Source organism: Mytilus californianus, unplaced genomic scaffold (assembly GCF_021869535.1).
Source record: "Mytilus californianus isolate M0D057914Y unplaced genomic scaffold, xbMytCali1.0.p SCAF_7, whole genome shotgun sequence".
Taxonomy (NCBI): domain Eukaryota; kingdom Metazoa; phylum Mollusca; class Bivalvia; order Mytilida; family Mytilidae; genus Mytilus; species Mytilus californianus.
The window spans coordinates 99155497-99299675 of record NW_026262723.1 but is presented as its reverse complement, the minus strand read 5'-3'; the positions used below and the strand labels follow the sequence as shown (position 1 = coordinate 99299675).

General features: G+C 32.4%; 3 protein-coding genes and 1 long non-coding RNA gene across 7 annotated transcripts in view; 3 read left to right on the top strand and 1 right to left on the bottom strand.

The window, feature by feature from the left end:
* The window catches only part of LOC127708111 (radical S-adenosyl methionine domain-containing protein 1, mitochondrial-like), an 18627-nt gene extending 6054 nt beyond the window's left edge, over positions 1-12573 (top strand). The window contains exons 5-16 of the mRNA XM_052212960.1: positions 610-742; positions 1296-1341; positions 1844-1905; positions 2343-2448; positions 3855-3947; positions 5452-5502; positions 8047-8100; positions 9419-9482; positions 10113-10260; positions 10763-10817; positions 11591-11694; positions 12339-12573. Coding sequence (XP_052068920.1) covers positions 610-742; positions 1296-1341; positions 1844-1905; positions 2343-2448; positions 3855-3947; positions 5452-5502; positions 8047-8100; positions 9419-9482; positions 10113-10260; positions 10763-10817; positions 11591-11694; positions 12339-12432 — 1010 coding nt within the window. The 3' untranslated portion in view covers positions 12433-12573. The remainder of the gene's footprint in view (positions 1-609; positions 743-1295; positions 1342-1843; positions 1906-2342; positions 2449-3854; positions 3948-5451; positions 5503-8046; positions 8101-9418; positions 9483-10112; positions 10261-10762; positions 10818-11590; positions 11695-12338) is intronic.
* A 10963-nt stretch (positions 12574-23536) lies between these two features.
* On the top strand, positions 23537-28828 carry LOC127708794 (uncharacterized). The gene is made up of 2 exons (XR_007985389.1): positions 23537-23607; positions 27984-28828. It is a non-coding gene; the product is annotated as an uncharacterized LOC127708794 (long non-coding RNA).
* A 45095-nt stretch (positions 28829-73923) lies between these two features.
* LOC127707812 (uncharacterized) lies at positions 73924-79639 on the top strand. Its single transcript, XM_052212563.1, has 2 exons — positions 73924-74098; positions 77438-79639. Exons 1-2 carry the CDS (start codon positions 73969-73971, stop codon positions 79123-79125), a joined length of 1818 nt encoding a protein of 605 aa, XP_052068523.1. The 5' UTR covers positions 73924-73968; the 3' UTR covers positions 79126-79639.
* Positions 79640-86093: 6454 nt separating this feature from the next.
* LOC127709180 (tuberin-like) lies at positions 86094-143659 on the bottom strand. 4 transcript variants are annotated; one of them, XR_007985538.1, is made up of 39 exons: positions 143484-143659; positions 139323-139409; positions 138880-138990; positions 135886-135965; positions 134888-134952; positions 133636-133771; positions 133044-133092; positions 130659-130784; positions 129991-130064; positions 127775-127901; positions 127143-127286; positions 122222-122377; positions 119236-119339; positions 118562-118643; positions 117581-117874; positions 117159-117287; positions 116370-116485; positions 112742-112874; positions 112095-112220; positions 111539-111682; positions 110418-110607; positions 108683-108776; positions 108136-108238; positions 107716-107828; positions 107339-107494; positions 106470-106894; positions 106194-106348; positions 104796-104976; positions 104464-104511; positions 103303-103325; positions 102449-103012; positions 101679-101765; positions 101128-101314; positions 99869-100008; positions 98174-98252; positions 95735-95761; positions 92351-92442; positions 87986-91598; positions 86094-87820 (listed from the first exon to the last, which is right to left on the bottom strand). XR_007985538.1 is itself a non-coding variant. In XM_052214546.1 (38 exons), the coding sequence occupies exons 1-38, from the start codon at positions 143619-143621 to the stop codon at positions 91413-91415; spliced, it is 5271 nt and encodes a 1756-aa protein (XP_052070506.1). In that variant the 5' UTR covers positions 143622-143659; the 3' UTR covers positions 86094-91412. The 4 variants fall into 4 exon arrangements, 3 of the variants coding, with proteins under 3 accessions (XP_052070506.1, XP_052070507.1, XP_052070508.1); XM_052214546.1 differs by having other exon boundaries at positions 86094-91598; XM_052214547.1 differs by having other exon boundaries at positions 86094-91598; positions 92351-92436.
* Positions 143660-144179: the final 520 nt, after the last annotated feature.

Sequence of the window (144179 nt, the reverse complement as noted above, 5' to 3'; positions counted from 1 at the left end):
TGCAAGGCTAAATTTCTGTCCCTATCCAATATACCTTCATTTCCCGTGGCAGTCTAAATTTCTCCGACCTTAATCCCGGACGCCCCTATTACAGAACCTACCTATTGTATTTATTGTTAATTTGTTCTCGTCCTGATTATGCATGAAGTATTTGCCACTGGACGTTAAGCAACCAACAATCAATCAATCAATATTTCTGAATCATAAAAAAAGTGTGAAAATATGTAAATTTTGGTTTAGTAATATATTATTGAAAGGTACAAGATGACATGGATTCAACCAACATGGCAACTTCCATTAGGGTTTATACTAGGCATGTGTGAAAGACAGAAAAACTGAATTTTACAATTTGGATTCACTTGTATAGATTTTTTATATTGATTTTTCTACTGAAGTGAGGACTTCGTTCTCTATCATATATACACAATTTCAGTGCTTTTCCTTTTGAAAATATTTTTACCAATACGCCAGCCTTAAAAATCCTTTTGGCAATCATTTACAATTTCAGTTGATTTCATGCTTCATTTCATGCTTCATGTCCATCACATGTATTAAGAAAATGATTATAAAAGTCATCTGTCAGACTAGATTCTACATTTTATTATTCAGGTACTCCAAGTCTGGCAGAAACTGGAATGATTGCATCTGTGATACAGGCTGTTCAGAGTAGTGTTACTCTGCCTGAAAATGCAGAGATTACCTTAGAAGCTAATCCCACAACTACAGAGAGAGCCAAATTAAAGTAAAATATATATGTAGTGGTAACAATCACTTGTTTTTATATATGTAATGAAATAGACTTGTATGAAATATATATTTTTTTCTCATTAAAAAAAGCACGTGTAAATATTTTTAGATAGTTTATAACGGACATATCCAAGAGGTTCTTGTTAAACACTGATAATTTGTAGGAATATGAATATGAAAAAAGGATATATCAATGAGACAGCAACCCTAGACCCATAAAAATCTGAAATTTGAATCTTTTTTTGAAGATGAAATTGTCTGTGATATCACTTAACTGAAATAATTACTGTAATTTTCCATTAACTTAATAGAAAAACAAAGGATATATTGGGGTATCCATCCATGACACAAAAGTCAGAACATTATCAGCAAAAAACACACAAAAAGCAAAGGAACAGCAGTATTTTTGCTGTTTCTCATCTTAAATTCACACTGAGGCCTCCAACACGGAGCAAAAAACACTCTCGCCTCACTGTAAGTTTAAGACGGCCCCTAGCACCGGTTTGAGCAGAATTCTCTTGTCTGATTTCTACATATTGATGTTTTAGGGAATTTAAAGATGCTGGGGTTAACAGATTATCAATTGGTGTTCAGGTAATGTATTTGTATTTGTCTTTGGATTTTAAGACATGAAAAATCTGTTTATTAATTTGGGCAATAACCCGAGAATTGTTCAACCAATCCTGTGCCTCTAACATCATAAAATCTGACATGTTTGGCAGAAGACCTTACGACATGACGCCTCATTTAAAAGGACCTATGAATTATGAATTTTCAGGAACGTGTGAACAAATGGGATGGGGATGTCTGTTTTAACTTGCTGTACAGTGACTTGTGACCTGAGGCAATTTTTAAATGTGACCATGTGACCTAAGGGCCCTTCTGGAGCCCCATTCTTAAAAATATTTTATGTTGTTGTAGTTCCATTACAAAAATGAGTCAAGTATGATTTTCAATTTTGTCTTTTAGGAGTTATGGTCCTTGATTTCTTCAATGATAACACGAATCAATTTAATGAAAATTAGTTTGCTGTCGTTTTGACAGCTGCTTATCGTCTCTTTAATTTAAGAACATTTGTTTTTCTTTATTTTTATAGAGCCTTTACAATGAAGATTTAGAATTTCTAGGCAGACAGCATTCTGTTGAAGATGCAATAAGGTAAATTTTACAAAGTAAAAAATTTTGGGTGATGAGAATGATCAAGTTATAGGTTGCTACTATAAAAAGGTAAGAAGAATATTTGTAGTCTTATCTTCAACTGTATTTTGTAATCACATCATGACTATGTTTGATGTTTATACAGTATAAATGACATTTTTATACTTCATACAATTTTGTACTGTGATAATTTTACTACTTTTTGGTACATGTATATTTAAATTTTTGACAAATAATTGGAAATTTCAGTTATTAGTTTTTTAGCGTTAATTTTTGGCATTGACATTTGGTATTACAATAAAAGTATGCAAATACAATTTCCTGGTCTTTTGCAAGAAAAATTATGAAATATGGTCAACTTTTGAAATATTTTTGCCTATATTTATGTTCTGATATAGCAATGAGAAAATATTAACACATAAATTATATATAATAAGGTGTATATCTGATGCTAAGGATTTGTATCCAGGTGATGTTTCCATAGATATCATATTTGGTAGACCTAACCAAACAGTAGAGAAATGGAACAAAGAATTACAACAGGTAAGCTATATGTAAATATTTATACATAACTCTCTACATTGTCCCGTTTTTTTTTTCATATCATATTACTATAAAACAATGTAATATACTATTATAGCCTTTGTATGAGGTCGATACAAGGATATATTGACCTGAAAGAAGTATATTGACTGAGGACGAAGTCCGAGGTCGATATACTTCTTTGGGTCGATATATCCTGTATTGACCTCATCAATAGGCTATAATTGTTATATTATTAATTTCCGACCATATTTGTATCAAAATCCTGATTTGATTTTTAATGATTTTGTTGGAATTTTATAGATATCATATTGTCTCCTAGACAATAAAAACACATAAGTTGTTATTGTTATTTCATTTACTTTTTTTTTTTTACATCTTATGTATATGAAGATTTTTTTTCTTCAAATAATCGATCATAGATATTTTTTTATAAAACTTTTAACCATTGAATATCATGAAATTCATTACATGACGTCACCAAGTATATCGGTTTTTAGATATACTAAAAATAACTGTGCAATATGCTTTTTGCTGTACAATATGCTTTTTGCTATCCGCCGTTTTCTCTCTACCTTCGAAAATACAGTTTAACATGTGACTATCTCGAAAAGAATCAAATTAGTTAAAAAATACGAATTAATAATATTAAAGATTATTGTCTGAACAAAACAAAACAGAGATGTATGGTCTGCTTAGGTAATCAGAGGAAAGTTAATATTTTAATACTTTTAACCATTTTTTGACCTAATTGCGTATAAAGACACCTTGTCAGCGCAACTCATTTGATACCATTAGATAGAAAGCTTTCATATTCAGTAGCATTAATTGTTATCAATTGTAATTCAATTATTAGGTCAATTCAATACTGTCATTTTGATTTGACATTTTCTGCTGACAGGAGTTATTGGACTTTGACTATCCTTTGTGTATAACAACATGACTGTTTTCAAAAGTACACAGTGATAGGGGACATATTACTATGGCTTAGTAATCTTGTTCAAATTATATATTGAGTAGTTTTGTATACATGAGTAAAGTTACCCTTTTTGCAATAATAATAAACATAGACAGCTGTCTTAAAGGTAGTGACTTATACTCAGCAGAGTTTAAAGTATCCTGATAGGTATTTAGCATCACTGTGTTGGTGTTAGGTCTATAAATAGCAAGGATGCACACATTTATCTCACTCTCCCACCATTTATGCAAAAATTAGAAACACAATATGCTGTCAATGTCATGTTTTGTTAATACCTTCAAGTCAGGCATGAAATATTTAAAAAATAAATGCCTTGAGAGGAATCGGGTATCTATAAGCAGGTGTATATATCCTTCAATCATTTCTCCTTTAGTATTTGTATTTGTGAGTTAAAACTTTGTTATTAATACTTAGTTATATATTTCAGTTATTGTCATTGTGTGATGACCATATATCACTGTACCAACTAACAGTTGAAAGGGGTACTCCATTGTTTAAATGGGTCCAGAATAAAATTGTGGTAAGTTCTTTATAGTTAATTTAAATTTACAGAAAGACCAAATTCAGATGCTATTAAATCCTTGAACAATATATTAGGAAGGGAAGATAGTAGGACATTTTCTATCTTTAAAACACAAACTTGTTTCAAATTATAGTCTATGCCCATCTGGAAAATAATTTATGTATTATCTTATACTGTACACTCAGAACCATGATTTTAGAAAGGTTTCAGGTGTAAATACTTGGTGAGCAATATAAATCAGAAATATCTAAAGCCAACATTTACTGTAATTTTAGAAATTATTCCAATGATTTTTTTTAAGGCAAATAGTGCGACTTGGTGATTATCACAATAATAAAACTTGCATTCTGATATCTAATACATATATCTGTATGCAGATTTTCCTGAAATTGCAATAATTATTTTTCACATTGTTGTCCATTCTTCAAAACTCACAAAAATAAATGCACACAATAACTTCTGAATTTACAGTACTTAAGAAGTTAAAACCTTGTTGTTTGTAAGACTTACAAAATTCATCAAAAGAATTTATCTGAAGGTAACTACCAGTAATAGATTGCTGCCAATGTTTAAAGCTTGACAGAAGATAGCACATTCATACAATTATCCTTTTGTAATGCACAAATTAATGAAAAGAAAAAGCAGTTGTTGTTGTCAGAAGTTGGATGGTCTAGAGCTAGAGTATAGACTGGGGGGGGGGGGGGAATTTAGAATTTGATACATTATATAAACATTTGTCTATTTTTTAGGACAGCATATTAACCTTTACATTTTTTTGGTATTATTTAGTTGTTACATTGACATAAACATCCCATCTCCTTCATACACATGATTATCAATTTCTACATAAACCTCCCATCTCCTTCCTACACATGATTATCAATTTCTACATAAACCTCCCATCTCCTTCATGCAATAGATTATCAATTTCTACATAAATCTCCCATCTCCTTCATACACATGATTATCAATTTCTACTTAAACCTATCTCCTTCATGCAAATGATTATCAATTTCTACATAAACCTCCCATCTCCTTCATGCAAATGATTATCAATTTCTACATAAACCTACCATCTCCTTCATACACATGATTATCAATTTCTACATAAACCTCCCATCTCCTTCATACACATGATTATCAATTTCTACATAAACCTCCCATCTCCTTCATACCTTCATACACATGATTATCAAATTCTACATAAAACTCCCATCTCCTTCATACACATGATTATCAATTTCTACTTAAACCTCCCATCTCCTTCATGCACATGATTATCAATTTCTACATAAACCTCCCATCTCCTTCATGCACATGATTATCAATTTCTACATAAACCTCCCATCTCCTTCATGCACATGATTATCAATTTCTACAAATACCATGAAAAACTGATATAATAATAGAAAATTGTTAAGAGTTTAGTATACATAATTACCAGTATTTATGTACATTATGTACAGAAGTTAAGATTTTGGGTTTTTCTTTGTAATTACAGATCCTGCCTGATGATGAAGTAATGGCAGACCTGTATGAGACTGCTGTTGAGGTATGATAAAATATACATTGTAAAAATGAATATGCCTTTCAGGCGACACAAATAAATATGTGATAATTGTAAAATAGTTCAACATTTCTAATTTTGTGATAATGAAACTCAATCAAGATATTGATGAGAGAAATTCATTCAAAATTAAAAGGACCAGATAAAAAGTAAAGATGCTATCAAGGAGGCAACACAGTCATAACAGATTTACCGATGGTTTGACAGACAGGTCAAAAACAATATGTACACTCTTAAAGATTTTCTGATAATGCTTATGATAAAATTGAAAATGGAAATGGGGAATGTGTCAAAGAGACAACAACCCGACCAAAGAGCAGAAAACAGTCGAAGGCCACCAATCGGTCTTCAACACAGCGAGAAAATCCCGCACCCTGAGGCGGGCTTCAACTGGCCCCTAAACAATAATGTGTACTAGTTCAAGGAAATGGACGTCACACTAAACTCCAAAACATATAAATGAACTAAAATTACAAAACATACAAGACTAACAAAGGCCAGAGGCTCTTGACTTGGGACAGGCGCAAAAATGCGGCGGGGTTAAACATGTTTTGTGAGATGTCAATCCTCCCCCTATACCTCTAGCCAATGTAGAATAATCAAACACACAGCAATATGCACAGGAAAACTCAGTTTAAAAGAAGTCCGAGTCCGATGTCAGAATAGGTAACAAAAGAAGCTAAGCAAAATGACAATGATACATAAATTAACAAAGGACTACTAGCAGTTACTGACATGCCAGCTCCAGACCTCAGTTAAACTGATTGAAAGATTATGTCTTCATCATATGAAAATCAAGCGCAATCCCTCCCGTTTATAGGGGTTTAGTATCATACCATCATAAAATATGCGAGAAGAGCATAACCCGTATCAAGCCAACAACTGGTTTTAGAATAAATGTGTTTATTTCCGATGCAAAGACCCTATGAGTGAATCAATATTAATACCAAAATATGCCATCTTTAATCACCTGACAACAGTATCGTAACTATATCCCTTCTGAATAAGTCTGTTTAAAGGTTTGGTTAGCTTTTGAGGTGAATGTCAACATTTTTGTGCATTGTATAGATTATTACCATAAAAGATTGGATGTGAAATACCTGAACCTATAAGATGTCTGTATGTTGATTTATCACCATCTAAAAATGGATAATTAACAATAGGAAATGAAAAATCATCTCTTTTATCATAAAGGAGTAGGTCCGGTATGACCCCTTTTTGGCCCCAAAATATAGCATTTTTACAAATTTGTTGAAATGTAAACTTTTAGCTATTCATTTGAAAGAAGAATACTTCTGTTCCATGAATATAGGCTGTTTTTGACAATACAATGCACATGCATCAGGTACTAGCATCATAAATTCATGCAGTATTACTGAAATCTTTACAATTTTAGCATTTGTGCTAATTTTAAGATGGTTTTTGTCAAAAATGGAAGTGGCCACAATTGTGTTCAGTCTTAATATTTAAATATATGTTGTATTTGATGATAATACATAACATATAAAAAGGTTGAGACTGAACACGAATGCGGCCACTTCCATTTTAGACAAAAACTATCTGGAAAGTGACGTATTTTGGCATATTTGATAGATTTTTCATACTCAAGCTTGAATTTTTGCTTCTTTCATGACCAATCAGTTCAAATATTTTACATTAACTAATTGAATCAACTGAATTAGACACTTAAGTGTTTAAAAAATGTAAAAACTCTTTCATCAGATGTACTTTGAATTTTAGGCCAAAACTAGCCCTTACCGGACCTTCACCTTTTGATATTAAGCTTCCTGTTAAAGATATAGATATCAAGATCCAGGAAAGGGCAGTGTTCATTGTTAGTATTAGCTTTATTTAAAGTCAGTTCAGCAGGATACATCTCTTTAGTGTACACACTGAAGTCGTCATTATTGAGAGCCAATATCCAGATATCTAAAAGTGTTATTAAATTTTTGTATCAGATGTTGTTTCGATGGGTCTTTGCTGATTTTAGTCATAAATTGTAAATCATAACAATACAGAAACAGGTCCGCAATAAGTGGTGCACAGTTAGTCCCCATTAGAATTTTGATAACTTGATGATATACGGAATCTCCATAGCGAACAAAAATGTTATCTAGTAAAAATTCAAGGGCAGTAATCGTATCAAAGCAGGTCCAACTGACATAGTTCTTTTGTCTGTCGTAACTAAAAAATTACCTAAAAGAGTTAGAACATATATATTCGCATTCTGACTTTTTAAATGCCCATTTAATTAGGTGTGTGAATTTTTTCTTAATAAGATTATGAGGCAAAGTGGTATATAGAGTAGAAAAATCAAAACTTTGAACAGATTCGAAATCACCAATATCAGCATGCAATTTATCAAGTACTTCCAACGAATTTTTAACACTCCAAAAGTATTTAATTCCACTATTTTCAAAGGCCTTATTTGAACAATTTATTACCAGGTGTTTATATATTATAATTGTTTGTAGACATATATGCATATAAATTGTGTTTATTTCATAAAATTCTGCTTCTATTTAATAGGTTCTTGAAAGTAGAGGATTTGACCAATATGAAGTTTCTAATTTTGCCAAAAATGTAAGTTAAGATTCTACAAGTTGTCATTAGGGAAGAGATAATAATTAATAAAGTATTGTTTGACAAAATGTATTTGGATTTTAACACAGTATTATGAACCATGAAATACAGGTCAAGTTTGTTTTTGACATTTACTGTTCTAGAGTTATGCCCTTAATTATACCCAATGCAATGGGTTGCGGAGGGTATAATGTTTTTGACCCGTCAGTCCGTCTGTCAGTCCGTCAGTCCGTCCGTCAGTCCTGTTTCTTGTCATCGCAACTCCTCTCAAACCACCCAACAGAATTTCACGAAACCTTTTTAGATAATAAGGACATACTATGTAGTTGTGCATATCAACAGGAAATTGCGATTTAATTTTTTTTCTAGGAGTTACGCCCCTTTGAACTTATTTACTTTAATGTACTACTGCAACAGCTAGTTTGTCATCTCAACTCCTCTGAAACCACACAACAGAATTTCATGAAACCTTTTTAGATAATAAGGACATACTATGTAGTTGTGCATATCTACAGGAAATTACGATTCATTTTTTTTTCTAGGAGTTACGCCCCTTTGAACTTATTTGCTTCAATGTACTACTGCAACTCCTCTGAAACCACATAACAGAGTTTCATGAAACCTTTTTAGATAATAAAGACATACTATGTTGTTGTGCATAATGACAGGAAATTGCGATTCAATTTTTTTTCTAGGAGTTACGCCCCTTTGAACTTATTTGCATCAATGTACTTCTGCAACAGTTTGTCATCGCAACTCCTCTGAAACCACACAACAGAATTTCATGAAACTTTGTAGATAATAAGGACATACTATGTAGAAGTGCATATTGACAGGATATTATGATTTCTTATACAATTTTTTTTTTTCTTACACTTATTTTATTTCTCCAATGACAATGTGGGGACGTGGGGTATGTGAGCGCGCTCACTAAGGTTCTTTAATTATCTAATGAATTGGGGAGTGTTTTTTTTATTCACAATGATAACTAAAGTACCATTTAACAGAATCTTTTAAAATTTTAATAAAATGTCATCTACCATAATATACCGGTCAAATTTTATTTAGACAGTGGAAATTACTGTTTAAGAGTTTAGTTTTCTTAGGGCAGGGATACCGGTACATGTGATCACTAAATCAAATCAATTTATTCTAGTTTATCCTGTTTTGATAAGGTGTATTTCCTTGGCTTCTTATTTGAGATTTCTGTGGTAGAGTGTCCACACTTGATTTTGATAAACTCTTGACTAGGTTCAATCATTTCTATTTCTTTACACTACCTTTCTTGTCATTATTAAATACACCCTTTATATTTCAGGGTAAAGTAGGAAGGCACAATAAAGTATACTGGGAAGGTGAAGATTATATAGGTGTTGGTCCAGGTACACAGTAACATGACATATTTACTATTAACAATCACTACTTACCGTTAAATGTCTGTTTACAAATTGAAAAATAAGAAGATGTTGTATAAATGCCAATGAGAAAACTCTCCACTAGAGACCAAGTGACTGTTCATGTGAAATAACTGAAAATTTCAAGAGATTTTGATAATATATCTCAGAAAAATATATTTGAAAACGATAACTGTACAAAAATTTAGATATAGTACAGAGGAATATTTCCAAAAAATATTAAACACGTCTTTCAAAAGAGTCTTAATAAATTGCTTCTTTATTGATATGTCACTTATTGTTGCAGACCATAAAAAATCTTAAAGCTAATTACAATCAAATTGAAATATATTTTAAAAACTATATCTTAAAAAACATGAAATAAAAAATGTTATTTGAAATAGGTAGCTGTACAAAAATCATGTAACATCTAATCTATGAGCCGACTGTTGTAGTTGATTTCAGTGCTAAAAATATGGAATTTAAAGTTTTTATATGTGTTATACAGAATTTAAAAAAAGACATACCAAATATTATAGTATATTGGAGGAAAATTTTGCATTTGAACTTCAAGTCTTTCAAGCCAGACTGATTACAATGATATTAAATCTTTTTTAGGAGCACATGGCAGATTCACACCATATTCACAAGGGAAACATCAAAGAGAGGCTAGAGTACAGATATTAGAACCAAACAGATGGATGACTGAGGTAGAAAATCAAGGTCATGGTACAAAACTGGCCAAACCACAAAATCAGTTGGAACAGTAAGGATTAAATGACTTTTTAGTTCAGCTGGATGCTTCTGCTTCACTTGACTCTCCTTGAATAGCTGTGAATTTTTAACTTTTAAATCTTGGTGAGAGGGGGGTCAAGCTTCAATAGATGGTGCCATTTTGAAAACTTGTTGATTTTGTCCATTTCTTGACCTTTTAATTGACCTCAGTCAATGTTCAAACTTTTATTGAATGGAGTTTCAGATAGTTAACTTTATTTGTAAGAACCTTTCAGCTGTCAAAACATCATGCTCTCTTGAGAATCAATAGAGCTTCTAGTTTCAATAACTGTTATTGAATTAAGACACCAACGCTTTGTAAGAAATTACAAATCAAGCTGGAGCCTTTCCCACCTAAAAGTAGTTCTGTTTAAAAAGTATCAACAGTTATACAATTCATCAAATTTAATAACAAATTTTAAGTAGATTCCAATATGATTTATGTGCAAGTAGCAATGAAATAGTAATAACAGTAGATTAATTCTTTATTTCAGGTTAGAAGAGTTGTTAGTTATGGGTTTAAGAACAAAAGATGGTATAAAACATGAGGTATTTCAATAAGAATTATAACCTTTTTGACAACACAATAACCTATTTTATAGGCTTTTCAATTTTTTATTACATTCCCTAAAAACTTCATGGGGGAGTATATAGTCACTGCTTTATCCATAAGTCTGTTATTTCAAGATAATAATATAAGTTTACTTTTACAGACCTCATTCTACTTAGATCTGTGAAATATAATTACAGGCTATGTTGAATCTCATTACCAATACTGGTTCAGGAGTTTGGCTTCTTAAAAATGAGAAACAGAAAATTTCATAGTGATTTCTTTGAGGAAAAAACAGTATTTGAAAATAACTAAAACATTTGGACATAAAGAACAAATTTTTTTAGTTTCTAAATAAGATTATAAAAGGAATGGGTTTTGTATACATAATTTTTTAAAGATATGATTTGTCTAAATCAAATTATGTACCGTGAAAATTTCAAACAAATGAAATATATAGTCAAATCATATCTTGGAAATTTATTTTTTTTGCATTTTGTCCTTTGAAGAGGCAATTTATTTTCGCTTTTTTTCTATCTTTCCTGATGTATTCCTATAAGAGAAGATTCCAAGTTTGATAATATACAAAGATTATTTTTCTACTATCGAAAGTGGCATAGATGAATTAAAACTCATCAGTGATGCTGGAATGAAAAAAAAATACAAGGCCAAATCAAGTATTGATACATGGAATTTATGAAGCATAAAAATCTTTTATTATATTTGAAATGGTAATAATTAACTCCTAATTGTTATATCTTAAATATTACAGACTTGGAAGAAAAGATACAGTTCTAAATCAATGACTGATTTATTTTATAACCAGGATATCCTCAGCCAGTATGTCAACTCTGGATTGTTACATTTTGACAAGAGGTATAACTAGCTTTATACAAATAGTTGAAATAATTGTTTAAAAATGCATTATAAAACTTTGATTAATTTATATAAACATAAGAAAACTGACCAAAGGAGAAATCATTTACTATGTTTTCGATGAATCAAAATGTATTGGTTAACTTGGATGCAGTTCAGTTTTGTTATTGATTTGACAAGTATTTTATTACACTTCCATAGTTTGTGATATGAAATATTTTAATGGTTTTCTACAAAAGTGTGACTGTCAGGGTGAATTATATTTTGTCCTAGTGTAGTAGAAACGTCTCATTTATGTGTTTTGTATGCAGAATGAGTGGAATTGATGGGTTTAAAAGTCATGAAATATATTGAAGAATGTTAAGTAAATAGTTGCTTTCTATTAAATATTAAATATTAAATAAGTTTGTACAATGTGTATTGTTCAGCCATATTAGGGAATTTCTTATAAAAGAAAAGTATGAGTTACAAAACATTAATCCAAAAATGTCCACAATCTTGATTCATTCATCCCACATTTGTTTCATTACTTATAAATATGTATTGTTTGAAAGATTGTTAATTACATTTTTCAACTCTCAGTGTTTGAAGATGAAATATCACAATACTATATAATGCTTTACTGGTTTATTTTTATGTTTTAGTGGCATGAGAGCATCAAAGAAGGCTCTTGCTGTTCTTAACCCTATTGTACAAGATTTGTTGAATTTATTAAATGATCACTGGTCAGGTGGCTGATGGCGGTATGGTCACCTATTGGATTTCAAAACCACAATGGCAGAAAGTTTTCATTCTTAATGTCTGCTCGCAGCCCTTCAAGTATGTGCTGATGGATTATAAGAGATGGAAATAAAAAAGAAAATAAAACCTATCCCTCAATGTTGTCTATTTTCTTATCAACATATACTGTTTTTATGTGATTTTTCAAGGGCAAATGTATTATTTTTACTATTGTCTGCTCAATGTCACATACATGAATTAGGATTTATGATAGTGAACCACCTCAGTGGTTAGTAGTAGCATGATGCCTCTAGTGTGGGAGTTTGTCTGCTCCGTCCACAGCCAGGTGAAATCAAACACTTGAAACTTGATATTTGCTGCTCCTTAGTATGCACGCTGCATTTAGAGGTAAGAGCAAAAGACTGGTTGGCTCTGTTTCAAAATAATGGGCTGGAGAAGGGTGACATGTCTCCCTGTGGACTGTTACCTTGGGAAATAGCATGCAAAAGAAATTGCATGTTGGTTTAGTACAATGCATTGTTCATACTCAAATCACATTAACATATTCTTGCCTTAATATGCATGTAATATTTTTTCAATTACAGGTTATGATCCATTATCATTTAGTAATTCTAAAAGTAGCACCTTTAAATATGTACTTATGAGTAGGGTATCTTTGTCCATTGTCAAATGACACAGTTATGCTCCTTTGAACATTATTTTTTTTTAATACTATTTACTACTGTAAATTCAGAAATTATTGCGTGCATTTATTATTGCGATTTTGTCATTTTAGACTTAAATGCGATTTTAATTTTTACGATTTTGAGAAAAATCCTGTTTAATTCATATAAAATATTTCAAAATGCGAGTTTAAATTATTGCGTTAACAACTCTGTCGCATTTTTCGCAATAATAAAAACCTCGCAATAATTTCTGAATTTACAGTATGCACTTTGTGTTCGTTCCTACTTCATACTTCATTAGATGTTCATGAAACTGTGTATACACATTCATCATGATTTTTATGGACCAAATCCTCTTACACATGACACTTTGTAAATTATAAACCCTAACATGAAGATGTGCATATTAGTAGGGCATTCCACTGCATTGGCAAATCCCAGAGTTATGCCACTTTGAACTGAAGAAATAGTTTATATTATTTAGTAAACTACTTCTCCTGCATGCTTCATCACATGTGCATGAAACTTAGTACATTGTAAGATCCTAATATGAAAATGGACATATTAAAAGGGAATAATGGTTCGATGACAAATCCTAGAATTATGCATCTTTAAACTATTTTTTTTTAATACTTTTGAGTATTTAGTATGCACATTGTGGACCCAACTCCTACATCCTAATCAGATGTTCATCTTGTACATTGTAGGATCATAACATGAAAAATTTGCCAAAAAAGTATCGCAACCTCGTCCAGAGTTGTACTCCTTTTATACCATTAACTGCTTTTTAAGACAATCCCCCTACATTTATCATAGATGTCTTTGCATTTTTAAACATTGATATTTGTGCATAGCTGTGGGGCATACTGTTCCATTGACAAATCCCAGATTAATGCCATTTATACTTAACAAAATTTTGATACTATCATGCTTTTTATGCATGCAACTCCTACAAATTTTATCAGATGTTCATAAAAAGCTTTGTATATTGTAATGTCCTGACATGAAAACACATATATTAGTAAGGTGTCCTAGTCCATTGACCAATCTGAGAGTTCTGCCCCTTTGAACTTAGAAATGTTTTGGTACTATTCAGTATGAACTTTGTGGATTTACTTTGTGGAAGCAACTGTTTATACATGCTACATTTGAAATTCATGAAAACTTGTTTAAGTAATTTAAAACCATACTAAATAGTATTGTTATACACATATGCACTTTCAAAGTACATTTGTACTATAATCTGTCGATACCTATATTATGGCATTGCACAAGGTCATGTTTTTCTCCTACAATTAATGACGTCTTTACACTAGATCCATTGGATGTTGGATGTGTACTGATTGATATTTTAGTCTAGATACATGATTTCTTTTATTAGTTGTTATTGGCTTTGAACTAGCTGTCAGTAACTGGGAGTACTCTCAGATCTGTACTTTGGGTATTTTTTGTTGAAAGGGATGTATAAATACCCTGCCCCGTGCCGTCTGTGTTTTTGTTAGATGTTTTTCGGCTTTGTATCGATCTGATGAGTTAATAGAAATAAGATGTGGTATGAGTGCCAATGAGACAACTCTCCACCCAAGTGACAATGTGTAAAAAGTAAACAATAGCCCTTTTTAACTGATTTTTATAATTTTTTCTTATGCCGTAACACCACTGTCCCAGGTTAGGGGGAGGGGTGATCGCTCACAAACATGTTTAACCCCGCCACATTCTTTATGTGCCTGTCCCAAGTCTGGAGCCTTTAGTTCAGTGGTTGTCGTTGGTTCATGTCTGTCACATTTGTTTTTCGTAAATTGTTTTGTTGTAAATTAGGCCGTTAGTTTTCTCAATTGAATTGTTTCATATTTTTCATGTGATAAAATGTGAAAGCAGGGATATTTTTCCTGCTCAACAGTTCAAGTTAAACAAACTTTACAACAGCACTTATATTCAATAATTGAATCCAGCTGCTTACAACAGTAAAAGTAATCACTCAAAAATAATACTGTTCTTTTCTACCTGAAGACTATCAGATTGTCGTTTAAAGCAGTGTAACTCTGATCACAACTTAAACTGTCTACTAAAATTACTTTGATTGTAATTGAAGACAAATTTACTTTAAAAAGACTGTGGTTGATGTATTTTTTTCCATTTTGAAAACATTTTACTTGGATATGTATACTACCGGATATTCGATGGATTTCTAATTAGACCCTTAACAATTTTACTGCTTCCTATCTGACTAGGTTGAGCCTCTATTTGCTGTCTATTATTGTATAAAGGAGACTTATGTGTGATGAGTAAATATTTGCTGTGAATACATTGAATGGGGAAATCTGTATTGTAAAATTTAGACAACAATAGTTCATCGATGTTCAAATCTCATAGATCGATTAAGAAGATAAAAATCAAGTTAACAAACAAGAACAGAGAATCGCATGAACTCCTAAAGGAGCGAGACTGGTTACTGTATCATGCTATATATGCATCACCCGCCATGCGAATCTACACTCAGTCAAAATACCTGTAATGTGATCATATCGCTCATGGATTATAATATGAACAAGGTAATCAATTCATCAAAAGGAAGGATTTGTATGAAAGTATTCAGTTTTGGATTGTTCAGTGGCAGGACTAAACTCACAGAATTAAACAAAATCAGAACTCAACAAACTATGAACTTATTTTTAATGGGATAGGCACACTTTTGTGAGAATATAGACCTTATAATACCACCCAAGTTGTACACACTCTGTCAAGTTTTATTTATATACCATATATCAGTGGACCTGAGATATGGACCTTAACCAAGAAGACACCAACTTTTGGAGTTTTATAAGCGGAGAAAAGATTTGACGATTTAGCTCTTGATATTGTACAGAAATATTGTTCTCTCGAGAAAGCTCATAGATATGCCGCCTCGTTGCAGAATTCGGTTGAATTAAACAAGAACAAACGTGAGTTTTTTTTCTACTAGAGAGATTCTTTGTCAGACTCTTGAACGTATCAAGGTATCCCTTCCATTTGACAAACCGTTGGTCTTTTTTTTATTGCATCTCAATTCTTCCTTACGCTATATTTTTCCTGTTCTTGTTTTTTTACAGTTCAGATGTGTAGAAGCTGCCTTTGGTTGATTGTTCATTTAGGTCGGTTATCTTGTTCACCACCGGGTCAATATAGTACTTTGAAACGCTGTTATCTTAAACATCTCAGTCCAGTTGTATGTGTAACCCTTCTCGAATGGACTCTTTTTTGCTGATTCTTATTGTATTTATCTATTTTGTATTTCGGTTTAAAACATCTACTGCATTGAGATGCAAGTTATAATACAGTTTATTTTCGTTGGATGGTTCGCTTTTATCACTTTCATCTTGATTTTGCAATCTTTCGTCTTGTATTAATCGACCGTCTTTGGTAAAACAACAATGTAGTCTATGTCCTGCGCTGAGGTAATTGTAGATTTTGGTTTTAAGAGTCCAATAGAACTTTTGAACAACAACAATCTTGTCTTTGTTTAATATGAAATACATTTAAATGTTATGTGATGACAAAAGATTCTCAAACTGTCTATTGTAAAAACTACGATTTTACATTTTTATATAGTATAACATTGCACCAGCGCACAGGGGAGCCTTTTTAAAAACTATTTGAAAAGAAACGTTGAAGTATTTTCTTCAAAGATTTTACTGACGCCATCATGAAGAGAAAGGGGGTCAATAGTAGAACAAGCACTACTGACTTCCGGATCTTCTGAGTTTAACACGGTTCTGTGTGTAGTGTGTTGTAGACTGTTTGTCTGCTCGTCTTTCTTTTTGGCCATGGCTTTGTCTGTTTCTCTTCGATTTATGGATTGTATTTTTCCCTTGATACTTCTCTCTTTTCTGGTTTCTGTCGAATCTTTTATTTGATGCCCAAACCACTCCGGTCAGAAATGCGTTTTCCATTTCATTCTTGGAAGCAGTCTTTTAATAAGATTTTCATTATAACCTATATTGATTGGATTGAAATATTTGTACAAAATATGGTTAACGTCATTCGTTTCGGCATGTTTCAAGAAATTACAAAAAATATATCCGAACGAGATTCCTAACTCGGGTTTGTATTTTTTTTAACATCCATTCTTGATGGAGATGTATCTATCTTGTGATGGACAAAAACCAAAGTAGTCTAATTTAATCCTTTTCTCGTCCTTCAACTGTGTGGTTATCCAGCTAAAGTAGATAGCACTCTTTGTTGCTGGGAGATGCCTGGTAGATAATATCGACGCAACATTCCTCTGAAGTTGACATTGTCCAAATAATTGACCCATTTAATTATATCGTTTATGGTTTAAACTTTTCAGTCTGCTCTCCCATATCTTTTGCATAACATCTGACAAGGTCTTCTAAAACAAAGTGTGAGGGAGAAGAAGATTTTCATTTCAAGAACATAATAAAATGTTTAGGATGTCTTAACACTCGACAAACTTGTAATACGAAACGATATTCATTACAGCTAGCGATGATCGAAGAGTTATAATTACACATTTTGAGCTTGGGATCACCAAACCCAAATTCAATTTAGATGGATATTCTATCGTTCTTCGAAACTCTATGAAACTAAGAAAATCTCATGTTTTTATTGTCATTTAAGGTGATTAAAAAAATGAAAACTAAAAAAATGCTCAACCGAAACGATGTCAATCAAGCCAAACAAGGGCAACATCGTCTTAAGGATATCGAACAGGACCTGTGCTTCGAAATTCAGAAAAAATAAAAGCAAATTGAAGAAATGCAATACCTGGAATAGAATAAATAGTACCCCATTGGGTTAAACAATGTTATTTTTGTGGTTTTGCAAGGCTCTCATTGTAAAGTATTTCCAATTTCCAAAAAGAGATCATTTTCCACGAAATCACGTTTAAAAAAATTGTTATTACTGAATACAGTTGTCCTCCTTAACATCAATATCTGGAAAGAAAGAACAAGGCGAAGAGGTGCAGCAAGTAAGTTTTAAAGTAAACAATAAATGCTTTAACATACCGAAGTACATTTATCTCAATTCAAAACCAAAACGAAATGACAAGATTAATCCTCTAATAGAAGATCATTAATTAGATAACAGGTAAATTGACATGTTTTAGTTAAATTATTATAATCATGTGACAATAATTGAATTTAAGTAATTTTGAATTCATCTTAAATCTCATAAACTGGAGCTGTAGCCAATGGTCATGTATTAGTCCTATACTGGAGACTTAGGAAGCCAATGATCCTGAAAAAAAAAATCATTTCAACCTGAAATGGAAATTGAATGCATGCAAGTTATTATTTGGACCTTGGGTTGTGAGAAGTTTTATTGCTGATTTATTTAATTGATTTATGGGAAATTGGAGGAAGTTAATTGATCCTAATGCCATGGAAGCTGATATGTTGTATGACATTTCACATATATGTTTTGTACAGAAAGCGACATGGATAAATGCAATCCCGTGTTTTAAGAGGAATCGTATTTACTTATTCTATTCAAAAACAAAAGTAAACTAAAACCATCCGACTGTGAACATGCTTCGATAAATTTTAAAGGATTTTTTCGAATTTAGTGAACTGCTGTGATTGTCACACATTTTAGGTCATTTCAACTTCTGAAAAACATGCTTACCTTTCTAAACAATGGCGGTAATGTCACTATATGATATAGTGCTAAACATGATGGGCTTTTTGTTCACTACCAAACCTCAATGGAAAACTAAAATAGTGTTTGAAATTATGAACACAAACTCTTTCAATATTTCTTCAGTGATTTCGGTCACTTTGATCTATTATTGGTAACTTAACTTTTCCGCAGTGATATTGTCGAATTCTTTCTCATTTGTTCTTAGTTTTTCTTATTTTTGTAGAATTAAATTAATTGTTCTATTTCAATGGTTTTAAATTATCTTATTATATGCTTCAATGGAAATGAGGTTTATAGCATTTTGAGTTATCATAGATGATAAGTATTAATGTTTGTTTGAATATTTGTATTTATAAATAGTTCTGTATTCTCTGAAAAAAAGAAAATTCAGAACATGCCGCTGCAATCTGAAATTCATGTTCACAAACAGATCGTCAGGACACCACGTTATCAATGTCACCATAGATGTAGAAAACGGTGGGTGTGACCAACTCAGTACCTTGTATGGATTCTAACAGTCCTGTTTTCTAAAATCAGACACTACCTTTGACATTTTTCTATCATTTATGGGACAGGACATGATTATCCTTCCGAAGCATCTAATTTTATTTAGCATTTGTCTTATCTATTTAAGTATGAGACACAAACTCCTCTGGCCTTTGTCCCACACGCGTTTTTTGAATGGATCCCTCTTCTTTCTTTATTTCGATGGGTTTTTTTGTGTACATTTTCTTTTTTTTCCCTTAATTTGTGTTTGTTCTTATAATGCAATCTTTCAATTACAGATTTTATACATGTACACGCCATTTAACTTTTTCTTATTTTCTCTTTTGAAATATCACAGAAAGTTTACTAAAAGCTTTTCAAACACAGAAAAAAATAAAAAATGTAGTCTATCCCCAAACGCCGATGCATTAAGATTGTCATCTGTATTTTTACAATATTTTTGTCAAAGAATCTTTTTGCATTTTCAAGCAGTCACATACAAATTAAGTCTACCGGTACGCTTTTTCTCTTGAAATATTGAAGATATTACGAGATTGAATAAAAAAGAAAATCATATTTGACAGAAAGTACTGAACTAAAACCATGCAGAACATAGTCATAAGCAACACACACAAAACGTGTGCTTTCAATCACTATGAGATCAATCTTCTGAGATGTCAATGCCTTAGCTATTTATAAGGACTGTGTCAGGTTTGTTTGGGTTTTATTTCGTTTTTCTTTTTAATAATGGATAAATCAGCTTTGTTTCATTCCAGGAATGTCATTGTTCCTTCTCATAGCAATTTTCTGTAGGGCAAACTTCAACGAAGTCACATGTTTAAAGAGATTTTTTCATGACAAGACAATTCTTTCAGGACATGTCATTACAAGCCTTTTGTCGACTCTTAAATGTCGGTATCTGAAACATCATTTATCATTGTACCTTCACTGCTGTTGTTGTCGCCTGGGTTTACTATTCCGATGGCGTCAGTCATTGTCACTCGACCTTGACTTCATTTTCCCATCTCAGTAGTCATATTAGTTTTAGATAATAGGACAAGAATCCAGATTTTCTAGTTTTGAAGGGCTGTTAAATAATATTCGCCATTCGTAGCCAATTTTCGATATGTTGGATCATGAATCTGCCCTCGAGTCATTATTATGCTCTCATGATTATATTTGTATATAAGAGACGGACGGAAATTTATAACTATATTGTTTTGAAGGAGTATATGGTTACACATGGACTTAAACACATATTTTCAAGCTTCATTCAGTGGTAATTTTAATTTGAATAACAGGATCTGTTGACCAGTAACTGAAATGTCTTGAAACAAGTTCATGTCTGTCTGGCATATTTTATATCGTTTTAGCCTAATTTTAAAACTTCAGTGATCATTTTACGTTTTCAGGATTAGATTTGTTGCTCGAATGTGGCTTTATATCCGTCTGACAGATGCCATTTGGCATTGCTTGCATATTTACCTTTCAATTGTCTGATCCAGTTTATATGTTAAGACTCATTATACTCATAGGCGGATCCTGGGGAGCCCGCCCCCCCCCCCCCCTCCATTTGTGGGAAAAATTTGGTTGATTATAGAGGGAATCACTGAAGCATGACTGGAGTGCCCCCCCCCCCCCTTAGGTCAGTCAGTGCCCCCCCCCCCCCCCTTATACAAAGTTCTGGATCCGCCACTGATTCCCCTTCAAATAAATTGTAACATACAGATGTATAACACACAGTTCAATAGATATTACAGATGCATGCAAATAAATAAATTCTTATTAATTACTTATTTTATAATTTGCTTGGTTACATTCAATTAGGAAATCTCTAAAATTTCCCAAGCTGTTTAAGCTGTGAACTCTTAATACTCTAATATTGCTCTCAATACTGTCTAACTGTTTTTTTTTATTCTCCAAAACTCAAACGAACAAACTGAGCACATTCAATCAACACGAAAGCTCCAATGAATAACTAAGTGGACTGTAGTGCGGAGCAACAGTGAAAAGGCAGGAGTAGAGCGTGGAACTAAAAATTCGAGTTAGTAGAATCGGTTGGAGCTTTGTTAAAAAATTAGAAAAAAAAACTGAATCGATTCAATGGTATGTTTACTGTATCATCTCGACTGTTTCCTTTATGTTCCCTGCATAGAACTAGAATTGTCTTGGTAAAAACCTTTTTGTCTACACTATTCTACGTTACTGTTACCCACAGAACGCAATAAATATATATTTATATGTGTGATTTTAAATCGACAAATTGCTGCAGGCGTATACAATCTTTTCCATTCTGTATGCTTGTTATCTTTTGGAGTAACAAGTAAAACTGTGAGCTACTGCTCACTGATGATACCCCCAGCCCAAATACTTGACGGTAAACAGGAAGTTGTTGAGTGATCAATCTGAAAACGCATCACACGGTATAGCTGACTTATATAAACCCTGAAACCAAATTTCAGAAATCCTTGTATTGTAGTTCCTGAGAAAGATGTGACGAAAAATTTTCATGGGACAGATGGACGGATAGATGGATGGATGGATGGATGGATGGGTGGACGGACGGATGGATGAACGAACAGACAGAGGTAAAACAGTATACCCCCACTTTTTGAAAGCGGGGGTATAAAAAGTAAAATAACCAAAAATACCGAACTCCAAGGAAAATTCAAAACGGAAAGTCCCTTATCAAATGGCAAAATCAAAAGCTCAAACACATCAAACGAATGGAAAACAACTGTCATATTCTTGACATGATACAGACATTTTCTTATGTAGAAAATAGTGGATTAAACCTGGTTTTATAGCTAGCTAAACCTCTCACTTGTATGCCAGTCGCATAAAATTCCATTATATTGACAACAATGTGTGAACAAAACAAACAGACATAATAGGTAAAAATGTCAAAAATAGGGGTACAGCAGTCAACATTGTGTTATAACCTTAATCACTATAAAAGCAAACAAATATGTCTCCAAAGAAAAACAAAATGGCATATAGACAAAGCACATAAGCAAAAATGAAAGACAAGAATACAAAAAATCACCATAGCACAATAACATAATGGCGGGATGTACTAGTACCGAGCAACGCCAAAATGATATTACCAAAAATGGACTAAACAGTAAAGGTTAATAATTTACAAAGACAAAAAAAAGAACTTTTTAGAAAAAGGACGATACGTTCTTTGACATAACCCTGTTTCATCAACTTTCTGCTCAGACACTGGTGAAGTTTTATAAAGTCTGAGTAGCAGCTGCAAGCTCTTGATTACCGAATGAGTTGGGAAATGTATATCCCATATGCAGGTGAAGTTGGTATATTGCTACTAAGGTGGGGGAAATTGATAATTTAAAATTAAAATCGTCTCGTTTGTCATAGATTTCTGGTACTGAGATGACTGCTTATGTCAAATTCGAGGTATATGTCTAAAAATGAGGCGGAGGAAGCCGTGTCGGTTGTTTCTTTAATTTATAGTTCTGGAGGATATATTAATGGAACCCAATCAGAAAAGTTTGGATTGTTAATTGAAAGAACATCATCAAAATATCTGAATGTGAAATTAAATGATCTGGCTTTTTTTTATCTTCTTGTTTCTGACAAGTGTCGAAAGGAACTCCGACTCATATGAAAAATAAGAAGAGGTCGGCAAGGAGAGGTGCACAGTTCGTTCCCATAGAAATGCCGACAATTTGTTGAAAAAGTCTACCTCCAAATTCAACAAATATGTTGTTAATAAGAAACTGTAGCATACTGATCACTTATTCCTCTGTGTAGCATGTTTTACCTTTTTGTTCACTATTAACAAATCAGTTGGGTCTGAAATAAAAGATAAGTTCTTGTCATCGAGAGCTGAGTCATTTTTTAGCTTGTTTTCGTTTCATGAAACTTTTATATAAAGAGATAACTACTGCCAAAGTAGGAGAGTTTCTTTTTTAATGACTTGTGTGGTCATTTTTCGTTTGTTGATGTTCATTAAGAGGAGTCTTAATCGTTGTACTTTTATCCTCTTACCATGTTTTTTTTTCATTGAAATTAATTTTCATTCAAGTACTGAAAACTAAAAAATCGATGTCGATAAAACCAAATAAGGACACCGTCTTCTAAATGATATAGAACAGGGCCTGTGCTTAGAAATTCAGAAAAATAAAAGCAATTTAAAGAAATGCAATACCCGGAATATATAGTTACCCACTGCGTTACGCAAATGATATTTTTGTGGTTTCTCAATACTCTCATGTTAAGTTATTTTCCTTTTTAAAAAGAGATTATTTTCCACGAAATCACGTTTAAAAAGAGTGTGTGTTATTACTTAATAAAGTTGTCCTTCTCATTAACATCGATATCTGGAAAGAAAGAAGAAGGTGAAGAGGTGCAGCAAGTAAGTATTAAAGTTACACAATAAATGCTATAAAATACAGTAGTACATTAATCTCAATTCAAAACCAAAACGATATGACAAGTTCAATCCTCTTATGGAAGATCATTAATTAAATAACAGGTAAATTGACATGTTTTAGTTTAAAATAATCATAATCATGTGGCAATTATTGAATTTAATTAATTTTGAATTCATCTAAAATCTCATAAACTGGAGCTGAGGCCAATGGTCATGTATTAGTCCTATATTGGAAACTTAGGAAGCCAATGATCCTGAAAAAAATGATTTATGTCAACCTGAAGTAAAAATGGGAATGCATCATCCCTTCGTAAATTTTACGGATGCCATCACGAGTTGGTTGACCGTTATGGAATAACCGTTTCACAGATGATATCGGATATGTTCCTTATGTCGTAACTACAATACCCTTCCCTTTTCACGAATGTGACCTACCGAATTAGACTATTTACCGGATTTGTAATAACATAAGCAACACGACGGGTGCCGCATGTGGAGCAGGATCTGCTACCCTTCCGGAGCACCTGAGATCACCCTAAGTTTTTGGTGCGGTTCGTGTTGCTTAGTCTTTAGTTTTCTATGTTGTGTCATCTGTACTATTATTTGTCTGTCTTTTTATTTTTGGCCATGGCGTTGTCAGTTTGTTTTCGATCTATGAGTTTGACTTTCCCTCTGGTATCTTTCGTCCCTCTTTCATTATTGGGACCTTGGGTTGTGCGAAGTTTTATTCTGTTAAGGAACAAAATCAACTAAATCCATACGACTTTGATCATGTTTTGATAAATTTTAAAGAAATTTATCGAATTTAGTGAAATGCTGGCATTGTCACACATTTAGCTTTTTCATCTCCTGACAAAAATCCTTAACTTTCTTGTAGTAAAGTCACTATATGAAACCGAGCTAAACATGATGTGTTTTGTTTTACCAACATACCTCAATGGAAAACAAAAATAGTGTTTGAAAGTATGCACACAACTCTTCGAATTAGACTCATCACCGGGTTTATACCTACATGAGCAACACGACGGGTGCCACATGTGGATCAGAATATGCTCACCATTCCGGAACACCTGAGATCACCCCCGGTTTTTGTAGGGTTTGTCTTGCTCTAATCTTTACTTTTCTATGTTGTGTTTTGTATACTGTTGTTTGTCTTTTCGGTTTTGTTTTTGCCATGGCATTGTCAGTTAGTTTTCGACTTATGAGTTTGAATATCCCTTTTGGTATCTTTCGCCTCTCTTTTCCAATCTTTTAACCGTTTTCAGTCTTTAGTTTTCTATGTTGTGTTTTGTGTACTGTTGTTTGTCTTTTCGTCTTTTTTCGGTTTTTTTTGCCATGACATTGTCAGTTTGTTTTCGACTTATGAGTTTGAATATCCCTTTTGGTATCTTTCGCCTCTCTTTTCCAATCTTTTTATCAATTATTTCGGCCACTTTGATTTATTATTTGTAAGTAAATTTTTCCGCAGTGATATTGTCTAATTCACTCTCATTTTATCTTTATCTTATTTTTAAAAATATTCCATTTCAACTCGGAATAAATGTCAAATTATCTCATTATATGCTCCAATGGAAATGAGGTTTATAGCATTTGAATTATTATAGATGATAAACACTAGGGTCGGTATGTATATATGTATATGTAAAATAGTTCTGCTTTCTGTGGATATAACTGGAAAATTCAAAACATGCCGCTACAATTTGAAATCCATGTTTACAAACAGATCGACCGGACACCCCGTTATCAATCTGATCATTGAAGATGTCGAGAACTTTGAGTGAGACTAATTCAGTATCATGTGTGAGTTCTTACAGTCACGTATTCTAATATCAAACTTTATTTTTGACTTTTTAATCATTCTTTCGGAAGAACATGCGTATCCTTTCGAGGCATCTGATTTGATTTAGAAGTTGTATGATTTATAAGGTATGACACACAAACTCGTCTGACCTTTGTGCCACAGGCGCTTTTGGAATGGACCACTCTTTTTATAATTCGATCTTTCAACAATAACATTAACGGTAACAATTTTTCTGCACAAGATGCGCATTTCGACAAAAATGTCTCTTCAGTGATGTACGAGGTCAAAATATTTGAAAATAATAGAATAACAATAACAGAAGTGTATATATATATATGCCGTTCATCTATTCTTGTTTTCTCTTTTGGAATATAAAACAAAATTACTAAAAAGTATTCAAACACATAAAAAAGAAAAAAAAGGTCCATCCCCAAGCGCCTGTGCCTTCTTTTGTTGTTGTCATCTGTATTTTTACATTTCTTTTGTCACAGAATCTTTTTGAATATTCGAGCAGTTGCATAGAAATTTAGTCTACCAGTACGCATCTTCTCTTTAAATATTGAAGATTTTACGAGATTGATAATAAAAAAGATAATAAATTGCTGCTCAGCATTTTAAAATTGGGTTTGTGTTTTTAGATTTCTGTAGAAGTATTCAATTAACAGATTTGACCAGTAAATACTAATCTAAAACAATGCAGGACATTGTCATTGGCAATAAACACAAACACATTCTAAAATGCATTGTTACAGTTATCGTTTGGGTTTATCTGTGTTTTGGGGGAGGGTTAGTGGTGGGGCATGGTTTTTTTTAAATTATTAGTATTACTAATGTTATATTTTTTATGTGGATAAAATGGAAGTCATTTATTGACCAAGTAAACGTGTACTTTAAATCACTTAGCGTTCAATCTTCTAAATCTTCTAATGTGACAATACCCCAGTCTATTCACAGCTATTGATAGGGACTATGTAACGTTTGTTTGGGTTTTATTTTATTTTTATTTTTAGTGTGGGATAAGTCAGCTATGTTTCATTCAAGGAATGTGATTGTTCCTCCCCATAACGATTTTCTGGAAGGTATACTTCTACAAAGTCAAATGTTTAAAGAGATTTCTTCATGACAAGACAATTCTTTCATGACAAGTCATTACAAGCCTTTTTGTCGACTCTAAATTTCGGTATCTGAAACATCATTCATTGGTGTACCTTTACTGCTTTTGTTTTGTCCCGCCTGCTACGAATTTTGCGATGCCCGAAAAAATGTTTTACCATTTCGATTCCGTCAGTCAGTCATTAATGTCACCAGTATTTGACTTCATTTTCCCATCACCAGTAGTCATATTAGTTTTAGATTATCATACAAGAACCCAAGTTTTCGGTATTTGGAGCGCTGTTAAAATAATGTTCGCCAATCGTAGTCAATTTTAGATATGGGAAGGAGGACATCATGAATCCGCCCTTGATTCAGCATTATGCTCTCGTGATCAGTATAAGATTTTATATAAGAGACTATCTGAAACTTGCAATGCTAGATTGTTTTTAAGGAGTTTATGGTTACACATGGACTTAAAACTTATTCTCAAAAGTACCAAGGCCTAATAAATAACTATTCAGTGTCTTCTTCGCAAATAAAACAATATGATCTTCAGTTATAGATTCTATGTGCAGAAGTTGTGTATTTTTTATTTAATTTACAGTTTTCCCTTTATTTGTCTTCGTACTGTTATGTTTCTTTTTGTTGTACACGTTTAAGTGACTCGGTATTTATGCATCCCGCTATCGGGTTTTTGATTTTGGGCGTTCCTGGTGCAGGTGGGTCCTGAGGTGCGATTCGGACGCAAGAGTTTGTTACAGTGTTGTTTCCATTATGTTTATCCTTGTATTTATATTTTACTTGATTTATACTTTATCAATAAAGTGTTTATACTATATGCAGTATGTATTATCAACTTCAAAAACTTTAATCGGCGTCTTTGTCAATTTAATATCAACTACAAAACTTTTGGCCTCTTGTCGAGCTTACTATCAACTACAACAACTTTTTTAATGGCGTCTTTGTTAGATTTATTTGTATGTTTGTTTGAATTTTTTATTAGTTTGTGTTGTATGTCTGTGGTGTATGTTTACACAGTTTTGGCATCTGGATCCCAATATGTCTGTTTGGGTTGCTCACCCAATTTTGTCTATATAACGGAATTATAAACAACTGTCATACAAGTTGGGGGGAGGGGCTAGCTAGCTACAGAACCAGCTTTAACTGACCATATTCTTCAGAAAATGTCTGTACCAAGTCAGGAATATGTCGGCTGTTTTCCACTCGTTCCGTTTGATCTTGTCCATTTTTATGGACTTCCCCTTTTTTAATTTACCTTGGAGTACGGTGTTTTTGTTGTACTTTTTTGTATTGGATTTTATACTTTTTAGAACCTTATTGAATTGTTGAGAAGGGTGTTACTATGAATGCATATTTCACTCTGGGAAAAATCTGATTCTCACTCTCTAGCCTCCTCTTTAAAACAAGTTTTTGAATTTGTTAAAAAACTTATCTATTTCAGATAAACTTTCTGCATTGGACAAAGTTGATCGACCAATCAGGTATAACACAGTAGGAGGATGAATGGGGATAACCAGACTATTTTTACCATGAATGAAATCTAGTGCAAATATAGTATACTAGTCAAGAATTACATCCGTTTTAACAGCAACGGTGAGGATCGTTTAAACAATTTTTTAATATGACATTGAAACTCGCAGTGTTGGAATTGTTTCATCTAACCACTATGTAGTTTTTTTTTGTCATATCAGTTTGAATACTTCTCGACTTAATATGTAGTTCATACCGATTTTCTAGAAATGACCGGAAAATTGAAAATCTATTAATATGTACACAAAACAAAGGAAATTTAAACGTTAAAATAGGTAATTCTCCGAATTGATTAACCGGGAAGTATTATTACACTTCGGAGAATCGATCAATGGAACAGGTTGGGTGTCATTTTGTACAGGACAGTAGATGAAAGATGTTTATATGGACGCGGGATTTCAATTGGACATTACCGAGGATAAGAAGCGGAATGCCCCTTGAAATCCTGTATTTGTATGAGCGCTACATCAGGTAATAAATTTTCATGAAACACCGAATTTAGAAGATCATTTGTACAACATTCGCTTTACTTGACCTCCAGACAACGCATCTACATAAAGATTGATTAAGGAAACAACGTTGCTTTCTAGGAGTGAAATGTCAATTACATTCTAATTATCTAGGATCAAGGATTCTCACTATACAAATCCTTGCTAGGATGTATCATTCCTTTCTAATTTCTTGAATGTCTTTTTTTTTTTAGATTAAAATTATGACAAAAAATCGAAGGAAGTAAAAAAAATTATTATTATTTTATTTTTTATTTTTGTTAATTTATTGCCTGACTTTTTATGAACAATTTTATCGATTAGAAATAATTTAAAGAAGTCTTATACGTGATTGATTTTTGATGTTTTATGTCCAGTGGCGAATACTTCATAATGCATGTTTATGACGATTTATGGTTAAAGTATTAATTTCTATGGGTTATAAACTTTTATAACATTAAATGATTTGTATCATAATCAATAATGTATCATTATAATTGTGACGTTCTGTACGAGATTTAAAATACACAAAAAATCTTATACGACAGAAAAACATTGATTTATTTCAGGATGGAATATAAAATTTCCGTGTTCTTTACTTAAAAGTGTCTTTTTCCTGTTGTAATGATGCACAATGCGGAAGTTTGTTTGGATGTCCTTGAATAACACAATTGTGCAGGATGTAAATCCCATTGTTTTATTTTCCGCCTGGCACAAATTTTATTGTCACAGTTTCTGGTGCTTGCTTGCAAATTTTAAGCTATGAAGAAACAAAAGAAATTCTAAAAGATCTATTTAGAATGTGTATGCTTTAGAGTGACGAATCTCTGAAATATGGATCCTGAGTCTATTTTCATCTTTCCAAAGTTCTGTGGAAAATGTCTATTATCAATAAAACAATATTTATCATAAAATATAATGAATTGTAAATAGTGGGAAAACTCCATAGAACAACAGAAAATAGTTGGAATAAATTAAACTATGAATAAATAATAAATAAAACCTTTTCAATAGCTTATTTCATATAATTTTGATTGTTTTCTTTTCTCTTTATCTATTATTTTTTTTATTTTCAATGATCATGTCAGAGTATATTTTGTTCATATTGCTGACACTTGATAGTTATATACAAAAAAATTGTTTCCTAAACGACGAAATAACACCTTCCTATGATGCAAATAAGGTAAAGATTTAGGAAATTTTTTGTACTACTAGTATTTATCCTGGTTAGTTACTTTTGTATTTTTTTTCCAATTCCACCATTTTCAAGTATTTTCTTGTCCTTGTGTAAAAATATTGTACACATACGGTAACACGATCTTTATTCAGACAAATTATGTCATCAGTTTCGCTGTATAGAAATAAAATGACTTTTTCCAAAATATTACTTACAATGCATTTTACGTATTCTGTTATATAATTGTTATGTTAAAACCTGCATATCATTTACTTGGTAATTAACATTACTAGTTCTAAATATAAAAGAACCTAAATAAACTTGTCAAATTTGTTATAAATAACGATCTTGTTACCCAAAATAATTGTACAACATGTTTTTACACAAGAACGACAAGAAATTACATGAAAAAGGTGGAATTGGAAAAAAATAAAGTAAATAAAGTAACTTAACAGGACTAAATAGTACAAAACATAACATAAATCTTTACACTTTTTAATTCATAGGAAGGTGTCATTTTGTCGTTTATGATACCGGTCCTTAGGAAGTGGACCCCCGTTTTCTGTTTTTTATGTTTGTTTGGTTTAATTTTTTCATGGTCCAAATTTATAAGCTACTTTTATAGTAATATAGTATGGAAACGAGCAAGACCAACTTAAATAAGTGAAAATATTACAGAATGTTTACTTTAAAAAATAGAGCACAAAAGTAGAAAAGGGTTCATTCCACAAACGCCCGTGGTTTATGAATCACATTTTAATATATAAATATTAAGTGTCAGCAATATAAACAAATATTCTCTGACTTGATCATGCAAAACAAAATTAAAAAAAAATAGTTATAAAGAAAAAAAAAATATTTTGAAATATTAAAAAAACCCAACATAAAATACAAATAAAATTATATAAAATAAGATATTGAAACGTAGTACTTATTAGTTTAATTCATTCCCACTATTCTCTGTTGTTTCGTGGAGTTTTGACACTATGTTCAATTAATTAAATATTAATATTATTATATTTAATTGTAATATACGTACTGATGTCATAAAATATCGACAATTATTTCGGCTCAACAAATAGCCTTCTTCAGTGTCAATGTCTCTATTAGATAATAATAATAATAATAATAATAATAATAATAATAATGTATCATTATCATTCCTGTTCGTTATTAGTAAATACATCATTCAATCTAATTATTTCATTTTTTATTCTAATTCTAGAATGTTTGGTAAATAAAAATAAAAAAAAAATGAATATAATTTAAAAAAAAAACATCGACAAAATAAGGAAAAAAATGATAAACGTAATTAACCTGTTTAAAAGTAACTTGTATGCCTCTATTGTATAAAATTCTAAATCATATTCAAGCTGAGGTTATTATAACAAATTTAGTATCCTTTCTCGAAACAAAATGTGCAAGAATTGGTAAGTAAAAATATGTATTTCACAATAAAATCTGCCACTCTTCTATATAATACAAGTATTACAAGTTAGTAATAAAGGTCAATGGTATCAGTTGAAAACTAAGAGAAATGCACCCACTGCTCCTAATGTGTCTACAGAATTATTACTGAGTTCCCTAGTCCCGAATGATTAGGGTATATCACATACAATTTCATTACATCTAGCAAGTATTACATCAAATAGTGCTTATAGTATCATACTGAGATCTGTAGGTGGAGTTGGTACGTTGTTGGTTGTGTTGAAAGCATTGTTGTTTCCAAAGCTCTATTTAGTTGTAAATCAAGTCATTCCATAATATGAGGTTTATAAGTTACATATGTATGAAAATGTTCTGTGAATGAACGATCTATGTGAAATCAGATGAAGGAATTTATTACAAGAAACGTTATGAAACACTATGATGTTTCGTTAAATATGATGAAAAATGGGCTGATCTAAGGAACGTTGGCACCATCATTCACCCTATCAAAGACCGGTTTTGCATTTCGCATATTTTCTCTTTGAAGTTTTTAAATTTTGCTCATAAGACCATTCAGTTTTTCTGTTTAATGTCACATTAAACACGAAAACGATTCACAAATTAATGTACGATCCTTCAATTATTGATAACAAAATTCGATCATGTTTATTTTCAAAAACTAAAATCTTCTATAAGTGTCCTTAATTACAAAATGTCCTGCGACTTGAATAGAGCATACATAGATCTGTGAATAGATATAACAAAATCTTAACTTAAATAAATAATACTGTTTTTAGGGGAAATTATAGCCTTACTTCAAGCAATTAACACATTACTAATTTTTGAATATGTAATGTATTTTTTTATTATTCTCTTGACAAAATAATTATTTGCAGTCACGTCGACAAGAAAATTCGGAAATGAATTTAAGTACATGTACTTAACTGAAGAAGGAATTTGTACAAAATGTTTTCCAGATTTTTTTTTTTCACTGACGAAGTCACATTCAAGTTCTAGATTTTCTGTATATTATCGTTGATCTTTTTTTTGGATGTACATACACAACAATGCATGTCCGATTAGCTGTGTGATAACACGACCAATCCCACTGGATATTCCAAGTTGCATGATAGGGACTGGATTGACTACCGTGTTTACTTGTTTTTGTTTAAATGTCTTTTTGATCGAGTTAAGCCATTTCAATTGCTATTTTATAGTGTGTCTTTTTATGTTGTAATGTTACACTACTGTCGCAGGTTAGGGTGAAGGTTGGCGTCTGTTAAAACCTGCTGCATTGTTTTGCAGCCTGTTGTTCAGTAGTTGTCGTTTGTTAGTGTGGTTCAGAAGTGTTTCTCGTTTCTCGTTTTTTATATAGATTAGACCTTTGGTTTTCCTGTTTGAATTGTTTTACACTAGTCATTGTTGGGCCCTTTATAGCTTGCTGTTCGGTGTGCTCCAAGGCTCCGTGTTGAAGGCCGTACTTTGACCTATAATTGTTAACTTTTTATACATTGTGACTTGGATGGAGAGTTGTCTCATTGGCACTCATACCACATCTTCTTATTTATATATAATTGCCAATGAGACAAATCTCTGCCAGAGATCAAATGACGGAGAAGTTAGCAACTATAGATCACCGTACGACCTTTAACAATGAACGAAACCACTATAAAAGGTCCAGACAATTCAAACGAGAAAACTAACGACCTGAACATTAAACGAAAAATAAATATGATACTTAGCAACAAACGACAACCACTGAACCAAAGGCAAATACAGAATGCGACGGAGTTCAACTTGTTTGCGGGCACCTAACCCTTCCCTAACCTGGAACAGTAGTTTAACAACACAGCATAAGAATAAACTGTGCAACTCATTCAAAAATGGCCCGACCCACCAAACTGACAGAAAGCACACAAAAAATGATAATAATACAAAAATCTAAGACACAAGTTACCGACTATAGAGCACTCACAGTCACTGGAAGCCAGCCCAAAGCCAACAACACTCTTACGAAGGTCAATACTGCAAAACTCACAGAATATTTTCATTTTTTCAAAATGTTTTACGAAGTTTAGCTTCATTACTTATTACATGCAAGTTAAAATGTTATTGAAAATAACGGTATGTGACTTGGATGGAGAGTTGTCTCATTGGCACTTATACCACATCTTCTTATTTGAATAATGGTAAAATGACCACAGCTAGTTTCGAAGAAATTCATCAATAGAGTTATGTTTGTGGTAAACGTTTTTTTACAAGACAGCAATACATCGACACACACACAAAACGAAAAAAACGTTTAGTCTTCACCTCTTAGCTGTGTTTTAGCCGGAATCCCCAAAGGTCGGTATTGGGCTATCATATCTATAACTTATACGTACTATATTACCGAAAATTTCATATCACTTACTAGAATAGTTGTGGGTCACATTTCTTTCAGAAATTCATGTTATGATGGATCCAAGACTGAGTGATCATATTTACCTAAATGTTCTAAGCAAACAGTCAAACAAACGGATAATAATTTCATACAGAAAGTGTGAAATGATATTGAAGTCTCGGACTCGAATTATTTCTTCTATACTATTAAAGATTATTAAAACACCTTTGGGTTACTTATAATAATGATTGAAAAAAGAATATCAATAGTTATCTTTTAAAGGTTTCCGGGCATGCTATTTTTTTAGTCAATTACCCTTTTATATACAATAGGGCATAACAAAAAGAGAAGTCGAGCGCATAGATTTTGAGTCTATAAAACCCCTCGTAGCAGACATTAGGTCTACATATTGCATCCCTCCAAATGTTTTCTCAATTTTGTGCACCTCATATATAAATAACAATATTTCCTTCAGGATATTTCAACAGGGAGATAATATCAGTGTAGTAGAATTCTGTCAGAAAGATTTTTGAAATTTTACTTGATTTTTTTTATGGTTCAACAACTTAAATTAGACTCAAAGGATTATAGCTGCCCTCAAGATTTTACGCCATTGGTCTTGTGACTTCCATCCCGAATGGGCAAACACATGCTAATAATATTAAAACTTGTTTTGTACTACAAGAAGTGTGTTTGCTCGCCCCCAGTTTTAATGAGGTGTGTGTTGATCAGGCTATAGTTTTCTATGTAGTGTTCTGTTGACTTTTTTGTTTGTTCTTCTTCTTCTTCTTCCAAATACTGCCCACATTCAACATGATGAATATTCTGGCAAGTTGCGCATGATTAAAAACAGGTTAAAAACAGGATAAAAACAAATTGTTCTGTTGATTTAGTTTGTGGTTTTGGTCACTTGAGACTTGAATATCTCGAGAGACTTTGCTGTGGCGGTATCTGGTGGCAGTTTGTTCCAATCCTTGACGGTGTTTATGAAGAAGGACCATTTCCTACAGTCTTTGATGGCTGGTTGTAATAGGTAAGTATGTTGTCCTGTCCGGTTTGAACTTCTTGTTGGTTTTTGTAGATATTTATTCTTGTCTATGGCTACAAGGTCGTTTGTTATTTTGTAACACATGATGAGTCGTGCTTCTTTTCGTCTTGTTTGTAAGCTTTTCCATCCTAATTCATTTATCATGTTGCTGACACTTGATCTATTTCTATGTCTGCTGGTTACATATCGTGCAGCTCTTCTTTGTACCTTTTCAATTTTATCTATGTGGTTTTGCTGGTACGGGTCCCATACTGTCGTGGCGTATTCCATTTGCGGTCTTACCAATATTTTACAGGCATGCTCTTTGATGGATTTTGAGCTAATGTGCAGGTTTCGATGTAGGAAACCAAGGCTTCGGCTGGCTGTTCCTGTGATGTTATTTATATGTTCTCCCAAATCTAGATCATTTGCGATGGTGCAGCCTAGGTATTCAGTTGATGTTTCATGCACTAGAGTATGGCCGTGGAGTTTATAGTCCCACTTGATTGGCTTTTTCTTTTTTGTAACTGTGAGGACACTGCATTTTTCAGGATGGAACTCCATTTTCCAGTGTTCTTCCCATTATGCCAGTTTGTCCAGGTCTTCTTGGAGTGTATGGCAGTCGCTGTCTGATGAAATTGTCAAGTAGACCACAGTATCGTCCGCAAACAGTCTCACTGTGGAGTGTAAGCCTTCTGGTAGGTCGTTGATGTAATACTGATCCTTGCGGTACTCCGGATTCTACTTTTACTTTGTCAGATGTTTCGCCTTCAACAACTACTACCTGGGTTCTATTGGTGAGAAATTCCTTTATCCATTTGTTTGTTTTACTTCGGACGCCATAATGGTGTAATTTATGGAGGAGTAAGCTGTGGGACACCTTATCAAAAGCTTTTGAAAAGTCGAGTATTAGCAGATCTGATTGTTTTCCGTTTTCCAGGTTTTTTGTGATGTCATCGATACATTCAAGGAGTTGTGTTTCGCATGATCTTTTACTTCTGAAGCCGTGTTGTAGTTGGTATAGTATGTTATTTACCTCTGCATGTTTCATGATGTTACTGGTGACTAAATGTTCTATTATTTTGCAGCAAATACATGTTAGGGATATTGGCCTATAGTTAGCTGCTATGTATTTCTGGCCTTTCTTATATGCCGGAGTGACATTTGCAGTTCGCCAGTCATCGGGTATCTTTCCTTTCTCCATTGAAAAATTGTATATGATGGTTAAGATTGGAGCAATTTCACTGGCTAGTTCTTTCAGAATCATTGGCTTGATGTTGTCTGGTCCAGCAGCCTTGTGTGGTTTTAGATTTTTCAGCTGTTTTTCCACTCCATTATTTGTGATGATTATTTGTTCGCTGTCTGGATAATTTTCTGGTAGATCTGACATGAGTTTTTTATTTTCAAAATCTCGTTTACTGATTGGACATGCAGCAGAGAAGACTGATTGAAATTGATCATTTAGAATATTTGCTTTATTTATTGGGTCAGTTTCTATTTTCCCATTTCTTCTAAGTGGTGCTACTCCATTTTATCACTTTTCTTGTGTTTGATATAGGTCTAGAATATTTTTGTTGGTAAACGGATGTCCTCGTTATCTTCTGGAGTTATTATGTCTTCTATATACTTCCAGTAGGCTTGTCTTGATTTTCTTTGGATGGTTTGTTTCAGTTGTTTAAATCTTTTAACATCAGTAGCATGGTTTGATTTCTTTTTCTTTTTATAAGCTCGGTCTCTTTGCCTCATAAGTTTTTTGATTTCCTGGGTTATCCATGGGTTTTTGTCCTTAGTCTTGCATACTTTGGAAGGTATATGCTGGTTATTACTGCTTTCTAGGTCTTTGAACATGTTCCAGAGTATATTGATGTTTGTCTTCTTGTTCATGCTTTCCTTTTGAATTTTGATATAAAGCAAATTCATATCCTCTTTAATGCTGTCCCATTTAGCTCTTCTATACAGTTGGATTTTTCTTGGCTTTTGTTTGTTTGTCATTGGATTGGTGTTCATTTCTGCATACACAATATCATGGTCTGAAATTCCTGGAATGACACCAAGTCTCATCATTTTACTAGGACAGTTGGTTATAAGAAGGTCCAAAGTGTTTTTATTTCTAGTTGGCTCTTGTTCTAATTGAGTTAATCCATTGTCATCAAGAATATCTGTAAGCTGGTAATGTTGTTCTGCATGTTGAGTTCCTTGGCGGACTGTTTTGTTTGTCCAATTCCGTCCTGGTAGATTGAAGTCACCCCCAATCATTAAGCATGCATTGTTTTGTGAGGCTCTAGTTACAGCTGTTTCAAATTATGAGAGGCTCTCTTTGTTAGATGTTTTTGGATTATAATATGAGCATATGTAGAGGTCTTTTGTGCCTTTTTGTTGTATTCGTGCCCATATTAATTCACAGTTAGTGTCTAGTTCTGGTATTTCAGTGCTTAGAAATTTGTTGTGTATGGCGATAAGGACTCCACCCCCAGTTTTATTTTCCTTTCTGTCCTTGCGATAGATGTTATATTCTTGAGGGAATATTTGGCTGTTGGTGATTGATGAATCCAACCAAGTTTCTGTCATTATCATTACGTCTGGCTTTGTACTATCTATAAGATTTTGGACTTGGTGTTGTTTGTTTCTGATGGACAGACAGTTCATATTTAGGATCCTTAATGGCATAAATGGTTTATTCCTAGTTTCTTATTTTTCTCTCTTTGGAGTTGATGTGTGTTTTGGTTTTACACATTCTTGTTGGGATGCTGTACTCATATCAAGTGTACCATCTAGAAATAAGTTAAAGCTATTGTTTGTTGAGATAGCTGTTGAACCATAGCATAAGGAATTGTAGTTTGGATTATCACAAATGATACAATCCCATCGCACAGAGATGTTTTTATCATCCACAAGGTAGCTATAGGTTTTACTGTGAATATCTTGGCAGCTGATATGAAACCATTGGTCACAGGTATCGCATCTTATGGCTCTGTCGTCCCATGTCACAGGCTGGTCACAAGTTCAACATGGGCATATAGTGCTGTCGTTATGTGTTGGTCCTGGGTTTGGATTTACATCATTTGCATTTGCTAATAGTATGAGCAGTAAATATGATGTTACTGATTTACATTTATAAGGATAAGCTCTTGGTGATTTTAGTCTATTTACTGTTGGTAACAAGCTATATACTGTTGTGTCCTTTTTTATTTGAACCTCTGTATCTTCAATGTTTGCCATAGCTGCATTTTTCATGTTCATGATGGTTCTGGCAATGATGATAAAAATTGTGATAAACCTCATTTTGAAAGTTGAAGTTGATATTTAATGCAGGTGTTATTTACTGAATATATTCTAGTTTGACTCTGTATTGATACGGCGTAGTAAAGACTGATAGAGGTTTCTCAACATCTTACGAACGAACGAAAATTGACCTAACTTGACGTAACTTGCCGTAACAAGAAAAGAGGGAGCATTCATTTATTCCATTATTTTGGACTATCGGCTGTGATCTTCTTCCCTTTGAAATGTCTTTTACATAAAAACAAATATATACATTCTGGATTTTGTAAGACCATTTTGAGTCGTAGACAAATTATATTGACTTGATATAAATAAAAGAGGGGCGAACGATACCAGAGGGACAATCAAACTCATAGATTGAAAACAAACCGACAACGCCATGGCTAAAAAATAAAGAGACACACAGACAAATAATAATACTCAACACACAACATAGAAAACTAAAGACTAAGCAACAAGAACCCCACCAAAAACCGTCACTACAAATCCAACTATAGCAGTCATCACGTGACTTTGGTGACGTCGCACATCACCCGTATAATGCCCCAGTAAAATGTATAGAAATGCACAGAGGCTTTCAGGAATCGATAAAATAAATTACTTTAAGTTCATGATACAAAAACTGTGGAAATATATATTAATTCCTCATATATTTAGAAATATATTTATGCCTTTTGGAAAAGTTTAAATTTTGGTCTTCTCCCTTCCAAATGCTTTTGAAAACTTGTCTTGTTGCCTCGATAAGTTCACACTGTTTAATCATCCAACTCCGATAAATATTGGATATTCTGTCGTGTTAAACCTAAAATTGCGATGTAAACAAAACAGATGGAAAAATTGTGGAAATATGTGCTTATTACTAAATTCATAAATATTTGAAATATCGTTTATGCAATAGTTTATTTTTTTATTATGTCCCTTCCAAATTGATTTGAAAATTAGCTATTTTCAGAATATCTCGTATTATTTTTCAAGATGGCGACCACATTGACAGCGTGGGCCGACTTGGTAAAAATATATTTTGTAAGATTGTTACGATGAAAATCAAATAACTGTTGGATGCTCCCGTTTTCAGACCTTGTCTTACCTTAAAGTAGCATAGAATCAAACATTGGTTCCTTTTGATAAAGCTGATAAATGCTGTTGTTTTTTTTATTAAATTTTGAAAAATGGCGACCAAATAATTTTCAAACGTAGACGATGTTTGACATTTATTTTGTCCATGCAAATAATTCAATTTAATTTCAATGTTTATATTGCAATTGAATATGACACGTTATTGTCACTATAATAATACCCAAGGACATAGCTAGATTAAGGAGATATTAAGTCATAACATCAACGTGATCAAAGAAAACAGACATGGCACCTACTCACGATGTAAGTTTTGACAATACCTATGTCAGAGACATATAATACAATATATGTCTCTGCCAGAGACATATATACATATATATGTCTCTGTCTCTGCTTATGTGAATGTAAGTTTTGACAATACCTATGTAGAGTAGTGTAGTCCGATTCTCAATGAAACTCATTACGATATTATTTTATATTTATAAAAGAAGACCTCGAATGGATGTTAACCGAGGTGAAATAATAATAAATTTTCTTTAAATCATTCATCACACGGGTAACCAGTAAATTTTTCATAATCCTAATTAAACCAGTAACATGCAGAGTTATCGAACGTAATTATGACTGGAATAGTTGCATATAGTGGGGGTGATCTCAGGTGCTCCGGAAGGGTAAGCAGATCCTGCTCCACATGTGGCACCCGTCGTGTTGCTTATGTTATTACAAATCCGGTAAATAGTCCAATTCGGTAGTAGGTCACATTCGTGAAAAGGGAAGGGTATTGTAGTTACGACATAAGGAACATATCCGATATCATCTGTGAAACGGTTATTCCATAACGGTCAACCAACTCGTGATTGCGTCCGTAAAATTTACGAAAGGATGATATATGATATCATATATAATATATGAAATACAATTTACGGTTTAATCAAAACAGTTGAAAATCTAATTGATCAATAAATTATGGCGAAGAATATAAAATATTTAGACCCAGGACAGCAATCGTACAAGAGATTTTGATAAACATGACAACATCATTTCGAATTTTTTAGTACATAGCTGAAAAAGGGTAAATATAGAACTTTGGAATGGAAGGGGATAGAAATCTTTTTAAATCTTATCAAGGATCAGATCAATGGAAGAAGGTCTTTCGCAAACATGAGATAACACTAATCTAGGCGTGAACGCCTCTAGTTTTTAATTTGAAAAAAAAACATCCTCGGGATAACTTCATTGCCCCAACTCTAAAATCCAAATGATCACTTCTTGAACTTAAATGATTATAACTGATTCATATTCTAGCTCAACTGATAAACTCAAGAAGATAACTAAAGGGAAACATTGAAATAAATATTTGAAAAAAAAACCAGTTAACACTTTAAAAAGATGTTCTGTTCTGTAATGTATTTAGTTTATTTTTTATTTGTTTTGTTTTCATGGCAGTTCTTATTCTCTTTGTGTATGTTTTATAATCGTACACATTTTAGTATACATATAATTAATTTTTTTTTCGTGGAGTTTTTATGGCATACATAAATAAGGCCATTAGTTTTCTCGTTTGAATTGTTTTACATTGTCATGTCGGGGCCTTTTATAACTGACTATACGGTATGGGCTTTGCTCATTGTTGAAGTCCGTACGGTGACCTATAGTTGTTAATTTCTGTGTTATTTGGTCTCTTGTGGAGAGTTGTCTCATTGGCAATCATACCACATCTTCTTTTTTTATATGTATATGTTTTCTTCGGTTTTTATTTTTCTCATTTTTTCTTTTTACTTTGGGAATGGAATTTAAAGAAAATGTACCTTTTAAAAACTATGTAACTATCAGTTTGTTGGTGCTGTAGCACTCATACTTTCAACAAGAATACACAAAACTCTATAACTTTACGATTGATGGAGAGCACCTCTATATTTCTGTTACTTATTTCCAAAAATAATTTAACAGCAAGTCGGACCAATTGGATCTAGCGCACATTGAGACTTTCCTGTTGGGTGCATTATTCAAGGAGGCAGAATTTACCCAAACTGACCCTACTTTATTCGTTCCATATTTATATAGGTGTGGATATAATAAATGAAAAATACTAAACTTGTGTAATCTCAATCACTTTTCAATTCCTTTTACAAACGCTAATCTCGTCGTGAAAAGCATGGAATACTTGCCACAGAACGTTAAACATCCAACAATCAATCAAATGAAATGCAAACCAGACGCGCCGATTGTTTTTCACAACATTACAAACTGACAGTGTTCTTTTTTAATGGATAAGGGAGATAAATCGAACGCATATATTCGACATGTAAACAAACAAAACTCAACGTAAGAATACATAACATTCAACAACAGAAAATAAATTGGAACACCGATGTTCAACCACAAAAATAAAATGCAAGGTTGCAAAAAGACTATGCAATTGCTGTTGTCTTTAAACACACTGCAATATCGGTAGACACCTATCGTGGATTTTATTATAACAAAATTACTGCTCCTTAACGATACGTTCGTAGAGTTTCGTAGAGTTTCGTCCGTTCGTAAGATGTTGAGAAACCTCTGATAAGATAAACTCACCTAAACCCTTTACTACAGTTTTTTCGTCTTGGTGCTAGAATAATGTCAATAGCTCTGCTTCTTCGACTTGTTGTTGGACAAATTCTGATTATTGTATTGTGTTGTAGCATTCACTGTAGGTGTCAAGCAATAGTTGTTTGGTGATGGCAAGTTTAAGTAAATTTTCTGGGTGTAGACCGTCTTTTTTGTTGACTGAGATGTTGATTGATTTTCTATAGCTGCCTCTTTTTATTTTTCTGCCCCTGATGAAGAATTTGCTAACTTTTATGATGTTCTTGTTTAATTTCTGGTTTAGGTTTATAATTTCAGAGTTAAGCTTCTGGATCTGGTTTGTTACTTGGAAGTCTTCAACTTTAAATGATGCAGGTTGTTTATTACGTTTGAACTTATTGTACTTGCTGATCGACAGTATGGGACAATCCACAAACTTTATCTCGGCACCTGGATGTTGCTCAACAATGTGTATTGCTCTTTCGTATTCTCTTAATATGGTATTATGGTATTTACAGTTTTAGAACTTTGGTGTCTAAGTCTAATAAATTTCCCCTCTTTGATGGTAAAATTACAGGTTCCTGACCAAAAGTAAATAATGATGTGATAATGTCTCTTGATTGCTTTTGGAATTCTGTGCTCAATCAAGTTAACCAGTTCTGATGTTTTTGCTCCGGAGATGCACCACGATTCTAGTGGGAATTCTCTGTCTTGGCAGGTGTTCCGTACGGTAAAGCCCTTGCTGTCAGATACTAATATCGGTGTTTTATATCTGAATCCGCTTGGAATTTGGGGTTGCTCAGCAATATATTTCTTTATTTTGTTTTTGAAATGTCCCCTTGGTATCTTCCGCTTCTTTTTTATAACTGACAGAACATGTTGCTTCAAGTTAAAAAATAATCTGAATGTCAGCATTTGAGTAGCCTAAATTAAAAAATGATGTTAAGGTTCATCATAACCTTTCATTCCTGCAGAAGGTGCAAAAATAAACTAAGTTGGGAAAGAGGTTTGAGAAGCTCCCCTTATATAATAAATGTTGTGAGTAGTATTGATTTACATGGACAATAAGATGGACAATAGACATATGAAAACAATAGGTGATTTAAACTGTGTAACTGAGTGGACCGTATCAAAGAAACTCATGTGTTTATTTATTTGGCTATCTTCTGAAAACTGGAAAAGAATGCACATCAAAATCCAGGTAAGTTTGTAATTTTCTGAAACATATACTACATATAACTTTTATATATCTAGGTCCTGCCATGCCTTAATTTAACACTTTCGTAGATGCATCAGTTTGTATGTACTCATAGTAGATTTTGTGTTGTAAACACGGCCATATTTTTCAAGTCCTTTTGATGAACTTTAAGCAATACAGCAGATACTATAGAGGGACAATCAATTTCCATGTGTCGATGATAATGAAAAAAAGACAAATCTATCTTCTTCATCTTGTTTCTTCTTTTGAAAGCGAGACTCAACTGCATGACATGGGACTGCATCACCTAAGGGAGCTACCACTTGATTTTTATGGGGGGCTAGGATAAAAAAAAATTGTACTACATTTTTTTTAGTTGTAATCTCTGTCCTGCCTTTTTATTTTTCACTCTATTCGGTCCTGCCTTTTTTTATTAGTTTATCCTGACTTTTTTTACATAAATTGTCATCCTGCCTTTTTTATGCCAAGTTGCTCAAAACTCCTGTCCTGCCTTTTTTCAAATTTCATCCTACCCCCCCCCCCCCCCCGTCATAAAAATCAAATGGCAGCTCGAGTCACAGGTACGTCATCGAATACAGTGGTACTGTTGTGTTCACATAGTTTCCAACCATCAATTCTGCAAACGGTGCATTAAAAACTAATCATATAATATCCCCTGAAATATAATGAGTTGAAACATGAATGCAGACATTAGTTTGACCTAGAAAATCTGAGTTAGTAAACCTAATATGCACAAATATGGTAGAACAACGTGTATCTCTCAACACAAAGATTCTGTCACTTTTACAGCACATTGACTTGAGTGTGTAGGTAAAGTTAGTATCTTTGGTTAGCTTGCTTGCTAGCTGAACCATGAAATCATTATTAGCTAAGGTATTACCTTCTTACGGGTGGGGTCAATAGTTAAGCAGGGAACTAATCAAAAGTAAGAACAATATATAAATATTGTGAAACCAGTTTTACAAGTTAGTTCAAAAAACATGCTTTCAGGTTGTAGCTAGTGTGTTTGATTTGCCAATTTCATTTCAATTAATTATTTCTGTTCATTGATAACTAGATTGTTTACATGTGTAATTCTATATAACAATCTGATTTAATGAACTAAAAATAACTTGATATCCTTATTATATATTTAAGGATATCGTTATCTTTGATTATGATGTGTATTTTTTTTGGGGGGGGAGGGGTGAGTGCTACAGAAGGTGTCAAAATAAACTTAGTCGGTCATCTTTGAGATGATCCCATCAGAATGCTTTTGTAAATGGTATTGTATTGTTTTGATTAAAATGAAATTGCCAAATCCAACACACCTACAACATGCTTGTGAATTAGCTTATAATCAGTGGCAGGTCCAGGGGGATCCGGGGGTTGATACCCCACCCCCTTTTAAAAATGGCTGGATCCGCCCCTGATAATTGACCCTATATTTTAAATTTAGATTGAAAACATATTTCTAAACTGGTTTCACAATGTTTATTATGCACTGTCCTTACTTTTGATTGGTTCCCTACTGAACTATTATTATTGACTCCGCCCAAAAGATGGTGGTACCTTAACTAATAATGATTTCACGGTTCAGCTAGCAATCAAGCGTACCAAAGATATTACCTTTACCTACACACTCAAGTCATGGTGCTGTAATTTTACCTACAACTTTATGAAGTCTATGTACCTGTATATTGTCATCATTGCACGAAACACCTGGCAATTTAAAAGTCACATCACTAATATAGTCCTCCACTTGATGGTCCTGTCGAGCATGTATGTACACATTAAACTCACCTGGCTTAAAGTTATCCTCTTTTGGTCTGTTTGTGCTTGAATGACAATATATTCTTATTTGAACTGCATTCCATTGGTTGAAAATTCCTACCTAGATATCTTGATTGTTCTATTAGTTCTCAGAAACGATTGTGATTTGGAACTTACTTGTTCACTCTTATGAGTTATTGAAATGCCTCTGCTTCATCTACCAACTCAACAATTTTTTGTTTATGTTCCTTGATCTAAAATTTGAGCTCTTTACTATAATTTACCATCAACTGTTCTCTAGTTACTAAATCAACAAATATTCCAAAACCAGTACCTATCAATTAGCGTTCCATCCAATGCCGAAGAAAACCTACCAGTCTTGACTGCATGCAAATTCCTTAAACAATTCATCAGAAGATTGACGGGCACTTATGAACTTTTCTCTGTATGCCGCGGCAATGAGCTCATATCTAGATAAAATAGCAGTTTTGATTTTGTCATAATCTTTACTGTCCTCTTCTGAAAATCTATAAAATGCCTCGCTTTATCACAAAGTAAATGGACTAATCTAAGGGCCCACTGTAATTCAACAAAATTATCCTATGCTAAATAAACTCATCATAGATACCAGCATTAAAATTTTGTACGCCAGACGCGCGTTTCGTCTGCAAAAGACTAATCAGTGACGCTCGAATTAAAAAAGTTAAAAGGCCAAATAAAGTACGAAGTTAAAGAGCATTGAGGACCCAAAATTCCTAAAAGTTTTGCCAAATACAGCTCAGGTAATCTATTCTTGGGGTAGAAAATCCTTAATATTTCGAAAAAATTAAAGGTTTGTAAAGTGTTTTCCTGAAATTCCCCAAATCAAACATTTAATTGTTTTCCTTAATTGTTTTGTATGATGCGTGACTGTATATATTTCACCTAATTCATCACCCTAGAGATTGAAAATAAAATAGTACATATAACCTATTATTTCTGAAATAATACTTCGAACTATCAAAATGGTGGTAGGCGAGATAACTCGACCTATGACCACGATGATAAAATTATTTTTACTAGCAAATCATTAATTTCTTTTCACATAAAGTTTATTGGACTTGCCAGTTGTGTACGTTCTATCCGTTGACTATACTGATCAGAGATGATAGCGCTGCCGACTACTTTTGGAACTGATCAAAGTGTGGAGGTATAATAGTAGTGGTTTTTAGGATTTAAAAACCACGATATGGACCACGCTCTGATTGGCTTATTTATTTTTCATTTTTGTTATCTATCATACAATTGGTTCTTAATGTAACTCGGATTTATTATACGAAAAAGAGAATTTCCGAAGTGTACTTTCTGTTTCGATTTCACGTTATATTTATACTGCTGTTAGGAGGTATAATAGTTGGGGTTCTTACGATCTAAAAACCACGATATGGACCACGCTCTGATTGGCTTATTTATTTTTCATTTTTGTTATCTATCATACGATTGGTTCTCAATGTAACTCGGATTTATTCTACGAAAAAAAGAGTTTCCGAAGTGTACTTTCTGTTTCGATTTCACGTTATATTTGGAAACTCTTTTTTTCGTAGAATAAATCCGAGTTACATTGAGAACCAATCGTATGATAGATAACAAAAATGAAAAATAAATAAGCCAATCAGAGCGTGGTCCATATCGTGGTTTTTAGATCGTAAGAACCCCAACTATTATACCTCAAGTGTGACAACTGATAACTGTAAGTTTCTGTCGTCGTCATTTGTAAGTCTGTTTTCAAATTAAAAAATTACTAAGACGGAGCAAGGATTTGTATGTTTTAGATGTAAGCTTCTCATATCTGATGAGCGTTAGCCCTTAAAATATGAGAAATTTACATCAGATTTACATAGACGTAATAAATAAATATTTTATCTATTTTCTTGTTCTAAAAAGAGCAATTAGTTTTGATAAAACAGGAAAAGTTTCATTATCTTTAATTTTTCAGATGCAGTAACACTTTCAGAAGATGTTTTTTGTTATGGATTTCGAAAAGAAATCTTAATTGATTCTATATTTCTGTCATCAAATTGATACCTTATCACTGCTTTTGTATGGGAATACGAATCGCTGTACTATCTTGTCTTTTTCTGGTTTAATTGCCAAAACCTGAATTGTTGCTGATAAATGATAACACTCCTATGTAAAGTGCTATACATTATACAAATCCTTGGATGGAGCAATGTTAAAAACGAAGAAAAAGCAATATGAAAAATGACATTTGTATAGAACAAAAAAATAACAAAAAAGACTCCAAAATGCGTGATAACAAAAATGCCGAACACAGATAAAAATAAAACGAAATAGGGGGAAGTCCATAAAAAAACGGACAAAACCAAACGCTCGACTATATCAATCAACATGACAACTGTCATATTCCTGACTTGGTACAGGCATTTTGCGAAGTAAATGGTTGATTGAACCTGTTCTTGTAGGTGACTTAACCTCCCACTTGTATGACAGCTATAACAAATGTATATTCTAGTCCCTTAAAATCGGTCGATTTCTATAGTCACAATTTCCTTTGAGTTTTAAGTGACGTTCTTTCTGTTAATTTAAGCTTACGGAAATAGAACGCGTAAAAGTTAAATTCTAGTGCAATCTTTATGTAATCATTTTTAACATTAGCTGAAATGTATCATCAAATTAAGAAACAGTACTGTAGTAAGGGATTTTATGGTCGCAAATGTAGTATTACTAATTTTACTTATTTGTGGATCTTGTCTTGTTGATCATTTTTACATTTAAAAATTCTCTTTGTTATTATAGTATTCAAGATAATTGGCATTTATTCTAAAATTGATAGTTATTGTCATTTAAGGCCAATAACTCCTATAAGGAGTCGTCGGACATTTTCTTGTGTAGTTGGTAAGTTGGTAGACCTCAACATTTTTAAAAAATTTCATCATTTTCAGATTTTCTCTATCTATAGTTGTCGTCAAGGTGATAGGAAGAACTTGCATTTTACCCTTACATCATTTACGAATCAGGGTAGTAATCCACCTGGACGGAGGGAAATTTTCATTTACGGTCGTAACTGAATTAACAAAGAATCAACTCTGCTTAACTGCGTGGATGTAACACTTCCTATCGATATCTATGATGGACGACCTTAAAGTATACTTTACGCTGTCCATCATTACATTAAATAATGGACGACCGTGTATCTATCACTGACGCTGTAAATCTATACTGGTCTATGCTTTTCCATTCTTTAGTTGTTTCAAGATCGAGTAAAAGTATGTTTTGCTTGATTTCATATTGAAAATTGTTTAAATTTAATTTAACATTGCTTATACACAATATATATATGGAGTATAATTTGAAATCAATTCCCTCAAAAATGATCATATTTAAATGTTGAATAAATGTTACACCTTTTTACTTTCGAAGTTATATTCCTTTGTAATATATTTTAAATATGTGCTCTACACACATTCAGACCGAAGTTTGTTTGCGATTAACTAATATATTTTTTTCAGTTTCTAGTAAGGGACAAACGTCCAAAACATTGGCACTCAGTTTAAAGAAAGTTTTTTCTAACATAACTGGTAATTGTTATACTGGTGATATGTGTTATGAAATTATTTTGAGGTTTGTAATAAAGGATCTAATCTTGTATTGGTTTAAAAAGGAGAACTCTTGCACGCATGTATACTGCTCGGTATACGGCAGATGCTCTTTCAAGCGCTTTCGCACTTGCATTATTTAAATACATTCACAACTTTTTAAATTCAAAACGATTTACGAAGAGCTTGATATTGTATAGACACCTATCTATTTCTGAAGACTGCACATGTATGTTGACTTCTAGATATCTTTTGGTTGTTTGTGTCTCAGGCGCGGATCCAGCCATTTTAAATTCAAGACGATTTAGTAAGAGCTTGATATTGTATAGACACCTTATCTATTTTCGAAGACTGAACATGTATATTGACTTCTAGATATATTTTGATTGTTTGTGCCTCAGGCGCGGATCCAGCCATTTTTAAAAGGTGGGTTTTAACCCCCGGAATATAGTGAAACGTTCACATAATTGAAAAAAGGGAAAACAAATCGAGGGGGGGGGGGGGGGGTCCAATCCCCGGAACACCCCTGATCCGCCAATGCGTCTCACGCCACATCTCCTTTTAGTCTGACATATAAACAATAATTAGACAAGTAAGAAAACTAATTTGCTCCTATTTCATTTAAACTGACATTGTTCTGGCTCAGCGAAGAAAATTCACCAAAAGAGTGGAATCCTAACATTTTTCTTGCATGTTTTCATGAATTACAAAAACGTCTCATGTACTGTTTAAGGTATGGTTTTTGTCCGCATTATTTTATACCGGAAAAATAATCTGTTCGATGGGATACTAAATGATGAATTTAAATGATTTTAGAAAACGCAATAAAAAACCTTTTAACTCTTGTATTACACAGCACCCACAATGGTAAGGCATTTAAGACTTTTCATTTGCACGAGCTTCAAAGATATTCATCGTCAGACACAGCTTTCTTGGAAAAGAAGATTGCCATTCTCTCACTTCTTAAACTCTTCCGCTTAACTTTAAAATCATGTACTATAAAACAAATGTATGCAATCATGCGGGATATCATAATTTCAAATCGAGAAAGTCATATTCCATGTTTCTATAGAGAACGGCTTACTACGATAGCTTACAAATTAATGAATGATGAACTGGCCGCTGAATTCTGGTTGTCCCATGCCTATAGATTCGGGAAGAAATTTTCTTGATATAATGGGTGATTTTTTTATAATTATTTTTGTTTGCACACCTTGATGTCGTTGATTTGGTGATGAGATATATACTTAATATTATTGTACAATTGATGACTATTGTGAACAGCATTAAACACTTCTGGAACTATAGTTTGTCTTTCATATGACCTTTCTTTGTTGTTTTTTTTTCTTCACAAAAATAATGATGAATAATGTCTATAAAAAGAGAATAGAAATAACAACGAAAAGTTGTGGAAAACATTAAAGTGACGTTTAGCTTCATTAATCATTACATTCAAATCAAAATGTTATAGAAAGACGGTAAAATGAACACAGCTAGTTTCGAAGAAATTCATCAATAGAGGTATGTTTGTGGTAAACGTTTTTTTACAAGACAGCAACACATCGACACACACACAAAGCGAAAAAAAGTTTAGTCTTCACCTCTTAGCTGTGTTTTAGCCGGAATTCCCAAAGTCGGTATTGGGGCTATCCTATTTATAAATTATACGTACTATATTTCCGAAAATTTCATATCACTTACTAGAATAGTTGTGGGTCACATTTCTTTCAGAAATTCATGTTATTATGGATCACAGACTGAGTGATCATATTTACCTAAATGTTCTAAGCAAACGGTCTTACATACGGATAATAATTTCATATAGAAAGTGTGAAATGATATTGAAGTCTCGGACTCGAAATATTTCTTCTATACGATTAAAGATTATTAGATCACCTTTGGGTTACTTATAATAATGATTAAAAATAGAATATTAATAGTTATCTTTTAAAGGTTTCCAGACATGCTATTTATTTAGCCAATTCAATAGGGCATAACAAAAAGAGAAGTCGAGCGCATAGATTGCTTACTTTTTCCTTGTCGTCTATAAAACTCCTCGTAGCAGACATAAGATCTACATATTGCATCCCTCCAAATGTTTTCTCAATTTTCTGCACCTCATATATAAAAAACAATATTTCCTTCAGGATATTTCAACAGGGAAATAATATCAGTGTCGTAGAATTCTGTCAAAAAGATTTTTGAAATTCTACTTGATTTTTTTATGGTTCATCAACTTAAATTAGACTCAAAGGATTATGGCTGCCCCCAAGTTTTTACGCCATTCGTCTTGTGACTTCCATCACGAATGGGCAAACACATGCTAAGTATATTAAAAACTTGTTTTGTACTACAAGAAGTGTGTTTGCTTGCCCCCAGTTTTAATGAGGTGTGTGTTGATCAGGCTATAGTTTTCTATGTAATGTAATTGACTTTTTTGTTTGTTTTTGAAATGTCCCCTTGGTATCTTCCGCTTCTTTTTTATAACTGACAGAACATGTTGCTTCAAGTTAAAAATAATCTGAATGTCAGCATTTGATTAGCCTAAATTAAACAATGTTGTTAAGCAATACAGAAGATACTAGAGGGACAATCAATTTCCATGTGTCGATAATAATGAAAAAAGACAAACCTATCTTCTTCATCTTGCTTCTTCTATTGAAAGCGAGAGTCAACTGCATGACATGGGACTGCGTCACCTAAAACACAAAATATCTTCACCTCGAGTCACAGGTTCGTCATCGAATACAGTGGTACTGATGTGTTCACATATTTTCCAACCATCAATTCTGCAAACGGTGCATTTAAAACCAATCATATAATATCCCCTGAAATATAATGAGTTGAAACATGAATGCAGACATTAGTCTGACCTAGAAAATCTGAATTAGTAAACCTAATATGCACAAATATGGTAGAACAACGTGTATCTCTCAACACAAAGATTCTATCACTTTTACAGCACATTGACTTGAGTGTGTAGGTAAAGGTAGTATCTTTGGTTAGCTTGCTTGCTAGCTGAACCATGAAATCATTATTAGCTAAGGTACTACCTTCTTTTGGGTTGAGTCAATAGTTAAACAGGGAACTAATCAAAAGTAAGAACAATATAAAAATATTGTGAAACCAGTTTTACAAGTTAGTTCAAAAATATGCTTTCATATTGTAGGTGTGTTTGATTTGTCAATTTCATTTCAATCAATTACTAGTATTTCTGTTCATTGATAACTAAATTGTTTACATTTGTAATTCTATATAACAATCTGTTTTAATGGATTAAAAATAACTTTTGATATCCTTATTATATATGTAAGGATATCGTTATCTTTAATTATGATGTGTATTTTTTTTTTTTTTGTGGGGGAGGGGGTGCTACAAGAAGGTGTCAAAATAAACTTAGTCGGTCATCTATGAGTTGATCCCCTCACAATGCTTTAATAAATGGTCTTGTATTGTTTTGATTAAAATGAAATTGCCAAATCAAATACACCTACAACATGCTTGTGAATTAGCTTATAATCAGTGGCAGGTCCAGGGGGGTTCCCGGGGTTGAACCCCCCTTCAAAAATGGCTGGATCCGCCCCTGATAATTGACCCTATATTTTTAATTTAGATTGAAAACATATTTCTAAACTGGTTTCACAATGTTTATGCACTGTCCTTACTTTTGATTGGTTCTGTACTGAACTATTAGTATTGACTCAGCCCAAAAGACGGTGGTACCTTAACCAATAATGATTTCACGGTTCAGCTAGCAAGCAAGCTTACCAAAGATATTACCTTTACCTACACACTCAAGTCATTGTGCTGTAATTTTACCTACAACTTTATGAAGTCTATGTACTTGTATCTTGTCATCATTGCATCAAACACCAGGCAATTTAAAAGTCACATCACTAATATAGTCCTCCACTTGATGGTCCTGTCGAGCATGTATGTACACATTAAACTCACCCGGCTTAAAGTTATCCTCTTTTAGTCTGTTTGTCCTTGAATGACAATATATTGCTATTTGACCTGCATTCCACTGGTTGAAAATTCCTACCTAGATATCTTGATTATTCTATTAGTTCTCAGAAACGATTGTGATTTGGAACTTACCTGTTCACTCTTATGAGTTATTGAAATGCCTTTCCTTCATCTACCAATTCAACAGTTTTTGATTTATGTTCCTTGATCTGAAATTTGTTCTCTTTACTACAATTTACCATCAACTGTTCTCTAATTACTAAATCAACAAATATTCCAAAACCAGTAACTATCAACTAGCGTTCCAACCAATACCGAAGAAAACCTACCACTCTGACTGCAAATTCCTTAAACAATTCATCAGAAGATTGACGGGCACTTATGAACTTTTCTCTGTATGCATCGACAATGAGCTCATATCTAGATAAAATAGCAATATTAATTTTGTCATAATCTTTACTGTCCTCTTCTGAAAAATCTAGAAAATGCTCCTAAAGCTTTATCACAAAGTATATGGACTAATCTAATGGCCCAGTGTAATTCAACAAAATTATCATCTGCTAAATGAACGCATCATAGATACCAGGATTGAAATTTTGAACGCCAGATGCGCGTTTCAACTGCAAAAGACTCATCAGTGACGCTCGAATTAAAAAAGTTAAAAAGGCAAAATAAAGTAATAGTTGAAGAGCATTGAGGACCTAAAATTCCTAAAAGTTTTGCCAAATACAGCTACGGTTATCTATTCCTGGGGTAGAAAATCTTAATATTTCGAAAATTCAAAGTTTTGTAAAGTGTTTTCCTGAAATTCCCAAAATTAAACAATTTATTATTTTCCTTAATTGTTTTGTGTGATGCGTGTATATATTTCACCTAGTTTATCACCCTAGAGATTGAAAATAAAATAGACCATATAACAAATAATACTTCGAACTATCAAGATGGTGGTAGGTGAGATAACTCGACCTATGACCACGATGATAAATTTATTTTTACTAGCAAATCATTAATTTCTTTAATGAAAAGAGTTAGTCACGGACCAATCAGATAATGTTTATTGGACGTTCTAGTTGTGGATGTATACTGATCGGGGATGATAACGCTACCGACCACTTTTGGAACTGATCAAAGTGTGATAGCTGATAACTGTAAGTTGCTGTCGTCGTCATTTGTAAGTCTGCTTTCAAATTAATAAATTACTAAGACGGAGCAAGGATTTGTATGTTTTAGATGTAAGCTTCTCATATCTGATGAGCGTTAGCCCTTAAGATATGAGATAATTACATCTGATTTACATAGAAGTAATAAATAAATATTTTATCTTTTCTCAGCTTGTTCTAAAAAGAGCAATTAGTTTTGATAAAACAGGAAAAGTGTCATTATCTCTAATTTTTCAGATGCAGTAACACTTTTAGAAGATGTTTTGTGTTAAGAATTCGGAATGAAATCTTAATTGCGTCTATTTTTCTGTCATCAAATTGATACCTTATCACTGCTTTTGAATGGCAATACGAATCGCTGTACTATCTTGTCTTTTTCTGGTTTAATTGCCAAAATTTATCCTCATGCAGCTGAAATTGTTGCTGACAAATGATAACACTCCTATGTAAAGTGCTATACATTATACAAATCCTTGGATGGAGCAATGTTAAAAAACGAAGAAAAGACGATATGAAAAATGACATTTGTATAAAACTAAAAAATAACAAAATAGACCCCAAAATATGTGATAATAAAAATGCCTAGCTCAGATAAAAATAAAACGGAAAAAGGGGGAAGTCCATAAAATCGGACAAAACAAAACGCTCGATTATTTCAACCAACGTAACAACTGTCATATTCCTGACTTGGTACACGCATTTTACGAGGTAAATGGTTGATTAAACCTGTTCTTGTTACGTATGTGGCTAAACCTCTCACTTGTATGACAGCTATAAAAATGTATCGTTCAGCCCCTTAAAATCGGTCGCTTTCTAAAATCACATATTCCTTTGAGTTTTAAATGACGTTCTTTCTGTTAATTTTAGCTTACGGAAATAGAACGCGTTAAAGTTAAATTCTATAGTGCAATCTTTATGTAAACATTTTTTAACATTGGCTGAAATTGATCATCAGATTAAGAAATAGTACTGCAGTTAGCGATTTGATTTGACGATCGCAAATGCAGTTTTACTAATTTTACTTATTTGTGGATCTTGTCTCGTTGATCATTTTGCATTCAAAATTCTCTTTATCTGTCTCCAGAACACTCTTGATTCTTTGCAAAAAAAATATAGTGATGAATGGAAACTGGATGTCAACTTCAAGAAAACAAAAATGATAATTTTCTCCAAAAATAAAGTAAAGAAAGAAAACTTTTACTTTTATTACAGTTCTAATGCAATCGAAACCGTTGGTTATTATAAATACTTATGAGTTGATTTTCATAGCTCTGGAAAATTTATACAGGCAGTGTCAAGCCTCTCAGATAAAGCTACAAAAGCATATTTTGCATTGAAGTCTAAACTCCCATATAGTGAAAACTTGTCTGTTAAAACTTGACTCCAGCTTTTTAACTCAATGATAATTCCTATTTTAACTTATGGATCAGAAGTATGGATATCAGAATTCAAACCAAATTTTGAAGCATTAGACAAAAGTAAATTAGAAAAAACACAAAACTCCATATTTAAAAACATACTTGGGGTTCATGGAAAGTCTTCCAATCTAGCAGTGCGGTGAGAATTGGGTACATTACCTATTAGTATTAAATGTTATCAACTTGTGTAAATATACTTTGTGCGTCTCAGTGATATTGGTGAACGGTCTGGTGGTCCTGACTCCACATGAAATTCTCAAGGCTGCTTTTGAAGTAGACAAAACTCTAACAAATAGAGAAAATTCATGGTCTAATAAATTATCTGAATTATCAAAATATATTGGAATACCCTTAAACAAGCATTGTAATATTAATTTTAAACAGAAACTAGAAGATTTCTACAAAAACAAAATTATATTTGAACTATCTAAGATATAAGATGGAAACTGGTAAAATTTTATTTTTTAGTAAAATTTATACTAAATTTAAACAACAAGAATATTTAAACTTTAATGTTCCTGAATATCTCAGAAAAAACCTCACTAGTTTAAGAATAAGTGCACACTCATTAGCAATAGAAACTTGTAGGTATGCAAGACCAATAATACCCTCTAATGAGAGATTTTGTAAATTTTGCATAGGAAAAATTGAAAATGAGATACATTTCTTGATTGAATGTCCTCAATATAACAAAATTAGATCTAAATATAAAATCAATGATATAAATTCAAATAATTTGGATGAAAATATTTTAAATTGTATGTATATTGAAGAAGCTCTTGATTTGAGAGACCACCATACTGTTTCATCGGATAATAATCCTTTATAGTAGTTTATGCATATACACATATATCTTATATAGGTGATTGTGTTTTTTAAGTAAAATTATGAAAATTTAGAATAATCATGCTGTATATGTGTATGGTATCACTATGAGTTCTGAATGTTATGGTATCCATAGAATTTACTTATGACTTGTTGTTACATGGATCTATATTTCATTTATATGTTGTTTAAATATATTATTGTCTGTATTTGGATCACGCCTCTATTGTGCTCTTCCCAATAAATATTGAGTATCTGAATTATAGTATTCAAGATAATTGATATTTATTCTAAAATTGATAATTCTAATATGACGTTCTTTAAACGCTTTGAGTACGCACCAGTGGTAAAATTCGAAAATATTCATATGTCAGTTGATAGTCAACATCATGATTTGTTTGGGCTATTCCAATCCTACTCCCACGTCGTATGCTTTTTATGAATAATTTACCTCACATCAGATGGTGTAAATGACGTCATTGAACGATGATGTAAGAATGTAAGGATTTTACGGGAAAATGCACGAATGGGAAACTGAGAGTTGTCAAAACATGAAAACATATACAAACGATGGTAAGAATTTGTATATTTGTATAATGTCCATATCTTCTTAAATGAAAGTAAGTTAGTCTATTAAATTCATCCAAATCTGTCTTAGTATGCTATTGTATATCGTTTAAGCATGTCACTTATTCAATTTCTTCGTCGTTTAATATTATACATTTGTTTCCCATGCCTGAGGGAGATATGAAGATTTGTTCACCCAAGAATATTCATATTTCACGAGGGCTCTGCCCGAGGGAAATATGATTTTTCGAGGGTGAGCAAATCTTCATATCTCCCGAGGCAAAGGGAAATGAATGTTTTATTCCACTGCCTATGCTTTGTTTACTATCAATACTTTAATTATTATTTTGCATACATTTTTTTTCTTATCCGCTTGTTTTTATAAGTTAAACTAAATCATGTTTGACATACACATTGATGAACAGTACGGATCAAAAGTTCATTATTAGGTCTTTTTGTTTTATCGTCTGAAATAAATTTGAACATGATAATGATTTTTGCTATCACTATTTTAAGAAGGATAAGAAGTTCAAAACGTAATGTACATTAACCGCGCGTAACGTCGCACAATGTAATCCCGACATTTCAGAGGGGACTATGATCCTCAGAAGGGAATATGAAGATTTGTTCAATGACACGTGGGATAGTCTCAACCAATCAAATATTGATTAAACTATCAATATGTATAAACAGTGGAATAATATTAATAGTGTGTTCAATTTCGGGAACAGCAAACATTTCCCTTCACATAGAGCGCTTCGATCCAAAAGAATTGCTGTCTTAATCCTATTAGAATAGAAGTAATTCATGGGGTATTGAATTTATATTGATTTTACCACAGGTTGGCCCTTTATGCTGATAATTTACCCCTCGCTGTCGCTCGTGGTAAAATTTTTAGCATAAAGGGCCAACCCGTAATAAAATATGATAAATTTAAGCCCCCATGAATTATTTCTTAATTATTGTCATTTAAGGGCAACTTCTCCTATAAGGAGTCGCCTGACAGTTTTTGTGTAAATAGAAAGTTGATAGACCTCAACAGTTTTTAAACATTTCATCCTTGTCAGATTTTCTCTATCTAGTTATAGTTGTTTTCAATGTGATAGACAGAACTTGCATTTTACCCTTATATCATTTACGAATCAGGGTTGTTATCCACCTGATTTACGGGTAAATTATCACTTACGGTCGTAATTGCATTTACGAAGAATCAACTCTACTTTACTGCGTGGAAGTAACTACATCAAAAGGTCAACCTTCATAAGCGTAATTGATACTGACACGGAACATCATCATCAACACCCACGTAAACAGAATAATATTACTTTTCAATCTTTCCTTCTTTTTTTCTGTTCTCTTCTTTTTTACCTATAGCTCGTATTAATATATTCTATGTTTGTTTTACATGCCTGCTCATTATACTATATATTGTATTATGGAGAAGACTTCATAAGTATGATTTACTTGTGTCTAATCCATTTTGCTTTAAAGTAACAAATAAAATATGTTTAAACAAATTAACTATCTTTATCTGTGATGGACGACCGTAAAGTATACTTTACGCTGTTCGTCATTACTTTAAAAAATGGAGAACCGTGTATCTATCATTGACGCCGTACATCTGTACTGGTCTATCAATGTGGTTCCCGCGTTCCATACACAGGTTTATCAATGCTTTTCCATTCTTTAGTTGTTTCAAGATTGAGTAAAAGTATGTTTTGTTTGATTTCATATTGAAAATTATTTTGATTTGATTGAACATTGCTTATACACAATATCTACATGGAGTGTAATTTGAAATCAATTCCCTCAAAAATGATCATATTTAAGTGTTGAATAAAATGTATACCTTTTTACTTTCAAAGTTATATTCCTTTGTAATATATATTAAATATGTGCTCTACACACACTCAGAACGAAGTTTATTTGCGATTAACTCATAAATGTTTTTCAATTTCTAGTAATGGACAAACGTTCAAAATATAGGCACTCAGTTTAAGGAAGTTTTTTTTGTCAACACAGGCTTGCTCTGTTTGATGGGATGAAGGAAGGACAAACAAACACATGTATGAATTGAAAACTGTCATTTATTATTAAAAGCGTAACATTAACACTGATGAAAAAATATCTCTATTGGTAAACAAAAGCTCATCATTATTACTTACAGTGTCTTCCTCTTTCATATCAGAGTGTTTAAATATAAGGAATAGTGAACTAATATGATGCATCAATATGTAACTTCATTCTATCATTATATATTAACATGTAACTTTTCATTCTATCATGTCAATTAATATAATTATATATATGCAATAGGTCTTAACCATTTATTGTTAATGAGTTTGTGCCAATAAAATATTTGTATTAAAATGACAAAGAAGCAACAAAATGATAAACATGTATAATTAAATCAATGAATCATATTTATAAACAACATATATGTTTATAATGACAAAACCTTATTGACCCATCCCATCAAAGATGGGGTTACATTCGCCCATCCAGGATGGGGTTACATTCGAATATAACATTGACATCTAGTATAACAAAGTAAAAATATGTATGTGTATATCAATTTTAAAATGATTTAAAAATATTTATTACAGAAATCAGTTATCCAAGGAGGGATGGGGGTATAATTTCAGTTCCCAAATTTTTCTGCCACTTTCAAACTGCAACTGAAGCGCCTTCTGAAATCAGATAACAACAATACAATACAATACAATATTTTTTATTTTTCCAAATTAAAGGGCCCATTAAGAGCATAACATTACAGAGTGATTAAAGAAACATAAAATAATAGTTCAAATGCATGAGGAAAGGGTCAATGGTCAAGGGGAGATAATTATGCTATCTATTTAACTAATTTTCTGATTTTCTAAGTTGCAGACCTTTATCAAGGTATGCACATAAAATAGATAAAAAACTGCTATCTTCATTACTCATGATCCATGTAAAAAGATCATTTCTGTTTAAATTAACTAAACTGGGGTATTTTTTTATATAATCAGTCATATCTCTTCTGAGGTTATTGTAAAGAGGGCATTCCAGAAGAAAGTGCATTTCATTTTCAATAGAATTTGAATTACAATATAAACATATCCTCTCATGTCGAGGTAATATTTCATATTTACCACATACATTGATAAAACAACAGGGGAAGGAACTAACTTTGTATTAAACATTTCTCTAACATAAAGTCAAAGATTTATGCCGCTTTATATAGTACGGCCAAGTTTGCCAAAAAAAAAATCATTTTTGATAAAAATTAGCATTTTTGTCAACACAGGCTTGCTCTGTTTGATGGGATGTAGGAATAACAAACAATCACATGTATGCATTAAAAACTGTCATTATTATTAAAATGACGAAGAAGCAACAAAATGATAAACATATATAATTAAATCAATAAATCATATTTATAAACAACATATATGTTTATAATGACAAAACCTTATTGACCCATCCCATCAAAGAGGGACGAAAGATACCAGAGGGACAGTCAAACTCATAGATCGAAAACAAACTGTCAACGCCATGGCCAAAAATAAAAAGACAAACAGACAAATAATAGTACAGATGACACAACATAGAAAACTAAAGACTAAGCAACACGAACCCCACCAAAAACTGGGGGTGATCTCAGGTGCTCCGGAAGGGTAAGCAGATCCTGCTCCATATGTGGCACCCGTCATGTTGCTTATGTTATTACAAATCCGGTAAATAGTCTGATTCGGTAAGTCACATTCGTGAAAAGGGAAGGGTATTGTAGTTAGGACATAAGGAACATATCCGATATCGTCTGTGAAACGGTTATTCCATAACGGTCAACCGTGATGGCGTCCGTAAAATTTACGAAGGGATGATTTCAACTTCACCATTTGGAACTCTTGGCTTAATAGCTTCCTTGTGAGCAGCAATCCTCTATCAAGGAAATCATGATAGGAAACACAAGCCCGGGAATATCGTATCAATTGGGAGATATATACTCCATATGCAGGCGCTGCTGGAATGTTCAAAGATGGGGTTACATTCGCCATCATATTGTTACACAAAGCCATCCTTGTAATAATATCCCCCATCCAAGCCAGTGAACAAAAATTCCAAAAAACAATTAGGCCCAACTACCATTGTATACCTTTTTACTTTCAAAGTTATATTCCTTTGTAATATATATTAAATATGTGCTCTACACACACTCAGAACGAAGTTTGTTTGCGATTAACTCATAATTGTTTTTCAATTTCTAGTGAGGGACAAACGTCCAAAATATAGGCACTCAGTTTAAAGAAGTTTCTTTTTGTCAACACAGGCTTCATTTTCTCGAAAACCATGTTTTAAAATAGTGATAGACAAACAGGATCAAGTAAAAATTAAACATTAATACAACCAAAAAAAATTAAATACCATATAACAACTGTGAAAAAATAATTTTTGATAAAAATTAGCACTTTTGTCAACACAGGCTTGCTCTGTTTGATGGGATGAAGGAATAACAAACAATCAAATTTATGCATTAAAAATTATCATTTATTATTAAAATGACGAAGAAGCAACAAAATGATATATCCAAGCCAGCGAACAAAAATTCCAAAATACAATTAGTCCCATCTACCATTGTATACCTTTTTACTTTCAAAGTTATATTCCTTTGTAATATATATTAAATATGTGCTCTACACACACTCAGAACGAAGTTTGTTACACAAAGCCATCCTTGTAACAATATCCCCCATCCAAGCCAGTGAACAAAAATTCCAAAAAACAATTAGTACCAACTTCCATTCACAAATCTAAATTATCAACATGTAAATTAGAGCTTTCATTCTGGTTACTAAAAGCCAAATTCACCTATCCCATGATTTTATATGTATTTACAGATTTTAACTGCCAGAGGCCCTGTCCCCATGACAACCAAACGCCAATGAAACCTATATTTACCATCACTTTTTTAATTTTATTTTTATTTATTTTTTTTTCTTTTAGTTATAGTTTTTTAATAGAGTACAACTCGTTTTTATTCGTTTTAATTGCGCTTTTAATTATGTTGATGCGATACACTATTTCCGTCTGCTTAATTTTGTGAAAGATAATAGTATTTCCCACAGATTTTTACAGGTCGGAAAGTTAATCATCAAACTTTCTGGGATTCCAAAAGTTTATGACAAAAGTTCGTCTAGAGTTCAAGCAATAGTCGTCTGCAATGACAGACGGGGATGCTTCATTACTTTTGGTTTTATTATCTTTCTGAGAATCGGATCAAATAAGTGTAAAGTTGCATGAACAAAAGTTGCAAACGTAAACACTTCGTTTTTAATATGTGTTAAGTTATTCTCGAAAACCATGTTTTAAAATAGTGATAGACAAACAGGATCAAGTAAAAATTAAACATTAACACAACCAAAAAATTAAATACCATATAACAACTGTGACATCTACCTTCAAAACACACATGACTTAAAAAAAAATAGTTATAAAGAAATTTTTGACAACTCCTGACTAAAATCAATTGAACAGATACAATCATTGATAGACTATCTATCCATATACTTATTAATTACACCATTTCTGTTGAAAGGGAAATAACTCAAAATAATAATAAATATCACTTTTCGCTACTGAAAGGTCTACAATTCAACAACGAGAAAAGCTAAAATCATGAAAATTGAACTTGATCTTCATTTAGTCACAGGAAACAACATATCTAAATTTGAAAAAAATTTGTCGAAGCGTTTTCATGTTAATGAACGGACACTTTTTGGCAGCTGCCCGACCGCCCGCCCGCCGTACATCCCCAAATCAATAACCGATTTTTCCTTCGAAAATCCGGTTAAAAATAATTGTATATATTGTAAATATTAAAATCTAGTTACAAAGATGAAAATAAAACTGTCTATTCCACTGCACAATATCAACCCTGGTTGTAATTAAGATGTCTCATGACATTTATGTATACACATTTATATCCTCTCGGACTATATGGTTGCCCATGAATTACATCTATGGGTTGTCAGAGGCCCATGTCCCTATGGCAACCAATACCTAACCACAACCATATAAACTAAACAATATTACACCTTAAGTTTGCAATGTATAAAGGATTTAATTGAAAGAGGCCCATGTCCCAATTTCATTTTTAATCACAGTAACAAACATAGTACCAATTTAAATGTCTAATGACATTGATCTCTACATGTATATACCCTCTATCATTATGGTTGACAAAGGCCCATGTACCCTTGGCAACCAACACCTAACAACAACCATATAGACTGCTTGAATTATTCTGAAGTGAATGGTTAACCACTTGTTGATTCGGAGTTCCTCCAATTGACGCCGATCACTGTTGGCAGCCTCTGCTAAGAACATTTTAGCACGAAGAATTGCTGCTATCACATGCTACGTTAGTGGTCATATTTGGGTTGTGCAACTGGGATGGTGCCGTCATACCTGTTGCATTAAATGTAGTGTTACTTTGCGTTGATGGCAACATGGAATTAACACTCTGCGACTGGTCTGTCAGTGCTGGTGTTAAAGTAAGATCTGATGTATTTGCATCCTTGTCTTGTATAACACCAGTTCTTTTGAGAATTATAACAACAGTTTGTGTGATAATTGGTGTTGCAACAGTCAACATCCTCAGAATTTGATCAATCATTACTTTCTTTATCGGTATTTGTAACATTCAGATTTGAATGATTCGGTGTTTGAGTTTTGAACAGGATTGGACTGTGAATTCCCAGACAACTGGTCAGAATTTGTATTTGAATTTGATGGGCTGGGTAAAGGAATGTCAATATTAGGTACATTCACCCCAGATCAGCATTGTCTGTGTTTCCCATGATCTCCACCAGCCTCTGTGTCCTTTTTCTTTTGCGATTACTTCTTTCAGGTAATTACGAAGTCATCTCTGATAAGGTGAATGCTGAAATATAACATTAAATATATTAAATGCATGAACTTCAATGTCCATTAAGTGCCATTTGTACATAATCAACATATAAATGTCATATGCACTTCTCTTACGTACCATATATACTCAAGTTCCCTAAATTCATTCAAGTTCCATGCGCACTTATCCTAAATACAATATGTACTCAAGCACAACAAATCTATATAAGTGCCGTATGCACTGCTCATCAAAGCACCATATGTACTAGAGCATCATAAATTGAATCCAAATTCTAAATGCACCCATCCTAAATACAATATGTACTCAAGCACAACCAATCTATATAAGTGCCATATGCACTGCTCATCAAAGCACCATATGTACTAGAGCAACATAGATTCATCTAAATGCAATATGACTATCCTAAATACAATATGTACTCAAGCACAACAAATCTATATAAGTGCCATATGCACTGCTCATCAAAGCACCATATGTACTAGAGCAACATAGATTCATCTAAATGCAATATGACTATCCTAAATACAATATGTACTCAAGCACAACAAATCTATTTAAGTGCCATATACTTTTATATGTTTCAGAAATTTGGGGTTTATTTAATGATAATCATTAAAAAATTCGCTCTTCTAATCCAGGAGAACTTAATCTGGACTTATGTTATAAAAATTTACATGTCAAGTTTGGGAAATTTGTATTAGGTGTGCATAGAAAGAGTGTTAACTTTGCATCACTCTCAGAGCTTGGAATTTTTCCATTACATTATAACATTGTTAAATCTATGTTGAAATATTGTTACCGTTTACAGAATTTGTCAGAAATTCCATTATTATATGATGCTTTTGCAAACTCTAAAGATTTGCATACTCAAGGTAAAACAGCTTGGTACTGCTCAATAACTAAATTATTTAAAATTTTAGATATTAAAAAAATTGTTCTGTCTTCCGGTAAAAGAAAATTTAATTTCATTTTAAACCAAGCTTTACACGAAAAATACATAAGTGATTGGAAAAATAATAGTGAAACACTTAAGGCTGGAAAATTAGATACTTACTTATCTGTAAAAAGAAATTTTGGTTCAGAGAATTGTCTTAGCGTGTTTAAAACATTCATTTACGAAAAGCATTTTGCAGATTAAGAATATCATCACACAAATCATTTATAGAAACTGGAAGATATAAAAACATATCAAGAGAAAAATAAAATTTGTTGTAAATGTGGAAAAATGAGGTCGAAAATGAATTACAGTTCTGAATTAAATGTGACAAATACCACATTGAGAGACAAGAAATGTTTACCTTTATATCTAGTAAAGTGAAATTTTTTAGCCAGTTTAATGAGGAAAAGTTCTTTTCTATATTAGATAACGAGGACAAGGATATTTTATATTTTGTAAGTGAATTTTTATATGATCATTTGCCTTAAACTCTATCTTAATCTTATCTAAGATATGTATATGTATTAATTTATGTAACTTAATTGATGTTATTGACCTTCCTATTGACTTTATCAACATATACAAGACATAGTTGAATAATATGTATTGTGTCATTAAATGCTATCAATCAAGTAATTCTTTCCCTCAGTATTGTCTTTGTTTAATATGTGTAATGTTATAATCTCATGTTGCCCCTTGTGGGCCCTTTAATTTGGAATAAAGTATATTCTGTAATGTTTATCCCATGAGGACGCGGTGTGTCAGTGTAAGATCACCCTGATGGCCGAAGGCCAGAGGGTGATCTTACACCGACACACCAAGTCCGAGTGGGATAACTATTTTACATCCCAGCTCTTCTAGACTATATGAAAAAAACATTTACGCTTCATAACATCTAATTCAGAATGCCATACAATAATTATAATATACTTTATATATTACTATATAGTATATACCCTTTATGAGCCCTGGTTACAATGTTTAAATGTGTTAAATTAACGGTAGGTTTGTATCTAGTAGTCCTGGTGTAGGGGTATGGATCGTCGCTTCATATGCTTAAGGTCTAGAGTTCGATTCCCCACATAGACACTGGAAATTTAATGGATTTTTTTTCTACATAAATTTTAAAAGTTAGTCTTTATTCCAAATAAATATTTCTAAGTTTTATTGTGTGTTCAACATTTCCGCCAAAATGTTACAGAACGAAAGAAAGCATGCAGAACAAAGAAACTCAAGGTAGAGTGATCTGGTAGGGGTGATCCGACTCAGATCACCCCTGTTAGAACAAAGGAGTTGGGATGTAAATTCTATTCTATTCTGTCCTGTATAATGTTACAATTACAATAAAACAAATAAAACAAAAAGAAACAAATTGTCATAGATCTAAACCTTGTAATTAGTTATCAAAGGTACCAGGATTATTTCTGATCTCAGTTCTGCCTACAATAATTTGCTATGTATATGTAAGAGAATGATAATCCCTTTCTTCATGATAAAGTACGAGCGTTAGCGAATACTTATCATGAAGAAAGGGATAATCATCCTCTTACAAACTTAGAATATTGTAAAGTCCTCAAGGCTCAAATGATCTCTTGATTGGTTTTATTCAAGAATTTGTTTCATTGTCAGTGCAATGTTTAATATAATTAGAACATACTCACCCCTTCTCGTCCAATGGAAAATCGGTATTTTGCCTTCTATTTTTCATAGTACATGGCTTTGATCACGTGATTTGAGTGGTCAGCTGTGAAAATTTAGAGCTCTGAAAAAAGTTGTGTATTGTTGATATTTTATTGGAATTTTAAGACATAAATAGACATATAGTGCATATACATAGTGTTGGAAACATTGCTGAAATAAAATCGGAGAGTGTTCATCCTTTATAACAGAAAATGGATCAATTTACACAATTCACTATGTGTGGAGTTAATGGAGTCAATGGAGCGAGTCCATATGTAAACAACAGTTCAATATCTAGTGACATGCATGTACCTGGCTATGGTAACGTAAGTACTGTTGAAAACTTTAATAATTCGTCAATTGCAAGAAAAAGAAATCTATCAAACCAAGATCCTTATTATACAGAAAATCCAAATAGTGAAATAAAAAGGCTTAAACATATGACAACCCCAGAACCCAAGGGACAACTCGATATGCCTCAGAATAGACTTGAACATTTACTTCTACAGCTATCCTCAAATTTATGTAACGTCAGTGAAAAATTAGAACGTAGAATTGATGAACTTGAAAATAACTTTGAACAAAGGATCACAGATAAATTGACTGACAAGATTTCCAATTTAATAGATACCAAAATACAAAAAGAACTAAACACTGTACGTACTGAGGTTAAAACAGATATGAATAATATGCAAGACAAAATTAACTCATTAGAGAAGACCGTGCGTGAAAACACTGGTGTTATAGAGAGAAATGAGAGCACATGCAAAAATAAATTGGTGATTAAAAACTTGAAATATGATGAAAGTGAAAAAGACAGTAATCAGGTAACAATAAATAAAATCCATGAATTATTTAAAGACGGATTAGCCCTTGCAAATATTCAAGTTGAATCAGTGACGAGAAAAGAGTCAAAAGGTCAATACCCAGGTGTCGTGATCTGTGAAATCAAAAGTGCCGAAGATAAAACACGCATTTTTGAGAAAAAGAATAAACCAAATGACAACCGAAAATACTCTAATGTCTATATTGAGAACGACAAATCAGTAGAAACAAGGAACCTCCAAGCTAGTCTAAGGACAGTCCTGAAGGAAATAGGAAAAGAAAAAAATTACAAAATTGTCGGTAACCGCCTTATTAAGAAACTATAGGACGTTTTGCGGCTTGGAGTGTGGAACACGCGCGGATGGTCTATACGAGAAAATGATAATTCTAACTTTCGTAAACTTGTACTTGAATACTCGAATTGTGATGTTTTAGCACTAACGGAAACGTTTCTTCGAGAACATGAATCATTGGAGGTGCCCGGTTATAAGTTTTACGGAAATAATAGGAAACGAATCCACAAGAATGCGGTAAGAGGATCAGGCGGTGTTGGAGTTTTGATAAAAAGGGAAATAGTAGACTCCTACTCTTGTGAAATTATAAACTCAGATTTTGAAGGCATTCTTTGGATTAAATTAAACGCGACTGATACAGATTTCTGCGTATATGTTGCCGTTTGTTATTTGCCGCCAGCAGGCTCAAGTCGAGTAATTGAATCAGATCTATTTTTTCAAAACCTGTTGGAGGGAGTATATAGTTATCAAAATAAGGGAAATATTGTGATTTGCGGAGATTTTAACTCGCGTGTTGGTAGAAACTTGGATTATATAGAAGGTGTAGATAACGTAAAACCGCGTAACGTAGTAGATTTTAGCGAAAATCACTCTGGAGATGTTTTTATTAACTTTCTTTGCGATACCAATATATCAATGTTGAATGGACGATTTGATGACCGTGAATTTACATATATATCTCCTACGGGGAAATCGGTTGTAGACTATATGTGTGTACCATATGAAGATATAGACAATATTTTAGATTTTAAAATTATTCCGATGTCAAAGATAATAAGCGACTGTAACTATGTACCAGACAGGATTCCGGATCACTCGTTGTTGTGTTGCGATATAAGACAACCGAAATGTGAACAAAACATATATTCCGCTCATGATAGTACCGATAAACGAAAAAGATACAAACTAAATTCAATGCCTGATGATTTTTTAAGTAACAATGAAATTCTCGATGTAGTAAATTCAACAACACTACAAATAGAAAACTCGATTCGTATTTCAGGTAATATACAACATGCGTATGATGCATTCACGACACTGATTCATAAGGAGATGGAAAATAAAATTCCCGTGTCAAACGGATATAGTAAAAGAAAGAAATCATTGTACAAGCCGTACTGGAATGACACTTTCAACTGTCAATGGGAAAAAGTTTGTGCAGCGGAGAAAAGCTGGCTGAAAAGTAGTATTTCTAATTCAAGGAAGCGCACATTGAAAGAACAATTCTGTACAGAACGTAAAACGTTTGACCGTTTAAACAGAAAGTATAAACGTAAACATCAATCAAACGAAAGACAGAAAATGGAAGATAAACTCTATGCATCAAATCAGAGGGACTTTTGGCGATCTATCGGTAAAATTGGCATTCAAAACGAAAGAACTAAGTGTATACCATCAGCGGTTGTAAACAAGATGGAACTATTGACACAAATAAAAATAATGTATTAAACCGTTGGAGAGATGATTTCAAAAACTTATTTACAGAGGATACTAACTTCGCAATTCCCGATGAACAGGAAAATGTGCATGAACAACGTGATATTTCTGCGTTAAACGAATCAATAACTCGAGAGGAAGTAACCCTTGCGATCATAAGTGCAAAAAATAGAAAGGCCACGGGAATAGACGATATTGCGGCCGAGGTTCTGAAAAACGACTCAGCAGCAGAATTGCTGTATATTATTATCAGTGGATGTTTTGATCTAGGAATAGTACCATCGGAGTGGAATAGAAGCATCATTAACCCTATATTAAAACCAAATTCAGATGATGACAGGAATCCATTGAACTATAGAGGAATAACGTTGATATCGGTTCCGTGTAAAATTTATTGCATCATACTGAATGCACGTCTCACAAAATGGTTAGAAGATAACAACTACTTATGTGAAGAGCAAAACGGTTTTCGGAAAGGTCGAAGTTGCGAAGAACACATTCATTCACTCTACCAGACTTTAAACGACAGGAAAATTTCTCGGAAATCAACTTTTGCATGCTTCATTGATATGAAAAAAGCATTCGACACTGTCAATCGAACATTATTATGGTATAAGTTGCGAAAAATTGGAATACGTGGAAAGTTTCTTAGTGCTGTACAATCCCTCTATGATAACGTCGAATGTACCGTTCGTGTGAATGACGATCTGACTCCATGGTTTGATGTGACGAGTGGCGTAAAGCAGGGATGTATTTTGTCAGCATCTTTATTTTCGATATACATTAACGACCTCGCGGAGCGTATTAACGCCTTAAATTGTGGAGTACCAATAGACGATTGCCAGATGAGTATATTGCTGTACGCAGATGACATCGTATTACTTGCGCCGAATGAACCATGTTTACAGAACATGCTTGATATTGTAACGGAATGGTGTGAAGCCTGGAAATTGTCGATAAACGATAATAAGACGAAGATAGTTCACTTCCGACCACTATCGATAGATATTTCGCAAAGTACGTTTACATGTGGTGGACATACTTTACTTTTTACCGATTCATACAAATACCTTGGTGTATGGTTGGATGAACACTTAACATTCCAGAAAAATGCCAAAGAACTATCTAAAGCCGCCAGCCGTGCTCTTGGTGCATTATGTGGAAAAGTAATAACAGCTGGAGGTATGACCCATTCCGTATTTACTAAGTTATACAACACAATGGTAGAACCAGTTCTTCTATACGGAAGTGGTGTTTGGGGATATAAGGACTATAGTTGCATCTCATCCGTTCAAACTCGAGCATGTAAATTCTTTCTGAATGTTGGAAAACCAACTTCAAACCTATCTACAAGAGGTGACATGGGTTGGACATCATGCAAAATTAAACTGCAGAAATCGTGTCTTCGGCTATTGTGCAAACTTCACAGACTTGAAAACAATCGACTCCCAAGTAAAATTTGGCGTTGGGCGGCGCGACGACGAAAAGGTTGGACTTTCGAAGTAAACAAACTTGTGACTAAACTTGATGTATGTGGACTTATAAATGACACATCTTTATCCACAAAATACGTTATGAAAATAATTAATGAAAAGCTAGAACAATTGGACAATCATCAATGGTGTAAAGACATTTTCAACGACCGTGGTACATTAAACGGAAACAAACTCCGTACATACAGACTATACAAACAAACTGTAAACGTTGAGTCATATGTAAAAATGAACATTCCACTTAACCAAAGGAGATATATGGCTATGTTTCGAGCCGGCTCGTTACCTCTGGCCTTGGAGACAGGTCGCTACTCCAGGCCGCAAGTTCCAATTGAAGATAGACTTTGTATATATTGCGATCTCGGACATGTAGAGACTGAAAAACATTTTCTGATGGAGTGCCCTTTATATGCAGACATAAGATATGATTTATTCTGTGAATGTAATTATTTAATTGAGAATTTTGATACAATGCATATGGACGATAAGTTTATATTTATAATGAGATCCGAGCAAATTCAGAAATGTCTATGTAAAATTTTACAGAAATGTTTTATGAGAAGGAAATTATTTACATTTGATTGAAGATATATACAATGTTTTATTTTGATAGCCTAGTTTTTGTCTAAGTTTTAAACATTAAGCATATTTGTTTTTCTCAAATCTTTATAATAAGGCAATTTTAGTCATTGAGATTTATATTTTTATTATATTTATTTTTATTTTAGAAAACAACTGTTAACTTTTTTTAATAAGAACTCTAATAGTGTATTTTATATAATTAATAATAACATTTTATATTTGATTGTATTTGGAAAGCGATTTAAAAAAAAAATAATAATTTATTAGATTTTTAATTCTAGAAATATTTTACAAATTAACATGCAGTTTATTGTATATATGTACATGTATGTTTTTAAAGTGTCTCATAAGTCAAATGTTTGGCTGGGCATTGATTGAATTTTAAAGATATTACTTAAATTCATTTGTATATATGTACTGTATCAATCAATGTGTGACACTCAAATAAAATATATTTATCCACTATAAAATGCTATACATGAATGACTTTTCATTGTAGATTAATTATGAAAGTGAACTCTTAACTAACGAAGTGTGTTACAAGCCCCTGAGGCAATTTCCATAGGAAACAACAAAAGAAAAAAAATCATGAATACTGTTGTTTGTCAAATTATTTTAAATGAAAATAAGATAATAGAATTATAAAACATCTTGAATTGAGTTTTGAATATTGCAAAAGTTATATAATGGTACATATATAGAACACACAAAAAATATGAAAAGGGGTTTAAACATGTAGGTAAAATAATATTTAATCAAATTTTTAAACGAGATCTTAAAGTCAGTGCTTTGTAAGAAACAATGACTGTGGATCTATAAGGCAAAGGCAATTTGGGAAAAAACAATGCATTCGTCAATAAAAAAAAGTAAGCATTTGATGTTCATGATGTTGGAAGGATAGTAATATTATCTTTTTATTAAGTTTTATCATTAATATACAAATATACTATTTCGAAAAGGTAATTTTTATAACATTATGTGCTTTTCAAAATGAAGGAATTTGAGATATAAAAAGATAACAAAATTTACCTGAAGCAGAAAAAACTCCATGTTTGAACAATTCATCCATTTGTCCTCAAGAAACTATATCAGTGCTATTACATTGCACCTGTTGAAATTACCATTAAATTTATGATTTACATCCCTTTTATTAACAATGTTAATAATTAAAATGAACTCATATTAAGGTCTGATAATTACAATTAGAAAGGGAAATTCAAATACATTGTGCTTAAGACTTTAGTTGACACAACAGTACAATGAAATGGTAGAAATTTTCGAAATTGTGAGTATGAGTGTAAATTATGTAATAATTTAATGAGGAATTATCTTTTTGTTTATTTACAGTTCAATTTAATAAAACAAAATCTAATTTGCATTCCACAAACAATTTTATTCCAGGTTTTTACATCAAATACTACTTAATTAACTAGAATTTAACAATTAAAAGAAAATGCTTTTTTTAAGAAATTCAAAAGTTACATTTGTAATTCAATTTCATGTATGTACCGATATATTGGAAATGACTATTCCTGCTAACTGCGGATACAGTAATCTGATTTTTGGTAAGCGTATTAGCTAAAGATTTAGGTTAAATTTAATTTTCAATGATTTTTTTTTCTTTGTCTTCTTTCACATTGCTTTGATAATGCTTTTTTTTTGTAATTTCGAAGTTCTAAATATTCACATAATAACATAAAGGATACCAATTATACTGCACAAGTAAACTTCAAACTTATTTTGATTTTATATTGTTGGTTTCAGAATTCGAGTCTCAATTAATAATCCTGTCATTTTGATAAATGTGCTTCGGGCAGTTGTGACTCATTTATATAAATTTTTTCTTTTGAACTGTAAATAGGCCTAAACAATAGGATAATCCCCTAATACTAAGAACATGTTTACATTCATTCTTCACAATTAAGAAACACTAAATTCTAAACTTTCATTGGTCGAGAGCACTTTGCTATATTCTAAGTTCAGGGTTGTTAAATAAATCTATATTAATTGTTTTCATGAACCCTAGCAGACTGTCTGAATGACCGTTCAAATCAATGTATAATGCAGCTGTGTATCTGTTATCACTTTTAATTACAAGCCGTATAGTTTATGACTTTCTTTGTTGATATTCTGTCTGTTGTGTGGTCTTGTGGTGAATGATACTTTGATGCGTGTGAGAAAGTATCCAAGGAACATAAAAAGTATGAGAATGTTGACATGCGACGTGCATATGCTTTACAAACGCAGTTATATATGAACTTGTACATAAAACATATTTAAATAAGAAATGGCGTTTTATAAACCATGTAGTACATAGGAAGCACCGTGAAAAAAACATCCTGTTATAATATCCCATAGTTAACAAAACTGTGTTGGCATATAATACTCAGGTTATAAGACTCTCGATTTTGACATAATTAATATTGGAACAAAGCATCCTGTTATTATATACCATAATTACATAAACTATGTGTGGCATATGATACTCAGGTTATTCCCCCAATTTTGAAATAAATTGAACAATAAAAATGTAATTGACTCCCATTCTTTATCGAATCAATAAGTTTCTGAGTAATTTTACTGAGGCTTCTTTTTTTTTCAAAAACCTATAATGTTCTTTAACATCTGGAAATTTCAAGCAGATAGATGTAAATTACGGCAAATTACGGCCATATAAGTAATCAATGTCAAATTACATATTAAAATTATATAATTATCCACAGAATACAATCCTTTTCTTCTCGAATCACAATTTAATCGTACTATTTAAACACAAATTACACAGATTTTAATATAATTTCAGTTCCCAATTTTTTCTGCCACTTTCAATCTGCAACTGAAGCGCCTTCTGAAATCAGATAACAACAGGGGAAATAACTAACTTTGTATTAAACCTTTCTCCAACATAAAGTCAAAGAGTTATGTCGCTTTATATAGTACCGCCAAGTTTGCCAAAAAAACATTTTCGATAAAAATTAACATTTAACATAAGTGGTAATTGTTATACTTGTGATATTTGTTATGATATTATTATTGGTTTGTAATAAAGGATCTAATCTTGCATTGGTTTAAAAGGGAAACACTTGCAACGTATGCATATTTCTCGGTATACGACAGATGCTCTTTCAAGCGCTTTCGCACTTTGATTTTTTAAATACATACACAACTTTTTAGATTCAAAACGATTTGGTATTGTATAGACACCTATCTATTTTCGAAGACTGCTATCTTTTGGTTGTTTGTGTCTAAGACGCGGATCCATCCATTTTGAAAAGGGGGGGGGGGGTCAAACCCCCGGAACACCATGAAACGTTCACATAATTGAAAAAAGGGAAAACAAATAGAAAAGAGGGGGGTTCCAACCCTCGGAACACCCCCTGGATCCGCCAATGTGTCTCACACCACATCTCCTTTTAATCATATAAACAATAATTAAAACAAGTAGGAAAATTAATAAATTGCACAACCGTAGTTGAATACAGATTTGTTTTAATTGTTATATATATATTTCGTTCGAGATAATGTTAAAGAATGTTTATGCAAATATGTTTCGGTCTATAAAGAATTATTGATAAATGGAACCCAGAGAAAAATAATTATTATTTTTTTCACGAATATACAAGTTAATTGAATTTGTATATTCATTTTTTCAGATGTCACTCAGTAAGTTTATCAACGAAGCCAGCGATGTACTTTTCCGTTTTAATCTGTTTTCCATTCCACATTCCTCTTCTACATTTAACATTTGGTCGGATGATCATACCCAAAAAAAATTGTATCAATACCTTGGTGAATTCGAAGAGATGGAAGCGATGGAAGAAAAGGAGAATTCTACTTTGTTATCCGTTTTAGAACGCAAATTATCAGAAGAAAGTAATGTGTGTTCACAACAGCTTTGCCAACAATCAAATCAAATGCTGAAATTATTCACAGGTTAGTCTAAAACAGAGTGGGCAACCTACGTCACATGCGGCGTTAATTTCGTACACCCAAAACAAGTTGCTTTCTTTAAAAAAAAAAAAAAGCAATACGTGAACCCAAGACCGCTGACATGTTGCTGAATTTTTGTTTGCTTTTGAATTGAAACAATTGACTGGATAGAATAAGATAATGATGATGTTAAAACACCTTTATTAAAAATATGTAATTGTGTGTAGATTCTTGCACAAGTCAGTTGAAAACAATGTTGGATAGTTGTGAATAGAAAAGTGTATATATACAGCTACTATTTGAATATACATTTTAAGGCTCGACTATTTTATTCATTACTTGGGAGTGTACATCTTTTATAACCCTTTTGCAAATCCAAGTTTCTACAAACCGGATGTCTAATGCAAATTGCACAAATCAATCGCAATATAAATTTAAGCAATCAGTTTGCTTTATAATCTGAATGCATTTATCTTATCTATCATATCTTCATATTTTGTTTCCTGGATTCCTTCAATTATTCTCAACTCGTTATTGAAGCTGTCTGTACTCATGGTAGATGTTGTATAGATAAATTTAAAGTCCAATTTCCAGGTGAAGGTAAACCCTGTGGCATGCAACTTATAAGAAGGTTTCGTATATTTTTCTTGAGAGTAACACACCAGCTTCATTGGTACCTTTTATAAAGAGACTTATTTTGGTGTCATAAAACATCTCAAATTTTAAGGATTTCCTGATTTTACTTAAATCAATCCACATATTCTACAGGAAAACTTGGTTTTGAAGAATATCTTGTTTTCAGAAGTTTTTTGAAACCTGAACATACTCTCAAAAGAACCAATTTATATAAAAAGATATGTAGATATAAAAAGATACCAGGATTACGATGTTGTACGCCAGACGCGAGTTAAATCTACAAAGAATCATCAGTGATGCTCAAATAAAAAAGTTTAAAAGGCCAAATAAAGTACGAAGTCGAAAGGATTTCAGGACCCAAAATTTCGAAACAAAGGTTTTGCCAAATACATCTAAAGTAATCTATTCCTGGGGTAGAAAATCCTTAGCATTTCGAAAATGTTAAAGTTTATAACAGGACAGTGACTCAAAAAAGAAAAGAAAAGAGAAACAGCTAGAGGTCAGAATACCGTAAGTAATGATGACCGTGCTTGAAAGTTAGATGTCAAGCTCTTACGGCCGTGTCCTGAATTTAGATAAGAAAAGCGAAAATTCGCAATCATAAGTGAAATTAATATTTATGTATGCACGTGGTATTTTTGCGCAAAAAATAGTTAATAGAAAGCATACGCACTGTACTCTGGATAAGAATACGCATTTGTGTCATCACATATATTAATCTAATTGTTGAATTCGGATGTATCCTGACTCCGGATTCATTGCCATTTAATCCGGAATTTGTGTGAACAGGGTGATGTATAATGTGAATGAACCAAGACGTGTAGGATAGCTAGTCAAAACAATGAATACAATTTTCAAAATCGTACCATAGTGCAAATATTTAGATGCTATAAGGTTGAACTATTAAAACAAACAAATAAAAAAAAGAGTTGAAATTTTATAATTAACATACATTCCTTTAAATGAATTTTTTTCCGAAATTTTAAAATATAATATCAATAAACACAAACGTCAAGTTTTCACGGATGGACATTTTATTTATCAAATCAATCTCTACCTAAAGTCTAACATTCCAATATATGAATATATTATACAAAATATAAGCAGAGACTTATAAATCCATACTAAAACAGTATAAAATAATTAACATAGTATTTAAATTTTGTTATGATTATTGTAAAATATTAATTACGTTTTGTGTGATTTAAAATCCTTGTGAATTGAAACCATGCAAGTATTTTTTCATTCACGCCCATTAAAATTTAGATATTTAGCTAGCTTTGAGTACGCATCCCTGCTCATTGCATGGTGCTCATACGTTGCATATAATTTTCATTAATGTAATGACTGTTCAAACCTGTGAGACATAATGCACGTATATATGACAGTTTTAATTATATTCTATTAAGAATAAATTCAGTCTCAGTTTAAACTTAATAATGAATATTCTCTTGGTCTGGTAGTATCTATTAATGAAATTATATATTTTTTTACAGAAAAATCCTTTTGTTTAATTATCTTTCTGCTTTCCGACCACTGTGTTTCCGACCACTGTGTTTCCGACCTCAGATAAATATTTATAACAGAAATATCGTTTTCTTAATTTTCTTCATGCTTTCCGACATTTTCCCATGCTAAGATTGAAATACAAAATATCAAATGATAAACGTTCAGAAATAATCAGTTTATTCTGGGACATTATATATCAATAAACAATTCCCATGTGTATTGTCACAATGCACAACAGCACGCTGTATTAAATACTACACACACAACGCGTACAGGGACCGTCTCAAAGCATGAATTATATAATTGCGTTATCATTATACTTGATATTTAATAAACATTCGCATTATTAAAAAGACATATGTTTTGTCAAAAAGCAAATATGTTCTAACATATAAATGATTTTTTGACTGCAACCTAGTCTTTATTGTTTTACTTTCCAATCTACAAATGAACTTTGATTTATAATGAAATATGCAATGTCACGTGGAAGCCTATCCATAGAGGGACCGTATCAAAGACATAGATAACTACCTGTATAAATGATCGAAAAATTACGAGACGTTCCGAGAATCTTGATTCCGAGGATATCAAATGGCCCATAGACACTTCCAAAACTCACCAATATGTAAGCATGAACCCCTCAGGGGGTTCACGCAAAAAGAGTGAAAAATGCTTCACGGTTAACTGTCTGCATAGTTCTCTCTTGAGCATTGTTATCATATAATTGATTGTTGTGCAAAGTACTTTACCACAGGATAGTTATCACCAAATGTCATTAAGGTCACACACAAACTGCCAGTTTCAAATACATCAACACTTGCAGTTCTCCGAAAAGAAAAGTTCTCCACAACACTTGCAGCCGTCCGAGAGAAACGTTCTCCGTAACATTTGCAGCCGAAATACTCCAGATAAGAGCAATATTAAAGGAGTCTGTATCATTTTTGACGAAAACTTTTCATTCACACTTAATAAAGGACGAATAATGCCTATCTCATACTTCCGATATAATACTCTTGCTATATAAGCAAAAGTGTTCTTGTACATTTTCTGAATAAAAACGTTGTTGACTTCAATTTTGTTTGAAAATTAAAAAAAAATATATATACAACTAAAAAGGTAAGAAGAAAAGAATTAATAATTTAATTTGCAGTTCCTATATGACCACTGTTTAGTCTTTCATCTTTGTATTTTTGACAGATTTTGCAGCTGGTCAAACACAAGAGACACAACGTTCCTCATTTTTGTTATACCAGCTTTTATGTCATGTTTGTGGATCACCCCATGTTACGGATGGGACGCGCCTCCTTTATAAAGTATTGGATGATTGTACGAAAATAAGTTTTCAGTATACAAATATCAGCAGTGGTAGCCGAGCAGAGGGAGTTCATATACCAGAATGTGATTATGACATCATGACTATCCTTGAACAAATCGTCGTATGTGACGAAAGTTCTATTGTCGATGACTCAAAACCTTCATTAATTTGTAATACAGAAAACTCTTATCCAGGTTTTGCACATTTAATTATTCCACCTGGAAGTCATTATTCGGAAGATTTGAATCGTATCTGGGGAGTCAAATCCGTTTGCGGTCCCGTTGTTTCAAACAGCCGGTTTAAAGAGTATTTCATGAATAATTATCGGGATAACAATATCCGTATTCATGGGCCGTGCATATCACCAGACGATGATACCGTTGATCATCTTTTCTATTTTCGAAGTAAAACATGGCCGACAATATCTAGTCAATGGTTATATAGGGTGGCAGGTCGTGAATGGCCAACTACCGATGTCGTAGCGGAAATTCTAGACCAGGGTATTTTAATTGTACCAATAGGAAGTAAATTCGGTGCGGAAGAAGACTGTCCTACTGAATGGCGTCTTTCGTTCTCATTGGCAGAAAGAGAACTGATTCACTCGTGGAATCATACACAACTATTGTGTTACATATTTTTCAAATACATCAAGAAAGATTTGATGAAGGTCTTGCCATTTGGAAAACTAATTTGCTCCTATTTCATTAAAACGACATTGTTCTGGCTCAGCGAAGAAAATTCACCAAAAGATTGGAATCCTAACAATTTTCTGGCATGTTTTCATGAACTACAAAAACGTCTCATGTACTGGTTAAGGTATGGTTTCTGTCCGCATTATTTTATACCAGAGAATAATCTGTTCGATGGGATACTAAATGATGAATCTAAAATGATTTTAGAAAACGCAATAAAAAACCTTTTAACTCTTGTATTACACAGCACCCACTATGGTAAGGCATTTAGAACTTTTCATTTACACGAGCTTCAAACATATTCTTCGTCAGACACAGCATTTATGGAAAAGAAGGTTGCCATTCTCTCACTTCTTAAGCTCTTACGCTTAACTTTAAAATCATGTACTATAAAACAAATTCATGCAATCCTATTAAAGTCTCTTCATCGACTGTTAAAACAGAAACAATCATACTTCCCTAAAGGGATCTATTTATTAGCAGTTTGTTATGCAAATCAAATATATGCTGAAAGGTTAAGTTTGGACTCACAAAATAACAAAAAAAGGTATATATCTCACAAAAATATCATGTCACGTTTACTGATTGGTACAAATTCAGACGCAATAGCTGGCTGGTCACTAGTAGCCATGTATTTTTGCAAAAATAAACAATACAATGCTGCACTGCAGCTCATAGGCGTGATCTTGCAAAAGGGTGCGAAAGAAAATAAACTGTTATTAACCTTCGTCGACATTAAGGACATGATGAGATATTTTACTGTTAAGGCTGATACAAGATGGCACCGACGTCAATCGTTTTTGCAGAGGACCAAGAACTTATGTATGGATATAATATATCAAACACCAACTTCTTCATGGCTATTGGAGGAACTCTAAATAGATACTAGTACTGGGTTCAAATGTTGGAGAGTCCATCCTGTGATATTCGCACACTTTCTACACTTTGTAATTTTCAACAGAACTGGAAATATAACAAGAAGAGATCGAGCACTACGGGATATTATAATTTCAAACCGAGAAAGTCGTATTCCAGGTTTCTATAGAGAACGGCTTACTACGTTCCTTCTACTGACGATAGCTTACAGATTAGTGAATGATAAACTGGCCGCTGAATACTGGTTGTCCCATGCTTATAGATTCGGGAAGAAATTTTCTTGATATAATAGAAAAACAAAGGATATGGGGTATCCATCCATGACACAAAATCAGTACATGCACAGCAAAAAAACATACAATAAGCAATGGAACAGCGCTTTTATTGCTGTTCTTCATCTCAAAGTCAAAGTGAGGCCTTCAAAATGGCTGTTTTTTTTATAAATTTTTTTTTGCACACCTTGATTCCGTTGATTTGGTGATGAGTTATATGCTTAATATTATTGTACAACTGGTTGTGAACAGATTAAACACTTTTGGAACTATTATTTGTCTTTCATATGACCTTTCTTTGCTGTTTGTTTTACAAAACTAATGATGAATAATGCCTATAAAAAGAGAAAAGAAATAACAACGAAAATTTAGGGAAAACATTAAACTAACCGAATTGTTCATGATATAATAGTCATTTGATGTCATGTTATATTACTTACCAGTTTAAAAACAGCTACCTACATGCAAATTCTAAAATGAGTTTAAGTACTATACTAAAAGAAAGAATTTGTACAAGTTTATTCACACAAGTCTTTTTTGCTTTAGAGCTTGAAAAGTTTGTGAATGAAATCTAATTTGTTGTTTTCTAACTCAAGGGTAGTACCAGTTTTCCGAATTTGTTTCACTGACGATGTCACATTCAAGTTCCTAATTATCTGTATGGTATCGGTATTCTTTAGGGTGCATATACACAGCCACGTCCGATTAGCTGTGTGATTACACGGCCACCCCACAAAGTAATCAAAGTTGCATGATTAGGACTGGAATGAGGGAGATTCTGCGCTGTAAAACCGGTAACAACCCACCATGTAAGACAATCACCAATATTCAATCATAGACGATCGTTTGTAAAAACCTAGCCTGAATATATACACCAGGATTTTTCAAAGAAAATACCTTGATGATTATTATATTTGTTATTCCCTATTCTCGTTTACCACATAGGCTAAGTATATTGATTGTTAAGGGAACAACCATTTAGCTTCAAAGGTGGGGGGAGGGGGTTATGGTTATTAGTCCGAAATTTTTTTTCGCGCGAACATTTTTTTTTTAGTTTTTCGACGCTATCAATCAAATTATTTTTTTCAAAATGTAACATTATAAGGTATGGGGAAAATCTGGATTCAGAATATTTTTTTTTGTCATCTGCTTGACCACAAAATGTTTTTTCATCAAATTGGGGATCAGAATATTTTTTCAGGGAAAAAAAGGGTCGTTCCCTAAGTAACCTTAGTGATCTTCCGCTGCTTTTTTTAGGACAACACTGACGGAATGCTTTAAGTCAAATATTAATCTTATCATCAGCATTCAACTACCTTAGATCTAATGTTGTTTTATTGAAGCTAAGCGTACATTTCTCTTTTTTTTCAAATAAATCATTTTTAGTGGGTTTTTTTTCTCCGATGGAAAAAAGATGCAGCAGATAATTTAGGGGCAATTAATTTTCATGTGTCGATAAAAAAAACAGACAAACAATGGCCAACAAGTAAAACGACGAACAGTTGTTAACAAAGCACTATGCGAAAAACTAAAGACTGAGCAACACCATTCGACCAAAAACCGGTGGTGATTTCAGGTGCCCCGGAAGGCTTAGAAAAAGCATATTCTGATACACTAGTGACACCCATCGTATTGCTCCTAGCAAGTAAAATTTCGTAGTAAAGTCGCAGCCGGTGTAGTCCTATAATATAAGCCTTCGTGTGTCCACATCGTTTGCTTTCAACGTTTTTTTGTGTCTATCGTTATGTGATAGATGCGTTAATATGAATAAAGGAAACAAGACAAGAAAACAACACTGTGCCTTCGATTTTGATTTTTACGTGAATGGATTTTGTGTCATGCATTGATACAGATTATCCCTTGCTTAAGAATTAGAAAATTCTTGAAGTCCTGAAATGCATTATTCATGTTAATATAAAAAAAAGGAGATGAGGTATGATTGCCAATGAGACAACTATCCATCAAAGTTCAAATAAAGTGGATGTAAGCAATTATATATAGGCAACCGTACGGCCTTCAACAACGAGAAAAACCCATACTGTATAGTCGGCTATAAAAGGCCCCGACATGAAAAATATGAAACAATGCAATTGAGAAAAACTAACGGCCTAATGTATAACAAAATAATTTACGAAAAACGAATATGACATACATGAACCAACGACAACCACTGAACTACAGGCTCCTGACTTGGGACAGGCATATACAGATTGTGACGGGGGTTAAACATGTTTGTGAGCGCTCCACCCCCTCCCCTTACCTGGGACAGTGGTGCAACAGCACAACATAAGAACAAACTATAAAAATCAGTTGAAAAAAGCTGTTCCAATTAAAGAAATCGACGTTTACGAGTCATTAGCTGGATCCTATGTGCCACCAAAACCACTGACTACGGTTAACGATAAAAACAAAACAAAGAATAAATCAAATACTTAGGTTCTGCAAAGTATAGCTTAAAAAAATATGATTTTGGTTGATGTAGTATTCATTGGTTAAATCAAAAGTGACCCCAGCAATATTTCCAGTTGTGTTCTTGACATTAAGCTTACAATAGTCCAGTTGACCAAATGTTTTTTTTCTGACAGTAAGTTTAAAAGTAGTTGGCAGTACATGTAGCTGTAGAGTACTTGACATCAGCTTTTTTCTGTGGTGTTCTGACAGTAAGTTTAAAAGTAGTTGGCAGTACATGTAGCTGAAGAGTACTTGACATCAGATTTTTACTGTGGTGTTCTGACAGTAAGTTTAAAAGTAGTTGGCAGTACATGTAGCTGAAGAGTACTTGACATCAGATTTTTACAGTAGTGTTCTGACAGTAAGTTTAAAAGAAGTTGGCAGTACATGTAGCAGTAGAGTACTTGACATCAGCTTTTTATCGTGGTTTTCTGACAGTAAGTTTAAAAGAAGTTGGCAATCAAAGTAGCTGTAGAGTAATTGACATCAGATTTTTACTGTGGTGTTCTTACAGTAAGTTTAAAAGTAGTTGGCAATACATGTTGTAAAGTACTTGACATCCGCTTTTTACCGTGGTGTTCTGACAGTAAGTTTAAAAGTAGTTGGCAGTACATGTAGCTGTAAAATACTAGACATCAGCTTTTTACCGTGGTGTTCTGACAGTAAGTTTCAAACTAGCTGTAGAGTAATTGAGTACATGTAGCTGTAGAGTACTTGACATCAACTTGTTTATCGTGGTGTTCTGACAGTAAGTTTAAAAGTAGTTGGCAATCAAAGTAGCTGTAGAGTGATTGACATCAGATTTTTACTGTGGTGCTCTGACAGCAAGTTTAAAAGTAGTTGGTAGTACATGTAGCTGTAAAGTACTTGACATCAGCTTTTTATCGTGGTGTTCTGACGGTAAGTTTAAAACTAGTTGGCAATCAAAGTAGCTGTAGAGTAATTGACATTAGATTTTTATTGATGTGTTCTGACAGTAAGTTTAAAAGTAGTTGGCAATCAAAGTAGCTGTAGAGTAATTGACATCAGATTTTGACTGTCGAGTTTTGACATTAGATTTTTTACTGTGGTGTTCTGACAGTAAGTTTAAAAGTAGTTGGCAGTACATGTAGCTGTAAAGTACTTGACATCAGCTTTTTAAAGAGGTGTTCTGACAAAAAGTTTAAAAGTAGTTGGCGATCAAAGTAGCAAAGTAGCTGTAGAGTAATTGAGTACATGTAGCTGTAGAGTACTTGACATCAGCTTGTTTATCGTGGTGTTCTGACGGTAAGTTTAAAAGTAGTTGGCAATCAAAGTAGCGTAGAGTAATTGACTTCATATTTTTACTGTGGGGTTTTAGACATCAGATTTTTACTGTGGTGTTCTGACAGTAAGTTTAAAAGTAGTTGGCAATACATGTAGCTGTAAAGTACTTGACATCCGCTTTTTACCGTGGTGTTCTGACAGCAAGTTTAAAAGTAGTTGGCAGTACATGTAGCTGTAAAATACTAGACATCAGCTTTTTACCGTGGTGTTCTGACAGTAAGTTTCAAAGTAGCTGTAGAGTAATTGAGTACATGTAGCTGTAGAGTACTTGACATCAACTTGTTTATCGTGGTGTTCTGACAGTAAGTTTAAAAGTAGTTGGCAATCAAAGTAGCTGTAGAGTGATTGACATCAGATTTTTACTGTGGTGCTCTGACAGCAAGTTTATAAGTAGTTGGTAGTACATGTAGCTGTAAAGTACTTGACATCAGCTTTTTATCGTGGTGTTCTGACGGGAAGTTTAAAACTAGTTGGGAATCAAAGTAGCTGTAAAGTAATTGACATTAGATTTTTATTGATGTGTTCTGACAGTAAGTTTAAAAGTAGTTGGCAATCAAAGTAGCTGTAGAGTAATTGACATCAGATTTTGACTGTCGAGTTTTGACATTAGATTTTTACTGTGGTGTTCTGACAGTAAGTTTAAAAGTAGTTGGCAGTACATGTAGCTGTAAAGTACTTGACATCAGCTTTTTAAAGAGGTGTTCTGACAAAAAGTTTAAAAGTAGTTGGCGATCAAAGTAGCAAAGTAGCTGTAGAGTAATTGAGTACATGTAGCTGTAGAGTACTTGACATCAGCTTGTTTATCGTGGTGTTCTGACGGTAAGTTTAAAAGTAGTTGGCAATCAAAGTAGCGTAGAGTAATTGACTTCATATTTTTACTGTGGGGTTTTAGACATCAGATTTTTACTGTGGTGTTCTGACAGTAAGTTTAAAAGTAGTTGGCAGTACATGTAGCTGAAAAGTACTTGACATCAGCTTTTTACCTTGGTGTTCTGGTAGTAAGTTTAAAAGTAGTTGGCAATCAAAGTAGCTGTAGAGTAATTGACATCAGATTTTTACTGTGGTGTTCTGACAGTAAGTTTGAAAGTAATTGAAAGTAAATGTAGCTGTAGAGTACTTGACATCAGATTTTTACTGTGGTGTTCTGACAATAAGTTTAAAAGTAGATGAAAGTACATGTAGTAGTAGACTACGTTGCATCAGATTTTTACTGTGGTGCATTGACAGTAATTTTCATTGAAGTTGGCAGTACATGAAGGTGCAAAAGTACACCTTGTAGGTAATATTCTGTGAAGTTCACAAAACTTGGTAATGTAGTGCAGGATTAGTTGGGACGTAATGACCATCACTATATATTGTACCTCCCACTTCAGAAAGCAGGGTTATTTGTCATTTCAGTGCCTTTTATGGCCGACTATGGGGTATGGGTTTTGCTCATTGTTGAAGGCCGTACGGTGACCTACAGTTGTTAACTTCTATGTCATTTGGTCTTTGGTGGAGAGTTCTCATTGGCAATCAAACAACATCAAATTATTTTTATATTTAAAATTTAACGATGTTTTGTGGGTTTCACTGTACTGTATGTGACAGTAAGGCAATACACAAAACTATAAAACTAAACAATACAATGCGAGACAAATTAATTTACACTACCTACAGACACAGCAAGAAAGGCATAATTGATTTTTATCCTGCAAATAAACATTCATGCTTCCGCATGCTTTTCTTAAACTGTTTATGAGGTCTTTATGCTATATCCTTTGGAATGTACTGGTTGAAACTTTAGTACGGGCAGGAACATATATATTGACTAGATATACTGTTCCCAGGTACGGGAGAACATGATTTATTCATTAGTTGTCATTATTGGCTTTGAACTAGCTTTCAGTAACTACAATAATCTTACATCGTAATTGTCTTTTATCTTTATGTTAGTTGTTTTTGGGTGCTTTGTGCCGATCTAATTTCAATTCATTTACAATAGTCACAGGTTAAGGGAGGGTTGATGGCTCACAAACATGAATAACCCTGCCACAATCTGAAGGTGTCTGCCCCAATTCTGGAGTCTGTAATTGAGTGGATGTCGTTGGTTGCCGTCTGTTATCTGTTTTTCCTTTTATCTTTGTTTCACATTTCGTCATGTCTAGGCCTTTTAATAGGGACTACTTTACTCATTGTTTCAAACCATAAGGGTACCAATAATTGATTAAATCCATGTCATTTGGACTTTGTTGGATAGGTGACTCATTTGCAATCCCAGATCTCCTTATTTTATATTCAATGTCTCATTCCCAGCTGCAGTCTTTATATAAAAAGCAACGTTAGTTGGAACTTAATTGTTAAAAGGACAGCAAAATTGTCATTTGCTTATAATAGAAGCAGGATACTAGGATAAAATGTTTGTATACTCTACGAATATCTCACAAGTTTATTGGTAAAGCTTTGTTTTTAAAGTCAATTTGCCAATTTAAAGATACAATTTAATGTAATGCACTTGAGAAAATATGTGTTTTGTTTTCTTGTGTTGTGCAGCTACAATCACTGTCTCAGGTTAGGGGGAGGGTTTGCACCTACAAACATGTTTAATCCCGCCACATTCTGTATGTGCCTGTCCCAAGACAGGAGCCTGTAATTCAGTGGTTGTCGTTTGTTGCTGTGTATCATTTGTTTTGTACATAACTCAGGCTGTAACTCATCTTATTTGAATTGTTTTACATTGTAATTTCAGGATCTTTTATAGCTTACTCTGCGGTAAGGGTTTTGCTCATGGTTGAAGGCTGTACAGTGACCTATAGTTCTTAACTTATATGTCATTTGGTCTCTGGTGCAGAGTTGTCTCATTGGTAATCATACCATATCTTTTTATTTTTTTATTTGTAAAACCTTTTTTTTGTAACAATTTGTTGTAAAGGTCAAAAATATACAGTAACATAAACAAAGCGTATTTTATAGATATATATTTATAATTCCAATATTCAAATAGTTAATATTAGATCAATATTATATATTGATGCTTAAATAAAAATTCTGATTGGGTTTAAATTCCATGTGGAATATTTATGGACTAGATAACAATCACTGAGCAGACATAACAATACAAATGCAAGAGAAAATACATAAAATAAACAAAAAACTGGCCTTTAATTAAAAATACATCCGGTAGAAGTTAGAGGACTATATGCAAAACTACTGATGTAAGTTTAATCACAACAGAACATAAAACAGGGAGTACTGTAGACTGTTTGAGAAATGCAATAATAATATTATCAATAAAATATTAGTGTGTTGAGCTAGCATATTACTGTGCATAGGATACCAAATTTCGTGGATAAAGGTTAACCATGAAATTTTAATTATCGACAAAAAAGAAATTTTGTATAGACTTGTATGCATGATTTTGTAAAACCATGAAATCAAATATCCATGAAAATGCAATTTTTCCTAAATCTACAAAAATTGGTACCCACGAAAATAAATGAATCCACAGTATATTATATCTGTCCATGGCTAATCTTGACCACTTCATTCATTGTAAAACTGTCAAAAAAATTGTACTAGTTACTGATTGAAAAAAAAGAGCAGTGTTAAATTTGTCCATGAGTGAAGTACAAAAATGCTGGACAAACAAAACCACAAATCATCAAAACTTACAAAAATGAGACTTCCATCTACCCTTTACTTGTTTTAAAATTTCAGGCATATTAGTTATAAAACTCTTGCTTAATTGTTGATGCAATTAAAATCAAAATGGAAATTTTTGTTTCAACACTATATCAATTTTTAAGAAAAAATCTATGCATTTGTAATTAGATTTGATGATTTTAAGACAAATTTAAGAAAGTTTTTCATCAATGTTATGTGCTTTCTATACAAATGTTCACCTATTTTCAAAGAATTCATTTTGTAATATTTCAGAAAATAAAAGAGATAAATGCATTTTCAGTTATAGTTCAAAGAGCCAAAGTTGTATGCAGACTTTTACCAAAATCTGTGACATAGCCAATTTACTGTGCCTTACCCTTAAGGTTATAGAGAAGATTTTGAATGCTAATTTTGCTAAATTGGCTATATATAAATATGTATTTATAATCGACATTGTACAGTACTTACTTATTTGAGTTACTAATGATATATTCCTATAATGTTATGAAACTCTCTGGCACTTTAAAAATAACATTCAGCTCTAGTTACTCCAATTTTTTTTTCAATATGCAACTACATTTTAGTGCAGATTAAAAGAGCATAGAACCAGACTCAAACACTTTTAAGCCATATTTTCAAAGATAATAAAATAAAGTGTTAACACAGAGATATGTCTCCCCTTTTAGCTATTTTGATAGTAAAATGCAAATGTTGAAATTAAAATGATAAATATTCAGTCAATGAACCATGACTGAAGGTACAGGGCCAAACAATCTCCGAGGAAATGAGATGTGGCAATGCTAATACAACTGCATATCAAATAGTATTGACCTACCACTAGTGGTTCCCCATAAACTGACCTAATCACAAACTTATACATGAAAACTAACCAAAAGTTTCAAAGTCAATAGACCATGAGTGAAGGGGTGGGTCCAAATAATCTCCATGGAAATGAGATGTGCCAATGCTTATACAACTGCATACTAAATAGCATTGACTTACCACTAGTGGTTCCCAATAAACTGACCTAATCACAAATCAATAAATGAAAACTAACCAAAAGTTTCAAAGTCAATAGACCATGACTGAGGGGGTGGGTCCAAATAATCTCCATTGAAATGAGGTGCCAATGCTTATATAACTGCATACTAAATAGCATTGACCTACCACTAGCGGTTCCCCATAAACTGACCTAATCACAAACTAAAACATGTAAACTAAGCAAAAGTTTCAAAGTCAATAAATAGACCATGACTGAGGGCTGGGGCCACATAATCTCCATTGAAATGAGATGTGCAAATGCTAATACAACTCCATACCAAATATCATTGACCTACCTCTAGAGGTTCCCCATAAACTGACCTAATCACAAACTAATACATCGTTGACGCTGCGCATACACCTCCAGAAACAGCATACCTATGTCTCGCTTTGTCAAGGTGAGACAAAAATTGATGTAAAAATATTTACACTACCCTATGTGTAATGGTCATCTCATTGAAAGAATAGTAAAGTTGATTTTGCTAGTATCTACCAATCAGTTTTAGAATGAAAGAAAGGATCATAAATAAATAGAAATATGTGCACTAATACACAAAATACAGTATTAAATAAAAGTATGTATGCAAATTTATATAGCAATAAGAGTTCATAAAGCCATACAGAAATTATATGGAGAACTAATTCTCATTTAAATATATAAAGCATTACATCAAAAACAAATAGTGACTAATTAACACAATGTTATGCACTTTCAACAATCTCATCAGGTTCTTAACCTTCATACATATATGGATAAAGAAAGTTCCATTGAGAAAGGAGTTTATTAGCAAACAGGAGTAAAAGAAAACATAATGTGTCCATTGGACAGAAAATCACAAGAGTGCACACGCTGAAATGTCTCGCCTTCTTTACTAATCATTGATATTATGTTGATAGTCCTAAATATAAAGCTTTATTACAACTGTCACATAAACTTAACATTAACCAAGTAAACTAAACATTGACCAATGAACCATGAAAATGAGGTCAAGGTCAGATGAACCATGCTAGGCAGGCATGTACAGCTAACAATTCTTCCATACAACAAATATAGTTGACCTATTGCTTATAGTTTAAGAAAAACAGACGAAAACACAAAAACTTAACACTGAGCAATGAACCTTGAAAATAAGGTCAAGGTCAAATAAAACCTGCATAACTGACATATAGATCATAAAATATTTCCATACACCAAATATAGTTGACCTATTGCATATAGTATTAGAAAAAAAGACCAAAACTCAAAAACTTAACTTTGACCACTGAACCATGAAAATGAGGTCAAGGTCAGATGACACCTGCCAGCTAGACATGTACACCTTACAATCATTCCATACACCAAATATAGCTGACCTATTGCATGCAGTATTAGAAAGAAAGACCAAAACTCAAAAACTTAACTTTGACCACTGAACCATGAAAATGAGGTCAAGGTCAGATGACACCTGCCAGCTAGACATGTACACCTTACAATCATTCCATACACCAAATATAGTAGACCTATTGCATACAGTATAAGAAAAACAGACCAAAACACAAAAACTTAACTATAACCACTGAACCATGAAAATGAGGTCAAGGTCAGATGACACCTGCCAGTTGGACATGTACACCTTACAGTCCTTCCATACACCGAATATACTAGACCTATTGCTTATAGTATCTGAGATATGGACTTGACCACCAAAACTTAACCTTGTTCACTGATCCATGAAATGAGGTCGAGGTCAAGTGAAAACTGTCTGACGGGCATGAGGACCTTGCAAGGTACGCACATACCAAATATAGTTATCCTATTACTTATAATAAGAGAGAATTTAACATTACAAAAAATCCGAACTTTTTTTTCAAGTAGTCACTGAACCATGAAAATGAGGTCAAGGACATTGGACATGTGACTGACGGAAACTTCGTAACATGAGGCATTCATATACAAAATATGAAGCATCCAGGTCTTCCATCTTCTAAAATATAAAGCTTTTAAGAAGTTAGCTAACGCCGCCGCCGCCGCCGGATCGCTAAACCTATGTCGAGCTTTCTGCGACAAAAGTCGCAGGCTCGACAAAAATCATAAAACAACCTGTTATTACACAGTAACAATCAAAGAACTTTTAAAACCTATCAATATAAAATTTTAGATTGCTGTATTTTTTATTGAATGCAAATTTCAATGCATTTAGTGTAGACCCTTCTGCTTTAAGATCCAGGAATGCTCAGAAACAGTGAAAATAGATCCCTTTCCCTGAAAATGTATGTGTAGAAATGTAAAGTTTGCCAATTACAGAATTACAGAATAATGCTTTTAATATTGCAAATGTGCATCTTTTTTTTAAAGAATCTACTGAAATCGAGTAAAAAAATCACTCAACATACAAACAATCTTACTTTGATGAAGATAAGTTTTAAAGTTTCAAATATACAAAAAATGTGCTTGAAATTATGATTGTACTAACCAAAAAAGTGTTCACCAGAATATATAGCTTTATTTTTGTGCTGAGACAGCATAAAGCAAACATCAACCAATCAATCAATTCTTTTTCAGTCTTTCATTTGGTTTCATATGCTCATCGTTATGACTATTAACATAAACTACATTTGGTTTCAAATGCTTATCGTTATGACTATTAACATAAACTACATTTGGTTTCAAATGCTTATCGTTATGACTATTAACATAAACTACATTTGGTTTCAAATACTTTTAATTGAGACTATTAACATATAATATAAGATTTATGCAAGAACAAAAATTCTGTTTTTATCCTATTAAAGAAATCCTTTTACAAAAGTTTTTACTTATCTATATTTAAACTTCTTTTTAGTCCCATTTCAAATTGCCCTTCTTCTATCTAAAACTTTTTAGAATGGGTCATAGCTTTTGATATGATTTTATTTTATTACAGTTAATGTTTAAATCTGACATAAGGATAAGGATGTACCATGAAACCTGCTGTGACCTTGAAATTTGAATACAAGATCTTGAAATTATATAGGCTTTACACAATGTCCATGACAAAACAATGCACATTGTTTGATGGAAGATAGAAACAAGACTTGTTAAAATCTATTTCATTTGATCTCTGGTGGAGAGTTCTCTCATTGGCAATTATACCACATCTTCTTATTTTTATATTGATCTATACAGTAACTACCATAGTGTTATGGACGCAAACGTGAAGGAGTCATTACTTTGTCCTTTCAGCAACTTCACTGCACATGTAATGCACAATTATTAATGGTAATTTGAAGAAAAAAATACTCTTACTTAAGGCAATGTTACCTTAATGCTGTGTCACCAGCCCCTGATCTTTAAAAACATTAAATAAAACATTTTTTTCTTAATTCATCATTTTTTATGCTTTTACTGGGAATGTATTATATATTTTTATATATGAGATGTCTGATATTAATCTATAGAAGAGATCATGACTTTTTTTACTTGAGCAGCAATTCATGTCATAATCTAGTTCAGTTGCACTCATCAAAGTTTTTGTGGTGATACTAATAGATTTTTTTAAAAAAGATCAATAGATCTCCTACCTAAATTGATTATTTTTACACAATTTTTGTTAAATGATCTAAACAAATTCGGTAAAATCATCTAATTTTTGTGCTCTGTTATCTTGCTCTGTAGGGTTCTTTAGTCCTAACTCTAGTAAGGCTTTCTGTTTAATCCTCTTTATTTGTCGTAGCCGTTCCAGTGGATTACTAGCAAACGGATCCTCTGGATTAGACTGTTGTCTTTGTAGCACTAATGATGCTAACTGTTAAGAAAAAGAGTTAAAAAATGAAGTATTCTCAATGATGAATATAGAATATTAGATAGCTGATGAATTGACAATTTACAATTAATATTAAGGCCCCAAAATAGCCCTGCCACAAAACTACAGTCACTGACCTGTCAGTACAAATACAGCACCAACCTGTTCTTGTGTAACATACCTTTTTCTTCTGTTGGAGATCAAAGCTTTCAACAGTTCAAGTAACTTATTTCTATGCAGTAATTTTTAATTTCTGTGACGTATTTCGATGGTAAAGACCAATGGTGTATACATTTTATTTGTTACAGTGAATGTTAGGTGAGGGCTTACATAGGCATTATCTCTTGCCATTCTTAACATGTCCTTAAATGATTTTGTGGTTCATTCTAATAATATTATATACACTAAAAGATAATGGTTGCATTGACCTTTAACATGTCAACAATTTCTACTCCATTGCTTTAGTTTTTCCAAGCTAGACTTTTTTTTTACAATTTTATGGCTTGATGTCCCAGACATATTCTAAAATTGCTTGTAAACATATGACAGTCTTAAAAAATATTCTGTCTCGCTTGTGGCTGAAACTTCAAATCATTTACTTATGTATCAACCAACTGAACACAATTATTCAAAATTACTTTGATGCGTCACAAAATTTTCTACCTGGAAAATAAAATCAACCTAAAGACTTTCCATAGGATTTTTTATTGGGAGGGGGGTTAAGTCTGCAAATGGTTATATTCATTTCTACTTACATTACAATTTACAGCTATCTGTCTTACTAAGTCTGATAAATGTTCATCAGATATCACTTTAGTATCTTTGTGACCAAGAATTTCAGCTATATCTGAAAATGTATCAAAAAACCAGTATTTTTTATATATATATATATGTATTGGTTAAAAGTTATATATGGTGGGCGATACATTCAAATGTCAATGATAAACAGCAATGCATGATGAAACATTTTCTAAGTTGTACTCCGTGGTAAATGAATTTGTGAAAAGTTGAACAGGATACAGACAATGAGAAATGAAATAAAATATTTTATATGGATCAAAAGAAGCTGAGGTTAGTAGAGTTGTCTAGATGTCCAAATAGTTCTTTATCATTTAATATCAAATATAAAATCAAAATGTATCGTATTTTTGTAAGTGCAACAAAAAAAACTCAACTATTTAACCCTAAAATACAATAATCTGACTAGGTCACTGGACAGGGCCTGCTAAGATATAAAATACATCCAATGAAGAAATGTATATATTTGTAAAGTACATAGCATATTAAATCAATATTTCTAATCTAAATGACAAGTCATTATTGGATGTTAAACACTAAATGACTAAGACAGGTTTTATTTACAAGGAAGACAAGTGTGAAGAATTCAAGGTGCTGCTATCTAAATACAAACACACTTCTCCTAGTGTATACTTTATTAAATTTTATTGTTTTGTAAAGGAACTAAGGATGACCAGCGTATTCACATTATCTATCAAAAAAGCCTGAGTCATAAAAGTCCTACAGTTTGATTAAAATAAAAAGAATCTTTAATAAAAGTCCTTCACCATGGAGTAAAGCAGATGTATCGAAACTTGTCATATTGAGGAAATTCTTTTCTTTATTTATACATATCTTTATACATATTTTTTTCTTTTATTAAAACAAGGAAACTGAGGTCTTTTGAAGGGTACAAGATAAATATGTGATGCTTAAGGCCTGCCTAGAAGACAGAAACATTCATGCTTCTTTTAGCCTGTTAAATTTCTGGATGTTATGAATGAATAGGCCTGTACATAAAAATAAAGGTTCCTGTAGAAATTGAGAGCAATGGATACTTTCTGTTGAACATCTTGTATTAAATGTTGTACTATCTATTGCAATATGTGTCATCATGAATTCTTTTCATCAGATATGCTGCTTAAACAATATTTTTGTCTTTCATGCTATGCAAGCTATACAAATTTACATGGATAGATTGATTGTTGGTTGCTTAACGTCCAGTGGAAGATAAGCAGTCAAGGTAAGTGAAATATGTAGCAAAAAGTAATGCATTCAAAATTTGCAAAGCATACAACCTTCTTCATGTGAGCTAGGCACTTTTTTTAAGTAAAGTGTGCAAAATAGAAATTTTTATATGACAAACAATTGTGAAGATATATTTTCAAAGTCCAAGTTAACATCTGTTATGAATATCTTTCAGCCCTCAGTGACACCTACAAACATTGCTGCAACATCAGCCTAGTTATTAACCAGTGATACTTTTTCTAGAAACAATGCTTTTTCGTGTATTATAAGAAAAGTATTCACATCATTACATCAATTTTACACTTTGTTTGCTAAATTCAGTAAAATTTTCATCTGCTGTATCTGGGATAAGCTCACACATAGAAGTCTACCTTACTCTATTAACTAACTTGGTAAATTGACATTTTACAAATAACTTTTATCCATGGATTGCTAAGATATGCAAATACAGCTAGCAGGACTTGATTGGAGATATTATATCAAAGTCATATAATTCATTCGTTAGACTTTTTATATAAAGGAAGAAAAGTTTATGTCTTATCTTTTTTTTAAGACTGTTTTTACAAATACAAATTTTTTTTTGTGTGATTATTTTTTTTCAAAATTAACCATAAAATGGGAGGTAACTTTGATAATGTAACGTTTATAAAGGAATGTGTTGAGAATTTACCTATTTTGTTTTGTAGCAATAAAGCAAGTCCTTTTCCTTTTTCTTTTCTCAAAGCACAATATAAGTACTATCTTCTCATTTTTTATGTTAAAATTCGATCATTTATTTTTCTTTCCTTCACAGAAAATTTTGCCATGTACAATCTAAACAAAATCTGATAATTTTGCACAATCTGTAGCATGATATAAACTACAATTTTGCAAATTATTAAAAAAAATCTATTGATTTTAATTTAGTTGTTTTTTTATGGTCTTTTCCTGAATATGCATAACATTTGTAATGATCAACTTAAAGATCAATTAATTCAAAACAGGTGATATACTAGATGTCAACATTTATCAAAATTGTGTTGGTCTTTTTTTCATTTCAAACATCATCAATATAGCATTTACAATCAATCAAAAATATATATTTAGACTAACACATTAGATGTGTAGTAACTGTTTCCTAATTATTCTAAGATTTTATTTGTACTAAACACTTCACCATTATTAGTCTTTTTGTTAAGGTGGTACCTAACACTACAGGGAGATAACTCTGTAAAAATCAGCTAAACGTTTTAATTACTTTGTATTGTTAAGGAAATATTAAGCTTCTCAATGATCAAAATTAGTGTTCGTCAAACTGCTATATAACCAAAGAAATTTTTCTGATAAAGTGGTTGGTTCAAATTTTTTGAAATTTTTATATTTTTGTCAAAGGGTCAAAGTAAACATTTTGTCAAAATTTTATGAAAATTAAACGAGCCAAATTAATATTAGTCAAGGTGTTGGGTACCACCTTAAGACATAATCCAAATTTACAGTAGTTTTTAAGATGATCATAATAAGATAAAAGGCTGTTAGACTAGCAGCTGATGGCCCAATTATAAATAAAAAACTGAACACAAAATTTATACTGACATAAGATGTACAAAAATGAATTTCACTTTAAATAAAAACATTTGTCTATTAAACAAGTATTAAAGACAGTTTGTTTTGTAACACAATGTTTCATTAGCTATAATGTAAAAGCACATCTTGTTTGCCAGCCCAGTTCAATATATTTTTTAAGTATAAATGAGCCAAATGTATTATTTCCAGACACAGATCCATAGTTGAGATGAAAAATTGATTGAAATTCCAAATTTGATTTAGGAAAACTTTTCTAGTCAAATAGAAAAGGAATACAGTGGATTTTTTTTATTTTCGTGGACACCCATTTTCATTGATTGAGAATTTTTTTAATTTGTTCATGGATATTTGATTTCATGGTTTTGCCGAACTCTATAGAAACTCTGAAAGCCTATAGAAAATGTGTACTTCATTGAACATTTATATTCATGGGTTTAGGTAAATGAAATTTCCAATACAATGTGCATCTCCTTTGACTCTGTCTCTGGTTTAATAGAAGCAGGTATAAATATGATAATGTGTTAATGCAAAGCATTCATACACAGAAGTACCTGTTGTGATACTGTCCTGAAATGGTACTATAAAACAAAACATCATATTAGTCAACCACACAAGTAGTTCATGCACAGATCACCATAAAGCTTATGAAACAAAAACTAGGGTTTCAACAATATTAAATTTATACAAATGTTAATTTCATTTATAAATTTATACAAATGTTAATTTCATTTATAAATCTATACAAATGTTAATTTCATTTATAAATCTATACAAATGTTAATTTCATTTATAAATCTATACAAATGTTAATTTCATTTATAAATCTATACAAATGTTAATTTCATTTATGAATTTATACAAATGTTAATTTCATTTATGAATTTATACAAATGTTAATTTCATTTATAAATTTATAAAAAAATCATCTACCAGAAGCAATTTATAGCAACTTCAACTCTTTTTTGCTACTCTCCATAAGCTATTACTGAATTATATATATAATATGTGACCAAAAACAAAAAACAACTGCGCCATGAGCACATGATACGTCTGTCGCATTTTTTACGAATAAAGTTCAATAACTTCTCAATGTCATATCAGAAATTTGTGAAAAACTAAAGGGCGGTTATCTGAATTGATATAAACCAGTCACCAAAGTTTAATGAAAACTGCTCAAAGCACTTTAAAGGTATTGTCCGAAAACTAGAAAATCACCCCTTTTTTATGAATAAAATCCCATAACTTGGAATTGTAAAATCTAAAATTTATAAAAATTGAAAGGGAGCTTAAACCAATAGATATAAACAATTCTCCAAAGTTTCATGAGAACTGCTGAAAGCATTTTTGAGTTATTGTCCGAAAACTGGAAAATCCCCCTTTTTTTTAATGAATAAAACTCCATAACTCGGAAACATAAAATCTAAAATTTATAAAAATCAAAAGGGAGCTCATGTCAATAGATATGAACAATTCACCAAAGTTCTGTGCAAATTGGTTGAAGCGTTTTTGAGTTAATGTCTGACATGTTGACGATGGACAGACGGACAGAGGTATACCATAATACGTCTCGTAAATGGGCGTATAAAAACTACATGAGGTCAAGGTCAAAAGGTTTTAGAAAACAGCATGCAATGTACAAGTTAACTTTTAATTTTAAACCAATACAGATGAATGTATTAGGTGAGAACAAAGGGTTTGCTGTTTATAAATGAATACAGGGAAGAGGTTCCTTTTTTCCTTCTTTTTTTCAACAAAAATAAAAACTGATCAAATGATTTCATTGATAGTGTTTGTATAAAAATCTTCCACACTACAAATATAACTAGAGGCTCTTGGAGCCTGTGTCGCTCACCCGATATTTTTATTTACAATTGATGCATGAAATAATGCAACCGTTATACATTTGCTTTAGTTTCAGAGATATAGGTCAAAAACTGCATTTTCCCCCTAAGTTCTATTTTTAGCCATGTCTGACATGTTTGTTGGCAGGCAGGGTCATCGGACCCATTTTTTAAACTAAATACCCTAGTGATGATTGTGGCCAAGTTTGGTTAAATTTGGCCCTGTAGTTTCAGAGGAGAAGATTTTTATAAAAGTTAACGGATAACGACAACGCCGGACGCCAAGTGATGAGAAAAGCTCACTTGGCCCTTTGGGTCAAGTGAGCTAAAAAGTAAATTCTGAATGTTTCCGCATATAGTAAACCTGAAACTACTAAGTGTTTAAAAAAATTAACAGAAGTAATTCCAACTTAGGTACACTCATTTAAATATTCATAATTTTAGCAAACAAGATAAATTATTCAAAGGATCATGATATCTCTATCATTTGAGCAGTGATGAATACTACATGCAAAAGTATTTCAAGTATGAAATGAATAATTAACTATAACAATGACAATGAAGTGTGCTTTTTATATTATAAGCAAAACAAACCTTCCCTGCATGCATATTGTAAAAGACGTTCTCTAAGTACTGTTCAATTTTATATCAAACAGAAGAATATAAAATTGTAATTATTGCTGACTAGCTGACTGCAGGGTTGCGTTCAATATCGTAGCGGCTACATAGGGCTACGTAGATTTATGACTATTGAACGTGTAGCTAGCCTAGCTGCTACATAGATATTGATAGCAGCTAGGCTAGCTACTCGTTCAATAGTCATAAATCTACGTAGCACTACGTAGCCGCTACGATATTGAACGCAACCCTGATGTTATTATATTATTCATTTGAGTTATGAGGGTCTGGATGGGGATGCTTCATTTCTTTATTCTTTAATTTCTTAAGTCATTTTTCTTTATCATCTATATTTTGGCCCATTATTCCCTATTTCTTTGTCCAATTTTCTCTATTTTACTTTTTTGGTCCATTTTTCTGTAGATAAGGCCCATTATTCTCTATTCTGTAAACCCTATCCAAACCCTCAGTTATGTCAGTCTGAAAATTGCCAAGTAACTTATAAATGATTGTAAAAATGTACAAGCTTACCTTCTTTTGCCTGTAATGTTATAGCATTACTTTCATAGTCTAATGGCTTGATCACAATGTTTACATAGTTAAACTGTCCCTGTAATATATAAAAGAAAACCAATTAAGATGTCAAATACCATCAAACAGAAAATTTTATAAGGCAACCTTTTAACCCCTTCATTCAGCTGTTTGATTTTATAACTTACCATCATTAAAATATATTTATACCAAATTGAATCTATTGTGTGTTGCAGTGTCATCAAGTAAAAAATGATGAGTTGAAATTTGTTTTCTTTCTTTTCTCTTATCCTATTCTTAATAGTGAACAAGAGGCCCATAAGAGCCTGAATAGCTCACCTGCAATTTTTGTGTAGATCTTGCATCAATGATTATTTTGCTGTTTGATGTTTATTAATGCATGTTTAAACATACCTTTAAAAGATTCTCTCTATCTATCATAATTTCTGCAAAAAAAACTAAAAAAAAATTGGTTAATATCATCTTTCAAGGGCAATAACTCCTATAAGGCATCAATTGACATTTTCGGTCAAGTTGACTATTTGTAGGTCTTACTTTGCTGAATAATTTTGCTGTTTGAAGTTTCTGTCTTTCTATCATAGTTTCTAAAAAAAACTTAAAAATTTAATAAAAATAGTCTTTCAAGGGCAATAAGTCCTATAAAGGATCAATTGAAGAATTCCGTTCTTAAACTTATAGGTAGATCTTACTTTGCTGAACATTTTTTCTGTTTAAAATTTCTCTTTATCTATAATAGTTTTCCAGATAACATAAAAAACTGAGAAATTTCATAAAAATTAATATTTCAGGGGCAATAACTCCAAATTGGATGAGAAAGCACTACTTGCACCCCGTGTTTACATGATTGCTATCATTGTATAAAATAATAACATTCCCTAGAGAGTTAACTACCTTAAATTGTTCCAATTCTGTAATCCTCACCACTATCATTGTATACAACAGTTACATAGTCATTACTGAGTTACCTACCTTTATTGTTCCAATTCTGTAATCTGTATACAACAGTTACATAGTCATTACTTAATTGTTCCAATTCTGTAATCCTCATCACTATCATTGTATACAACAGTTACATAGTCATTACTGAGTTACCTACCTTTATTGTTCCAATTCTGTAATCTGTATACAACAGTTACATAGTCATTACTTAATTGTTCCAATTCTGTAATTCTCATCACTATCATTGTATACAACAGTTACATAGTCATTACTGAGTTACCTACCTTTATTGTTCCAATTCTGTAATCTGTATACAACAGTTACATAGTCATTACTAAATTGTTCCAATTCTGTAATCCTCACCATTATCATTGTATACAACAGTAACAGTCATTACTGAGTTACCTACCTTTATTGTTCCAATTCTGTAATCCTCACCACTATCATTGTATACAACAGTCACATAGTCATTACTGAGTTACCTACCTTTATTGTTCCAATTCTGTAATCTTCACCTCATTACTGAGTTACCTACCTTTATTGTTCCAATTCTGCAATCTGTATACAACAGTTACATAGTCATTACTTAATTGTTCCAATTCTGTAATCCTCACCACTATCATTGTATACAAATGTAACAGTCATTACTGAGTTACCTACCTTTATTGTTCCAATTCTGTAATCCTCACCACTATCATTGTATACAACAGTAACAGTCATTACAGAGTTACCTACCTTTATTGTTCCAATTCTGTAATCTTCACCACTATCATTATATACAACAGTTACATAGTCATTACCAATGTGCAGTTTCTTGGTATTACAGTTTGGGTCAGACTCTTTGTTTGGCATCAGGGTAGCAACATGATAAATCACTGTAAATAAGAAGAAAAGCATGTATCCTTCATAACTGATTGTTGTGGACTTATTTATTTTCGTGGATACCAATTTTTGTGGATTGAAGTAAAAATTGTATTTTCATGGATATTTGATTTTGTGGGTTTGCTAGTCAGCATACAAGTCTACAGAAAAGTTGTACTCTGTGTAACATTTTAAATTCATGGTTTTACCTTTATCAATGAAATCCACAAAAAATGGTATCCAATGTAAAAATTGAATCCACAGTATTGCATTTGTACATTATTCTGCACAGCTGAATAGAAAATCCTGTATAATGTCTTCGTGACATCCAAAGAGTTTGAACATCTACAACTTTGATCAGAACCACAAGTAACAATTGCAAGATTAAACAAGAATGTGTCCATAGTACACAGATGCCCCACTCGCACTATCATTTTCTATGTTCAGTGGACCGTGAAATTGGGGTAAAAACTCTAATTTGGCATTAAAATTAGAAAGAAAGATCGTATCATAGGGAACATGTGTACTAAGTTTCAATTTGATTGGACTTCAACTGCATCAAAAACTACCTTGACCAAAAACTTTAACCTGAAGCGGGACAGACGGACGGACGAATGAATGAACGGATGCACAGACCAGAAAACATAATGCCCCTACTACTATCGTAGGTAGGGCATAAAAACATAAAACACAATAATTTGGGAAAAAAGCAACTAAAATAAAATGAGGTAAATTTGAACTTTGTGCATATAGATATCAAAATGCCTGACCACTTGACACAACATATACAGTGTTGGTATGGTCACTTCCTTACATGACTATACAGAATTGATAATCCACCAGTAAAAACCCATAACACAGATAGTTGCCTGTTTCTATAAGGATAGTCCCAATTCGTTAAGACTTTTATCTGAATAGAACTATTATCAATACTCTCAATAATTTGTGTACTTGTACTGACAGATAAAAATAGTCACCAATGGTTATTCATATGATATTGGTGAATTTCAAATTTCTTTTTCTTTAAAAGTACATGGCAATAATGTTATGGATATTTATAGGAATAATGGTGGTAGGATCTTGCTTGGAATTGATTCTCCTGATAACAACCTTAAAAGTTTAGATATATATACCATGCAAAGTTTCATCTTGCCATCCATAACAATACTGTCCATCACTGCCATCTTTATTTAAACCTCCAATGTAAACTTTGTTTGGATCACAATCATGTAGTCGTATTAATTGTCCTAAACCTTGTAAAAATTTGATATATCTCTCTGACCCTGACTGGTTTGAAAATATTGCTTTCTCATCTTTTGTCTGCAAAATAATAACAATAGTTAAATTCTAAATTTCAATTGTTACTTTTAAGAACATATATATAAGATATCTATATATAAAGAGATGACCATGACAAACAAATAATTATCAAATAGAAATGCAAAAATCTTAAACTCCGAGAAATTAATTCTAAAAACAAGTAAGCAGTTGGTTACCCTATATTCTATGAAACTTATGCTTTTTCCTCTTAAATTTTTACAAGTTCTTCTAAAATTAACTCAATAAATCTGAATACTTTATGATAGGATATGTAACAGACAATTCATCATACAATGAATGATACGTGTAGTTTTTTGTTTGTGAATGTGACAATTTTCTACTTTACAGATAATAAAAGGTATACCTGGCTTGTACCAACATAAACAACACCAATCTTATGGGTGGCAAAAGGGTAAATCCTATCAAGATTGTTAATGGCTCTCTTCATAATCTGAAATTATAATGATTGCAATTACATTCTATGATTCACACAATATCTATAACTATGCATATCTATGCATAATATTTCCTAATATGTTTCTTAAGTTTCTGATACATTAACAAAACAGATAGCAATATATTATGCAGGTCAAAATTTATAAAATACTGAAGGTACCACAATTTTTATACTTTAAAATGTGCAGTTTCAATCAATATCAAATGTTTCAGCTTGTTTGCCTCTTTTTTTTTCTTATCTGGGATAAGGCCAAAAGGTTGTTTTTTACATTCATTGTCCCCATTGCCATACATATATAGATAAAATTTAGAATGGAAATGGAAATGGGGAATGTGTCAAAGAGACAACAACTGGACCAAAGAGCAGAAAACAGCTCAAGGCCACCAATGGGTCTTCAACAGTGAGAAAATCCCACACCCAGAGGCGGGCTTTAGCTGGCCCCTAAACAAAAATGTATGTTTTCCCAATTCTTCTTTTATTCACATATAAAATTGAGAATGGAAATGGGGAATGTGTCAAAGAGACAACAACCCGACCATAGAACAGACAACAGCAGAAGGTCACCAACAGGTCTACAATGCAGCGAGAAATTCCCGCACCCAATGGCGTCCTTCAGCTGGCCCCTAAACAAATACATATAACAGAACAAAAACGGTCTACATTTATCTTTAACTTACATCAGTTTGTGGTAGTAGAAGTGGCATTTCGTTCCCATGGTGCAACATTCCTCCAAAGTACAATTGTAAAAACACAAAACTTGGATTGATGCCACCTCTACCAGCATCTTTTGTCGCTGATCTGTCATCGTGGCCTCTTTCAGGGGTCACCACAGATATGGTATGACCTCTTTGTTTCTTGAATGCCGGTAAATCTGGCAACTCATCATGAACAGAGGATTCAGAACTTTCTGGTGACAAAGACAGTTGTGGAGGATTCACAATATTTGGTTGACTAGTTGGACTTAGAATATTTGTGCTTTTAGATATATTACTAGGTCTGTTTGACACCACACTCAAATTCATACCATCTTCTTTTACTTTTGAACCATCAACCACTATTTTATGTAAATTAGAATCTGATTCACGCAAAAGTTTATTTGAATCATCAATATGGGATGGAATTGAGTCTTTTTCACCGGAGTGATTATTTCCTGTTTCTAACAGTGATGGGGATGATGTGCTTCTCTTCAACATAGAAATAATGCTTTCATTTTCTTCGTTAGTCGAGTCTTTTGTTACTTCCTGAAAATTCAAATTGAAATCAATATACAGCTCTATAAAATCTGTACTTTACCACTGTAATAAATACAATAAATCAATACACTGTACTATTAAAACAATTTAAATTCTGTAATAAGTTTTCTTTAAAATGCCAATAAAAGTGTTTAAAAAAAGATTCCAATGTGACATTAGTGATAATGCTTGACAATCTGAATATATATACAAAAGAAATGAGTAAATAAAATCAGAATTTTAATTGTAATTTTTTAAATAATTTTGAAATTGAAAAAAAATACATTTTCTTAACTTACCTTTTCAACCTGACCATTTGATTCTGAAAAAAAAATAAATTAAAACATGTTTTATACATTCGGTTTACTGTATTATAAAGTGTCATGCAGCAATCAAGTTAAAGGGAAACAAGAATGTGTCTATAGTACACGGATGCCCCACTCGCAATATCATTTTCTATATTCAGTGGACCGTGAAATTGGGGTCAAAACTCTAATTTGACATTAAAATTAGAAAGATCATATCATAGGGAACATGTGTACTAAGTTTCAAGTTGATTGGACTTCAACTTCATCAAAAACTACCTTGACCAAAAACTTTAACCTGAAGCGGGACAGACAGACAGACGTACGGACAACGAACAAACGAATGGACGCACAGACCGAAAAACATAATGCCCCTAGGTGGGGCATTAAAACATTCATTTCAGATTTACATCATAAATATATGATTTTCTTGTTGTCTAAAAATTTCAACTTTTCCAGTGGCATTTGCTTTCTACATACTTTGGTAGCAGGCTAGCCACTTAACCAGATATGTAGGTTCTACAAAGTGAGTCAACTGAGATGAGGTATCAGTGTTTAACATCCCTATTCTGATTGTATTTATAAATCTCACACAAGCAAGAAAGTGTTTGTGGTGAAATACAACTTATATACAATATCAAACTATTGAAGAATGAACATAATACAGTATGGGTTTTGCTCATTGTTGAAGGCATCATGCTTTATATAAACATACAACTTGACAAAAGCAGACAAAGTTTAACCTGAATAACCTTTCCACTTTTGTGACAGATATAAAGCTTCCAGGTCTTTTTTCCCAAAATTAGAAGGGCCTGAAATAAAACGTTAGTTTAAATGAATTATAATTATGACTAAAATAAAGTAGAAAGACTGTCAGTAGAGCTGATAAAAGTCATACTCCTTTGACTTACCATTTTTTGTCTCCTATAACAATCATAACATGAAAAATTGGTAAAGCTCTTTATTTGCATCGGGAGACCCAAAAGATCAGTAATAGACAATGCGGTTAGATACTATAATTTATGTGGAGTTTCAATTAGTCTGACTGATTTAAGACTTATTTGTCCAAATGAATAAATGAAACGCCACAACTTTTTCCCTCCTCCTTCATGGTTTTTTGGTATATAATTTTACTCAAATATAAAAATAACATACCATTAATCTGCTTGTTTCCATCAATCAAAATCTGTATGCCTTCAGTACCTAAAATATAAAATAAAATAACTTTAAATTATATAGAATATCTGCTTCTGCGTTTATATTTAAAAAAAACTTATTATAAAGACTTTTTAAGAAATTATATTTCATTTTTTGCATTAGAGGACTCTGTCATCTTAATGAGCTGTTATAAATGATTTGTAGATAGGACTTTTCAGAACCATCACCACCTATTGAATTTCATCGTAAAAAAATTTTCTGACCCCCTACCAAACAATAACTGCTAGAGCCTCTCTTAATTCAAAGCTAAAAATACATTTTGAACTTACATTCAGCAAACAATCCACCTGAAGATCCGTGATCAGATGGGAAATGTTGATCATACAGTGAAACATATTCTTCTTCTCCTAAACTGTCTACATCAATCCTGCTACTCAAGCTGTCTATGTCTGGCTGTTTGGCATTACGAAAGTTAGCAAATAATATTGTAAAATCATGAAACTGTGAGTCCTGAAAATACAACATAAAGGGCATAACAGGTAGAACTGTGAGCTATTGCTAACTAATGAAACCCCACTTTAAGTATTTGTTAAACAGAATGTTTAAGAAAACTGAATCTTAAAACACATTACACAATTTCGGGAAGCTATTAGTTGTAGTTTCCAAGAAAAATTTGACAAAAATTTCATACATGGCCATTATTTTTAGAATATGCAAGTATTGGGTAAATGGGAAGTTGATGAGCAATGAACCTGAAATACTGTCACACTGTACAGCGTGCTGACAAGAATTCTGATAACAAATTTCAGAAAGCTTTAATTTATAGTGCCCTAGACAAATGTGATAAACATTTCAAACATGACCATTATGTTCAGAATATATATGTATTTAGAAAACAGGAAGTTAATGAGCGATGAGTCTAAAACTATGTTAACCATATAGCATGCTGGATTGAAGCCTGATAACAAATTTCAGGAATCTATTATTCGTAGTTCCTAAGAAAAATGCTAAAGAAATTTAATGGGATGGACGGAACTGACTGGCGGACAGACAGACAGAGGTAAAACAGTATACCCCCTCCTTAACAGCTGGGGCATACTTAACATTAATAAAATCTTTGAGTTTTAACCTTTGTTTGTTGCTAACAATTAAACATTCAGAAGCAAGTAAATCAAATTGAAGATCAGGTCTCTTACTAATATGCGACTAAAAGAAGAAAGTGGTTATAGAACATAGATGACCAAACTTGTAAATATGTAGAGTCAATGTATTAATTCAAACCTGTTGACCTTTTGTTTTCTTTTTTTTCTTTTTCTTGGGTTTGAGTGCTCTGATTGTTCGAAATTGAACAGTAATGGGGTAATTCGAGAACATTGAAAGTGATGGCACCCAAATTCATACTTGATCTGTCTTTGGTTGTAATAAGCATTGTCTACAAGTTATATAACATTTGGCTGAGGAAAGTAAAATAAGTGTATGGAAATCGCAAATTTGCCAATTTTTCCATTTATAAAAGGACCTGTATAAAACAGTGAAAGTGACGCCACCCAAATTCAAACTTGATCTGTGTTCGGTAGTAATAAGCATTGTTCATAACATTTGGTCAAGGCTAACTAAAGTTAGAGAACAGAAACCAATTATCGGAAGTACGTACGGACGGACGTACAGACGGACATACGGATGGACGTACAGACGACAGGGGTATGAAAATTTAGATCTATACACACCTGAAGTGAAGTCATTGATGTTTCATTTTCAATTCTCATCATCCAGCCAATGACACCACTAGGAGATCTGATGTATACTTCTGCCCATCCTGTACACCAACAATTACATTGGTAGTTACTAAACATCCTACCATCTGTTGATTTGTTCATTGACCCTGAAGAAAGTACATATTCAATTTTAATTAAAAAAAAAAGCTTCTATTACAGGACAAGGATAGTATCTGAATAGCTAAATTCAGTTATATCTTTTATTTTAAAACTTTTTTTATATCTTACCACAAAGTATTGACTCTAGATTTTCACTTTCAAATCCTGATTTTGGTGTATGTTCTGTGAGAGATGTCCCAGTTTGTACCCCAACCTCTTGCCCTTCAAGAGCCTCTTCCAAACTCATATCATCATTAAATGAGAGTCTTGATTGGACACCTATGTCATCAATACTTCCTTTGGAATTGTCAATCAAAGATGTGCTCCGCCCTACAAAGGCAGATCTGTGGCGTCGTCTGCCAGGAGTGACTGGTGTCTTCTGTTCAGCTGGCTGACTTTGTGGCTGATAATGTGCCATACACTTATCACAGAGGACTCCCGTGCTGCTATATTTAGTTCCAGCTCCACCACTGGTCGTAATAGTGATTAATTTATTACCAACACTCCATGTTTGTGATTGGCCACCATTTAAAAGAAACTCAGCCACTTGTGACCTGTTAAAAATTGAAAAACAAAAACAAATATGAAACACAAAATGATTTTAACGACTTCTACAATTAAGTGAATATATAGGTTTATGAGTTTACAATGTAAAAGTTCAGGTCAAACAATTTTAATTGGCAGTAAACTGTAGAGTAATAGCAATTTAATACCTTAAGATCCATTTTTTCTTGTGTAAAACATGTTATGATTTTTATGTCCTGTCTATGATAGTTTCAGGTGACTGTTTAGTTTAGGGTAGTTTACTATGAAGTTTTGGTCACATCAACTTGAAACTTATTATGATGTTACTTAAATATTTGTCAAATTAGGGTTTTGACCCAGAGTTAGACCTATGGACACATTCTGTTTGTATAGTTTTGTTCTGTTATCCAAATCTATCCTTTTGAAATACATTTTTATAAAGGACAATAAATTGCATAATTTGTCATTATTACCTCTGTGGTACAGCACTGTAGTTAGCAAATGTATATCTAGACATAATATCAGTACAAGTTTCTGTTAGTTCTTTATGGAAAACTGACATCTTCTCATCAACAGGTGGTGACACAGAACGTTGTGGATTACCTGTACCAGATGATATCCTTCTACGTCTGAAATGTTTTTACAGATATTTGTTAAAAACACATAATTTTCATGTAAATATTCTGAAAGTTTCATGTTATGTAATTAATGAAACTTCAACCATAAAAACACTGGATCTCATCTCATTGGTACCAAAACACAATGTTGAAATTAATGTTTTTTGAATCAGAGTCCAATTAAGTTAAATTATTGGTCTAAATTTTGAATTTTTATGTACAGGTATACTTACGCTTTAAATGCAGGTTCATTATAGGTAGCTGAGCGACCTCTTTCTGATGAATCTTGGTTTAGATGGCTTAATGCATTGTCTTCAAAATGTTTCAGAACATTGGCTTTAAGTCCCTGCAACAAGATATTTGCCATTTAAATAAAACAAACTTCTAAACTTTCAATCAATTATAATGCCATTATTTTCTAGTTATTTGAGGTTATGTTGTCTATGGCTTCAGAAGACATATTGACAAAAAACTTTTGTAAATTGTGCCATGGTCTACAGAAATTTCATTAAAAACATTATTTCATTAGAATCAGTATCAGATGTGTAGGTGATTTTAAATTCAAATAAAAACATTTTATACAGCAAAAGTACTTGACTTATTCAGGTAAAAGCAATAACCCTTTATTCATTTTTTACTGAAAAATTACAAACCTTCTGAATAAATCTAACAAATCCTTTCCTAAATGGCATTCTGCATCTTATAAACCAGATGGCTATAATATGATGAGCCAGCGACACAGTGTAGTGACTAAATCTGAAAAATGGTGATATCATATTCAAATTTATTATTACCATAAACCAACTTATTTTTATGAATATTCTTTTTCACATTGAGCTCTTTCTTGCCTATTAATTTTTGAGATTTTCAAACTTTACTTATTTATTCATATAAGAAAAGAAGTACACCAAGAACAAATAATATGATTTACAACACAGTTTGTCTATCTGAATGAAAACTCTCCTATAAATATTACCACAATTCTTGCATGCACTCAACATTTCCCACCAAAAATTAAAATCAGAAATAATATACATTCTATGTTCCTTCTTAGGTCTTTCCACTTTACAAACAAATAAAAATCATTTTAACTCAAAATTTATATAATTTTGTTATATGTAATATTTTAGGCCAAATTAAGCTGCTCTCCTTTCAAGCCATTCTCAGATTTGTTTTAATTCATGAATCAACCATACTTACTTGAAAGGGTTAGTATAAGGTAAAGCTATGGCAAAGACACTCATGTATTCATCTTCTACAAAGTTGGCATACATCTTTGGTAAACGAACAATACCTACAAAAAATATAAACAAGCAAGACATTGACAAAAGTTTAAAAAAAAATAATAACAAACTGGAAAACCATAAAACTTATTTAAATATATTTCAATGAAATCTAGGCTGATGCAAAACTGCATATTAACCATTTGAAAATAGTTACAACTAGATATCATTGAGATGGGAGCCATCTCTGTGGGCCCCGCTGTGAATAATGTGTGGTAAAAAATTTGTATCTTTATCATTGGACATGGGGTTGTCAAATGAAACCAAAGTTTTTGACCTTGGACTTTGACCTAGGAAGTTGTACATAAATTATGACACACCCTCTGGTGTTGGTTTATATACATATCAAGTATAAAGTTTGAAATCATAACGGTTCTCAAGATATAGAGCGGACACAATCTTTACCATAGGACATGGGGTTGTCAACTAAAACCAAAGTTTTTGACCTTGACCTTTGACCTAGGAAGTTGAACATACATTATGACACACCCTCTGGTGTTAATTAATATACATATCAAGTATAAACTTTGAAATCATAACGGTTCTCAAGATATAGAACGGACACGATCTTTACCATAGGACATGGGGTTGTCAACTAAAACCAAAGTTTTTGACCTTGACTTTTGACCTAGGAAGTTGAACATACATTATGACACACCCTCTGGTGTTGGTTAATATACGTGTCAAGTATAAACTTTGAAATCATAACGGTTCTCTATAGAGCAGACATGATTTGTTATGGACGGACGGACGGACAGCAAACGGACGTACAGACTGATCACTATAGGGCGGCCGCCATTCGGCTGGGCCCTAATAATAATTGAACTAGAAAATAACATGCAAATACAAACCTTATCAAAGTGCTTGTAAGCACTGAAGGGTAAAGATTGCTTTAATTTATCAGTGGGAAGTAAAATTAAACATTGCATTGTAATGACATTGGTTGCAGTTGATTCAACTACAATTATATATATGGATAAAGGTAGATAACTCCAATTTTAAAGATTACTTTAACAATGACATTACTGCACCTTGCACAAGTTATGTAATTTTCTTGACAAGTATAACATAATTTTGTAACTTGAATATCTGAGCATATATTTCATTATAATGGAATTTTATGCAACTGTCATACAAGTGAGAGGTTAAGCTAGCTATAAAAAAAGGTTTAATCCACCATTTTCTACACGAGGAAATGCCTGTACCAAGTAGGAATATGACAGTTGTTTTCCATTCGTTTGATGTGTTTGAGCTTTTGATTTTGCCATTTGATAAGGGACTTATGACTTGATTTTTCCTTGGAGTTCGGTATTTATGTTATTTTACTTTTTTTTTCATTGATAAATTTCAGGAAATGCTCACGGATAGGATGTTTAGAATATTATGATCAATGCACTATATTTAGTGTATCTCAAAAGAAGTGATAAACCTTAAAAGATTTAGATATCAAGTCAGTACCATAGGGTTTTGATAGCAATTCATGCAATCTTTACCAAAAAATATACCAGTATATCTTTTCTTCATTTTCAGAAATGGTTTAGTCTCAACCCTGGAATAGTCCTTTTTAAAGTAACTTACTGGAAAAGAAAGCTAAGACAGGAATAGCCAAATAGACAGTTGCCGAGATCTTGGACAGCTGTAACAGTACTTACTTGAAAGGAAAGCCAAGACAGGAATAGCCATATGGACAGTGGCCGAGATCTTTGACAGCTGTAACAGTACTGATGGTAACAATCTCATCATAACGTCCTGCATCTCTAATGTACAGATTCGCAAGGAATTAGTACATATCTTGGAACATTTAGATACTAATCCAAACTCTAAGCACTTTATAAGCTGTCTCTGAAAATAAAAGATTAATCTGGATGGTAAAAAAATTGAATTTAGCTAACGGGAACTACAAGTAATTTGATAAAAAGTTACTTCAACTTGTTTTAATGGATCATTATTTTATTGAATATACAACACACTCATAATGAACTTTGACCCTATATATTTGTCCATCAGCTGGTTACCTCATGAAATTTATTTTCTGTTACCACGAGTCATTGAAAGGAAATTAATTTCTCCTGAGTGTTTTCCTTATTTGTATGTACAGATGGCATTTCAGTTCCCCCCTCTTCTTCATTCAACACAATAATGTCTCACTATTTCCACATTCGATTTTCAAGTCAGTTCAATTTACATATTGTTATCATAGGTTTGATATGTTTCTATATCTATAGAGTAATTATTTATGTATATATATATATATATATATACATAATTACTCTAAATATCAGCACAACAATGTTAAATCTGCAAATTTAGGGAAGCAAATTTTTGTTCTTCCCTCGCCGGGATTCGAACTCATGCTATTGGGATATTGAGACAACACCGCCTGCACTGTGTCCAGCGCTCTAGACCACTCGGCCACCTAGACTGAACTAAAAATTCAGCTTTCGTTGGCCTAGTGTTACCTTTCCTCATCAGTAGAATCTAGAGTTGTTACACAGTACATGATATATTAGGCATGAAGATGGAATTGATTGCAGATTAGCTAAGTTATCTGTACTAAAGGATCGTATGATGCAGTCACAGAAATAATTACTTGTTTTATTACTAATAACAAATATATGTAGCAGAGACATTGTCATGTGGCTATCCACTTTACATGCATTTGATACCCATATCTTATACATAGAATACAGGCTATTCTATTGCTTGTCATCCACTATCCTTTTTATTTGTATTAAGTCATATAATAATGAGCATTGTGACCAGGAGAACATACCTGTTTATTTTTATCCAGGTAAGAATGATAGGATACTAATGACACTAGTACAGGAAATATAAAAGTGTGGAAGTCTGAACGTGTGAACTTTCCTGGAGGTATACTCTGTAACTTCTCTGGAAACCCTAACTGTCTGTCATTCACCTGTAGACACAAAAAAAATATTACCATTCATAAATCGTTGTTTTTTCGCAAATTGTTAAAGACAAAAACATTGTAAAATATAAAATTAATAAAATGAGTTTGACATGAAATTCTAATTCTACAACATTTTTTAAAATAAATCATTATGATGGCATATCAAGTTGAAAATACTGGTAACAACTTTGAACAGGTACATCATTCATGTTACCTATTCTTGATTATACTAAAGACCTGTTCTGATGAGTTACAGGTAGTTAATGATACTCAATATTTCAGTGCATCAGACCAAGATTTACTGATATATTATGACCAATAAATTACTTAAAAGTCATAAGATCAATGATATTTCGATTTATATAAATGCAAAGTAAAATTACATACAATGTTCATCAACTATGTTAAGTAGACCTACCATAGAACACAACTTTTGACACAGTACATCTACCATGTTACGATTTGTTGATAGCACTAATGATTTGTTCTGTAGTAGCAGTGGTAAGTTGACCAATACACACTCCATTACTTGCCAGTCTTTGTCCTAAACATAATCAGTTAAATATAAGTATATTCTATCCTATGTTTCCTATACTTTCACATTTGTGTAGTTCTATTTTAGGTAGACTGACAATGTTAAACTTAGCATCTGATGGAACATTTATCGAACCACTATTTAAATTTGCTCCTTATTTTATAAATCAGTATCATATGGTTTGATGCAAAGCATTTAATATAATTTATTTCATTTAATCTTTCCTAGCTGTTAATTTCTCATTATCGAATACTAAATGAAATAAATTTCGTGCATCGCTTTTCTGGATTTACATTCGTCAGGTACACTCAAACTTTAACATTTAAAAGCCAGGGATGGGTAAATACGTAGAAACATTTGCTTTATGATAAAATAGGACCTAACAAGAATAGCCAAATTTATCTCAGGTCAACTTTGCCTGAGGGAGTTGGAACTTTAGTTTCTTAATAATTTCTTTTTTATGAAAAGCAAATTTAAATAAGTAAAAGTTATGAATCATGTCTGTAGGAAACAAATATACATAAACTTACATGTTCTAAACAGTCTATGAACATGTTGAAAATTTCATCATAGCTAAGTAATGCAGCTTGGGACCACAGGAAGGCAGCACTACTGGTTTGTTCTGGAGGACTACATGGTTGAAGATCACCTTCATCTTCTTCGCTGTAGATATACAACAAATTCATGTTATATTGATGTTTGTTTAAAATCCTTTTCATGTTATGCCACATTGGCTAGAGGTATAGGGGGAGGGTTGAGATCTCACAAAACATATATAACCCCGCCACATTTTTGCGCCTGTCCCAAGTCAAGAACCTCTGGCCTTTGTTAGTTTTTTTTTATTTTGGCTCATTTACATGGTTCAGAGTTCAGTGTGAAGTCCATTTTCTCTGACCTAGTATACATTATTGTTTAGGGGCAAGCTGAAGCCTGCCTCCGGGTGCGGGATTTTCTCGCTGTGTTGAAGACCCATTGGTGGCCTTGGGCTGTTTTCTGCTCTTTTGTCAGGTTGTTTGTTCTGTCTTTGACGCATCCCTGTTTTCATTCTCAATTTTATATGATATGATACATAGATCATAACCATAGTTGGATATAGATGAGAATGCTCTCAATGTTAAATATATCAAGCAAATTTTGAAATTTCTTACTATAAGTTTTATTTAAAGACTCCTACTATTTTGTGTGTATCCCTGCCTGGAACCATTTAATTAACCATCGACATGACCCACAAAAAATGTTGTTTGACATGTGACCTTGTTATAATATTAAATATTAAAAGGCAGGAAAATGTAAATACAAATAAACAGGTCAGCACACGTAACAGTATAATGTTATTAATTTAGTTCTAATTGATTTCATTTCCTAGATTACAGCTCTTCTATAAAAGCATGCAAAGCAAACCTTTAATCAACTTGCTTGCTATGTTTGCTTGGATGTTTGCAAACAATAGGTAGGTGGAGTTTCAGTCTGTTTTGTATATACTGAAATTTGATTAGACAATAATAAAATGCTCCGCTGGGGCGCAGCTTGATACGACCGCAGAGGTCGAACCCTGAACAGTTGGGGCAAGTATGGACACAACATTCAAGCTTGATACAGCACTGAATTTGGATTGTAATTAAATATTTGACACAGCATAGGTTTCTCACACAGAATGAATGTGGTCTAAGAACTTAGAAATTTTTAATTTACCTATTCAAACCATATCATTATTATTTGCTTTTATATATAAATCAGATATAACCAATTTAAAATGGAAAATTTTAAAGAAAAAAAAGGGAAAAAAAAATCACCCCCCCCCCAAATTTTTTGAACCCCCTTATGATTCATCACCCCAAACTCAATCCCAGCCTTCCCTTTGTGGTATGGTACCTTGAAGTACAATTTCAGAGAGATCCGTACACTTGAACACAAGTTATTGTCTGGAAACTAGAAAAATGCTTGTTTTTTGGCCCCTTTTTGGCCCCAAATTCCTAAACGTTTAGGGCAATTACCCCCAAACTCAAACCCAGCTTTCCCTTAGTGATATGGAACCTTGCAGTACAATTTCATAAAGATCCATACACTTACACACAAGTTATTGTCCTGAAACTGGAAAAATGCTTGTTTTTTTGCCCCTTTATGGCCCCTAATTCCTAAAATTTTGAGGGAATTACCCCCAAAATCAATCCCAGCCTTCCATTTGTGGTATGGTAACTTGCAGTACAATTTCAGAGAGATCCATACACTTAAACACAAGTTATTGTCTGGAAACTAGAAAAATGCTATTTTTTTGCCCCTTTTTGGCCCCTTATTCCTAAACGTTTTGGGCAATTACCCCCAAACTCAATTCCAGCTTTCCCTTTGTGGTATGGAACCTTGTAGTACAATTTCATAAAGATCCATACACTTACACACAACACACAAGTTTTTGTCATGAAACTAGAAAAATGCTTGTTTTTTGCCCCTTTTTGGCCCCTTATTCCTAAAATTTGGAGGCAATTACCCCCAAAATCAATCCCAGCATTCCCTTTGAAATATGGAACCTTGTGGTACAATGTCAGAGAGATCCATACACTAACACACAAGTTATTGTCATGAAACTAGAAAAATGCTTGTTTTTTGCCCCTTTTTGGCCCCTAATTCCTAAAATTTGGAGGCAATTACCCCCAAAATCAATCCCAGCATTCCCTTTGTGATATGGAACCTTGTGGTACAATGTCAGAGAGATCCATACACTAACACACAAGTTATGTCTGGGAGTTACAAAAATGCTTATTTTTGGCCCCTTTTTGGCCCCTTATTCCTTAACTGTTGGTACCATAACCCCCAAAATCAATCCCAACCTTTCTTTTGTGGTATTGAACCTTATGGTAAAATTTCATAGAGATCCATCCACTTAAACTAAAGTTAGAGTGCGAAAACCAATGTGTCTTCGGACGACGACGACACCAACGTCCTACCAATATACGACCACAAAAATTTTTTTGCGGTCGTATAAAAATTGACATGCAATGAAGTTAATGTTTATTGTCCAATCAAATTCCAGTATATAGTAAACAGACTAAAACAGACTACCTACCTTTTGTTTTACAAACATCCAAACAAACATAGCAAGCAAGTTAATCAAAGGTTTGCTTTGCATGCTTTTATAGAAGAGCTGTAAAACATATAAATTAAATGCCTGTATAAGACTGATTTTCTGCAGGTTGAACCAACCAATGAAATCAGTCTTCCTGTTGCTGCCCTCCATAGTTTCACTTTTTCTGCTGACATTTGTTCATCACTGGACATGCTTAGCACATGTTCAGTCCATCTCCAACAAAGGGTCAAATTAAAGGTTACCTGTCCATTTAAACTTTTGTAAGTTTCTTTTGTCTCATCTAATATATATAATAGCTATTGTTCTCTGTGGAGTTTATCCAATGGAACCTTTAAATTTTTTCTAAGAGAAATCCATCACTCAATGATTAATTTACCTGAACAAAAAATTTAACTTTCAATGATGAAAATACATGTAGCAATACTAAATAAGGACACACAAAACTGCACTTGATGTTGAATTCATGATTAAATCAGTGTTTATATTAAACAGATTGAAAATCTATTATTAATATTGGATAAATACAACATCACATGCAGTTTTGTGAGTTGAATCATGTATTTTCATCTCCTTAGAAGATCATTTTTTTCTTCAGGTAAATTAATCAATGAGTGATGGATTTCTCTTAGAAGAAATTTAAAGGTCCCAGTGAATAAACCACACAGAGAACAATAGATATTGTATTTATTCAATCGGACAAGTGAACTGACAAAAGTTTAAATACCTTGACCAAGACGAGATGACTCTGTGGAAAACTTTCATTTGGTTCGCAATAATGTTTGTTAACAAAAATAATCATACTTTAATTTTCTGTCTCAATCATAGCTAGTGCCACTTTAATCCTAGGAATTTAATAAAACTTTATAAAACATATCCTCTTCAACTGTTTCCATTCTTATACATCCTTGGCTTTCAAATATTTGGCTTTGAGCATTCCTGCTGAAGGTAAATCCAGCAAAGTGCTTTGGATGCATGAAATTTATAAAGTGTTGTTTTCAGTTTTTATTGTTTATAATTTTCAAAACGGGAGAAATTACTGACAACAGAGAATCTTTAAAATTGAAATAACTAATTACCTGGTTTGGCACACAATATAGGGACTAAATATAAATTGATTGTCTTCTTGACTTTTATCAATAAATCCTAATCTATGTAAACTGTCACATCTTAATAGCAAAAATGATTCTAATATCTGAAATTATAAATGATAATTGGTAACTATAACATATTATAAAAGATAATTTGTAACTATAACATACAGTAATTTGCACATATGTTCTATTTTAAACTACAATAAATATATAAGCAAACTAATAACTAAATGAAGTACTTATTACAAGATCAATCCATTTTGTTGAATTCTAAGATTATCCCCCTGAAGTACAGCATCACTAAAAGAAATGTACATTTTTAGCCAATGATGTGCTAGAGTTACTTCACTTTCTGATATTTATAATTCTCTTTTTTATCAAGTAATGTAATAGATAACTGTGTATGCAAGTAGATGATTATGGAATTTAAGAGTAATTTGATTTTTGATTTTTTTGGTGTTTTAACGCCACTTTTAAGCACCGCTTTTGGGCTATTTCGTTGCGGCCAGTTTTTATTGGTGGAGGAAGCCGGAGTGCCCGGAGAAAACCACCGACCTTCGATAGAAAAACTGACAATCGTAGTCAATTAAGATTGGAGTCGAGTGCACCTGCACGAGTGGGGTTCGAACTCACAACCTCAGTGTTGACTGTCTAGTGATTACAGTAGTAACTACTTAGACCACTCGGCCACCAAGGCCCCTATATTTTAAGAGTAAGTTGTTATATAAAAACATAATACTGTTATTTATTATCTTTTTCTTCAATTAAACTTACAGCTTTCCTAACAGTAGCAGCGGCATAACTGACATACTCTTTAGGTGAAGAATACTGGTTTTTCATATGAGTGATCAACAATTCATACAACTTCAAACACTGGTTTGATGGCCGTGTGTATAACTTTGTCTGCAACCAAGAAAATAAAAATATCACTTAAAAGAGTTAGAACAAGTAAAAACTGTTTTAAATGTCATAATTCTGCCAACCTAAATCTTAACTGAAAATTAGTGAAACTCTTAATATATTCAATTCAAAAGTAATTAATATTAACTGATAAATATTTTTTTCAATAAGGAGCTGCATAAAATGTATATTCCTCATTTTGCCAAAAAATAAAATAATAATAATCACATGGCAAAAGCTTTTCAAGAACAAAAAAATACTGTTTTATTATATCAAACAGATTATGATTATCTTACTTTAAATAAATCTACTAATCCTAATAATGATGTTTTAATGTCCACCAGGTGGCTCTCTTCCAGTTTCTGTAACATATCACTGCCGTCCATCCCTGGATGTGGTGAAGTTAGGTAGGCTACCATTGGTCTTGTTATTAACTTGTCAAGGAGTCCTATTATATCAGCAAAACAAGCAGGACTACAACTCTGTGCCAGACATATCAATATGTCTGCTGCAACCTTTCTAACTACAGGGTCTTTGTCAGTTTCAATATGGCTGAGATGTGGCAGCACAACATTGTTGATCAAATCATCCTAAAAGTACATCAAATCTCTCTTCATTATTATATACTTCAACTGATTCTTTTAAACTGTGAATATATACTATACAGAATGTCCTTTAACACTTATACGAACAGTCCATAGACACTAGTACAAACAGTTTTGTTGGTTAAGTACATTGGGGTTCTTTACTGGTTGAAATTCTTGTTAAAAATCAGAAAACCTTTAGAATAACTTTAAAAGAAAATAAAAGGCCATATTTGCAAATGTTTGGTCAATAATGACAAAAACAATAGTAGTGATAAATGATTACTGAAATAAACAGTCACAAAAAAATCGAAGCATTATTTTAGGGTCAATATCACCAATTTTATGTCCATACATCAATCTTACAGTACACATATTGGAAATAATCTTTTTCACTTTACAATGATAAGCGGTATTTTGAAGATTTTTTTATCTATACTTGTGAGTTTTTTGTCATCCATTTAACACTGCTGTATTCAGTATTACTGTAAGTGATATTAATATTATATTATTATTGTTTAGGTATTTTGATATTAAGAAATCTTTTATCCTCAACTGTAATGGGCCTTTTAAGCTCACCATTAAAGACACTGCAGTGAGCTCTTACTGTTAGCTCTTATACAATAAATTGTGTGATGTATTACCCCATATCTTTTCATTGCTATTCTTATAAATAATTAAATTAAGTCATACCTCATGCATATGTTTATTGACACTGAGTGTAAAGGACAAAATGTTCAATGCTTTCACTCGTATCACTGTCCTGTGTTCATGTCTGAAAAAGATGGAATTTATTATAACATTACAAATATATGATCAAACTTACTGATGAAGTTACAGTTTTACAATTTTGGTATTAACCTTTAACAAAAAACAATAAATTTATAGACATAATTTTTTTTTAGACAATTAACTTTTATTTTTATACTGTACAAGACATATTTCCTGGTATTTATCAAGTCATAATAATAAAAGATTATTAATTATGCAAATAAACTGGATTATAGCTATTTTACGAATTTTTCCTTTGGTCTTGCTGACTGATAATTTCCTTTCTCAGCGGAGTCGAGTGATATGAAAATTATCGCTAGAAACTAAGGGAACACGTGCCGTTGTCAAGGAAATTAACAACGTCTTCATAGGTAAAATAGCAATAAACAGATTATCATTGGTCATCTCAACTCTATCGCTTTTCTCAATTTCACAGTACCGGCTCAAGCGAGAAAATCAATCTCGTTGAGATAACCAACAATAATCTATAACTATTTTTAAAAGTAAGATATTGTAAATGTCTATCAGAGAATATGCTTGAAAATATCATACCAAGAACTTATCTAAAACCTAACATTTTTATGGATTACCGGTACCTGAAATATTTGTCCAATAATTGGTACATGTTAGATAACCAGTTCTCCTTTCCTGGGTGGATTTGCTGAGCATCATAATCAATTAACATTAAAACTGAACTTTCCTGTAATTAAAAAAAACCAATAATAATGTAAATCTTTATAAACACAAAGCAGCTCTTTAAAGGACATTTGCCTTTACAATTTTGTGTGATTTAATAAAAGGCTTCAACAAAATACAATTGGGAACACATACAAACTGATTTTTATAGTTTGTTCTTATGTTGTGCTGTTACACCACTGTCCCAGGTAAGGGGAGGGTTGAGCGCTCACAAACATGTTTAACCCTGCCACATTCTTTGTGTGCTTGTCCCAAGTCTGGAGCCTGTAGTTCAGTGGTTGTTGTTGGTTCATGTCTGTCATATTTGTTTTTCGTAAATTGTTTTGTTATAAATTAGGCTGTTAGTTTTCTCAATTGAATTGTTTCATATTTTTCATGTAAGGGCCTTTTATAGCCATCTATACTGCATGTGTTTTTCTCATTGTTGAAGGCTGTACGGTTGCCTATAAATGCTTACATCCACTTTATTTGAACTTTGGTGGATAGTTGTCTCATTGGCAATTATACCACATCTTCTTATTTTTATGTTGATACCTGTCATGTGACAAGCAAGGGTAGGGGAAATCATGTATCTGTTGATTTATTTTTCTAGCATGATACACAGCTGAAGTCTTATATCTGGTGATAATTTTCTTGTTATTGCATCAACAAGTGAATACCTGTGAACTTTTTAATATATGATGAAACAACAAGATGAAATGTTAATTATTGACCACTAATGATACCCTTGCTATAAGTATTGTTCAACAGGAAATAGATGAGTGAAAGAAAGTTAAAAGACATAATACAGTATAGTAGGCTCACATGACAAATTACAGGATCCGAGATTTGTAGTTTCTGAGAAAAATGAGAAGAAATATCATATATGGCCATTTATGTAGGAATATATAAGTATTTTGTTTACAGGAAGTAAATGAGCAATGGATGGGAAACACATCACATGTAATAGCATACTCACATGAATGCTTAATACACAATTTCAGGAAGCTGTGATTTGTAGTTCCTGAGGAAAATGTGACGGAAATTTCACAGGGCAGACCGAGGGACAGACACATGGACAGAAAGACAGATATAAATCAGTAAACACTCATCCTTAGCAACAGCTGTCAATGTCCCATCAAAAGTCAAGTTCCTTCTTAGTCATTCCAACTGTAAATCTTAATCTAGACAGATTCCATATTATGACTGATTTGTGATTGTCAAATCAGGTATAAACTTTACGCAAATTACTTTGGAATAAATTACCTTATATTGTTATGGTTTAGAGGTAGGCTGTACGTTTGTACGTACAACTTTTTCTGGCTACTCAGTATACACTCACTTCTACTTTCACGTTCGTCGTTTACTGTTAGCCAACAGGTATACAAAGACATTTGATGAACATAACAAATACTTTTATTGTTATTGCATGTAAATTTTGTTGAATAATGATATAGAGTTCGTCTTCACTGTTTGACCAGGGAGGGTCCCATGACTGAAAGACAGTTCCCAACTTCTGTTTACCCTTATTTCACATATTCCCGCTTTATTACCTTTTTATTTTATTTGCGTAAGACCAGAATATTGTAACTGGGGCCCATGCATGCTCAGAGAAAGCTTAGTTAAGTCCTGTTTGTCCATTATCCGACTTGACAGAATGACAACATTCGCAATTGCCGCCATTGCATCAGCAAGTTTATTGATGTCAGTAACCTCATGACCTGAGATCAACATCAAATCAGCATTACAAAATTTGCCCACATTCACCATAGAGGCACCAGACTTTTGTCGGACAATTGTATAAAAGCAAGTGCATATCAGTTTTGAAAGAGACTGCAGCCCGCTACCAGGATGTTATCTATGATATCCAGGAAATTACCAGAGCAAACCAAATATACGCAACAGTCGATGCAACCATAAAGTACACATACCTGTGATATTGTATGCATCCCTGTTGGATAAATGGAACAAACCAAGGTTGACCTAGATGTTTTACTACATTTACTACGATGTTGAAAAACGATTAATGTACCATAAAGAGGGGTCTCTGTATATTTTATAAGTGTAATAACTAAAGTACTATGGCGGGTTTTTATGTGATTTATACTTTGAACAAGAATGTGTCCATAGTACATGGATGCCCCACTCGCAATATCATTTTCTATGTTCAGTGAACCGTGAAATTGGGGTCAAAACTCTAATTTTGCATTAAAATTAGAAAAGATCATATCATAGTAAACATGTGTACTAAGTTTCAAGTTAATTGGACTTCAACTATATCAAAAACTACCTTGACCAAAAACTTTAACCTGAAGCTAGACAGACAGACTAAAGGACAGACGAACGTTCGGAAGGACGGACGGACGAACAGACCAAAAAACATAATGCTCCTAGGTGGAGCATAAAAATATTTAATGATTTGTATATTATAAATTGTAAAGTTTAATTCAATCTTGTTATCTGTTGTTCATGTAATAAATAAGTCAAAGTATCAGAGCTACCATATTTAAACCAGTGCCTTAGCTATTTTGCAACATGCTACGCTACCATTGCCTTGACTATTTAGCCAGCTTCACTACGAGTATTACTTAGTTTGTAACCTGCATAAATACTTTTTTTAATTATGGGACATACCTACCCGTCCCATAACAGTATATAGCTAATACATTTATTTACTGTTACATTTAATAACAGGAACATTTAATTACTGTTAATTCAGAAATCATTGCATGTATTTATAATTGTTATTGTAATTGTTGAAAAATGAACACAAATGCTAGATTAGTTCATTTGACTTCAGCAAATGGTACATACAAATAATGCACCCAGAATTTTAAAATACGAGTTTAATTATTGTGATAATAACCCTGTTAAATTTTCATACAAAATTTATGAGGAAATACTTACTGGTCTTTTAGTAGAACATAACTCTATGATTTTAAAGAATCTGGATACACAACCACTATAATGACCATGTGCATACAGTTCCTCAATTGTTGTTAAGATTTCGTGCAAATTTGCAACCATCTGTGTAAACCCTTGCTGTGTTGTTTGGACTGGAGTCTAAATGGAAAAGAATTTTTTCTCATAATTTCTACAGTACAATCGCTATATGAGAGTAGTAAACTCTATGATTCCATGATTTTTACTACAGTTAAATGCCTTTAACTGATTTATTGGTAGGACCCTTTGGCCTACTAAAAGTTATAAATACAATTTAATATCCATTGCAAATATAACAAAAGTGCACACGCTGAAATGTCTCGCCTGCTTTACTGACCTTTGATTTTATGTTGATAGTCCTAAATATAAAGCTTTACTACGAGTATCACATGTTAACATGATCCGAGAAAATGAGGTCAAGGTTAGATAAACCAAACTGGAAATACATGTACACCTTACAATCATTCTATTCACCAAATATAGTTGACCTAATACTTATAGTTTCTAAGAATCAAACTTAACCAGGAAAACTTAACATTGACCAATGAACCATGAAAACGAGGTCAAGGGCAGATGAACCATGCCTAACAGACATGTATACCTACAATCAATCTATTCATTAAATATAGTTTGACATATTGTTTATAGTATCTAAGAAACAAACTTAACTATGAAAACTTAACATTGACCAATGAACCATAAAAATGAGGTCAAGGTCAGATGATACCTGCAAGACAGACATATACATCTTACAATCATTCCATACACTAAATATAGTTGACCTATTGCTTATAGTATCTAAGAAACAAACAACTATGAAAACTTAACATTGACCAATGAACCATAAAAATGAGGTCAAGGTCAGATGATACCTGCCAACAGAAATATACACCTTACAATCATTCCATACACCAAATATAGTTGACCTATTGCTTATAGTTTAAGAAAAACAGATCAAAACACAAAAACTTAACAATGAGCAATGAACCGTGAAAATGAGGTCAAGGTCAAATAAAACCTGCCAGAATGACATGTTCATCATAAAATATTTGCACACACCAAATATAGTTGACCTATTGCATATAGATTAAGAAAAACAGACAAAAACACAACTTAACTTTAACCACTGAACCATGAAAATGAGGTCAAGGTCAGCTGACATCTGCCAGTTGGACATGTACACCTTACAATCATGCCATACACCAAATATAGTAGACCAATTGCTTATAGTATCTGATATATGGACTTGACCATGAAAACTTAACCTTGTTCATTGATACATGAAATGAGGTCAAGGTCAGATGAAAACTGTCTGACAGGCATGAGAACCTTGCAAGGTACGCACATTCTAAATATAGTTTACCTATTACTCATAATAAGAGAGAAATTAACATTACAAAAAATATGAACTTTTTTTTCAAGTAGCCACTGAACCATGAAAATAAGGTCAAGGACAATGGACACATGACAGACAGAAACTTCATAACATAAGGCATCTATAAACAAAGTATGAAGCATCCAGGTCTTCCACCTTCTAAAATATAAAGCTTTTAAAGTAGTTAGTTAACGAAGCCGCCGGATCACTATCCCTATGTCGAGCTTTCTGCAACAGAAGTCGCAGGCTCGACAAAAATTCAGATACAAAACACTGTTATGTTAATATGTAAAAAGAATTCACATTCCAAATAATATTGTTGACTTGTATAGTTACTGATCTGACAGCAGAACTAATTTAGAAGGTAAAGAAATTTCTCAGGTATTATGAACGTTCACATATAAAATTGATGTGCAGTCTAGCAATCCAGTCTCTACACGTACAATAACTTTCTCCCCAGAATACCATAATATTCATCATCACAGCATAATTAATTCTAGTTCAAAGAAAAATGATTGCTTTTATTGCAACAGTGAAAGACATTTGTCCATTTAAAAAAGTCTCATTACAGAATATGTATACTGGCATTCAATATCTTCTTTCTTGAACTGTTGATAACAATGCTAGATATTATCTTGATTTTACTGTTATGTGTGAGCTATTTAGTTCATTATTCAAAATCTTTCCAGCAACTGTCAAGATGAATAAACTGTCGACACAGAGATACATCTTGCCTGTCAGCAGAAAATTGGAAGAAAAAACAATCTGATGGGCAACATTGCTAATTAATTCAAAGTCACTGGACCATGACCGAAATAGTTGTCAAACTGATATGTACTGATAGTAATGCAACTTTATAGAAAATATCATTGATCTATCACAAGTAGTTCCTATCAAACTAACTTAAGAAGAAAACTTAACAACTGTTGATGTCGCCATACATTACTGCCGGAAATGCAACACATATACCTTGCTTTTCGCTTCCGCAAATTTCTTTGCAGGCGAGATAAAAAACAGTAATAAAAGAATTGTTCCTTTTGCACATTGGTTATTTCTCAGTATTTCATTGGTAGTCCATCCTCTGTCTATATAAATCTGAAGCACACTCATATCTCATATAAGATAAGCTGAATATTTTTACAATTTGTTAGATATGTTTAAACTCTAGGAGCATGCTCAGACAATTTAATTTAAACTGATCATAGACAGATCATTGTATGGAGTCTACTTAGTCTCTACACAAACAATGAACATCTTAACACGACAACATGTCATCACTGCATGCTTATCTATCCATAGATTAATTGATTGGTTGTTGGTGTTTAAAGCCACTTTCGGCACCCTTGGCTATATCATGGCGAAGAGTTTCTACTGACAAGCCTTTATAACCTGAGAGAATCACCAACCTCCACTCATCCTTAGCAACAGCTGTCAATGTCCCATCAAAAGTCATGTCCCTTCTTAGTCATTATGACTTGTTTGTGATTGTCAAATCAGGTATTAACTATACTCAAATTCCTTTGAAATTTCTGTAGATAGTGAAATAAAGTAGCTTATGTAAAGCTAAGAGCATGCTCAGACAATTTAAGTGCTTTAAACTGATCATAAACAGATCATTGTATGGAGTCTACTTAGTCTCTACACAAACAATGAACATCTTAACACGACGATATGTCATCACTGCATGCTAATCTTTCCAGTTAATTGATCATAGATTAATTGATTGGTTATTAAGTGTTTAATGCAGTGTTCAACAACCTTGGCTATATCATGGTGATCAGTTTCTATTTGTTGAGGAAGCCTTATTACCCTGAGAGAACCACAACCTTATGTAGGAAACTGGCAATCATAGTCAATTAAGATCGGAGTGTTCATTGGGTATATGAAAAAAACAAAGTATCGTCATACAGAAAATTACTTCTAAGTTTACACAGTACAATTCATCAAGTTTAGTCACATGTTACAACACATTCCATGATTAATTGATCTTATAAAATTTTTAAAGTATCAACAAATAGGAAGTGACTACCTGGCAGATCTAAAATCACTAATATGGTACAACTCATCAAAATAAAGTTCCAATTCCAAATATTAAATCAATCATTAATACCAAAGTTGTGTAATCTGTTACAAAATTCATGGATTGCCATCTAATTGAAGTATATCCCACATCCATACCATACCTATATCATTTTTAAAACTTGGCTTTATCATTCTTACTTGCTCAGAGAAAAGCAACATTATTGATCACAGATATATCATTGACTGGAATCTCACTTGGAGACTCTACAAGAATATGATACATCTAACTTTTTCAACCTCTAATCATTGCAGTAAGAAAGATTTGGATTTTCAAAAGATAATCAAAAGTATGAAATGCCACTGCAATTGACAAAATCTAGTATGCATGCTCCTTAAAATCAGTAAATAACTTTAAAATGTATATTATTTCATTGGAAATTATTATAAAAAAAATGGTGAAAATTTATATGACCTAAACAAGAAATCCAAGGTTAATCCCTGATTTCCATGCCTAATATAGCAAAAAATTTACATATTTAGGTGATTCACTTGTTTTAATATTGTGGTGGCTCAAATAACAGTATAGATTTTTACTCACAGAGGCAAACTTAAATATTATAATGCAATTAACATTCAAATATATAAAAAAAAAAATGTTCTCCAACCCTAGTTTTCAAAATGTTGTTTCAAAGTTCTATAGTATAATCTTCTTCCTGTTCTCATTATCATGTTTTCCATACATAATCCTTATAAAATACAGAAATTAAGCACATTATGAAGAATGAAACAAGGTAGGTGATAAAAAAAAAATTCATTATAATTTCTAAAATAAATTGATAGAAACAAAACATTAAATTGGCAAGACTTCCTTTTGAACACCCTTCATGTTTGTCTATGCTTAGTCTGTCAAAAAGAGGGGGTTCAAAAGGAAGTCTTTCCTTAAAAGACTCTTATCTTCCTAAAGATTGGGAGATAATATGGTTGTACTTATTTACAGTTCTAAATAACAACGTGACTATGGTAAAATTACCAAGCATGCTCAGAGTTATATTAGGTTCATTGATCAAAGATATACCACTGCATGGAATCTTACTAGAAGACTCTACAAGTACTATGATATACCTCAGTACGACAGATCTGCTCATCACTGCATGAAATTGACCTGATCAGCAGTGCTTAAAAAGATATTGCTACAGATTTTACTTTTGACTCCAACGTAGTTGATGCTGGTGGCCATTTTGACTGTCAGATTAGCATCAATGTAAAAACCACTATGGTTGACCAATCATAATCAAATAGACTATTAAAGTCACAAGGAACCTTTCTGTTATATTTGACTTTTACTCATTTTGCCATTTCAAGATAAAAAATTCTACACAAATATTACCGTAGATACTAGTTTACAAGTCGGATACTTGGGTATAAAATCATGTATACTAGAAGAGTTACAACAATATTGGAATTTCCTAATTTAGTTTTATAATATACCTCAAATAATTTGAGAAGACTTTCCATAATATCCAGTATACAGTTCCAGGTGACATACTGTAATTCTTTACCATACTTTTTCAATAGTCTCTGTACACTTAATATTACTTCATGTCCAACCATGTAACTGTTCGTTGATAGCACCTGTTCAGAAAATTTTACAAGATTTCAATAATGGTGAAGGCTATTTGATTTTACCTCATTACATATATACCTAGAAAAGTATCTTGAAATTCTTTTTATACAGAAATAACTTACAACCTTCACTTTAGACAAAAGTATGTGTGAAGGTATTTCTCAATTCTCTTGGGGAAAATAACAGCAAATTTACCTGCACTCCTAAGGCATTCAGGCTATTTTGATGCTCTAATCTTATGAGATATAAAAGTCAAATTTAAAAGGAATAGCCATGACATTACATACATTACACATTTAAAGTGACTTCTTCTAGAGGATTGAAAAATATATTGCATGTCATTTCATGTCTGACTAATGTAGAGATGATGTAATATTTGGGTGGTTTGTGCATGAAATTGTAACAGAAGGTTCTAAGATTTAAAACCATTGATGGATTTAGGTGCAAAATGACTACCCATTGTAAAAATGATATTGTCCCAATATATTAGACATACCTGTAGAAATGAAGGAAGCACAGATGAAGCCGTGTGTTTTAATGATGGCACTTTCTTACAGCCCCAAAGAGCCATTCCAATGAAAAAAACAGCACCACGTAATAACTCATGGTCAATTGGTTGTCGCCTGTTTGGAAATACTAATACATGTAACTTCGTACCATTATTTTTTCATCACACATTCTTACTCTATTTCTATTTTGTGGCATTTTATTCACAAAAATTAAATCATTAAATTTTTTTCTCATAACTCAATACGTGAAACTGGCCAAATCTAAGAAGAACTTCATTCAAATAGTTACTTTTTTTCTATTTTTCCCTGACTCTAGTCTTAATAATAATACCAATATAATCAGTATTTTTATTATTATCATCTTCAAAAGAGATTTGAACAACTCTTAAATAATATAGCATTACCAACAGACCCTAACATACCTTTTTGGGGTTTGCAGGTGTTGTGCCTCGATTATTTACAGTAACATTTTTAGCATTCATTTCATTCGTATTTCCCGGCATATATTTTCTGCAAAAGTGGGTCATACTTATTTTCACTTTTGTACACTTGCTTATTATGCGGAATGATCTTTCATAGTAACAACATAATTACCTTATTCAGACGTTATTAATGCATCCTATTTAATCCATATTTATCCTTTTATAAAGTTAGAATTATCCCAAATCCTACTTGTCAACTAGAAGGCCACGTTGGTTCACTTTCACATTTGTGTACACATGTACTATTTTTAGCTTCATAAAATATAGTCAGTTTCAAATTAGAGTTGAGACTGAACACCTGATTTGACAGTTCACAGTATTTTATTATTCAGGTATTTTTGCACACACTGCAAGTTATTTCACATATATTGTAATTTATTTATAATAATTAATAACTATTATTAATGGTATTAGCTTTTAATAAAGCTGCTTTTATTTATCTAAACAAATCTTGTTTCTAATTTTACAAAGTTTGGACTTTCATAACAGTTTAATACTGTGACTTTTATAATTGATATTTGCATAATATCTGCCAACCATTTATAGTATCGGTTGGCGCTTCAGCAGGTACAAAGATTAAGCCAATCATATCTTTATGAGTCAAACAGCAGGTATTATTTAATATCGGTATGAAAATGGTGGTACCTCTACTTATTTTATCATATTCTCTTGATTATCTCAAAAACAATGCTGTTTCTGTACTTCATTACTTTTTGTGGGATACTGATTTTCGTGGATTTCATGGGTACAGTGAAACCTCAAATTTAAATGTTAAACAAATTCCAAATTGTTTATAGGCTTGTATGCAGACTTTGACAGAACCAAAAAATCAAATATCTACGAAAATGCAATCAAAGAAACAAACCAAACTGTGAAAACTTAACATTGACCATTGAACCATGAAAATAAGGTCAAGGCCAGATGATACATGACAGACAGATATGTACACCTAACAATCATTTCATGCACCATATATAGTTAACCTATTGCTTATAATATCTAAGAAACAGACTTAACCAGGAAAACTAAACATCAACCAATGAACCATGAAAATGAGGTCAAAGTCAGATGATCCCTACCAGACAGACATTTAAACCCTACAATCATTCCATACACAAAGTAAAGTTCAACTATTACTTATACTAGTATTTGATAAAACAGACAAAACCACAACAACTCAACATTCACCAATGAAACATGAAAATGAGGTCAAGGTCAGATGAAACCTACCAGACTGATATGTACCCATTACAATCATTCCATACACCACATATACTTGACCTACTGCTTATAGTATTTGAGAAACGGACATTATCATGTAACTTTAACCTTGATCACTGATCCATGAAAAAAGTGGAGGTCAGGTGAACCCTGTCTGCTGGACATGTAGACATTGCAAGGAACCCATATATAAAATATAGTTATCCTATTACTCATAATATGTGAGAAATTCACATTACAAAAAACTATAAATTTTTTTTCAATTAGTCGCTGAACCATGAAAATGAGGTCAAGGACCATGGACATATGACAGATGGAAACTTTGTAACATTAGGTATCTGCATACAAGATATGAAGCATCCAGGTCTTTTCCCTTCGGAATTTATACAAAAAGTTTACACCGCCGCTGCTGCAGGATAGTAATCCCTATGTCTTCCATTCTGTGATTTTCGTCACAGGCAAAACAAAAATATTAGAATTAAGCCTAATGATATTCTTACTTGTTTTGCAACATACAACACATGGTGTAAATAGTACTATGGCCTAGGTGAGTTCCTAATAACTTCCTCATCAACTACAAAATGAAAGAAAAAGTCAGGATATTCATAAAGAAACAAGCAACAAATTTATTACTAGTTATAAGGTATACAGTTATCTATGTAGACATATAAATAATGACTATGGAGATTTTGTAAGTGTTATAAAGGCTTTTCCCTGCTTTTAATATCTCCTACAAATTTAACAAACATGTTCAACCACAATGAAATCTGTGTCAAAACCCTATTATGGGATATATTTTAATGTTCACATCATTATGAGCATGATTAATAAGTTTGAAGTTGATGTGGCTACAATTTTATGGTAAATAACCTTACACCAAAACTTTAACATTATTTATGACAGATTGACGAACACACATACCTAAAAATACAATGTCCCCTTCAATCTTAGACAGAGCATAAATATAATTAAGATCCCTCTAGCTAATAGATTTTTATCCCTTGGGAGTATAAACTAACAATACCTTTCAAGTGGTGATTGTTTTGTCAACACTATTTAATGATTGTTAGTGTTTGCTTGTTGGTTCATTCTGTATGCCTCGGTTTTTTTCTGTTTTCCACACATTTTTTTTTATTTAAGTACTGATTTTAATACAAACATTACTTACATCCCAGCTTGACTGACAAAAATGTGCCATATTGACCATGCGACATAAGGCAGCAATGAAGTAATCTAAGCATTCTGTAGGCAAAAAACTGTAACACAGTACAGTATTCAGTACATCCAAACAACCCTATAATCAGATAATAAAGTGAATGAGTGAATCATTGTCACACAGTACAGTATTCAGTACATCCAAACAACCCTATAATCAGATAATAAAGTGAATGAGTGAATCATTGTCACACAGTACAGTATTCAGTACATCCAAACAACCCTATAATCAGATAATAAAGTGAATGAGTGAATCATTGTCACACAGTACAGTATTCAGTACATCCAAACAACCCTATAATCAGATAATAAAGTGAATGAGTGAATCATTGTCACACAGTACAGTATTCAGTACATCCAAACAACCCTATAATCAGATAATAAAGTGAATGAGTGAATCATTGTCACACAGTACAGTATTCAGTACATCCAAACAACCCTATAATCAGATAATAAAGTGAATGAGTGAATCATTGTCACACAGTACAGTATTCAGTACATCCAAACAACCCTATAATCAGATAATAAAGTGAATGAGTGAATCATTGTCACACAGTACAGTATTCAGTACATCCAAACAACCCTATAATCAGATAATAATGTGATTGAGTAAATCAATGTAACATAGTACAGTATTCAGTACATCCAAACAACCCTATAATCAGATAATAAAGTGAATGAGTGAATCATTGTCATACAGTACAGTATTCAGTACATCCAAACAACCCTATAATCAGATAATAAAGTGAATGAGTGAATCATTGTCACACAGTACAGTATTCAGTACATCCAAACAACCCTATAATCAGATAATAAAGTGAATGAGTGAATCATTGTAACATAGTACAGTATTCAGTACATCCAAACAACCCTATAATCAGATAATAAAGTGAATGAGTGAATCATTGTCACACAGTACAGTATTCAGTACGTCCAAACAACCCTATAATCAGATAATAAAGTGAATGAGTGAATCATTGTAACAACGTACAGTATTCAGTACATCCAAACAACCCTATAACCAGATAATAAAGTGATTGAGTAAATCAATGTAACACAGTACAGTATTCAGTACATCCAAACAACCCTATAATCAGATAATAAAGTGAATGAGTGAATCATTGTAACATAGTACAGTATTCAGTACATCCAAACAACCCTATAACCAGAAAATAATGTGAATGAGTGAATCAATGTCTTCAACGTATATACCAGTTTGAAAAATTAATGAGTTGATATTACAAAGTTGAATCCTATACAGAAAATTTATGAATTAAATTTTATAGTGATTCTGAATTCAATCTTTGTGCATGCTACCTAGCCAAAAACAAAATAATTGGGAATAAAAAACATCTATTGTTTTACCACTTATTCATCATCTTATTTTTATTTATTGGATTCCTTCCTTTTTTTAATATTTCTACCTCTTAATTCTCAAAATATTGTTATTCTACTGCGAAATCTCCAATCTGCAATTTAATAATTTTACAGGTAGACTGTGGAACAACTACAGACATTAACAATGTAATAAAGATTAATATATTTTACCTTAAACTTAAATGATATTGACAGTATATTGTACTGTATTTACTACCAGGATATAAATTATCATACTTATAAAACAAAGCACCAAATCTATTACATGCAATAACATGTCAAATTTTACAAAATATTTCAACAGCTCATGTAAAGATCACGAAATCATAATGACAATATAGTATGGTCAACAGCACATAATGAATCACAATCCAAATAGCTGTAGGTCAAAAGGTCTCGAAGTGCCTTTATGTGCCAATAGGCCAAAAATATTCAAAGTACCATAACTTGTGCAAAGTTATATGTGCAAGTTATATTAAAATGGCAGAACAGTATAAAAGTATATGGACATGGTCTCAGAGCAGTAGCATTCACAATGTGACATTATGCTACAACTGGTCTTATGCTCAAGTCCCATAACTCCTGGAAGATTTGTCAAATAAAAAGGGTTCTATAAAATGGTAAACTACACATGATGAATTGTGAAGACTTTCAGACAAACAGTCTCAGGAGAGTAGAGTACTACAATAGACCAAAATATGATCAAAGTCCAGTAACTCCAGCAAAAAAAGTCATATCAAGATGGCTGTATTATTAGACAAATGCTCACTGATGAAAAGTGTTCACAGTGCAATGCAGGACAAACAAAATGATAGTAAATTACACAATAAATTCTAAATAATTTACTATCATTTTACAATTGGTGTTCTTGATTGAATACAGTGAAGCGTTACTGATCAGATGGTCATTTAGGCCACCAAAGATAAATATCCCAAGTTAAGTAATCCCAAATCATTCTTACCTTATTTATTTCTTCTGAGTTACCTTTATTTGTCACCATGCATGTCTGTCTGTTAAAAATAATAGAATATTGTATATGAGTTATTCAATTGCATGCAATACCAATTATTATGAGTTGGTCATCTGCTCCTATCAAAGCAATTGCAAATGTGTTGAAACTAAGTACTTTATTTAATGTATGAAAAGGCATTGTTTTACTTCTGATTACCAATATAATTTCTATGTATAAAGATTAAATGATGTTTTTTACTCTTTGTTTACTCCCCTATAATTTTACAAGGCTATTACTAAATTTTCAGCACAATATGATACTTGTCTTGCTTCTCTGAAAGAATTAATAAGGATTCTTCTTGGTATTTTCTATTGTTAATAATAGAACAATGATAAAATACACAAATGCCACTGCCCATGTGCACAAACAAATGATTTATGAAAGATGTCACTGAACTAATCAACCTTTTAAATATTACACACACAGTTAATTCTGCATAAGGTTTCCTAATGTTTGTAGGTATGTAAATTTACACGTACTTTGGTCAATTCTTACAATGTTTTTTTTTTGGTCAATTGATTCTATCTTCAATTTAACTTACTTCACTATTCCCGAGACCACAGGTTCATCTAAGTAAGCAGCATTAAACTTGATAACATTGTCAATAAGTTCTAAATATTCCTTTATCTTCCCTGGTGACAATACTACTTGTGGCATCCATTTAAGCAGAAAAGGTCCTTCAATAATTATTTGAAAATCATCTGACAGTGTTAATTGAAAATCATCTGACAGTGTTAATTGAAATCTTTCTATCTCAGTTATCACTTCAACCCTAAAACAGGTCTTTTCATTATCGTATTTTTAAAGATTATATAGGATTATTTTTTATGTAGCTATGCTGATACGGTTGTCATTGAATTCAGTACTTTTTGGGGGATTTGTTTTCACTGAAGAGTTTTCTAGTATATAGTTTGTCTACATACATGTCATAAATCAGAGGACTGTTGAAAACTCAATCCTGCCATAAGTGACTGTCAAAAATCATTAATATTGTCTGTGTTCGAGGCTCATTATTTAGGTTTTTGCTAACTTAAGACTTTGGTGTGGGTGTCAGAATCCAAGCCATTTCTGAGGAATTCATTCAAAATTGTATACAGTCAATTGATTTAAAGCTTGCCTAAATGGTCAAGTTATTTATTTATCTTTGACAGTCTCGTGGTGAACTCTAGATGTCTGTTTTGGCAAACTTGCATTATTGAGTTGCTGTCTTCTTGAAGTTTACCCTCTCTCCATTTATCTGTATAAATATCTAGTCTGGACATAATATTTAGGGTAGACAGAAAGAACAAAAGAAAGAAGTAGAAGAAACTATATGGCCTGTCCATTTTGTGGTAGAATCATAAAAAAGTGATATTGTACACACCAATAATTGACAAATCATTTAACAGATTTCTTAGCTTTTAAATTTTAAAACTTTTAAAACTAGGGAATTAGCTGTTTTTCATGGAAATATGGGTTTTAATGAGGCTAGAAGAACTATCATACTAAAGACTAATAAAATGAAAGTGTTGGAAAACTTCTTTAGATCTTTTATGAAGTTCAAAATTGGGGAACAGTGAAACAAATGTAGAAAATATATGTCTGAAATTGACAGATTTAGAAACTTAATATTTGACCAGTCAATATGTTTGATAGTCTTAGCATCTTCATAAATGATGCATCACATAATAAACACATAAAACCATGATGTTCCCAAAATGTGACACTGTTTCAGCATTGGTCCATTCCCAATGACTTTATGCCCATTATTTGTAGACAATCATTTAATCTTAAACAAATTTCTATATTTGTACCTGCATCTTCTTCAAACTCATGTAAATTTCTTCCATGTTCACTCAGAATTAACAACAAATCCAACCTAAAATAGCAAATAAAATGTTGACACAGAGATGTGGCCATGTCTATACAAACTACATACCAAATATCATGGACTTACCATTAGTGATTCCCCTTAAATTTACTGCACATTTTACTCCTTACGAAGAATATCATCCACATTAAAGAGACAAATCATGTACAGGTAATACAATAACACTTTCAAAAATATATGCAAATCATTAATGATGTCTAGGGCATGTGCCATCTCAAAGACTTATAATAGTCTGATCTATAAATTAACTGATCATGCCCTTTCCCCATTGTGACATTTTGACTAAGCCTTGATCTACATGGGAGGAAATGCATGCCTAGCAGGAGACACTTATCATGCTGATGCACTCTACCACACTTCTTTTGGAGGGTATGATATTCCCTCAGATGTTTTCATTTGATTTGAATATTCAAATTACGAGATTTGAACATGAGGTAAACTGTTGCCCGTTATATATACCATGTTGACTAGTTATTTTGTCCATCCATTATGTCCTTCCATTTAAACTTGTCAATGAAATGCATGGACTTACTGGCTGGAAAAAATTTATCAGTCCAAAAATACAATAAAAAATATAAATATTACTTATCAGCCTAAACTTGTCAATGAAATGCATGGACTTACTGGCTGGAAAAAATTTATCAGTCCAAAAATACAATAAAAAATATAAATATTACTTATCAGCCTACCAGGTAAGTCATTGTGACCTAGTCAGAAATCAAGATTACGGTATAAGAGGATGCAAATATTTCATAGTAATGTGACATCTGCCATGATAGAAATATAACCTTGTTGTAAAGAATAATCATGTAAAATATTTGATACTGTATAAATGACTTTAGAAAGAAATATACATTCCAGTTACAATTTCTCCTCTAATTGTATATATGTACATGATGTAAAATACATCTATATAAATACCTGTATGCTGTATCACTTGGTACTGTTAAACTTTCAATGACATGGAAAAAGAAAGCTCTCAGGATCCCTAAATACTGGTACTGAAATGATAACAAGTAAAAATCTCATTAATAAATTGAAAGAACCAAAGAAGTAATACATGTAATACATTCTGCTAACTATTGGCACTACACTCTCATCCATCTTTCTTTCAATTGATCGTAAGTAGTAAGTGATTAAACTTATTTCCTTTTCTTAATGAAAGATTGTTTGTGAGCACACCCCTACATTGTCACTGGACAAACAATATCTCGACAGATTACTAAGTTCAGACTCATAACTCTTACAAAAGTTAACTGATAAAAATTTCTTGTGCATATACACATCTACATATTAAGTCCTATCAACTACAAAGTTTCATAAAATTGTGTTGTGTGGTTTCAGAGGAGTTTCACTCAAAACTGATGCAGTAGTATATTTAGGTCAGTGTTCCAGCTTGAATCTCAGGGCAGAAGGGTGCTAGTTGTCTGAAAGGGCACTTTAGCGTTATAACCCAGATTTTAAGGGCACTGTTGGACAGTATAAATTACCTTGAATATTGCTAGGCTAAGCTGGAGAACATTAGTTGTATTTTATTTAAACTATATTCAGAAATTAATGTGTTCTTGATGTTGGTTCCAGTAAGAATTTTTTTTATCAAATTATTTACCATGAAGCAAAGCATATCATTTTGATGTTAATCTAAACAAACTTGTACATTTGGTAAGGAAAATAATCATCAGAAATTTCAATGTTTTACAGGCCTCAACAATAACTTTTTTTTCAACTTGCCCAATAGGACAAGTACATACCAAAACTTACTTGTCCGAATAGAATTGTAACTTGTCCAAAAAAAAAAACCTTTGTATTAACCTTTTTTGCATTTTAGGTTGATTCAATAAACAAAATGAATTAAAACAATAGAACATAATTTGATTTATATCTTTTGATATCCTTTTCAAAAATATTAGTCAAGAACAACTGAATCTAGTCATGTCTAGTCACAGGACTTAGGTTTTAGTTTTCATCAAGCCAAAGTCTCATCAGACTCTGCACATCAGGCACAGTCTGGTAGGCCTGTCAGTCTACACTCATTTGGTTTGTACATTTGTATTCTGGTCTTTTATGATGATAACATATTGATTATTATTACCATCAGCTTTGTTTTTAATATTTTAAAATGTTTATTCAAACACAATAAAATATTGTTTGTCTAAATATGATCAAATATGATTTTCTGAATTTTATGGTCAATTATTTCTTCATTTTTATTTTTCAGATATTTTTGCTAAATAAAATTTATCATATATTTATTATAAAGCAACAGAATAATGTATGGAAACGATGTACAGGTTTGTATTGGTCCCGAAATGTCTCCAACAGTGCCGAACTCTATATCATGTCTATTAAACATTGTGCCAATTCGTTTCCTCGCAGGTGCTGAACTGTCTTGTTACCTTATATATACAAAGTGAACCTGGTTTACGAGAATAGTATGCCTTTTATCTATTATAAAGTATCTGACAAAGAACCAGTTTTAAATTATCGATCGCAAGTAAACATGTCAAATTAAAATTTGTTTTTATCTTCTTTTCTTGTTTTTTGTTTATTACTTTGATCATCAAAGTTGGATGTTATTTATTTTCTACAGAATAATTTTACTTGTCCCGTCGGACAAGCTTGGTATGGCTTTTACTTGTCCGACCTTTTTTTCCTCTGGTACCGGACAATCGGACAAACGTTATTGTCGAGCCCTGGTTTAATGATTTATACCAGTCTATAAAAGTAAACAAGTAGTTTTGAAAGATGGAGTTATACATGCAAAATTGAATGTTTAATGTAATTAAATTATCTACATTTTTAATTACTTGTTCAAACATATAGTATATATGTTATTGAGAGTTATTTATTATCATTTGAATTGTTACAAAAAAGTATTTTTAAGTGCACACCATAGTGCTCCTCAGTAAGGAGTTTTATAAATATAACAGGTGAGACTGTAGATGATCATATCATATTGATGCAATACTATATTGCAGAAAATATAAACACTTACTTTTTTCTCCATCATTGTTACAAATAAATTTGTTGGAGTGCTCCTATGTCAGGAGGATTATAAAATACAAGAAGTAAAACAGGAAGTGAATCTTGTTATGTTCAAAGTACAAATTTCTTTGATTCTTCTTTAAATTTCATACTCATGGTTATGACACAAAACATTTTTACCAATCAAGTCAAAACTATGTATGCCTTTAAAATTGTTTAAGATTTTATTTTTTATGTTATGCCTACTGAAATAATTTTTTTCAGGTGTACATGCTGTTTATAAACATTACAAATGGATAACATGTGGACATTTCATTCTGTATTAAATATCTAGTATTTGTTCAATTATCTTAAATCCACTAATTAGCAGTAAACAATCATTAACAAAGGTGATAAAACTGCCAAAGCACTAGGTATTTAACTTAATCCCATTGTCAGTTAATTAGTGTTGCACAATCAGGTAACAATTTTACCGGAAACACTGGTAGGCATGAAATTTGGAAATTTTATTTTTTTGAAAAGGCAGAGGGGTGCATTCTTTTACTTTGTAGGGCACAAGGGTGGGGGTAAGGGCACCAATGGCTGGCCGCCCTTCTATTTAGGGCAGGCGGGAACACTGTAGGTCAAATTCTAAGTTCAAAGGGGCATTACTCCTAGAAAAAAAATGTAATCATAATTTCCTGTCGTTAAGCACATCTAAGTAGTATGTCCTTATTATCTACAAAGTGACATGAAATTCTGTGGACTTGCGATGACAAGAACAGGACTACTGGGTCAAAAACATTATACCCTTTGCAACGTTGCGAAGGTAAAAAAAACTGTTTGCTTTGTATTAGACAAACAAAAAAATTATACTTTAAATATGGTAAATGAATAATAATTGAGTTTACTATATCAAAATTTTAAAAGCTGAAAACTAAGACATTTTACCTGTCCTTCTAGAAGGCATTTCAGGAAATGTAAGGCAACAATTCTACTCTCTGATGGTGATGTACTCTGTACTAAATCTTTAATACTATGCCATAATGCTTCAATTGCATTCTGTAAAAGAACCATTTGTCAATTATGGATCACTAATCAAGTACAAGAAGCCCTATAGCTAGTGAACACAAATATGTAACAAACAATCCCACATTAAGGCCATTTAAAATTAATTAATAGATTTTCATCCACCCTAGGTCTCTGAAATCGTCCCTGTTTACATCTGCAAATTAATTTCTTCTTTACATCATTGAGTTTATCTACATTTGTATCCACTGAAAGACAAAACAGGGTCATTCTAAACCTGTAAAATTTGGTTAAAAATTTTTTGTTATATAAATATATATTCTATCAACCTATTTTAATCATCATGATTGTACTGAATTTCTTACCTCCTCTAACCTTTTAACTTTCACCACATCACTTAGCTCTCTTATTGTTCTAAGTCTATTATTTGCAGGACTTTCAGGGCCTATCTCCTGTAAAAATGAACAAAAGTGAAACAAACAAAAAAATGTGTACATTGAACAAGTAACAAATTATACTTACATGTATATAAAGCATTATTTTGCTCTTTAGTACTAATCTGCAGACTACTGCATTAGATTTAGTACAAATCAAAACTAAATGTGGTTGTATAATAATATGAATGCCTCACTTGCAGCCTAATTATGAAACGGGTTCCACTAGTATACACCCCTGCCACTGCCACTTACATTTTTGTAGAAGTGGCAGGGGCATTAAACATTGTTCTCCCTAGTATTTTCAAAAACCACCATGAGTTTTGATAATAGCACTGTTTCTCTAAAACTATATCACCCCATTTATAACAAATTATATTATAACCAGAAATCTCCATGGTTAACAAAATATAGCAATACGGTACCAAGTTAGAGTTTTGAGGCCTCACATGATAAAAAACTTGCTTCAATCTAATTAAGAAACAAGAGTGCACATGGTGAAATTTCTTGCCTGTCTTACTTATCATGTTTGAATTTATGTTGAAAGTCTGCTGTATGAAAGTTTAACAACAAGAATCACATAAACTTAACATTGACCAATGAACCATGTAAATGAGGCCAAGGTCAGATGAACCCTGCCAGACAAACATGTACACCTTACAATCATACCATTCACTAATATGGTTAGCATTTTGCTTAATTATAGTATCCAAGAAACAGACCTATTTTTTTCTTAAATGAACATGGACTAATGAACCATGAAAAATGAAAAATGAGGTCAAGTTCAGATGAACCCATCCAGACAGACATGTACACCTTACAATCATTCCATACATCAAATAGTCAGCTGAATTTAGTTAACCTATTGTTTATAGTATCTAATAAACGGGCAAAACCTTGAAACTTAACATTGACCAATGAACTGTGAAAAGAGGTCAAGGTCAAATGAAACCTCCCAGACAGACATGTACACCTTACAATATAGGTGATCTATTGTTTATAGTATTCAAGATATGGACTTACCATGAAAACTTCACCTTGATCACTGATCCATGAAATCAGGTCACGGTCAGGTGACCCCAGTCTGACTGTCATGTAGACCTTGCAAGGATCCCATATTCCAAATATAGTTATCCTATTACAGCATTTCACATGACAAATAAAACTAATATAAAAATAATAAGATGTGGTATGATTGCCAAGGAGACATCTCTCCACCAGAGACCAAATGACACAGATGTTAACAACTATAGACCATTGTACAGCCTTCAACAATGAGTAAAACTTATAGAAAATAGTAAGCTATATAAGTACCTAAAATAACAAATGTAAAACAATTCAAACGAGAAAACTAACAGACTAATTCATGTACAAAACAATAAACAAACATTTGGTTTAGGCAAACTCAAGTTAGAGAACTGAAACCAATTTTGTGACGTACGGATGTACAATGTACATATGTAACAGTGGGTTGATTCCGCCAGTGTACTTTATCTGGAGGAAGAAAATCCCCAGTGATTTTTATCCACCAAAAATTCACTAGGTTTTTCTATCCGGGTCCAGTGTAAAACATCCACCAGTCATTATAAGGTTCTAAAAAGGATTTTTTGAAGGAGAAATATATATAAAATGTGACTTAATAGTTTTTAGTGTATTTGAAATTTGCATAGCTGATTTATATAAAAAATGGAGAGTTTTCATCCAAGGAATGTTCACACTAGCGTTTTTGAACCAGGAATGATTACACTAGTGATTTTGTACCGGAATGATTGCACTAGTTATTTTATACCGGGATTAATTACACTAGTGCTTTAGATCCATACATTGATGAAGTGATTAGTACTCATTTTGAACACACGATAACACAATAATGCTTATTAACGAATAAGATTTAAATAATTTTTCTATGCAAATCTATAAAATCATATGCTTTTAAATTGTCACTAATTGTAGTATTTATATTTATTGGGTTGCCGAAGTTTTTCTGTGTATTTGCTCTTCGGTCGATTTGGATATAAAATCATATCTTCTATGTCAATATCAAAGGATGCTTCTATAATTGAAACTTTATGTAAGAACAAATCTGCTCTTTAAATTTGGTTTATATCAAGTTCAATGTCCTGATCATTGATAAAGTATTTTGAGTTATAAAAATATCCTCCTCGTCATCATCAATATTATTTACTAGATTGACTCAGATTAATTAAACTGGTTCCTTGAAAATTATTTTAATTTTAACCCATTTATTTATGTAAACAAAAAACGGTCTAATATAAACAAAACAACAATATCAAGATCGACGCTTTCACACTATTTACATCCAATATTCTCTAGTGAAAAACAGCTACCCGGAATAAATACTTGGCGGAATGAAAGTATGCTTACACATACGTACGTACGTACGTACAGACGGACAAGGGTAAAACTTAATGCCCCCTCCGCTACGGCAGGGGCCTAAAAACAATTATGATATACAGTAACAAACAATAACACTTTTTTAAGAAGTCGCTGAACCTTCATAACATAATCTTCTGCGCCAAAGTATTTCTGAAGCACAATGGTCTAAGAAGACAGTGCTTTGTAACCTGTGTATGCAGCTATTATAGCTACTAATTTTTCTACACAATTGCAGGGCCTAATCTAGGATTTTGGAGAGGAAGAAGTGACTTATCCTTCCATGAGAGAGAAGGAGAAGTGGTCATTTTCTTGGAGAAGTGAGATTCCATTACCTTTTCGGTTGCATAGTGTTCTTGTGCTTATCACTACGGAAATTGTTTTATATGCAATAAAAAATATACTTGCAGTTTTTTCATGTTATTGTACAAAAAGTTTATATAGAAAGTTCTTAATAAAAAGGTTTAGACAATATAGTTGTTATTTATTCATTGATACCATTTGTACTGTCAACTTGAATTTAAGTTTAAATAAAATTTGTTGCTTGGGACATGAGGGAGTAGCCTAGTAATATTATGATGCATTAAATTCATGTGTATCTGCCTCAATTTATTTTTAAATGTCCAGAAAAATATGACTTCCAGTTTACCTGATGAATTTCACATGACTGGGAATTTAATTTATATCACCACTTGTCATTATTTTGTAAAACATTATTGAATGTCCAGGACATCATGTTACATGTATTTGTAAAATGAGATTCTCGTTATAGATTGTAAGCCTATGAATGAAAATATCTGTCAATCACATATTAATTAACTGATAAACAGCTAATTTCTATCATTTTTTAAAGATACATTGTATCTTCCCTATCAACGAAATGGTCGTGAAAAAAAATCCACTGCTGATCACAGCTGGTCGAGTGTCGTACGTTTGCAATCACATTATCTATCAGCTGTCTTTCTACCTTCTATATTTCAATTTTTATTCAATGAGTATAATTAATCTACCGTTAATTCCCACCCTTAACCTACCGAATAGTACAATTTGATCTACTCAAAATAAATAAAAATAAAACAAATCAGCTGAGTGATTACGCAACATCCTCAGATAAAAATCATCGTAAAATGATAACTTTAACAGACGGTCAGTTTTCCGTTTGAATAGTTTTGAATGTTATATCGGAGGATGTTCAAAGTTGCCGTTGTATTTATTTAATTTGATTGTCGACAGTATAAGTACTGGGTCGTTTCAAAAATCTTGATTTTCCTTGTCAGTCGCCATTCTTTTTACCTGGGAGACTTGTAATTCACAAGTTGTCTCCCTTTTACCGATTTTCATAGTGATTTGACTTCGCCATGAAGTCAGTCGGCTGGCGAGATTTAGCAATTTTCAAAAATCTTTGGTGACTTAAATCATCATTTCGCTGGCAAGATTATGGCCTGCAATTGAATAACTACAAGAATCATGCAAATAAAAAAGGAGAAAGGGCTAATTAGCTGATCATCACAGTGAGTATATACCATAAAGAAAAGATAACACACTATTTCTAGAGTCAAATACCCACACGCATTTTCACCACAAAAAAAAAATGTTACCCTTAAAAATTACATGAAAATGTTGTTGCGCACTGAAACCCCTATGGAGATTTTCAAGAGATAGTACATGTAGGTATGCGTTTTGAAACAAGCATTTTACCCTCAAACGTTCTGGGGTGAATACTATTTCTTTAGTTTGGCTCTTTTGAAAGGTGATTGCTTTATCCTTTTCCTTTGAGAATCCTAGTAAATTCTTTATTTTATCCTTTAAATTATCTTCATTTTTCCCCTTTGACATGTTCTTCGCCACGAATGGCACGAGAATATTGGTTGTCCCTTGAGTACTTGAAAACCAATGAGTTCCTTAAGCAACTAAAAAAAAGAGTAAAATTTTAAACAAATATTAATCCTAATAAAATATTAAAGTTTGTATATCTTTTTTCTTATTGTTAAAATTTTAAATTTAATTTTCTTTCAACCTTTGGAAAGTTAGGAGAGTGTGATTTAAAACTACTCTTGGATTAACAACGACTGAAAAAAGAACAACTCGCCCTACAACAAACTCGCCCCAACTTCCATTAACTCGCCCCACTTTCACCAACTCGCCTAATTTTAAAAATAACTCTCACAATCTCGCCCAGTGATGAAAAAAAAAACGCAAAATCATCCCACCTGTGATATGAAATTTTCGTTTTTAATTGTGAATTTTCCATAACACTCTTTTTAAACAAGGCTTAAAAAACGAATACTGATAAAAAGCTTAGAAGACAACCCGGGCATAATAGTCAGCTGTGTGTCTTCTTTTTTTTCGTGATGGTGCAGGAAATATCGATTCTGGTCTGCAAGACCAAGAGAC

Coding starts and splice junctions, on each gene's coding strand:
- LOC127707812 (XM_052212563.1), top strand. CDS start 73,969: ATGGAAGCGATGGAAGAAAAGGAGAATTCTACTTTGTTATCCGTTTTA. Junction 74,099..77,437: donor AATGCTGAAATTATTCACAG/GTTAGTCTAAAA, acceptor TATTTTTGACAG/ATTTTGCAGCTGGTCAAACA.
- LOC127709180 (XM_052214546.1), bottom strand. CDS start 143,621: ATGTCAAAGGGGAAAAATGAAGATAATTTAAAGGATAAAATAAAGAAT. Junction 119,340..122,221: donor TATGTTCTACTAAAAGACCA/GTAAGTATTTCC, acceptor TTTTAATTACAG/GAAAGTTCAGTTTTAATGTT. Junction 104,512..104,795: donor AGGTGGATTGTTTGCTGAAT/GTAAGTTCAAAA, acceptor TTTATATTTTAG/GTACTGAAGGCATACAGATT.